The sequence below is a fragment of the Drosophila obscura genome, unplaced genomic scaffold (genome assembly GCF_018151105.1).
Source record: "Drosophila obscura isolate BZ-5 IFL unplaced genomic scaffold, ASM1815110v1 contig_73, whole genome shotgun sequence".
Classification (NCBI taxonomy): Eukaryota; Metazoa; Arthropoda; class Insecta; order Diptera; family Drosophilidae; genus Drosophila; species Drosophila obscura.
Genome location: NW_024542865.1, coordinates 3443609 through 3582395, shown reverse-complemented (window position 1 = coordinate 3582395; position 138787 = coordinate 3443609). Strand labels below are relative to the sequence as shown.

Here is a 138787-nt window from a genome sequence, read left to right as displayed (position 1 = left end):
ACGGCATAGCCACAGGGCGATCAATGTGCAAATTTATGGAGCGAAAGACGAGACCAAGAGAGGGCGCTGGCGCATAGGTGGATAGGTGGAGAGAGAAAGAGAGAGAGACGGGCAAGGCAACAATTTTGGCAGCAGAGCACGTGAATTGAGTCCAAAATTTTGCGCACTTGTGCAATGATAGCGCTAGTGCCACTCCCCCCGCCCCCGCCCCACAAAAGTCAACCCACTAGAAGCAGCAGCAGCAGCAGACCCCGAACCAGGCGGCAGTCCCAGACCCCAGACAGAGTCCCAGTGCCAGTCGCAGTGCCACAGTCCCTGTTCCCGTATCCGTACCACTCGCAGCACCCGACTCCAGACCAAGACCATCGCCAGGTAAACCATGTACTACACTGACAGAAAAACCAGTGCATGCTGTAAATATTTATATCCAAGAACAAAAGTTCTTTGAATATGCCGTGAAAATTTCCCATTGGCAAATATTAATTCGAAGCTAAATCCACGAGCTCCTTTTTAACCCATTGAAATTGACATATTCTTGTCACAGTGCATCAAAATGCATTGATATATGTGGCCGCTTTTATATGCACATAGAAGGGTGAAGGGTAAGGGTGTCGTTGGCCATGCTGGGCTGGAGCTGAGCAGCTGAAGGTGGGCGGCAACGTTGGCTATTTGGCGCTGCTGATAGCCAGAAATATTAGTCATTGCCTTTAAGTTTTTTGGGCTCTTGATTAATGCAACGAGCATGGCTACGGGATTTGCTTTAAGTTGGAACACCAAAAGAAGTTGCATTTTTGGTTTGGTTACCTTTGAAAAAAAAAAGTGCAAAGAAATGTATATTAAAAGGGAAATACCCCCCACCCTATTACTGGATAGTCTTAACTTTTATTATGCTGCAGAACGTGGCTGAAGAGCGTAGAGAACAATTTAGGACCGAATATGACCAGACTGGGAGAGAGAACCAGCTTGAGAGGTAACTTCATCTGGTTTTTTGGGTACCACAAATTTAAGTTTTTTGTTTGTTTTTTGTTGTTGTTGTTGCTTTAACATAATCCATCTTGCTGCTGCCCAGACAGAAACCCACTAACAAACAGATGCAATCGAATCAATTCCCCGCAATATCAAAACATGACAACTCATTAGATCCACAAAAGTTAATTGAAGCATCATCATTGTCATCATCATCAGCCGTACGGGCACGGAGCTCTGGCAAACCGAATGCAATCCCATGGAGAGAATGGCCAAAAAGTTATTGAACTGTTGCCATTACGCTTCAATTGATTGTGGAGTGGTGTTGGGTGTGGGGTGGGCCTGGGTGTGGGGTGTGGGGTGTGGAGTGTGGTTCGATGGGGCTCGGCGGTGGCTCTCGATGGGATATCATAAGGTGGGAGTACTGAGCCCGGGCCATTTTGGGCCGTCCCCTCTCCTGACTGACTGGCCAATTATGGCGACAACGACGACGATGGCCGCTCTGAGAGTTTGAGTTTCGCCTTCCTTATCGCCAGTGCACATTGCTCATGTCCATGTCCACGTTAGCGACGCCTCGCGACTCGCGACATTTGCCAAAAAGGGATCCCCCCCCCCCTCCCTACGCGACGGCAGCTCATGTCATGCCCAAAAGTGCGATAACGGAGCATCAACCCCACCCGTCCACCCGTCCATCGTCCCTCGACCAGACGGAGAGCAAACCGAGACGGCAGCCGGAGTGCATCTGCCACGTGCAGCACTTGATTTAGTTGCGGCAAGGAGTCAACGACATACGACCACAGACCACGGCATCGGCCAATTGAAATTAACATTGGATTGGTCGGCGGGGAGGTCATCCAACCTCAAAGCGGAGCACCAGACAGGCAGCGAGAGACCCCCCCACCCAGCTTCAGCGTTCAGCTTCTGACAAACATTTCACTTTCTCAGACTCTATGGGGGAGTCCTCCTTGAAGGCTTACCTCACGAATACCAATGTCCCCTCGCGAGCATAAAAATACAAACTACTTTTGTATTGCCCATACCCTGTCCTGTGTGTAACAGGGGGTGGGGTGGGGGGAGGGGAAAATGAAATTAATTTCCATTTCGTAAAGTTAATGGATTTTACTTGTTGTCTGTCAGCGCTAAAGGATGGTGCGGGGGAAACGGTAACCCCATGATCAGACCTTGGCAAATGCAACGCCCAAAGAGCGTTGCATTTATATTGCTTACTGGTTTGATAGATTACCGTCATATTTGTGCCTGATTGGAATATAATTGGCAAGCTACAGATGCCAATAAATATTAAAAGTTTTAAGCAAAGAACTTTATCAATTTGGACGAGGCGGAGTGGACCTCAATGGATAAGAAAACATTGTAGGCAGCATCGCAGCAGATTCCACTGACCAGCCTGCTGCCAGTTACATTTGCCATTTCGGCACTACCCAAGAAAGGGAAGCATTCCTTTAGTCCGAGGGATTCCAAAAACTTTTATAATCGAGTAACGATTTCAATCCTTAACTAAATGTGAAAGCCAACAATTTGGCTTAGCTATCAATTCATTTATGTATATGTATTTTCACATATGTATGTATGCGTATACATATATTTTTTTTTGGATTTCCTTTTCTCACAATTTTATTTGTGAAATTAATTAATTCAATAAAAGGGGAAATATGCAATTTATAGAAGCCATAAATCTGCCCATACACATTCTGGCATAGTGGCAGTGGTCTAACGTAGAAGTGGTACGTGAAGCTGTACAGGCAAGGGCTGGGAGGGTTGGTAGCTGCACATGGGGAGCAAGAGACACTCGAACTCGGGCTGGAACCGAGCCGAACCCTGCCCCGCCTTGCCCTGCCTTGCCTTGCACTTGGCCAATATGTCTGTGCATAATTTATGCTGCATCTTTTAAATATGTTGGACATTTCCCAATGTTCAATTGGAACTATAAAATAGAAGTAATAGAATTTCCACACAATCTTCTGAAGTCCTTTGTTTGATGATATGTATATGGTTAAGGGAGCTGCTGTCCAATAGTAAAATCATTTAATTATGAAGAAACTACAATGGGATTGTTTATCTGTGACTTTGCAAAAGGATTTTGAAATATATAAATACTTAATATTTCATTATTAAATATATATTTTTTCTTTTCAGTTTGTGACATTAACAAACACCGTCAGAAAATTCAGCGAAAGTTGCCTTCTCGTTATCTCTTTGACGTTTTCTTTTGATTGTGACTTTGTGTACACTTGTTTGTTTTATATAACTCTTTGCACATATATTACACTATTGAACTATTTAATAAAAACTCTGCAAATATTTGATATGTATTGATAATGCACTCCCCTCCATTTGCTTTCATCTCTCATAACTTACGCTCGACTCGCTGGCTTTTTTTCCAACGCGATGCACACTTGATCAGCCCAAAATGAATATTTCTACTCCAATATTCATCGATCCATCCACGTGCGCAACACTTTTACTCTCCCCCCTTTTGCTACACTTTTGCTCACTCCATCGAATTCCCAAAGATAAGTTCTGCTCTCGCTCTTTTTCGTGAAGCGACGCACTCTGTGCGAGTAAGACGCATAGACGATGGAAATATATACCATTTAAGACTAGTCGAACGATTAAACCTTCAGGACGCTATTTAAAGGGAGGATTTTCCTAGAGCCTGGCTTTTCAACAGCATTCTCCCCACTAAGCGCTGATCCCGGCCTGTCCCTGAACTGCCAGTTCAAGCCAGTTTAGCTTAGTAGGCCGTGTGGTCCAATGGATAAGGCGTCGGACTTCGGATTCGAAGACTGCAGGTTCTCGAGTCCTATGTCACGGTCGTTTTTTGCTGTTGCATGCCATGCACATTATTTTATTTTATAACTAACCAAACCGATAAAAGGAATAGGTATCCTAGAAGGTTCTCTATTCTCAATGCATCCTCCTCCTCCACCAATGGTTAATACAACTTCATTGAATCTATTTTCTATTGCTTTAATTGGTGCTACGATTTGTCAGGTTTTCCTTTCTCTATAGGAGAGGGAACAGTTGAAGAAAATCAGCTTAAGTAAATATTTTATCTCCTTGTCGTAGCTCTCGAAAATTAATCCCGGTACACATTAATTTGTACAGCAGTCGTGTCCGATTTTCTAATGAATCTAATTTCAATGTTTTTATCATGTGTCGTATGGAATCAGTTTAAAATATTCAGCACACAGTGACATTCGTGTTATGAGTAAATTATAATAAAATAGATTTCTTAATAGTTATATTATTCGCATTTAATAGCTAGCATTTTGAGTACTTCTATCGCAGATGGAAATAAAAGTGCCATAAAAATCAAAAGTGTCGCCCATCTCCTGTTGAAAGATTTAGGGTTTTCGTTTTCCATGTGTGGTTCTGGGCTCGTTTGCAGGCTGCTCGCTCTTCTGTTGCTGGCGGGTATTCCATTTGTTTTAACATTTTGAAATGAATTGTTGTTGAATTGTTGATTCATCTGCGTCCATTTTGGGTTGCTCTCTGCGAGCACTCCAATGTAAGACTATGTTGCATTTGCAATCGCCTCCCACTGGCTTCTGTTTGGGAAGCTGGTACCGGGTCGGTTTAGTTGCTTAGTTGGAAGCAGCAGCAGCAGCAGCAGCAGCAGCAGCTCCTTTCCCCCCCAGTGCGTGCCAGCAAAACCAAATGACTGATGGCTGGTTAATTGTCTGGCCATAGCTTTTGTTCGTTCGTTTTTTTCCCTTGGTTTCTTTTTTTTTTGTGTGTGTATTTTGTGTGTTTGTTGCACTCCTGCTGCTGACGCTTGAAACATTAGACTTAGACGTGGCACAGATACGAGGCTGTAACTGCAGCTGAAGATGAAGCCCGAACCAACAACGGCAACAGCAACAACATCAAAGACAATGCACACACATTGCACCACATGACGATGAAGGAAGGGCGCTGCTGAAGGCTTGTGCTGCTGCTGCTGCTGCCAGTGGTAAGGTATGGTAGGGGGTCAGGCTGCCACAAGGAGTACGATTTCAGAGATTTTACAGAAGAAATTTCGAGTTATGCAGGCAGAATAGACACTACACAATAAATGCATAAATATTTATATATTTGGCTATTTTCTAGGCATTAGTCTAGCGGATTCAAAAAAGAAAACATTTCGGTTCTAGACAATATAAATCTATTCTGTGTTAAGCAAAACAATACTCTAATATTTCCTAATTCTTAGTTCCCGATGAAGAATTAAGAAAGGATTTAATTTTCACAGGATCTTTACTTTACTCTTGGCTAGAACTTACAAATAAAATATACAGATTTCGAAATTGATTAATTTAAAATTACCGAAATAAATATAAATATTTTTGCACTGTAAAATAAACTAAATTTTAACTCAAGATCAAGATTAAGATTAATTAAGATTCATTGGCTTTAAATCGCGTAGGTAGGGTATATTCCAGATCGACTTTGCTTAGGATTTTTTTGTAGAACTTTTCTCCTCTGTGGGTTATTTGTACTTTTTGTTGGCCACTCGGCTTCACTTGGATATTTTCCTGCTTTTGCATGTTTTTTCTGGTGTTGTTGTTGTGCTTTCATGTTTGTTGGTTTCATGCGTGCTGAAGCGAGAGGGTATTGGGGTGGGGGGGGGAGGTGGCAGATAGTGGAGAGAAAGAGAGTTTCGGGAAACAAATGGCAAGAAAACACCGCATGGCGATGATTGTGATGACGACGATGTTTTCATTGTTTTGTTACGCTCGCTTTTCATACAAAACTAGCCCCGACCGAGCAGCAGTCGAAGAGGGAGACTCCTCAACTCCAACCGGTACCCGGTACCCTCTCCAGACCATCGAGCAGCTGCCAGCTACAATATTTTACTGACTGTTTGCTGGCTTTTCTTTGCAATTTTGATGCTATTGCTGAACACAAAAAAAGAAAACCAGAAAGAGAAAACAAGAAAGGCGCAGAGCAAAGAGACTTTCTCAGCGTTTGAGCCTCGAAGTTTTGAATACTCTGAGGAATTTCTGCTCATAGATAATTATTCTTAAGCTTATAGCTATGAGATATGATATAGGTGGGTGTGCAGGGTATACGAAATTATATTATGTAGATTTTTGCAGCATGTTGGGCAATGATCACACGTCTGAGACGTTGATACAGTAATGGAATAGAAACCCTAGAGTTTCGATGCACGTTCCATAAATATATAAAAATAGCAGCCAAATATGAGTTTAAGAAATCAATTCTGTGATGAATCATTCCCCATATCTTGCAGTGCATCCTCTTAGCTCTGAAACTCTCGCCAAGAAGTGTATCTAAAACAAGCGAGTGGAGAGCCATGGGAAAATAGAAAGAGTCGTCGTTGGAGTGGAAGCTCTTCGGGGAGGGAGGCTTTTCGAACAGGAACAGCAGGAAGCTGGGTGGCTAGATCTGGGGCCTGAGTCCTGGCTAGAGGCCTGGCAGGGGGGGGGGGGGGAGGCAGGGGAATAGTCCTGGCAATAACGATGACTGGAAACGATGGCAGCAGCAGCAGCAGCAGTAGCAACAACAATTTTTCAAGCACTTCCGAATGTTGCAATAGAAATCTGCATTTTTAATTTGTATGTGTGTGTGTGTATGTGTGTGTGAGTATGTGCATGTGTGTGTGCGAGTGTATTTTTCTGTTGATTTCTTCTCTTTCTGCTTCATTTTGTTGTTGTTTTGTTTGTATTTGTATTTGTATTCTTGTGCTTGGATTTTGAAACCACGACTTTGTGCCTATCCCCTGTCCCCTGTCCTGTCTGTCCAGCGCAAGCCATGCCAGGATATGTGTGTGTGTGTGTGTGTGTGTGTGTGTGTGTGTGTGTGCATAGGCCATGCATATGCAGCTGTATGTGTGCGTGTGTGTGCTCTCTCTCTATTTCTCTGTCTCGCACGCTATGCGTGTGTTCTTGTTGGGACGGCGTCCCAGTTCTTGTAATGTTTGATTTTCTTGTTGTTGCCACGAGATGCTGCGCCATGTTGTTTGTAACTTCCTCATACGCTGCACATGGCCCCACTCCTCTCCGCACACTTCCCTGCTTTCAGTCAACCTCTCTTGAAATCTGCCCCTGAACTATCCAGCCCCTCCCCCTGCCCACTAAGTCCATTTTGGGGGTAAAGTTTTTGGTTGGAAATATTTGGGAATTCCTTGGCTAAGTTTCGAGTTTGGTTTTACCATGAAGCACACACTCCTGAGTGTGTAAGGGCTAGGGTTAGGGTATCTTAAGGCGTTTAAATGGGCATCATTCATGAATCATAATCCAATATCAGTCGTAAATGAATGCCTCACTTAATATGCCATAAAATCTCTCTTTATTAGACATTAAATAATGATTTTTCGAGTACTTAATAGTGAAGAAAACATTATTTACGTTTAATAAATTTCAATTTAAGCTGATTTAATATTTACATTTTTGTTTTATTAATTATTAATATTATTAAAATTATTATATTATATTATAATATATTTTAATAATTAATATTTTTATTTCAATTTTTTTTTATTAATTTCTGCATTATTTTTACTGTGTTCTCAAGAATTCTTGCATTTTATTATAAAATTTAAAAATACATGTCTCTGCCCCAATGATTCCTGTCATTGGAATATTCAATGATACATTAAATACACGCGTGACAATTCAATCATTCAATGGTAGCATCAGAAATGAATGCCACTAAATGGATCTTCATTTTTTCTGGTTAAGTCATCAGGTTTTTCCCTTCTCCGTTCATAGTTAATCCCCTTCGACTCGTCGTTTGGGTACATGTAGTTTTTGGCTTCAAGTTTATTTTGTCTTTCGTTTTGGTTTGTTTTTTGAGAATTTCTTTTCATTTATTTGGGGTCTCCGCAGTTGGTGGTGCGTGTGTGGTTGGGTCTGGGTTTGGGAAGTCGGACGTGGGTGTATAGCATTTGATTGTGATATGCACACAGAAGCGGATTATTCTTGACTGTTTAGCAGCATCATTTATGACATGCAACAATAACAGTTACACTGGCTGTGGCTGTGGCTGTGGCAGTAGCAGAAACAGCAGCAGGAGCTCTGTTTTCAGCTGAAGCTGTGGGAGAGCCATCATCAGTGAGTGGGGAAAAGAAGGCCAAGTCAGTGGATGCCTGGAGGGATGGGAATAGGGAGGCAACCTCAAGCTTGTCGGTGAAGAAAATGCAATTTCGGTTAGTGGCCACAATTTTGTTGTTAGAATTTTTAACCCAAGTATTTTGTATTGTCTCGCTTCATGCACCATGCAGCATGCAGCATGCACCATGCATTGTAGTTACATTATGCTTACATATTTTGTACGAATGTGCCATGCTCCTTGCTCCAGCTCCTGCTCCTACCACTCGACTGCAATCCACTAAAACCTAAAACCGAAACTCTAACCAACATTTTCGAATTGAATTGGTTCTCTCTCTCGCTCGCTCGCCCGCTCTCTCTCTGCTTTTGCGTGTGGAATTTCAGCCACTAAAGCTGCTTAAGTTATTAGTTATTGTTATCAATAATATATGTATGTACACGTACATATATAAATATACATACATATGTACACGTATCTATGGGGTTTTGTGCATATTTCTATTATTGGCCATTTGTGTTGAATAAATTTAATTGTAGTTCGATCATAAATTATTATACAGAAATGTCTGTGGATATAAATTTGAATTGAATTCTAATTGGGCGGCAAATTTTTGGCATAATTAATTGCCAAATATGCGAGTAAATTGTTGATTATCAATTTTTTTTCCATTGATCGGTTTTTGGTTTCGATAATGGCTTAACCAACACTGGCAGAAAGACATGACAAGTCAATTGAAAATTGTGTACATAAAGTGTTTCGAAAGATGATGGCAGATAGTTTTGAATGCTGCATAGATTTTTGCTCAGTGTTGCTCAGCACTGTTAACACAGCACTTTTCAACACTGTTTTGGCAATCTATCGATTGTGTTGTATAAATTTCATTGCATGATAATGCCATGACTTACTTCAGTTGGCTTGATTACGAAGGAGAACTATGTATGTGAATTTTCGGATCCATTTTGATGCACAATAAAAATCTTAGCCAACACTGTTTTGCATACCTAGAACGTAGAATAAATATGTGGAATTTGTGCTGGTACTTAAAATTGATTCAACAACAAAAATGCATGCAATGGAGAACACTGGGAGCTGCACAAAATATCATTAGCTTTATCCAGCCATGTATCTTGAGCACATGCCATCGATATATGTATAGTCGCTGACGCCGCTTGGTCAACTAACTTTAAAGAGATTTTTTATGGTTTCACTTAGCCGAAAATCGTTAATAGGAAGTCGAAGTATTTTCCCCCAGCTCTTTCATCAATTTTTAAGTGCTTTACTTGAAGAGGGAGGCGGAGCACAGCATCCATGGTAGTCCATGGCAGCAGCAATTCAGGTGCACAGGACAGCGCAAGAGGAATAGCCATGAAATGAGACAGAGACAGCAAAAGAGACAGAGAGAGGGAGGGAGGGAGAGACAGCCAGACAGACAGACAGACAGACAGACAGAGAGAGAGAGAGAGATATAGAGAAGACATCGATCCAACAGGCGACGTCGGCACTTTTGGACCACTTGGCCGGCAATTGGACCATTTTGGTGAGCGCTTCACAGCCTTCAAGTTGGACCCCCCCCCCACCCCGACGTAGTGGGGAAGGGACCAGGGGGGGAAGAGGTGTACTTGACGGGGTAAGCTTAAGCTGCCTCCACAGGATACTGGCAACGACATTTAGCCCACTTTTTACGCAGCAATGGCCAAGGCGCACCCCAGGAATCAGAGATTGCAATTGAAGGAATGAATCCGTTCTCTACCTCTACCTCTACCTCTACCATCCACACCCAATCCTTCCTGCCAGCACAGGCCACCGCCCCCCTCCGGACTATATCCTCTTACCAGCCATTATCCTGCTGGGATCTGCGTTCAACTGTCAGTCAAAATGGGTTTCGGTTGCAGGTTTTTGGGGTCACCCGAACCCACCCGTAGCCGGACCCCCCGTCGGTGTTTCGGTGCTCCTCCCCTAATGCACGTAATACCCCAAACTCAAAGTTCTATCCTCGAGCTGTACGCTTGCCTTATGGCCTGGGCCAGCCCCCCGCCCCACCCGTTTAAGGATGCAGATAATGCTAATTAATTGTATTGATTAGCTCATTATATCATTAGCTGGCAACTGAGCGCATAGTAGAAGTAGTAGAATTTGCCCCCAAGCGCCTTTTGTATGTTGCACGTTGCATGAACTTCATCTACAGCTATAGCTGTAGCTGCTGCTGCTGCTGGTGCTGCTGCTGCTGGTGTCCTGCAACCGCAGCAACAATGCAGCCAGCCCCGTCTGTGTGTGTGTGTGTGTGCCTCTGCGAATGGAGAGAGCTACACATTCATATAAATAAACTTGTCTAAATTGCTGTTACCGCCCCAGGGCCATGGGCAAATTGTATGCAACACCAAAAACTTAGTGGAGAGGAGAGGACTGCTGGTGCTGGTGGTGTTGCTGCCAAGAGATGAAGAAGGGTAGCGGTAGAGGTAGAGTGGATTTACGGCCGGGTTACGGCCAAGAGCTCACTATCTTGGGGGCAGGCTGTGTGTGTGCGTCTAGCTCAGCTTGGCTCTGCCCTGCTCTGCTCTCGAGTGCATTGTTCAGGGCTCGTTCTCAAGTACAGTTGGTCATTTCAGGTTTAAGTTGTGATGATGCTGATGATGATGATGATGATGCCAAGACGAGTTCATTTTTCAGAGGTGTGATGTGAAGGAGCTGCTGGGATGTTCATTTTCAGTCGGTTGTGGTACTGAAACGAGATTCGGATTGACTGTCAATATGACTCAAGGCAGGTTAAGTGAATGAGTGCTTCAAACTTCAAGCTACATGGGAAATTATTTTTAATTTTGAAGCAAAAATAATTTTCACTTCAACAATTAATGTAATAAAAAACTAATATTTAATGTGCTGCAAAATTCTTTCATTTATTTACACTCCGAGAAAAGTGGCAGTGGCATAATAAACAAAAACAACAGAATATATAATTACTATTTGGTTCTTAAATAAAAAAATGTTAACAAATTAAATGGAATTAACTTTAATTTAGACATATAAAATATAAATAAATAGATATAAATAAAATATAAATATATATAAAATATAAAAAAGAAATATATTTTTATTACGACCCATATTTAAACCAATCTAAAAAATTATATATATAATAAATAAATATAATATAGTTTTAAATATTTTTTTATTTATGTCAAATTTTAAGTGAAAAAATTTTAATTTTGACTTGTCGTTGGTTGATTGACTCGTTGATTAGTTGGTGCAAATATAACAATTTTATTATCAATATTACAATTGCAGTGCTTTTTTCTCAGAGTGTGGGGGTGTTTGATTAAAAAATTAATTAAATTAAATATAGTCGGGCACAACTGTACTACTTAGAAATGTCTCATTCGCTTTTGTCACATTTAATCGATGTTAATTCTCCTACAGAAAATGTTGGCGTATCTAAATGTAAAGCATAAAGTTGCCTGAACACTCACAGAAACTATTTTCAGCCTTAAAATTTGTGCTCCTAATTGAACTAGTTCCCCGTGATCAACGCTCATCGCCCATTCAGGCACAACTGTACGCTGTGCTGTACGCAGTGTTGTGCTCATTCATTCATTCATTAGATCCTAGCTCAAGACTCGAATGATTTGTTTTTATTTTTGTTTTTATTTACTTTGCTGCTGCTGCTGCTTTTGTTGCCTTACTGACTCTTCCGGGAATGTCAGGTGCTGTGTCTCTCTGTCTCTGTCTCTTTCTCTGGCACTCTCCCTTTCCTGCTGCTTCGCCTGCTCTGCTTTGTTGGCCATAAAAGTTTGGCCAAGTTTTGGGTACAAGCTGCATCGTCGTCTGTCTGCAGCATCGTTAAGGCGTATCCATCATAATATCTATCAAGCCCCCGACTACCAGACAGAGGCAGCGAGAGCAAGAGAGAGCAGGAGAGCGTCATGCGAATAATTCATTTATATTAATACATCCTGCAGAGCAACAGTCAAACTGCACTGCAAAAGAGACAGACAGGCAGACAGACAGAGGCTAGGCCGAAGACGAAAAAGACAGAACAGAGGAAGGCTAGAAGAACTATTTCAATTTGTATTGCCAAGTGTCTGCATCTCTCTATTCCTTTCCCTCTCCCTTTCCTCTCTCTCTCTCTCTCTCTCTTTGCCTGCCATCTCTTTCTGCTGGTGATGGGTAATGTCTGTCTGCAGTTTGCAGTGCTCGACATTGCCCCGTCGACAGCTTAAAGTTTGAATTGCTGCACACAGAGTCGAGTCATAAGCCTGCCTGCCTGCCTGCCTGCCCTGCTTGCCTGCCTGCTCGGGCAACCTGGCCTGCTGGGTCTGAAGTGTGCCATCCCGCCCCTCGCCACCCCACACCGCATCAACGGTTTGTAGGACGTTGCCACCTTTTGCAGCTGCTTCCATGTGTTCATGGCGCAAATAATCGCCGTCATCAACAACAACACTGAACAGAGCAGATCAGAGCAGACCAGGCCAGGCCGGGATCCAGGACCCAGCAGGACCCAGGCAACCAGAATGATGCTGGGAGGGGCGGGATAAAGATGAGTTGAGAGACGTTGACGCTGACGCCATTAGCACCGAGTTTTGCAGCATCAACGACAAACTTTAAATTGTTGCGTCATTACAATTCGAGTTGTGGCAGGTCTGGGCCCCAGAGCCCAGTCCCCCCCACCCTCCTCCTTACCATGCCACAGGCCACAGGAGCAACAGGAAGCCCCGCGTGTGAACACTTGAGCCTAGCCCTCGGTCGGGCCAGCGGGCTGCTGCTGCTGCTGCTGCTGCTGCTACTCCTTGGCGGCACCGGCAGCGTCTTCATCCTCGTTGCTACCCCATGATTGATGTTACACTTTAAATTTAAGTTCCGTCAGTCAGACACTAATGACCAGGTGCCACAAATGGCTGCCGCCTGCTTTCCCTTTGTTGTGTGCATTTTTTGTTTATTTTTTGTTCTCAAACTGATTTCTCCAGCGGGGAATTTTCAGCATTTCCTAGACTTGCGGATTAGCCACACGAAAACTAGCCGGATAGCTACTTATACTTGGAGGTATCCATCCCACATGATGATGGAATAAAGCATTAGATTAAATGTGGAGAGACTGGGTCCCGCAGTTGAAGATATGCCCGCTGATTTGTAGTAGCAACTTACCCAGAGCTCACAAGAATATATTTAAAAAAGAGTAAAGGTAAAAAAGAATTACATACTCATTTAACGTGAAACTCCATTGGGATTTGAATCCGATGCAGGATGCAAAGGGCAGCGCTGGACTGTGTACCTCCGCACAGCTCTCAGCATCTGCAACCACACTTTAACGAGTACTTTGGACGTTAATGTTTGTTAAAAATATAACATCTGAGATAATATGAATAAATTAAATCGCGTATGTAATTAATACTAAGCTTAATGGTTGCTTAGCGAGCACCATTTAAGCCTTTTAAGACCATGAAAATGCATATTATGGTCACTCGCTGAAAGGTTTCCCCCACTCGCTAGAGTTCTTTTGCTAAAGGTGGGCGAGCAGGGTTAAATGTGCTACAATTTATGAGAATTAGTGTGTCAAATGCTCAGTCGTCCGCACATGACACATACGAGCGAGCGGCTGGCTTTTGAGCGCGCTCTTCTAGCTTTTGCTGCCTGCAGCCAGGCAGTACAAATCGATTGCCAAAAAATGTATGCATGCTACCCATCTTACTATTTTTATTTGGTTTGGTTCATCGCAGAAAAAAAAAACACTTAAATTCCAACTAGAATATTATATGCCATTACGCCTCTCCTTTCCCGCTTGGCCTGATTATACCAAAAAACGATTCTTAATATTATATTAAAATATAATAAAAACGAATAACGAATAAACCCAAAACTCACGCCGGATAACTGCCTTTTTGCCAATCGCCAATGCCAATCGCCAATGCCAATCGCCGCACGCAAAATGATTACAAATTAGCATAGAAATTTCATGTTTAACTAATTTCGGATGTGGGTAAAACAATTTGGTCGCACAAAACAGAAACAAAAGAAAAAAAGAAAAAAAAAGAACGACAGCGACAGCAACAAAAACGCAAAAATTATGGGAAATCCATTCAATTAACGCATAAACCAGGAGATTGCGCGGATCTACATAGGGGGGCGGGGGCGAGATAGGGCGGAAAATGTATTGATGTGGAAATGGGTAGAACAGCGACAGGATGGGGTAAGGGTGGGGTAGGGTTGGTAGGTAGGGGGGTGCACACATAAACAGGGGCGCATAAACGGCGCCATATAATCACTTCAATCACGTTTGCATAATTGTTCAATTATGAAGCAATTACCGCAAACGATGCCCTGAACTAAGGCTCCGGTCTCAGCATGGATACCGCTCTACTGCCTCTCTCTCACTCTCTCTCTCTCTCTCTCTCTCTCGCACACTCGTAAAGGACACTGGAGAATCGGCAGACCGCGCGAGTGTTATCAGTAATATGCCAAAAACCGAAAAATGATGGGGTGTAGGAGGGTGTAGGAGGGTGGCAGCGGACCATGTCGACACCAAAAATCATCATCCACACACATACACTCGCCGCTCCACCCCCTACACACTACAGCTCAGCTTGTATTGGTGTGTCATATTAATTAAGCGTTTGATTGCCAATGAAACGCACACACGCAGGCACACACACTCTCGGACAAACACACCTATAAGAACACACACACATAGAGGGACAGGCGATCAAACACACACACATATACACAAGTGTATTTACAGACGAGAGAATAAACACACACACGCACACACGCACACAGAAAGCGGACACGACGCAGACGGGCGGACATTTATGTGGCGGACACAGTTACAGACACCTTCTTACACACAGGAACCCTCGCGGACACCACACACACACACTCAGAAAGCACTCCAGCGGACACACACAAACAGACAGATAGTCGGACAGACAGACAGTCGGACAGACAGACAGTCGGACAGACAGACAGTCGGACATCCCATACGGATTCCGGGATTTGGTTCGATTTTCACCAATCTTTTTTCCCCACTGCTTTTTGGGGGATTTTTGGGGTTTTGCGTAAAAGGATGATGGGAGGAGGGCACGAAGAGCGGGGTGAGCGGGGTATAGCGAAAATCAGAGAAGGCATAATTGCATGCAATTTTTATCGCCGCGAGACAGATGTCGCTGCTGCTGCTGCTGTTGGTGCTGCTCCGCAAATGAAGCTCAATGACCATGATGATGATGATGGGAATGATGGGGCTTGCGGATGCGGTTAGGCAAGGGATAACGCACACACACACACACACACAGACACACACCGGTAGCCAAATCGGTTCGTAATCGGTTATGCAGCAGTTGATCAACTTAATAATTACCGCTTGGTCGGTCAGTTTTGAATGGGTACAGCAAATGCAAATAGCACTGGTCCTGCGAATGGATTTTTATTTTTATTTTTTTTTTGCGTACTTTTGCCAACCGTATTCCGTGCCGCTCAATACGCCGGGGTGGGTGGACAAACCTTTGATAATTATCAATAGAAAACACTAGGAAATGCTTTGCTTTGCTTTGGCAAAATTTCCGCTATGGAAATCTATGCAGTTCTATTTAGAATTAGCAAAGAAATGCTGATTAAACATTAGCAATAAAATTAAATACAAAATTTAAGTATTTTATTTCAAATAAATCAACAAAAAATGATTGAAAAAATCAAAAAATTAAGAGTAAATAATGCTGAAAAATCTGGAGCAGTTCCCCAACTTAAACACACAAAAAAAAATGCGTAAATTCCTATGCGAATTATTACGTATACGAATAATAATAATAATTGCACTCTAAATGATGCTCACCCCCAAAGAAATATTTTCGCTGATATCCAATTCGAATCAAAGCTGATTATTTTCTACACGAGACCTCAATTTTTGCTTCATCAATATTCCCTTTTTTCCATCAGCATTGCTAATGGTCTCAGCGGTGGTCTAGCCCACATTGATCATACGCCATGTGGTCGCTTCATTAGATACTGCGACACCTGCCCAACTGCCACCAGCCACCATCAGCATCAGCATCTCGTGTGTTATCAAAATTAGGCATTGGCATAAATTAATTGAAAGCCAGCCAAAGCAGAGCCAGAATGACTCCCTAAAAGACTGACTAACTGACTGACTGACCGACTGACTGACTGACTGACTGACTGGATGGATTGACGAACTGGACAAAATCTACTAAATGAGTGCTCATCATCAATTAACGTTGACAAATGGAAAAAAGCAAGACCCGAATGGAGCGAGAAATGAAATGAATGAAAACGAGCAGCTAATTGGCGCCCGGCTCAAACTCAAACAAAAGCCAAAGAAATGACAATAAAACTAGCTATTACGATGGCAACAGACACACGCACACACACGCCCTGGACAAGCGGACTACAAGCCACACGGACACACCGGGCTGCGGACACGGATACGGGCACGGCCAACGATATATCCTAACGAGGCTAAAAGCGGCATTAAGTATCAATCATACAAGCGGAGAGCCCAGCCAATGTGAGCCAAGCGAGCGAGCAAATAAAGTGCCCTCCTCCTTCACGAAACAGAGCAGCAGCAGCAGCAGAAAAAAAAGCAACAAAAATTCCATCCGTTCCCCTTGAAGAGGGACCAAAAACCAGGACACACGTGGTGTTGTCTGTGTGTGTTTGGGTTGGGTTGGGGTGTGGTGTGGTGGGGGGAGACTGTTTTTCGGCAGTGTGCGTGCGATTATCGGTCGCCCCCGTTGCTTGTTACACGTCTAATCTGTTAAATCCTGTTTGCCAAGATTACAAATCAATTGTGGCCAGCAAATAAAAACACATGTGGTTCCCATATCCTCAGCCCCCCCAACACCACCACCACAGTTTTTTCTTCTGGCTGCACAGTGTCCTGTCTACCCCTGGCAACAGCATCCCTCCCCCACCCCATAGAGCTGAAATTGTTGCTGTTGTTGGTCCCATCACTGATTAGGGTATTATAGGCTTTTTCGTGGCGGCCTAACACATGGTTTTTTTCTCTGCTTTTTATTCCCCTGCAGCCAGTCGTCAGTCTTTAAGGACAGCTTCATTGCTGTTTTCATGGATGGGGCTAAGCTCGGTTATGATTGGATCGGGTATAGGTGCCGCACCCTATGGAATATAGATTGCACAATATTGAGTCAGTTGAAAATGGGTTTTTGGGCCATTTCTTATCCATATAATTATTGTATTTGTATGGATTATGTGCTTTAATCCATCGTATCCATAATTCCACACAGATCTGTCTCTCCTTTCGTCTCGTTTATTGCCAAATTCTCAGAGACTATAAGAGCTAGAGAAATATAATTTTGTGTGCCAGCTTCTGTGATAAATATTACACTGGATGAAAGTTGTATCGCCCCTTCAAGTGGCTTAAAGCTACGAGAAATGAGCGCATCTACTATACCAGATGGAGAATAAAGCAGTACAATAATGTAGATATATATTCAACCCATTATTTGTGTCTGATATTGACCCCCAAGAAAGCACTGAATGAAGATGTGCTCCAGCCATGGCCTCACTCTGTTCGTTGCAGCTCGTTCATCTGCACTGTCAATTAACTTTGACTCTCACTCAAATCTGCTGTATGGGTATGGGTGCAAGTGCCTTGACTAAATACCAAAACTCAGACAGACACATCGTGTCTTAATTAATTTTGGCAACATAAACTACAATCAAGGATGATATTGTAAATAGCCTTAACAACTCCATGTGCAATAGCTCCAAAATGTTTATTAAACAATATAAATAATAATAATAATAAATAAATAATAATAGAAATAAATAAATAATAATAAATAAATATAAAAATAATAATAAATAAATAATAAATTAATAATAAATAAATAATTAAATAAATAATAAATAAATAATAAATAAATAATAAATAAATGACTCTCTTTACCTCCTCAGATCTCGCTTTTCGTACGGTATCAACGAATCGGGCTAGTTTATATGTATATTCCGAAATTGTTTGCCTAAACAATGCGTGTGTCTTCGATTAGCACCTCCGAGCACCCTTCACCCTGCCCCCACAGTAATTCCCCCGCGCCCTTTCGTTGACACATCTTTGTGTGGTGTTTTTTTTTTTTTTTTGTGTTGTTGTACTTTCTCCCAGCTAACAAAGTTTCATCGAATGGATATTCTAACACACATAAGGGGGCGGTGGTGGCTCCATAAGGCAGTGTAGGGGCGGGTGGCATTGTATTGGCATTGGCATTGCCATTGGTGACTATAATTGATGTTATCAAAATATTGTTTGTGGCGTAATTTATCAATAAACACCAATCGAGTGGAAGTAATTTGATTATGCTTGCTTTGCTTTCGAGGCATATTTGTTGCTGTAAACACACACAGATCCTTTCCCCACATGTCAAGGAAATCCCTCAGTTCAAGCGAAAAAAAAAACACACACAATAAAAAAAAGGAAACCATTTCATTGACTTTATTCGCGGCTGAATTTATGCGACTTTAAAGCTTTTCTCATTAATTATCTGTTAATCAAGACTGGGAAAAGCAGCAGCAACAACAGCAACAACAAAAGCACAGCCACTGGGCTTGTGCCACATTAAAGTTAACCAAGTTGATATTTAATTGTCAATTTGTGCGTTGCATCGTCCGCTTCAATGGGCTTTTGCCAGTCCAGTTCAGTCCAGTCCCCCAGATTTGGCCATGTAAAAGTGTTAATAATGGGATTATGCACACACACACACACACGCACACACACAGTTACTGCTATGTATGTGCCTATGTACGGACATGTGTTTAATTACTAATCCTGTAAAATTAATGAGGAGCAGCGACAAAGCATCAAAGTAACGTGCCACAACCCTCCACTCGCATATTTATGTGCATATAATCAGGCCTTTCTATATGTGCGTAAATCTAATTGCAAATGCGTACAACAATTTAATGGAAATTCAATTAGCATTTCGCTAATAAGTGCATTGGACACCGCTCACTTTTGCATCATTTTTTCAAGCTGCATAGTGTGGGGGGGAAAACCTTCTTCCTGCAGCCCTTTTTGGCTGCGCTTGCACACGCACTGATAGCTGGACGCTGACTGACACACGCTCCATTTGTTCACCTTTTTCGACAGATTCCATTACTCAAAACTTGGATGCCCGCAGTGTGGATATGCACATTAGTCGTGGAGGCTGCAAAGAGAGATTAAAGTAAGTCAAGGCAGAAACAGAGGCTGAGAATAAGCAGTGGAACCTGGGCATAGTCCAAGCAAAGGAGAAGCAGGCGGCAGATCAAGTCCGAAAAATACAAATAGTCATAATAGTCATGTATATATGCATGTAAAAATAAAGGAAAAACAATTCTATTTAAGTACATTAAATATTTAGATTTTAAATAAAAAAAATATATAGAAATTAAATAGAATTTATTTTGTTTGTAGGCATAAAGCTATTACACAAAAAAATACTCGATGATCAAGATCTAATATTCAATCAGAAAACTTGCGCTTAACTCTGAAACTAAGCCACTTCACTCAATCATTTAGCACTGAAAAATAAAAAGCACATAAGAAGTGTGCACTGTGCAGACAATGGCGATGGGGCACACAGGTTAAAGTCATGTCCGTTCCGTGCACTCGTACTGTTTATTTGCAGTCAAATATTCTAACGTTCATGTCTTTTTACAGCGCACATACTTAATTTTCAGCTCTTTGCTCTTTTTTACGGCTGCTCACAGATTTTCGGTTTAAGTTTCTGTGGAAACATGCGGAGAGGCGAAACATTCCTACCCGCAACACCCCCTGGCCCACACCATTCCCACTGCCAGCCAAAGTGTCTAACTTCTGTCTGTCTTTGCTGGGTCCCTCAAAACAGTGGAAAAAGAGTGAGATAGTTGAGAGGGGAAAAGAAACAGACACAAACACAGAGACAGAGATGAAGAGCAAGGGCGTGAGTAAGGGAGAGAGTGTAAGGGGAGAGACACACGTGACTTACGCTTTATTACCATTTTTCTTCATTAATTTAATTTTTTCGTCTGCAGTAAACTGCTTTCGTATGCAATTTTATTGTACTACTGTACTCGTGCCTGGTGCGCTTTGTTGTTCCGTTATGCCGCGCACAGTTATTCCCGCTTCCGGCTTCATCCTCCATGTGCCATGTCCCCCTGACCCAACCCTCCCCCACGCCCCTTCACTGGTCGCAGCCATCTTTGCCGCCTGCAAATCCAGTCCAGAGTGGAGAGCAGAGCCATCACAGCCGAGACCGAGACAGAGACTGAGAAGAGAGAGAAGATTGGTGCAAGGGAGCGAAGAGAAGCAAAAATTTCATTGCTGTTTTTGCTTTTATTTTTTATTGCCGCGCAAAATACAAGTTTGACTGCCGCGGCAATGTGATGTGTCCATACCCTAGGAAAAGATCAGGGTTGCATTCACCGGCATGATCGATATGTGTGTGCAGTTGGTGCATCATCAATGGGCCAATGAACTCTTAGAAGTTAAAGTGATTCAACACCCAAGAAGGGGAAATAAATTTCAATCTACTCGCCAGAATGTAGCGTGCTCTCGCCGGACTACAAGATGCAGCGAGTATCTAAGGGAATCCAAGTAAATTCTCACAAGAAAGCATTTTAAACAATTAGTTAAAATTAAAAATTAATTTGTTTTCTTATAAAATCTTCTGAACAGTGGAAACAAAGGTACCAAAAGTGTATTTAATTTATTTTAATATTATAATTTATAAATCAAGGCCCAAAATAGTAAAATAACGTAGCTAAATATTTAATTGTCTTTTAATGTTTGCTGAAATCTGTTCAAGTGTATGTAATATTCGTCGAAACTCCTGTGCTGCTGCCGCCCAAGCAAAAATTGTAGTCTACTTTTCTGCGTTTGCTCTTTGCCTATCCCTTGCCCGTCGCTGATTTTGCTTCTACTGCTGCTGCTGCGTCTTTGGAAAGGCTTTTGTTTCGTTTCGTTTTGCAGTTTTCTTTGTGGGGCTTGGGTCTTTTCATGCCGCGGCAAGCAGTGGCTGTGGCAGTGGCAGTGGCAGTGGCAAAGGCACAGACACAGACACAGGCAGCAGCAGAAGCCTGGCAACCCTGGGTTTTCTATGCTGGCAAATTGTTTGCATTATTTATGGCATATTTTCGAAGATTTTTAATGGAGTCGCAGTTGAGCTGCTCTCCTTTCTTATTCTCTCTTCATTCCAGTCCATTCCATTCCTTTCCATTCTACTTCACCTATTCTCCTATTCTGTTGCTGCTCTCTTAGATTCAATCATATATTAATGAGCACTTGGCCATGGGTGGGCGCAGTATACGCATTATATATTCGATCAAATCATTTCAATGATTTCCGCCATGTGCTTTGACATGTTTTTTATATATATATATTCTACTTTCTACTTTCTACTTCGTCTTTGACTTTTCCATGCCATTTCTTTCGCTTGCTGCTGCCTCTGGCTCTTTCTCGCCTTCTCTTTTGATGAAAGTTTGTTGTTTGATACGAGTGTTTGACTGGTGGGTAGGGAGGGGTAGGGTGCTTACCCCCACAGAATTCTTTTGAGAACATTTTCGTTTTTGCATTTTACGAGCAATTAAGTGAAAGATGGCAAAAGTCGTACTTGGCAGCAACAGCAACAACAACAGCAAAAACTGTGCTCACATACAGTAAAAACTCTGCTAAAGAGTCTAGTTTGGAATTTGACCTAAGGGCAAGGTCCACCACGAAGACGAAGACACACAGGATTTATTTTTGTACATAATAATTATTTTTATATGGCACAAAAAAATCTCAATTTTCAATGGAGCATCCACTGTGCCTGCCATACGAGTGTTAATGCAAAAAGGTTCGCCTGACTGGTCGGTGGAGGGGCGGGGGCTTCAGGTGCCCACCTCCTTCACACAATCATAAATATTTTAATATGCACAATGCATGTCTGCAAGTCCCGCCTGTGTGTGTGTGTGTGTGTGTGTGTACGTCACTGGGGCAGGCATCAAAGTTTTAACCACATGCTGGCAACTATTTTTACTCTCCAACCTTGCCCACCCAACCGATACACCATACACCAGACCATCCACCCCCAGCCACCCCACCACTCCTCCACTGTAAAATGCAAAAAGTTAATTAATAAAACATCAAAAAGTTCTACGTTTTTTGTGTTACAACAAACTTTATATAAACTCCATGCATTTTACGCTCTTAAGCGGACCGTCGTCCACCGGCAAAAAAGCAGGAACAACAACAACAGCAACTAGCAAAGAATCTGGCGGCCAGGTTTCGGGGGGGCGAGGGGGCCTAAAATGCATATACCCTGGCAGACCCTGGTGGGTAATTTTTAGAGTAGGTGTTGGGCATATAATAGTTGCTAGATTTGATTACAACCAGACAGACAGACATTAAGCTAAAATTAAATAATTATTAATATTTATTATTAAATAAATTAATAAAATAAATAAATAAAATAAATTATTAAATTATTATTATTATTAATATTAATATTACTTTTTTTTTTAAACATGCAGAAAACTCTTTAGAATTTTAGCAGATAATATTTCTATATATTTTGAGATATATTACTCATACGTAGTCATCCGATTTTAGCTGCCTCTACTGAGCAAGTTTTTTTCTATGGAACTCCATGGCCGATCTGGCTGATCAAGGCCTGGAAAGCCTGCTTCTTTTGCTGTGTTGCCCTCCGGCAAAGGGTATTCCCGTACTTTATACTTAAAATGAAAAATCAACAGCAGCATCGACAACGACCATCGGCTTCGGCTCCGACTGCTGCTGCAGCAGTTTTCGTTGACTTTGATGCTGCCCGGAAAATAGTCTAAAAATCAGAAAACAGCAACAACAGCAACAGCAGCAAAACCATTTAAATAGTTTAGTTAACATTTCGGTGAAAATTTTCGATTTGTGTGTGTTTTGCCAACTCCCCACCGCCACCCCTTGAAGTTAAATGAAAGTTGACTTTGGGGAGCCATAACCGAAACTGCAAATGTTATTCTTAATTAAAATAAAATGATTGGAATGGTCAGAGCGAGCCGAGCAGTGACTGGAGCAGGTAAAGTGATTTGCGATCAAATTATTTGATTGCAACTTGAAGGAATACACAGGTCTTGGGTGCTGCAAAAAAAAAAATTAAATAAAAATAAACTGAAACTGATTTAAATATTAAAATAAATAAATACAATGAAATGGAATTTGGAAGCGCTGTCACAACTAATTTAAATCAAAATGTACTCCTCTAAATTATCTGCCATGAATAAATGAGGCTTTAACTCGCTGAAGAGCTCTCAGCCAAATCTATGCTCGGGCTAAAATTATGTGTGAACTGCGTATAATTGAGACTTCACCATAAAACATTCCAAAATTCATTTTTTGTCATTTTTCACTGGTTATGTTTTCATTACCTACGTTTTTTTCCTTTGGTTTTTTGGTCTTTGTATCCAAATAATTTGCACGTATGAGTCGTAAATTTGTTGCTACGTTTCGAGTGCACACACACACACACACACCACTAGTGTAGTCTCGCACACACTACCATATCTATGTATACATATATATGTACATTGTGCATGGTACAGTCAGTAGAGACGGAGTACAGACGCAGCACAGTGCACAGTGGGCGGCGTTCTATGGGAGAGCGGCCAAAAGTACTTACAGTTGAGGTAGAGACTTGAAACTTTGCACAAAATTTTCTTTGTTTTATTGTAAATTGCTGTATAAAAATCAGCTGGATCAGACCACTATATCATATAGCTGCCATATAAACCAATAGTATGAAATGGAGTGTTTGTATGGAAAACTTTTTTGTTTTTTATTATAATGCAATTAAATATTAAATATTTCTGCACAAATAATGACTTTATATAACCCAGGCGAGTTAAGTCAAAATCGGGATACTATATCATATAGCTGCCAAAGCAATAATTGCAAACAAAAATAATATTAGAAAATATACCAGATTCAAATATTAGTCATTATATTATAACAATAACATACTTTTATGCAAACAAACAAATCCCAGTGCAGTGGGACCTCAGCCGAAAAGAGCTGGCAAAAGAGAGGAGACAGCTGGAAGAGGGCTTTGCATAATTTGAAAAAATTCAAAAATCCTTCGAAAGCTTGGAGAAAAGAAAGAGTACATTTAAAAATTTTTAGGCAGCTTTTAAATGGACTAAAATGGTCTTGTTTAGTCGGTAACGCTATAAATAATAATAAATATAATAACCCCTATAAAAATCTTTGCTATGCCATCAATGACTGCTGTGAATATCATCAACGACTGTCATCCATGACGGCACTCTAACTTTAGTTGATCATTTGGTAAATCTTCTGATTTACTTTGGAATTTCGAATTGAATTAGGCTTTTAATTTGAATATTTCTTTGCCCCTGTATAGGTATACATAAGTAGGTTCCAATCTGCACATAAATTTAAAGCTGAAATGGCCGAAGGAAGGGCCCACTGTGCAACGACTCGCCCCAGCTGGTGGCTCTGGGGAATGTGTGGGGCCTTGGGTTACTGGGTCTGAGGCTGAGTCAGAGTCAGAGTTGGAGTCCTGTCTGCAACTGGTTTATTTGCCGCTCGACAAAGCGACATCGAAACTTTCGCCAGTCGAAAAAGTTTCTGCAACGTTTTCAGCTTGGAACGGCAGCTGGCTGTCCCCTGTCCCCTGTCTCCTGTTCCTGCCACCCCCCGCCTATACTTTATCCAATTGGTGCATCCCTCTGGCTGTGGCAGCTTTAATTGGAGTCCGACTGGGCATTTAATTGGACTGTGATTTGTGGTGCGAATCGCAAACGTATCAATAACCTGACGCTGCCCAATGTCCAGTCAGATGTTTAAAAGTTGCACAAAAAAAAAGAAATAAATATACAGTGTATGTGTGTATAGTATCTGTATCTGTATCCGTATCTGATAGATGGGGCTTTGGAAAAAGTATTAAAGTTAAATTTCAAGCTAAAATTATGCGGGCAGTTTTGTCGACGATTGAAGCGAGTGTCTGTTTTGGGGTTTTGGGGTTTTTGGTTTTTGTAACTCGCTTTGCGGTCGGGCTCTGGTTCAACCGCAATAACCGCAAACGGTAGCTCAACCAGAAGATCTGCCAACTCCATCCACAAACACACACACGCAAACACACGCAAACAAACGCAAACACACACAAACACAGGTGCAAGCCCACACCTATGCGATGGTAGAGATGTCTGTGAGCAAATTCTGAGTTTGCCTCACTCCATTCTTCGGATTGGGGTGGGAGATGGCAATTTTCTTGACTTGCTAGGCCAAGGAAAATTAATAAATTTAGGGCAGATTTTTACTGATTGCTGTGGCAGATGATTCCTTAAAAACTCAGCAGTTTGCATACGAAATAATTGTGCGGGCATTATCATTAGTTAACCGCTCTCAAATGTACTCCAATGTACTCCCCCAACACTTACCATTCAGCGCTTTGCCATTCATTCGCGCCGTGTATTTGATTGAGGGATTTTGCGGCAGAGCCCACGGGGGATGGGATCTTTGGAGCGGTGCAGGGTGCAAACAGTTCAGTGGATACCGCGTGGATACCAAAAGATTAAATCATATTTAGCACAATGGGAGATGGAGCGGGTGGGAGGGTGGCAGTGAGGCAGTGAGGCAGTGAGGGCTAGAGAGATTATTTCAATATTTGCCAGTCGTTTATTTTGCGCTAATTTAAAACTAACATTATAAATATTGATGCTACAGCTCCAGTCCCAGTCGCAGTTCCAGTCCCAGCCTCAGTCCCCCCGCCCCATTCCCCCACCCCATTCCTAATCGCAGTCACAGCTTTCGCGCGCGTCGAGAGTCGAAAGCGAAAGCAAAAGTATGACATGCCCCCTGTGGCCTTTAGACTACTGGCTTTAGACGGGTTCATTGACTGACTGACTGCCAACGCGCCGTGCAGGAAGGTATAAGCAGAGAGTGCGGTAGATAAAGGGTTAACAGTAGCTGGGGCTGGGGTTGGGGCTTAGGTTGGGGCTATGGCTGGGGGCTGTGGGCGGTGGGCGGTGCCGCGGTTTTAATAAGCATGGTTAAACGTCTTCGGTGCTGGCAAACATTTGCCGTGCGCTTAGTTAACAGCTTTTGCCACAGGCAACGGTAGATGGTAACGGTGTAACGGCGTAACGGTAACCGAACATGGCTGAGTGCCCCATGACGTTGACGCTCAGACGCAGAGCGGCGCGAATTAAGCGCAAACAAACAGCCGCCGTGTGCGGGGGGGGTCGTCGTCGCCGCCGCCGTCTCTCTCTGGGGGGTGCAGCCCGACTGGAGGCCCATCAAGAACACGCGTGCCACACAGCAGAGCCGAGCAGAGCCGAGCAGAGCAGAGCAAAGCCCGTGAGCAGCGGTTAGCTCCCACGGCAATTGGTTTCTGGGAGCTTTCTGCTATCATTTTCGACAACTGTTACAGAGAACAACAACTCACAGAAAGCTGGCCACTCGATCGGATGGATACCCTGCAAAGCCCACAAAGACAACCCCCCCCCCCAAACCGATACCATGAACATTCTTAGAGGAACCGCTCCGATCCGATCTATACTCTCCAAGTTGCAGGAAACATCCTTCAGCTGTGGGCCTTCATCAATCACTCACAGAGCCTAGGTCAGTGGAGAGCATCCTGCCAGCAACAAAGGCGGCAACAAGTCCAACGGGAATGTCTTTTCCCTTTTTTCTACTCGCGTTTACTTTAGCGAGTAAAATACAAAGAGTCTAAATAAATACAGCGAGTAAAATGCAGCCAGTAAAATACAGCGAGTAAAATATAGCGCGTAAAATACAGCGCGTAAAATACAGCGAATAAAATACAGCCAAGCTCTAACCACTATAAACTGAATATTAAACCCGGTTTTGAAACCCCGCCCCATCAGAGTAGGCCCCACAAGCAACTTATATGAGATTTTTTCGAACGTCACATTGCCGCTGGGTGTGGAGCAGGCGGCTGAGATGCCTGCCTGCCCCACGTCCGGATCCGGGTTCGATTCCCGGTGTAGGCTGCGTAGATTTTATCCATTGTGAGGCTGTCAGTCAAAATTCAAAGTTTAAACACGAAACAGCAGGGATTCCTGGATAGTAGCGAATAGTAGCGTAAAAGTGGCGTAATTCTTATGGATTGTTCTCAAAATTGTAATTCAATCATTTCCATTAGAAAAAGTATCCAAATTTTAAGTTGCAAAAATTGAATAAAGAAAAAAAAAAATTTTTTTGGTTTCTTTTCCAAATTAATAAATCATTTAAAATTATTGGCGACAATTTCCGCGATTTATTGAAAGCATCAAAATGACTTCCGAGCCACAGCTACTACAGAAATTTATTGGGCTGTGATATATTCAGTAAAAAATAAAATATATTATCTATTTTTTTATTTTAGATCTACATTTGGGTTAAATGCTGCAGCTATCGATGTGCAAAGGGTATCACAAGCAGGGCATGCCATGGCATAGCATTTGTTTTCTGCAATGGATATTTGAAGAGAAAAAAAGTTTTTAGCCCATGCCCATACCCATGCCCCCGGCATGCCCCTGCAGCGATTTTTTCCCCCCATTAACCTATTGAAGCAGTTGAAGCTTGAAAAACCATGAAGCTGACTCGTGATTAGCCCCCAAAATACAACTAAAAAAAAAAAGAAGAGTCCAGCAGCAGTAACAGCAGCCATGCATCCTGTTCCTGTTCCTGTTCCAGTTGCTTGTTCCATTTGCAGGTGCTGCGTGGGCTGCGTGGGCTGCGTGGGCTGCGCGAGAATGGCGATGATTGATGACAATGCCAGGGGAAGTCCCCAACCTCTACCTCTACCTTATCCCTGTACAAATACTTCGCATTCTGTGCACTGCTGCCCCGCTGTCGCCAGCCACCGTTAAGAGCACACCTGCTAAGTTTCGTTATGGTTGTTGTTCTCCTTTTACTTTTCTGATTTGTATGGATTTCCTGCCGACTGGTTGCTGCCCTTCTGCACCTTTCTCTTTCCCCCCGTTCCCATTCTCGTTCTCTTCTCTAATGTTTATTTCATTTCGGTTCACCTCACCTCGTTCTTCGTCTCAGCTTGGGCCTAAAACATATGTAAAATTCATAAAGCGACGGGGCAAAACTTTTCCCTTTTTGGTGGGTGGTGGCGCAACCAGCCAGCCAGCTAGCCAGCTTCTCCCAGTCAAACATTTTAGCCTTGGCCAAGACAAACACAAACGGGCAAGAGTCTCAGTCTCCCTCTCCCTCTTTCTCTCCATCTTTCTCCTGCTCCATGTCCAAGTTCGGTTAACTGCTTGGAACGCGGACGAAGGCAGGGACGCACGCGGCCATTGCCAGAGTGAAAATGTCAGAGATAAGAGTTTGAGAAACGTGAAATAGATGGAGAGCGAGAGAGAGAGAGACGGCTAGATGGTGGCGATTGATGGACTCCACTTATGCCCTGTGCCTTGCCTATGGTCAACAATGTTTGACGAAATCCACAAACTGCGCCAAAAATGCCAATGGTAATGGAAATGGAAATTTAAAGTGCAAAAAAACAAACCGAAAAACCGAAGCTGAAAATCAAAAGATTCTCGAAAGAAGTTCACCAGGTCAAAGGTTCGATGAACGTTGAGGAACATGCAGCAAAAGTTGCCGTAGCTGAATATATTTCTGTGTATTTCTGTGTATTTTTCTTTTCAGGTTTTTTCTTGCACATTTGCTCTCAAGGCGTCTGAGAATAAATTCCTGGCAGGAAGTTGCTTTAAATGCCCCCAAAAAAAAAAACCCATGGAAAAAGAATTAAATTCTTGTAAAACACTTTTTAAATTTTGTAATTAGAACGGGTAGGGCAGGGGCAGGGGCAGGGGCAGGGACAGGGGCAATGCCAACCCCCCGGTGACCTTTTTGCTTGTGCGCTCTGTAAGTGTGGGCTAGCTAATATACCCCTTGGTTAACTGCTGCTGCTTCCACACCCTTCCACACCACACCCTTCGCTGCTCGCATGTCCCGCCCCCATCCTTGGAAGGCGGCTAGTGGTAGCAAGGAAACCCTTGTCCTTGTCGCTGTTATGCACAAATGTTTGTCTTTCTTTTGTTTGTCTTTAAATTAAGCTTCATTTCGGCAACTTTATGCGGCACGCCCACGCCCGCGCCCCCCACCAAACAAGAGCGGGCGAGCTTTACGTGCCTCGCTGCCACTTCATCTTTCGTGGCAGAGCGGGTCGACGGATGCTAGGAAAACGAATGGATGTTGCGTGTGGCAGGGGGCAGGGGGCAGCGGCAGTGGCAGTGGCAGGGGCGGTTCTGGTCTCGGACAGAAACGAGAAATTCATTTTTCAAGTTGGTGGACTGCTGGCTGGCTGGCTGGCTGGCTGGCTGCAGCACGTTGGAGACTTTTACTTGTTAACGGGGTCATAAATCATGCGTGAAAATATCGAACGGAAAACAGATTTCCCTCCAACAGCCTCCAGCAAACAATGAAGATGGGTTGGGACGGGTGTCCGAGCCCCAACCCACAAGCAGATGCCTCGACACTTTTGCGTAGATCTTTTTGGCCCATACAAATCCATGTCCGATGTCCGATGTCCACATTCTACCAAAAACGTATCTTAACCCTTTTTTTTTTTTTTTTTTCTTTGGGTTGTTGTTGGCATTTTATGTGTGGGTGGCTGTTTGCTAATAATCGATTTGTTTGTTTGCTTTTAATTTCTTTGGGACTGCTGCTGGTCGAACTTTGACTGCTCACGTAGGGACAACAGCTCCCACTCAATCTCAAGCTGCCATACCTATGCCCGATCCGAGTGCCATGCCGCCCATTCCCCAACACACGGAATCCTCTTGGCTGCTGGTCCTCTCTTGGCCCTCTCCTGGCCCTCTCTTGGCTAATGTGCAGCTGCTTCCGCTTTTTGGACCCATTCATCGTTTTTCTATTTGTCATCTTTGTTGTTGGTTCGTTCGCTTTCTGTTTTTTTCTTTTTTCTGTTTTTTTTTTTTTGTTTTTGGTTTTTGCTTTTTTTTTGTATGCGGAAAGGGTGGAGTAGCGTAAAGCTGATTTTATAACGATTTTCTTTTGCAAATCCCCTGGAACGATCCCCTGACCTCCTCACGTGGTTTTGTGCATTGCGTGGCTTTTAGCCTCTACCGCTCTCCCTCTCTCTCCCTCTCTCTCTCTCACTCTTTCACTCTCCATCTGTAGAGAATTCTGCCAGAGTACTCTTTGGCTCTTTCTATCCCATTTACCAGCTTCCAGTTTGTTTTGTTACTACCTGTGTTGAGTTTTTAATGAAAATCACATCAAATCGATATGCAGGACGGCCCCTAAGCCCACTCCCCCACTCACCGCACCCCCTTCCCAGACCCCTTGCCTTGTCACCATTGCGCTAAACTTGAAACGCTTCACAAAACGTAGCTTTGGGGGCATTGCTGGACCACGAACAGTGGCGCCAGGCAGAGGGGGGGATTGGATATAAAGTAATGACAATGAAAAGAACGATAATATTCATACAGAACTGCTGGGGATCTGTACAGGGGATTTAATCACTTAAATTAAAAAATAAAATTAAATTAAATAAAATAAAAACCGACTCGCCGCATTTCTTACATCCAAGCTTTTATTGCAGATGCATAAATAGATAGTTTCTCGATCTTAAATTCCCAACAATATCCCTGGCTTTAATCGCATTTTATGGCATTTTTTTATGCATAGCACGGACACCCCTGATCGTTGGGAATGCTTTCAGACCCTTCAATATGCACTGGAGTATTTTCAACAAAGTGGATTAGAATGGTCCTTATGACCATCACCGACCATCACAGGGCAGCAGTGAATGGAGGGGAAACCAGAGAGCGAGAGAGAGAGAGAGAGAGAGTGAGTGCTGACCAGGACGAGAGCGAGAACGAGAAGAGAACGAGAACGAGGACTATTCAAGCCACAGCCCATCGAGTGAGCGGGCAGTAAGGGACACAGAGACAGCAGTTAGATGAATGACCATCGATGACTAGATGGGGCCTGGAGCCCACAGTAAACTGCGGTTAAGGTGCAAAGAGGGCAGATAAAAGGTTGGTAGGGGATGATGGGGCCAACGGACAAACGGACAACAACGCACCAGCAAAAACAGATGGCGGCAAGAGAGAAACAAAGAAAGACAGAGACAGAGACAGAGAGAGAGAGAGATAGAGGGAAACAAGGGAGACAGAGGTAGACAGAGGTAGACAGAGGTAGAACATTAGGCCAATGCATTTCATATTTTGCTGTTGCACAGGCAAAACCACCGCAAAAGCTCAATGACCAAAGCAAAGCAAAACCAAAGTCCCTAACAAACCAACCAATGCCATTGCCATTGCAACCCCAGCATCACATTTCCTTCCCCTACTCCTACTCCTCCTACTCCTTTACCATCTTGTGTTTTTTGTGCACAGATTTTTATATGTAGTGCAACCAACCTGCACAAAATACCTTTTAGCCAGGCATTCAACTATTTTTTGAATACGATTTTTAATGCCTGTTCCAAAATGGAATATCAACTTTTGCTGGCCACCGGGTCCATGCACTATCCGGTTGGCTCGCTGCGTTCCTTTTGGAAGAAACTTCCAGAACTTCATTGCAGATTTTCATTGATTTACGTAATTAATTCCATTAAGTTTTAGGGAGGAGAATCATCCGCAATTTGATGCAAAAATAAAATATTTTATAATTCAAAAATAGAATTTAGATGCGAGTATTTCCCAACCATATTTACCATATTTATTGCTTCACCATGTGTATTGGATATTCATATTTTTAAAATTTAAAAAAATATCATAAAATCAGCGCTAGCTTCCACTCAAATCAATATTTATATCAATATTTAAATGGTTATTTTAAAGTAATCTATATTTATAATTTAGCTATAAATAAATATGAATATAAACGATGATTCTGCAAGGGTATTCAATGGGAAACCCTGGATGCCAGCTGGCAGGCAGCCCTCGTTCCCTTCTTGTATTATTTTTTGGTGTATTTTTTTTGTTCATTTTTGGGCAGCACCTCGATGACAAATTCTAATTGAGCTCCATGGAAATTGGTAAAGCAGTGGCAGTGCCACCCAGTGGGTGGCTGGGCTGGCTTTGAGCTTGGTGCTGCTCTGCCAAGGCGATTAGCCGCTGGAAACAAGGCAACACAAAAATGTTTGTTCAGTTACAGCCGAATGACAGTGGGGGCCGCTGCCTGCCGCTGCCTCCACGAGGAGTCTACCTACGAGTATCTGCTAACTCCTCACTCTCCCATCTCTCCCACTATCTCGCTCTTTAGTAGCTGTCAAAAATACTCATGCAGGGGGGGAGGGTAACAAAAACAAGCTTTGGCATACACACAGCAGCGGTCAGCAGCATAGCAACCACTCAAATAAAATACAGTTGATTGTATGAACTCTTTCTGTGCTTATTAGAAAAGTGTTTGCCGCATATACAAAAATTTATTTATTTATTATTATTTATTTAATTTAATTAATTTATTAATTTATTTAATTTATTTATTAATATTATATTATACTATATTATATTATATATTATATTATATTATATTATATTATATTATATTATATTATATTATATTATATTATATTATATTATATTATATTATATTATATTATATTATATTATATTATATTATATTATATTATATTATATTTTTTTATTTAAAATAATTATCAGTGCAAACATTTTTCGCTGGCCACTCAACACGCACGTTGCAGGCGTTGCACATGCAAATTATGTGCATGATGATGGCGATACTGTTGCAACCAGGTGCTGCCGCATGTTGCATGTTGCTGCAGCTGCGCATATAATCATCAGCACATGTCCGGCCGGAAGTGAGCCTGCCACTGACCCTGGCACCCCCCCTCCCGAAATTACAAAAAAAAACCAAAAAACAGAGGAACATCAGACACAACTGTCAAGTGGCAGTCAATCAGTTTGAATCAAATCTCGGTCATAGCCACAGCACTTTCCCCTACACTTAGGGAGCTCCACACACGAATATTTATTATTTTTTAATTCTAGAGGATTAAACAGTTGGATTAAATAGTTGCTAAATTTCCAATAGATAGAGACAGTTTCCAGTTAGTTGCGCAATCGAGAAAAATGTACAAGTGCACGCAGTGCGGACACCTGAAGGCGTCGCTCGGCTCCTCGCCGGCCTACAAGTGCCGACGCACAGCGACCGAGTCGGAGGAGGAGGTGGGCGTCTCGGATAGCTGCAGTGTCTGCCACTGCTTTGCCTTCTTTGCGCTGGTGCCGGAGCCGGAGCCGGAGCCGGAGTGGGCAACCCCACAGAAGCCGCCCAAGGGCCAAAAGGTAAGCGAAGCGAAGTGAAAATCTGCAGCTAAAGCTAAAGCCGATCCTCACACCCCACACAGCCGATCGGACACGTGAGGGGTTGGAGCGTAGATCGCACCGTTATTAAGCCCACAAGGCCAGTGCTGCTGTGCGAGTCCTGCCATGGGGACGGGAACGGGAACGGGAACGACCAGGAAGTACCGGCCAAGCAGCGCATCAGAATGCTGGAGAGATTCTCGCTAGCCGTGAAGGAGCTGGCAAAGACGAGCCACCAAGAGCAGCAGCAGCAGCAGCAGCAGCAGGTGGCAGCGCCACAGCAGCTCCCAAAGGCAACGGACTCCGATTCAAAGACTTTGGATGAACAGGAACATGTGCATGTGGATAAGGTGCTGGAGCTGGAGCTGAAGCTGGAGTCGCCCCGCCACGATAGTCGCGAAGTGCAGCGAAAATCTAGCGGCCACTCGCTGCACAAGTCGCGGGGGCTTCGCTCCATAAGAAGCGACTTCAAAATGGCCGAGAGCTTGCACAAGCACAAGACTGTGGCACGGCTGGCCAAGTCGAAGCTGCAGGTCAGCATTCAACTGAAGAAAGCCCAGATGGAGCTGGAGAAGCAGGAGAGGCACCAGCTGCGCGCACAGGCCCGCAAGGAGCGCAACAAGCGTCAGAGCGGAGGTGCAGGTGGAGGTGGAGGAAATCTCTACACCCCCACGGCGCCGTCGATGTGGCAGGGCGAGGAGCTGGAGCGACTCTTCGGTGTGTCGCCCCCCTGCCAGGACAAAGGCAATGCTCGAGCCGATGCGCTGCTCAGCTCGCTGGTGGAATGGCTGCAGGAGCAAGCCACCAAAAGCCAGGATCAGAACAGGCACAGAAAGGCACAGACACCGGACAGCTTGCAACTCTCGAAGGCGAGGCAACTGAAACAGCTGGTCGCCTCGGTGGTTCCCGTGAAGCGGTGCAGCTATCAGGGCATCCTTCAGGGCTCAGCCACGAGGAGCATTTGCCTGGTGAAGCGCACGGACTGCACGATGCCAACCAAGGTGGACACGCCGTCGCTGGCAACTCAGTTCCGCCCGGTGTCCTACACGGACGAGGAGCTGCTTGGCGTGCTGATGGACAAGTATCAAATGCTCGCGGACAGGCGCCCCATGGACCTGATCATGCGCTGTGAACCCATTCACTGCCCCGACGCCCGCTGCACCAGAATGTGCTTCCCGTCGGACCTTCACGTCCATCTGCTGTACGACCACCAGAGGCTGATCGTGGAGCAGGTGGGCGTGCGACAGACCAGGACCCTCTTTCTGGACCCGAAGGCCGCGCGACTCCATGCGGCCACACCCATCATGCTGTACCAGCTGAAGGACAAGATCACCGACTCAGGCGGGCCTCGGGCCAGGCTGGTGGCTGGCCTGCTGCCAGTGCTCCTCATGGCCGCCCGCACCCGCTACTCGAAAGTGTTTGGCCTCGACGCCGACAATGCGTCGCAGGAGGAGATGCTGATCGTGTGGCTGAGCAGCCACCGATCCACCAACATGCAGCTCCTGGCCACTCTCTCCGTGGCGTCAACGCGCGCCAATCTGGCTGACACCCTGACGGTGCTAACAGCCCAGCCCTACGATCTGCGCGAGCCCAAGGACATGGCCGCCCTCATCTGCAGTCCCTCCACGCTGGTTGTGCCGCACGGCCTGCTCCAGCAAATGACGCAGCGCGGCAAAGACCTGCTCGCCGTCCAAGTGCACTTCCACTAGGAAAAGGATTCATCTATGCCCATCCAATCCAATCCAATCTGCAATCAAATGAATTTGAGTTCAATTAAAACAAATTCTTAAAACGTTAAATTATATTTAATTGTAGGATTATCCACTGGTGGGTGGGATGGCAGGACGTTGCACTCATTTCCACATTTCATTCTTCTGGCTGCCACAAATTCCTCAGGTCCACTGTCTGGCAGTGGACCAGCAGATCGAGGCACCGCTCGAGTCCCCGTGGCTCGGCAAGGCTGAGGAATACACACACATACATACATATATTGAATTTTAAATAGAAAAATATATACTTAGTTTTAGTTATTGATTTATTTTTCTGTTTCATATAAATTTATTTCCCAATTATAATTAAAAATGCTAAAAAAAAAATGGTAAAAAGCCTCAACTTTGAGTCGCTATTTCTTTGGTTAAATCCATTCTATTACACCGAATCAACAATAATGTGAAAGGTAGCACGATTCTGTTGTCATACCCGTGCTGCAGGAGCTGAGTAAAAAAATTATGAAAGTTCAAACAGTCAGCGTATTGCGGCTTTTGAATTTTTAAAAAAGAGTTTTTGGGCGTATATTGCAAATTCTAAGCATGAGGAAGTGAGCTACTCATCTCGGTCTACAACCGAAGCCAAGGGGCAAGCGGTCAAGCCCTGCAGCGCACAGAAGAAATAATTGTGCATATTTTTGGTATCCTATTTTATTTCCGAGAGAGATGATGCTACGGACTGAAACGCATGCTCCTTGCCTACGGCTTGAATTCCTAAAAGAAAATCTTTTTTTGGGGCGTTGCTCAGGGGCGTATGACGGACGATCTGTGTCCGTGTCAGTGCCTTTCCTCTTCTTTAATCACTAATACTAACTTACCTTTCCCGTAATTAGTATAATTTCTTAGCTATCTTTGCATGCTTAGCTCTTTGAGTTGTGTTTAGCTCTAACTTTTCCTCGAATTTTAGTCTAGCACCTATCTTTCCTGCATGCTCGCGATCGGTTCGGTAACACGCGTCGCGCGTCTTGCGGCAGCGCACCTCGGTCGGCTGGGCGGGAGGACGGGGCTGTGTTTCTGCCTGGGCTCCGCGCGTAACAGGCTTCGGCTTGGTGTCGCATGGGCCACTTGATGGGGCAGGCATGGTGCATATCAACGTCCAGACAGTGTTCCGTGTCATTGGGTACTAATTAGACTCACGCATGAGCACTAGGATTCATTAGGATCCCCAAAACAGGGCGACGAGACCCTGAAACAAACCAATAAGGATAAACCTTACCACCCACACAACAGACAGTGCAGCCCCTGCCCTTGTCCCTGCCCAACCAGGCCAAAATTAATCCACAAAAAATTGTGTGCGTGTGTCTGGTCTCTGTCCCTCTGTCTGTCTCTCTGCCTGTCTGACTGTGTGTATCTCCATCTGTTCATCTGCAACTGTGTGGGTGTAAATACGTCAACAATTTTGTGCAAAGAAGGATTTCAATTTCCTTTAAGCGGAAGCGCGCTGTCAGTTTCGCATTTTGCGCCACAAATCATCAACTCTATCTGTCCCTGGCCCTGGCCCTGGCCCTGGCCCTGTGTCTCTGGCCCAGTCCCTGTCCTCTGTCCTGTCCCTGGCCCTGGGAGCCGAGAAGTTACTAGATGGATTGCAACAACAGTATGCAATGCGGCGTCGGTAGGAGACCAAAAGCAACACATCATCCATCCATCCATCTAACAATAAGCGTCCAGCAACAGCTCCTACTCCTGCTTCTACTCCTCCTACTCCTACCCCTACTCCTACTCCTACTCCTACTCTTACTCCAGCCCAAGCCAAAAGCCAAAGCCGTATCGTGCCGTGCCTGGCCTGGCCATCCATCCAGTCCGAGCCATCAGTCAGTGTGCGTTTGGGTGCGAGCAGCAGGCAGAGACGAGTCGTGCCTGGTCCTGTTTGCATTGGGCTTTGTCCAGGAGAGTGCACAGCGGCTGATGGCTGTGCTTGGGTAAATTTATAGCAAAATGTCATCAGTTGCCGCGTAAATATGTAAAATTGTTTGTAAATAGCAATTTCGTTTTTGGACGCTGACTACCGTCCCGTCCCGTGCTGTCCCGTCCTGTCCGTTGCCAATCGAGTTCAAACATCGAACATGTGTAGACGAGTAAACGTAATTTACCTTCAATTATGCGACAGGTGTGGAGGGGCAGCACAGCCCTGCATGGGCTGCGGAGTGGAAGGATCATAGATGGGAGATATCCATTGGGCTTATTTAATTGAATATCGAATTGGATATGGATGGATCACGCAAAGACATAGCAGAGGCAAACCTTTGCTTTCCTTTGCTTACATTTATTTATTAATTATTATTATTAGTTATTATATTATTTATTTTGATTATTATTAATTATTATTATTAATTATTATATGTATTATTTATTTTGATTATTATTTATTATTATTATTAATTAATATATTATTTATTATTATTATTAATTATTATACTATTTATTTTGATTGTTATTACTTATTACTATTTATTATTATTATTAATTATTATATTATTTATTATTGTTATATATAATTTATTATTTATTATTATTATTTATTTTTATTATTAATTATTTTTTTTGTAATAAATGGAATAATATTCGCATAAATATTTGTATGCGGATGACTCCATTGCCGGACTATTGCTAGCGCTTAGTTTTTGGGTTTTAGTCTTCCTTCTCCTTGGCCGGTGACTTTTTTGGCGAATTCTTCACTGTATCCAAGCAGTGTTTGCTCTCAATGCGAGCGGCAATCGGCGACGAGCTGCTGACGGTGGTGAGGCTGTGATTGCGTCTCAGTGGCAGGCCCATTTCGTCGTCAGAGTCACTGCACTCGAACGAAGACCCCGACAGCGAAACAATCTTCTTCTTCTGGTTGCTGCTGCTGCAGCTGCTGCTGCTGCCCATGGGCACACACTTGTCCGGCTCCTGCGGCTCTGAGCTCTGTTGCTGCTGCTGCTGCTGATTCTGCTGCTGCTGCTGCTCTTTAATTGGCAGAGACATTTTGATGGAGAGATATGAAGATATGTAGGGAGAAAGAGTTACCTGGAAAATTTTACAGAGTTTTTATGCCCAAACAAATAATTTTTAGTTGAAGCAGCAGGCAGCGAGAAGCAGCAGATTGACAGTTTTTCCAACGAATGCTGGTCGAACCTTCAAAACAGATGACAGGCTATGACAGATTGGTGGGTGTTTGGCTGGATGGGGGTGGGTAGTGGCAAATCGATTATGCATGCGGCAGACCAAGGAAGAACAACCTCGGGCCTCAGCAGACACCCAGGCACACAGACACCACCCACCGTCAACAGAGTACTACTAGTTCGCCCTGGAGCCTCAGACCAGACTAGATCAGAACAGGAGTCCGAGAGCTGGGCTGGGCTGGGCTGGCTCAGCAAGCTTAATGGCTGCCAGTGCGTTAATTGATTGTGGGATGCACTGATTGGTATGGCTTTGGTATGGATTGCCACCAGTACTCGCAATATGCGAGAAGCATCCTCTTTAATGCAGAAGAATTCTAGATTGCAGAGCGCCAAAGAAATAGGGATATTGTAAAGAACTCCTAAGAGAGGCAGCAATGGGATGACGATAATAAATAGATAAAATATATATTGAGTACAATAAGCTGCGACTTGCTGCGCTCCCTGGAAGCGAAATACAAACCAAAATACAAGAGCAGAACTGGCTGCCATGTCACGACGATCATTTAAGTGGAGGCGGACAGTGACCCCCTTGGGAAGCGGCAGGAGAAAGGAATATGCAAGAGGCTGTAAAATTTAAGGAACTTGGAGATGTGCAATGGCTTTAAATGTTTGCATGCTCCCTGGTTTTGGGGCGGGGGTGCCTGGATTTAATTTCACTAGCATGCAGCTGGCTTCAGCTTGTTTACACAAAAAAACCTGTAATTTAATTAATTACCCTTTATTCTGGTTGCAATTTATTTGATTTATTTGTAGATATTTATAGATTATTTATTTATTAATTTGTGGATTGTGCTCGCTAAGGTTTCGATTAAGACATCTGACTTTAGTTTGCGCTACTTTCGCTAGTATTATGTATGCAAATATGTATGTCTGTATTTATCATTCTCTGTTCCAGTTTCACTTTTGTAATGACAGCCCAATTGTCCTTTAGAGGTGCGTAAAATATTTTGACATTATCTTTTGGCCACATCCAACCCGGAACCATTTCGCTTTTTATTCAGAACAAAATCTCTTGTGTTTTTTTTTTTTTTTTGTAACGAAAGGCGGCAATGAGCAGCACAAAAATGGGCATTGACTGTCCGTCCGTCCGTCCGGTTTGGTTCGGTTTGGTTTGGTTTGGTTCGATGCAATCGCTGCAATTTAAACGGGTAAAGTTTTTGGTACGCTTCGTTTTGGTTTGGCTTCATTCTCTTTCTCTTTCTGGTCCTGTTTCTGTTTCTGGTCGTTTTTTGTTTTTGGCCTACATAGGAGCAAGGATATGAAACGGGAGCGGGATGTGCTGCCATGGCTGCTCCTGCTGCTGCTCCCGCTCCCGCTCCCGCTCTCTCTCTCTCTCTCTCTTTCATTGCATCTATTCCCGTGCTCTGTCTCTGGCCATCTGCAATATGGTGGGCACCGTCTCTGTCTATCCGCATCTGTGTATCTCTCGGTCCCTGTCTCACCGCAGTCGAACTTTTTTAATACGCAACACGAGTGACCCGCTTGCGGACAATTGGAATTGTAACTTTTGATTAAATTCGTTGCAATGGCAACCGGGGGTAGAAATCGGGTAGAAAGTGGACAGGGGGGAGGGAACAGGAGAACTCCGAAAGGAGAAAACTGGGAAGCTGCAAACGGTTGTTCATCGTCATCGTCGTCGTCGTCGTCGACGTCGTTCTTCTCGTCAAGGATGAAGGATGAACTTTTTGCGCTGGGCTTTCAATTGCATTTGATTACCTTGTTGCGTGGCCAGACACTCGGCCAGTCGATGTCTACTTGAATGCTTGTTGCTCAGCCAGGACTCCCTCTACATGCATTCAATATACTACTCGTAGTAGTACTGCTTCTCAGTCCCCCGTCTCCAGTACCCAATACCCAGTTCCATTCGCAGTCGCAGTCGCAGTCCATCGCTCCCCAGAGCAGCTTGTTTGGCCAACACTTGTGAAATCAATTCGAAAACTATTCGGAGAGAGCCCATGGAAATATTTCCATTTCCATTTCCCATTCTCATTTGCCATTTCTTGTATTATTATTTATTTTTTTGTTTTTGTGTATTATTTATACATCCATTTATTCGTTTAATGTTTGCACACAAAATATGAAAATTCTATGAAAACAATTTGTCCGATATACTCGTAGTGCCATCGCATATATATATATATATACTGTGTGTATTGTACTTGATATCTCTGTGCCCTGATCCACACACACACACACCCACACACAACCACACGCAGTGTGGACCCAAGGGGTACCAAGCAAATATTTGTATTAAAAATTCACTAAAATATATTTTGTTGCTGCCCTGTCTGTACCTTCCCCCCACACACACACCATCCCACTATAACAAAATAAACACAGTTTTCGTCATTACAACAAAAGCCCAGGCAGACGGATGGACTCCAAAAAGGTGCAGCACATATTTCCAAAAATACCCAAAAATATGAAACAAAATTAAAAAATGTATTGCATGTTGGAACATTGAAGTGCGACGAGGCAAAAGTTAAAAATATCCAAAAATATTCAACTGCTGAAAATTGGGTAATTAGTACATTCAATTGGGTAGGTGTAGGCACGCAAATGATTGATGATTGATATGGCCAGGGTGTGCTTGTAAAGTGCCCATTAAATAAATTAAATTCGTTTAAAAAATACACAAAACCACAAATTTGCTTTGCTTAAAAGACTTCAAGAAGTAATAAAGCAAAATGCAAATTTGAAACCAAAACAATTCGATCCGTTGTACCATTTTTAATGGGATAAAAAATGCTGACACCGCCCTGGCACGCTGCCCTGGAGGAATAAACCTTAGGAATTTGTGGCAGCCAGAAGAATGAAATGTGGAAATGAGTGCAGCGTCCAGCCATCGTCTTGGATATGAAATCCTAACCACCAGTAGATAATCCTACAATTAAATATAATTTAAAGTTTTAAGAATTTTTTTTAATTGATTGCAGATTAGATTGGATTGGATGGGCGTAGATGAATCCGTGGATGCTCCCAAAAGTTGCTGCCTAATGGAAGTGCACTTGGCCGGCGAGCAGGTGGGCTTTAGAAGGAGGCACATTGACTGCCGACTGTCCTTTGCCCGTACCTCTTATTCATTTTGGTCTGGCTCTTGTCGTGTGCTCGTTCCTGATTGTTCGTCTTCTTGTGGCGGCAGGGATCTGTTTGGGTGCCCTGATCCTTGCCTTTGGTGGTTTGCTCCTGCAGCGATTTCACTAGGGAGCTTAGCAGTGCATCGGCTCGAGCATTGGCTTTGTCCTGGCAGTGAGACGACACCCCGAAAAGTCGCTTCAGCTCCTTGGCTTTCACAATCGAAGGTGACTTTGATGGGCCGTGTGCTCCTCCAGTGTGACGCTTCTTGCGATCCTTGCGGGCTGTGTGTTCCAGTTGCAGTGGCTCATTCTCCAGCTCCTGCAGCTCCATCTCGATCTTCTTCATTTCGGCTTGGACCTGAAGCCTAAAGCGATCCAACTGACGAATTTCCTGCTGCTTGTCTTCCATTTTCGTCTGCTGCATTTGAATGACGCTTCTGAACGAAGGAAGCTTGAAGTACTCCGCTCCACTGATCCTGTGCAGGCCACCAGTGTTCCGATTCTCTCCGTGGGCAGCGGATTCCGTTCCGCTGGAGCCAGAGGAGGAGGAGGTGCAGCAGTTATGCCGACGATGGAGCGTATCCAAGGACTCCATCTCATTGCCCACATCCTGTTCTACACTCAGATCATCCCGAGATTCGGAATCCGGTTCCGGGTGCGGGTGCGGCTCCGGGTGGTGTCCAGCCCTTGGTACTGCTCCTGTGGCTGCGCAACATTCTTTGCGATAATGAATGGTCACATCTGCCGGTGTTCGCTTGGGCGGCGACGCGCACGGATGACTTATCTCGGGGGCCGCTGACACACCGCGACCCTTTCGTATGCTGGGAAACCTCTCCGGCGTTTCCTGCCGCTCCCCATCCCCATTGAAGGAGCCGTACGGTGGCATCGGCATTGTTGCGAGGCCCCGAAACGTAGTCGTCGGCTCTACCGGCCATTTCTGCGCGGCTCTGAGCGGCTCGGTACCGTGCAATCGCTGCTGGGGTGGCTCGGATGGAGTGCGTTGGATTATCGCTGGAGTGGAGCTTACCCGCTCCTCTGCCACATTCCTCAATGAGCGAGCGGAAGCATTTTGAGTTTTCTTGGACACGGACTCTTGTGGTGGTTCCTCCAGCTCCGCCTCCGCTACCGCCTCGCTGTCCACAAACTGGGCAAAGAATGTTAGGCGCTGGCAGAAACTGCAGTTGTCCGAAACACACAACACTTCGCCGTTCTCCTCGGAGCCAGTCGCTGTGCGCCGCAACTGGTACTCCGGCGCAGCGTCGAGCTTGCTCTTTGTGAAGCCGCAAGCAGTGCACTTGAACATTTTGATTTAGTCACTGGGGGGTGGTGGGGCGGGGGGAAGTTTACCAAAAGACAAAAGACACTACCAGAAAATTTATAGCTAGAATTAGCTATCCGAACATTAAGACCAGAATTTAAAAACTGAATTTATGACAAAATTCTAGATCGAAGTGTCAACGATAGACTGATGAAGTCCAAAGTCCAAGTCACTGAGTAGACGTCGAAAGAACGGCAGATTGAAACGTAATTACACAGTCAGAGCAGCTCGAAAGCAGTGTGGATCGTGAGAGCGAACACAAGCCCGCTCTCAGAGAGCGCTAACAGTGAGCTGTCAAAGAGATCGGTAACAGTGTGCTGAGCTGTAGACGGGAGCGGTTACAGGCTGTTACCGCTCTCTGTCTCTCTGTGCTGCACAAAATGAATATCAACTGTGCACATGAACATATGTACATATGTAAGTATATTAAGCAGTCAAGCAGGTGGAAAGCAGGGTAATCCAAGATTTACTGGAAGCAGTGTATCCACGTACATTCATACAATAGTATGCGTATGTATATGCACATGTATATGCATAATTATTGCATTGATGAAAAAGAAATCTTTTGCACAAAAAGTATTGCAATATTTAATAGCACAACTCAATAGAAATAATTTAAAAGCTATCCAATTTAAGGTACAAGAAACTTCTCTTTATTTTTGAAGCTGAAGATACATACATATGTAAGTGGGAGCATATGGGAATGGGAATCGTTTGGAATCGTTGAACGTACATACATACATATGTATGTATGTATATTGTGACAGGGTGTGTGTGTGTGTACCCGGCATGTTCTTTGCTTGTTATGTTTGGTTTTGGTCGCTCGTTGCTCGTTTTCTGGTGTTCGTCTCCATCTTTTGCTTGTTTCACTTTGTGCACACTTTTTGCAATTAGGCGAAAAATTCAAATTCAAATCAATAGACAAGGAAAACTTTTGCTGCAGCACGTCGTCATGGTGGGCACGGGGAACGGGGAACGGGCATGGAAACGGGACCTGGACCTGGACCAAAAGCAACAGCAAGAGCAGGCCAATTGGCCAATGCCAGCGGCTGAGTACGTGTTCGGCCAAAAATAATACCGGTACCGGTTTTTCGATCCAACTCTGACTCTCCATTTCCAAGACCATGTACGGGTCTGATTCCGGCTGCGGGTATGGGTACGGGTATGGGTCCGGGTCGGTGCCTCCCCAAGGAGCTGCTGCTCGCTGCTGCAACAAGCGAAGATGCTGAAAGGACAACTCCCGGCCCAGACATATCTGGAGCTGAAGCCTGATGCTTTAGCCTGGGTCTGGCATTGAGGCTGAGGCTGATGCTGGGACTGGGGCTGTGGCTGCGACTGGGGCTGGGGGCTGGGGGCTGACGTTGGGGCTAATGTGATTTCGTACGTTCAATTTGTGAATTGCCTGGAACACTCGTCCAGGGGGCAGGCAGCAGGTCCTGGAGCAGAGTTCGAGCGGGGTGGGGGGGGGGTACAATATGTGCATAACTACGTGGCATGTGCATTTTGCTGGCTTTACTTGCCTCCTCTCCTCCTCCTGCCCCGCCCTCTTTTTTCACTCAGCTTTTGTGCGCGTTTTTTTTTTTTTTTTTTTTGTATTTTGGCGGCGACAGCAGCATCTTGCTCATTGTCGTGCAACAATTTTAACATGCAACATGAAGGCTGGGCTGCCGCTCCTTCAGGCACGAAGCGGGGCTGCGAATACCCTTGCTGGATGCTCGAGAGAGGGAGAGCGACATGGAACCATGCACCATGGAAAACAATAAGCTGTCAGTGGCAAAGTTTATGAGTTTTGAGTGCAATTTTTTTGTAGCCAAAAAAAGATTGAAAAGAAATTAGTTTGTTAGTTTGCTTCAAATGGCTTGCAATGGCTACATACCCGCAATATGCTAGGGTAGTAGATCCCAGAACAGCGGACTGTGAGGCAACAATGCTGTCAGCAACATGATTACCTACAGCACACAGACTCAGACACAGGGCAGGGTGAGGGCGAGGGCGAGGGCGAAGCTGGGGCAGATAACTTCACTGCACTGGGCCTGGCTCCATCCCTCTGGATGCTGCAGTTGAATGCAACTTGGGGCGAGGCGAGGGGAGGCGAGTCGAGGTGGTGGATTGTGTCAGTGCTAGAGTCGGAGTCGGAGTCGGAGTCAGATGCCAGCTGGAGTTGCATGCATTAAATGTAAGGCACTGTGCCAGACACACACACAAACACACACGCAGAGAGAAAGAAAGAGAACGATAGAGCTGGAAAGAGATGGAGCGATGGTGAGAGGGAGAGGCAGATAGACTGCGCCAGAAACATTATGCATTAAAATTAAGGGAAATTTATAATGAGCCAAAATTGTCGTTGCGATGCAATCGCCGCAATATATAATATATTGTACACATACATATTTTATATGCACATGAACCAAACCTACATACATATATCACAAATGCACACACACACACATGCATATGTATATTTGATGAATGCATGTGTGTGTGTGTGTGTGTGTGTGTTCATAGTCTGAACGTGATTCCGGCGCTGACTCCTGGACATTTTCCTTGTCCTCGTAATCGTACTCGTACTGGTCCAAGTCCTTGTCCACGCCCTGGTCCTGATTTCGGTCCTGGTCCTGAGGACCATTATTGGGGTAATTTATAATTTGTTCATTTAAATGATTAAAAGGGAAAAGGAAAAGGGAAAACAACCGAAAACGAGAACGGAACACAAGCCAACAGCCAATGTACAATACTGTACACTACATATACATATGTACGTGTGTGTATGTATGTATACATTAAAAAAAAAAAAAAGTGGGGGGGGGGGGGGGGGGGGGGGGGGGGGGGGGGGGGGGGGGGGGGGGGGGGGGGGGGGGGGGAGGAGGGGGGGGGGGGGGGGGGGGGGGGGGGGGGGGGGGGGGGGGGGGGGGGGGGGGGGGGGGGGGGGGGGGGGGGGGAAGGGGGGGGGGGGGGGGGGGGGGGGGGGGGGGGGGGGGGGGGGGGGGGGGGGGGGGGGGGGGGGGGGGGGGGGGGGGGGGGGGAGGGGGGGGGGGGGGGGGGGGGGGGGGCGGGGGGGAAAAAAAAAGCTTAAGCCGAAAGATATTTCATAATGATTAATTTAAAATTTTATTCTCGATTTTTTTGCACAACCTTTTGCTTTGTTTTTTTTTTTTGGGGTAATCGTCTCATAGCTGTCGCCACGCATTATAGATAATATCCAGTTTGGACAGTGCATCCACTAAATAATGCATACATAGATACATACATATGTCAACTTTGTCAATAATTTGCTACGCGTCTCTTCTGAAAATGCACACAAAATTATTCTATGAAATGAATTATTATTTGCTACCAACAATACTTTATTCACTGTTCATTTAATCCTAGCCGTTGGGCCACCTCTGGCGGCGAAGTACAGGGTGCAAAATGCTATCTAATGCTAACAATATTTTTACCAGCTTAAAAATTGTTTCTATCGGCTTTGCAATGTGCGTCACCCTATGCTTTGTGAGCCTGAAATATTGCTGATCAGATCACACTGCTCGAGTTCCGTAAATATTTCACACATAAAATTGGAATCCCAGGAATACATTTAAGGAGCTCACCAAATCCAGATTAAGCTGCTAATACAGGAACATAAACAGCACTGAGGTGCCATAAGGGTATGTGTTTATTCGCCTTTATTCATGGAAATATTTTGGCAGTTGTTTTTGCCTATTTCGGCTGGGTTGTTGTTTTTTCTAGTATTATTAGTGCTTCTTTGGTTTGGCTTTTATTGCTGAAATTGTTTATGAATTGGAAAATTAAATTCTTCACATTTTGCCCCGCCATTGGCTCCCTCCCACCGGCCCACGGGTCGGATGGAAGTTTATTTGCATGCAGAAAGTTCAATTCAAATTGCACGCTCCGTCGCACAGCTCCGTTCCACCCAAAACCCTCCCCCTTACACACATGGAGCGATGTACTTATATATACATACAAATATCGAGATTGTATGTGTGTATGTTGGGGTGCTACCCCCCGTTTGGGGCGTAGCCTTTGCCCGCCTGCCTGCCTGCCACTCCAACTGTGGCGACTATTGTTTCTATTGCAAAAAGGGCCAAAGAGTGTTTCCTTACGCAAACAAAATGAATGTGAGCTGAAGGAACATCAATTCGAAGTACTCTACGGGGGGAAGTTTATATATATATATATATATATATATATACATACACACACAATATATGTATATACCTGCTTAAACGATTCTCAAGCTCTGATTTCATTTCAATCGAATGCGTATGGCTATTCTTTTTTGTGTGCTGGTCTGGTTCTAAGAGTTATTGAGTCAATAAATTGCATTAAAAATTCCCAAAGCGCATAAAATAAAATAAAATAAAGAAAAATAGAGAATATCTAGGTACTGGGTTGTGGAATTAAAGGGAACAAAAGGGGTGTAACAGCAGTCTGTAGTTCGAGGCCCTGTAAAACATCCGCCAAATGCTCGTTTTGTTGTCGATATCAAAGGAACTGTCTGCATATGAAAGATCTCTATTGGATCTCTGGATAAGCAGCGATTTAATACGAAGAAAATACTGAAATGCCAGCACGTACTGAAAGATCAGTGCCCTGTTGTCTGATATTCATTTTGTACCTCAAATCATTAACTTTAAATTTATCTAGATGGGAGGGGGGGCGGCACACATAACAAATGCCCCGATCCTGATTGACCAACCAACGAATAAACAACCGAACAAACAACAGACCAGACCAGACCAGACAAACAATTCACACTCAACAAGCGAAGCAAATGAGTTTTGATTCATTTAGCGTAAAATGAAACCCCAAGCAGAAGCACTAGATGGCTGGATGGATGGCTGGATGGATGGATGCCAATGGGAGGGACAGTGGAGGAGGTCGAGTGTACGGTAACCAGAAGGGAAAATACAGAGAGCAGAGGTGCGGGCGCGGTCGTGGGCGTGGGCGTGGGCGAGAGAGAGAGTCAAACCATTCAGCTGTCATTTCATTATTTATACTGCTGATTAAATTTCCGCTTATACTCATTAAGTTCCATTGTCAAACCACTTCCGTTGAGGACAGGACACGAGACACAAACTGCACGGAAGGCAAACGTAGCAGAAGACAGGGCCAAGACCAGACAAGCAGACTAGACAGAGACCACATAGGGCTGTGCAGGGCAGGGCATAGCGGATGGGTGTGCTGGGGTGGGGTGGTGTGGGCTTGCTCGTGTTAGTGGGTGAGGATAACAAACTAATTAAGTCGACGGCAAACTGCAAAGGTGCTACCCAGACTTAGATGAGCTGCTGAGAGAGACAGTAACTTGAGTGGCTTGGCTTCTACTCCTCGAGGTGCGAAACTTCAACAGGAATCACTTGAAAATTGCAATCGGAGCGGCACAATTAACAAGATAACACCAACGGCACGGGAACGGCAACGGCAACGGCAACGGAAACGCTACAACTGCAGAATCGGAATACTCCAAACTAGAATTCAACTCATTCCAAAACTGAAATAGAATGGAGTTGCACAGTGCAGCGTAGTGGGGAGCGAGAGAGAGAGGCTGAGATGCACTCTGTAGCTGGCAAAAGACAATCAAAGCCTTGCAAATGATTTCGTATTGGGAAGCATGCCCCATGGGATGCCATCCTCCCCCAACAGCCAAGTGCCAGCCCAAAAGCCAAAATCACGCTTCGCAAATTAATTAAATAAGCGCATACCGAAAATGCAGTTAAAATCTGAACTGAGAGAAAATCGAAGAGTAGTAGGCAAAGATGCCAGCCAGAGATAGGGAAGGGCATGTGCCTGAATACATAAACGTAGAAGTTTCATCCAAATAAATGTTAGAAACTGGAAATAAAAGCAGTCTCACGACTGGTTTAATATTCGCTGCTAATTGTTGTACGTTATGTATTTGTAATCTTCAGATCTATGCAACTTATGGAATATTTTACTGCACTCCGACTGTCCGCTTGCCACCCAATCATACAGACAGACGGGCATTGCTATATTTGTTTATTTCTTTATGTATTATTATATTATATTATAATAGTAATAATATTATATTATATTATTAGAAATATCCAAGAAATATTTAAGAAAAACTTTCCAAGTGCATTAACACTAACATTGACAGCCAAACAGACAAATATTCCCTCAATCTGCACTTTTTAGTGCCACAAATATATAAACACATTTTTAGATTTCTTTTTTTTATTTACTTGCCCTAACAGTCCCATACATACATATATACAAATATTATCCCTGCCCAGAAAACACCTTTTGCCAATTATTGCACTTAGTGTAAGCCCCAGCCAATATTGGCCATACCAGTTCCAGATATATATCCGCAAATACTTGCCGAAAAATGTTCACGTTCTGCTTTTAAAGTTTTCCCCGCACAATTATTGGGAGCCAAAAAGGAGTGCACTTTTGAGCTTTTGTCTATATGCCGAAGGATCTTATCAGGGTTATCGCATCACAATGACAACTGCAACTTCCTTAAACACACACACACATAGCTGCAGACACGAACAGAGGGGCATACGACACGTTTGCCACGGATGGTTTTTGCTTATTAAAAATCAGCAAAAAAAAAAAATAAATGCATATTATTTTTATTTTATTTAATTTTTATTTAATTTAATTTTATTTATTTAAGACTGAAAAAAAAAAAATGTTAAGCGTAATACGTAAAAAAACTCAGCAAATTTATATTTCGTGTTTTTTTTTTAGCCAGGTACTGTTAGGACTTTAATTTTATTATAGAAATTATTTATTATATTTTATTAAATTTTATTTTTAATTTAAATAATAATACTTAGTTTAAGGCTATTTATTAGCATTAAATAATAATAATAATAATAGAAATTAGAAATTATTTATTTTATTTTTAATTTTAATAATAATACTTTTCCTTTAACTATTTATTAGCATTAACTAATAAAAATAATAAAAAATAAATACAAATAAATTATGCAATTTTGGTCACCGACAGTGATGCAAAAATTCTTGTCGGTGGAAAAGTGTTGGTGTGGCAAACAGCTTTAAGCTTGGCAAGCAACGGTAAATGCGCGCCAAGTGTCATTATCCTTTTTGGCTGGCACTCCATGTACACACACACACACACACACACACACACACACACTACAGACCACTGACGCCTGCACCGCCTTCGCCGTCAGGTTGCAAGCGTTAATATGCCACAAACACACACACACACACATCTGGAGACAGAGAGACACACACACAGACACACGCAGGCAAAGAGACGCAGAGGCACACACTCATGAAGTGCACGTGGCCATTGCCAAAACGACAGTCAGACAGAGAGACAGACGGACAGACAGACGGACAGAGACAGACATAAACCTACTCCCAAGGGGCGGTGCAGGGAGGGGGGGCAGTGGAAAAGCCAAGCCAAGTTTTAACCGCCAGCATCGCCGTCATCGTCATCGTCTTGCCTCGCCTCTTCTCCCTTGCCACGACATTAGCCAAAAGGTGCAACGATGTCGTCGTTGTCTTCTCCTAATTTCTGTGTTTGTGCTGCTTCATTGCATTCCCCCCACACCCCAATCCCCACACCACCACCGCCCGCTTACGCTCTGCTCTGTCTCTCTCTCTCGCTCTCGCTCTCTTTGCCACGCTCTGTGGCAGGAGGGGGGGCCTCTCCTTTGGCCTGTCGTCGATTTATTTTTCATTTAGTTTTGTTTTGATTTGCCGCCTTATTCATTGCGACAGCATTGCAGTAGTCCTAGTGGCAGAATCCAATCCCCCCCTCCGCCTCTCCAACCACTCCACCGCTCTGCTGCTGCTCCCTGCGTCGCTTACGTAATTTCCAGGATAAGCTGCAAAGTTACAACATTTTCAGCCTGCAGCAGCAAAAGGCAGCAGGAACAGGCAAGAGGCAAGAGCGGCAGGAGAGCGCCACCAGGAGCAGGAGCAGCAGGAGCAGCAGCTGCAGCATATGCTGCAACCGGAAGCAAATGTGCAGCAACAGCATCCAGGAGCGCAGAGCTTTCCACACACACAAAGAGAGAGCTCTCTCTCTTCTTGCGGCACGGCACTCTCTCTCTCTCCTCGCTCTCTCTCTCTCTCTTGCTGCCTGTCTCTCTTGCTGCCTGACTTTGAGCTTTCGCTTGTGACGTGACTGTGCTGCTGCCGCAACGCCGACTGCGCTGCTGCTGTTAAGTTTGCAGTTTGCCGGCTTGCGGCATGTTGCAAGAGGTGTTTCCCCAAATCAATGCCAGCTGCAGTCCAGCCCCCCAGTCCACCCTTAATCTGACCACTGCTGTTGTTTTGGGGCTGCAAGCGAAATTATTTGCAGTAAAACTGATCGGGAAAATTTTAGATTATAATGAAAATAAGCTATAAGGAATAATTAAAAAATATCATATGTACATATGTATGTAATGATCCACATACAAGTGGCACGAGAAATATTTTAAATTTAAAAAAAATCTTAAATTTAAATGTGCTTTTCGTTTGCAAAAAATTACATTCGATTCGAGTGGAAATTAATCCACTAAGATCTAACATTAGAAATTTAGAAAATATTTAGAAATTATTATTTTGGTGACCCCGAGCTCCAACATTGTGCACACTTTCGCATTTATTTTATTTATTTATATTATATATTTATATAACAAAAATATATACTTTATTTATTTATATCATATATTTATATAAAATGATTAAAATTCAAAAGTAAAAAAAAGGAGATACAACAATTACAAATTAAAAGATTGTGGGCAATTATTTTAAGGTATATATTAGGGGATATAGGGTAGGATACAGATTAAGTTAATTAACACATTTAATTCTAAAAGGATCGTGTTAAGCGTAATTTAAACTGCACAAGGGTAAACGGAACAGTCGCAAGGTACGGGCGGGTCCAAGGGCAACAGCAAGCTCAATCTGGCCCAGCAGTGATTGTGAGTCCACCATCGCCAGTGGGAGCTGGTGTACAAACATTACGCCATTACGCCATTAAGTATTCTGCGATGGTGCCATGAAGATAGGTCTAAGAGTTTAAGCCTATTAAATAATTACCAATGTTTCCAATCAAATTAGTTTAAATGGAAACAAAATTAGTACTTTTTCAGCTAAACCTAAGCAAAAAATCAGCTATGCTTTAGCTACTATATACTATACCCACCTACTATAACAGATTGATTTGTAGCAAATTAAATTGAATCATTTAAAACCATAGAAGCCGCAGGGCCAATCCAGCCCATAATTGGCAAAGGAAAACTTCGATTGAAGAGATATTTTCGCGGACAATAATACACGAGATGTAGCAGCTATTTTTCTGTTCTCAGGTTTCTAATTTCGTACGATAATTAAGTACTGGAACATGGGCCACACGATATACGTAGTACTGCATGCATTGAACGTCTGTTGAAGGCTCAATTATGAAGAATTTTAAGCCGCAAGAACTTGACTGCATTGATTCTTTATTCTGCTGGGGATGATCAGAAATGCATACATACATACATACATACATACATATGTACATATGTACATATGTACATATGTATTAACATGCATAGGTGCAAATGATGCTTGATGCATCGAATGCGTCGCACATGGAAGCTCCTCGAGTCGCACATCCTGTTGATGTTCGGTGGCTGTCATTGCTTTGAGGCGCTTGGGCCATTTACCTCGTCTCTCCACCTGCTGTTCCCTGCTGACCCCTGCTGTCAACCGTGCTGCCCCGTGCCCGTGCTGCTCCTCCATTCGAATTCTCTCCGCCACGGGCAGGCAACCCCCCCAGGGCTCTATGCTGTTCATGCTGTCTGCTCTCCTGCCCTATGGCTTAATGGGGATTTGATGTTTTCGGTCAAGTGTCAAGGATTCCCAGCGTTGCACTGACGACGGGGACGGGGACGGGGACCAGGACGAGCAGCAGGTACAGACTCGAATGAATCAACCTAACCATTCGTTTCGTCAATCGAGATGTGTTCGTGTGTGTTTGTGTGTGTGTGTATCTGCAACTGCGGATGATGCCACATGATTCCATGATGATGATGAGTGGCTTGTCTTTAAGGGTTAAATAAAGTCGGCAGCATTGTGTTTGCCCTTCAATCGGTGCTACATATCGGATATCGGGCTGCATGTACATACATATGCAAATTGTGTCTGGCAATTTGTTCAACTCAATAAATATGGCTATGTGGCTCCACATCCGCACAGCCTCCTGCTCCTGCTCCGGCTCCGGCTCAGTAGGGCCCCCCAAAAAAAAACCCAAACTAGCAAAAGAATATTGAGAAACTCCTCCCAACCCTAAAAACTATAAAAGTGATTTATTTGATGTCACAGAAAAGCAGTCATGCATAAATATTTAGCATAACCCCCAGCGCCCAGTACCCACCCCCCCTCAACCAGCCTGCAAAACCAAATCCAACTCCGGTTGCAGCTCCGACTACCGACCACCGACTACGGGACTAGCGACTCCTCCGAGGAGATATTTAAATCAGACAAGAGGGAGAGACAAAGGCAGCCCCGGGTAGGTGCCCGAGGAGTAGACCAAATATATGCTTTATAACTGTGTGTAAGCCGTAAGCAGACGGCAATCTGAATCCAAATCTGAAAGCCTCTGTCCGTCCTTTTTTTTATTGGCAGGGACAGTTCGGGCAGGGGCAGGGGCAGGGGCCGCAGGGACGCTGGATGGCGGCACATTATAGATACACTCGGACACACGCCTACTTCAAAATGCTGGCTCAATGCTCAAGGATGCGGCAGATGCGGAGAAGCAGGAGCCAGGAGCCAGGAGCACCCCAAACAAGGCACATAAAAAGCCATAAGCATCCTGCAGCTGAAGTGTCCTGCTGGCGAGCGAACCAACCAAAAAAAAACGAGAAGGAACGTGCGAGTCGCTTCTGGGGACGCGACTCTATACCCGTACTCAGTCAGTATATACATTTTTGATCTTATGATTTTTTAGAATTTTAGAAAAAAAAAAATTTTACATTTTACATTTTTTTGCTACATCTGATATCTACATCTACATCTACAATGTATATTCTACATCTAACATGTAGATTGTACAATGTACATGCATTTCTCCTCCGCTAGGGGTTGCTCGCGCACTGAACGCGGCAGAGTGTGCGAGCGAGAAGGAAAATGAGTTTCGTTGCGGTCGGGGGGGGGACAGGGGAAGCAACTGAAAATTAATTTCTTCATTCTGGCTATAATTATGATCCGATCTGATTCAGATTCGGCAGTCTGGTAGGTATGGGCATTTTCTACGATACTGCGTTTTTAGTTTTATCTTTAAAATGTGCCTGCCACAGATTTTCGTTCTTTGTGGGGGCGGAAGGGGGCGGGGCAAAATTTTGAAATACACTTGTAGCAGTGTGTATCACATGGGAAAACAAATTTGGTTGCCCTAGCTCTTATAGCCAGTGAGCGCCCCACCAAGACGGACAGACAGACAGACGGACAGAGCAGAGGACAGACAGACATGGCTCTATCGACTCGGCTATTGATGCTGATCAAGAATATAACTTTATGGGGTCGGAAACGTTTCCTTCTCTGCGTTACACACATCCACTTTTACCACAAATCTAATATACCCCTTAACTCTTTTTTGAGTACGGGTATAAAAAGAAAAACACACAACTCTTTTTCCCCCCAAAATACCCTTACACTCAGCCTGACACAGGGTGCGCCCAATTAGGGCCAAAAGTTTGATCTCGTTCTATCGTCCTGCCGAAGGGTAATCATTTCTGACCGATACTTAATCGAAAATCAGCCACAAAGGCTGGTTCCTCAGTCGGTTCCTTAGTCGAACTAAATTCGCTTTTGAGTCTCTTAGCATACAAACAAAACACCTCTTAAATACCTCTAAAATCTCTTTTATTTCGACCAAAATTCCCAGCTGAATGCAGCTGCTTTAATGTCTGTGTAGAGATCCCCCTGGGACTTGACTGTTGGTTGCTTGGTGGCCAGTGTATTCGGATCTTCGCCTTTACAGCGAAGTTCCATTCCCTCTTGTTCTTTTCTTCGTTTGGGGCCAAATCAAATATGCGCAAATAAATAAAAATGAAAATTCAGGATGAACAGAAAAGAAAAAAAAAAAAAAAAAATGAATTTCTTCTTTAACTGTTGATGCCGATAAGCATTAGCGGGGGCAGGCAGCGGCAGGGAGAGACAGAGAGAGAGAGAGAGAGAGAGAGAGAGAAAGATGAGCCATTGGCATGGAGCTAAATCTCAAGGTAAGCTCCGGGGCAAAAAGAAAACACTTTGCGGCATTTTTATAGTTGTTTGATATATTCATTGAAATTGGTTGGCACACCCACGGCTGCTCGCCCCCCCCCTCACCACTCTCCTCGGCGAGTGTTCCATGTGTATTGAAATATTTATGAATCAATATACGTAACAAAAAACATAAGTATTCCCCTCTTCTCTCGATTGGCCAAAGGATCTGCTTAGACCTGCCTCCGTCCTGTCCCGTGTCCCTCTGTGTGTCATCTGTGGCATCTGTCCGGAATCCGAAATCCGGCATCCGGAATCTGGAATCCGGAATGGGATCCCCGGGCCAGCCAGCAGTAAGTGAGTGTTTGGCTAAGCAATTGTTTATGTGAAGTTGAAGTTGTCGCATTGGGAGCTGCTGGCAAGGACGGACAGCGGCAAAGTCCTCACATAGTTCAAGGATAGTGGGGCTGAGGGGCATGATAGGGAATGCTGCTGGTTCGGTTACCCACATAATTGGCTGGGACGCGTCTCAAGTGCTTCGAGTTCCATTGCAGGGATTATTCGGTACATGAGTTAGGGATAATCTACATCTTTCCAGCATTGAGACAGGCCGTAATTAGAGGAGGAACTTAATTTATATATTCCTCAGATAGATGGGTAGATAGGTGGCTTAAATCAGGACTAAAGGGTACCATAACTTGTACATAAATATATAAATTAATTGTTTAATGAGGATTGTGGCTTGGCAGTCGCCAGACAAAGTTTGTGCCCCAAAATGTGGTGCGTTTCTTTTCCGCACAATATGCAAGGCTACAATCAGAGTAAAAATATACAAGCTCAAATTAAGTGAAATTAAGTAGAACTCAATGAATGCAAACTTTAATATAATTACATAAAATAAATATATGTAAAATATTACATGTATAGGAAATATATTTTGATTCCAAATATAAAAGTATTTAGTTTATTTTAATTATTTACCAATTTACTTTATTTTATATTTATAAATATAATATCATAAAATAATATAATATAATATAATATAATATAATATAATATAATATAATATAATATAATATAACATATAAATATAGTATATTTAATTTTAATTAATAATAAAATAATATATGAATATATATATATAATTTATTTAATTTATATAAGACATAGGCTTATTTTTATTTATTCTATATTTAGAACAAAGTATTTTGTATGCACAGCATATTTAATCTACAGATAAAAAAACACTAACATATATTTTAATTTTTAATTTGTTTAATTAATAAATATATTTATATTTGAATCAAATATTTTCGCATTGAAAGCACTCTCCAAGCAAACCTGCGGCTAAACATTTGTTTATCTCAGTGTAAATATTACACCGTACATTTCTGCGCGTATTTTCACGGCATTTATGTTTTGCTTGTGGATCTTAGCTGTTTATCGTTTCGATTTTTGTTCAGTGCCCAGCAGGCAGTACAAATTCAGTCTTAGTCAGCTACAACTGGAATGTTAAAGCCTGTGAAATTTCCCAAAACAAAACACACTGATCAATTAATGCTGAAACAAAGACTAAAGCTACTAACTGATTGTGCCTTCAATTTGGTGGTTTTTTTTGTTCCGATAGAATGTCTACAATGCGCAGTGACACGGAGGAGGGTACGACGAGCGAAGCGTACCAAGATGAACCCGACCTTAAGCAGGAGTCACTCACCATAGATGGTCACCACGTGCCCCATTACATATTGCCCATTCGCGGCGATGGCAATTGTCTATTTCGTGCAATTTCATTTATTTTATACGGCTCACAACTACTCCATAAAACGGTGCGGCAGAGTATAGTGCGGCAGGTGGTGGGCAACTGGAGGGAGTTAGAGGTTCTCACCAGCAACGAACGAGGGGACAACTACAGCTGTCTCCACGCCTACACTACTGAAATGATGACCGATGGCACATTTGGCGGACTCTGCGAACTCTCGGCGGCCGGCGACTTGTTTCGCATTCATTTCGAAGTGTACTCTGGTGGGAAATGTCTTGCCAAAGTGGGCGAGCCAAAGAATCGTGTGAGGCGACTGCGGTTCAGCGGCAATCTAAGCTTTGGCCATTTTGAGGTGTTGCTGCCGAAACGGTACAGCCAATGTGCCTCGCTCATCATGAAGAATGGCGCCGAAAAGTTCAATTTTTGCGTTTTCAGTGGAGCGACCAGATATCCCGAGAACGGACACCAGCCGCGCTCAGAAGTGATTCGTGGCCGGGGCTTTCGACTGCGCATTGAGCCCCATTATCTGGGGCCAACCATACAAATTTGCTGCAAAGATCATTTATCAATTGTGAAGCCGGAGCTGCCCTCGCCGCATGAGGTGCGCCAGCGATTGGCAAAAAATTTAATAGCTAACAATCGGCCAGGCCAACGGACCCCGCAAATAATGCAACGCAACGCGATCATCGCTGAGATTATTCAACGAAATTCACACATCTTCCGCCACGCGCTGCCGCAGTTTCTGTCCAGATTTAATTTTCGCAGCGCCCGCCCTGGATAACTTAATGCTGTAACTGTTTTAATTAAAGACGCCCGCCCCGCCCCAGATGCCCCCAGACGCCCCAAAGACCTTCCCATACAGCTGCCTGGTAAGTTGCTCCACTTTGGAATTAGGCTCAACGAATTTCGTTATTTTCTTCTACGTTTCTTTTTTAGTTTTTTTTTTTTCATTTTCATTTTATTGTTGTTGCCTCACATCAGCTGGCAGCACAACATTTGAATCATTTTCAAAATATGCAGCACTGAAGAAAACGGAAGTCAAAGAGTGCAAGAATACAACGACAACAATCACGTTAACCCTTAGAGTATGTGTATGCCCCACCACCGCACCACCCCACCACCCTACCATAATATGTGGCAACTCTGCAGGCCACAAGAGGAGAGGCGAACAGGCAAATGCTCTATTCCAAATTCATCGTCGGCGATCGTGTAGCAACTTCACATCAAGTTACCGCTCTGGCACAAGCCTCAATGATTCTGGCATCTTTTGGGCGCAGAATAAAATATATCTTAATAAATCCATTAGCCATAATCCATGATCCAAATGTTTGCTGCGTTGTATGTGTCTGTTATTAATTCTGTTAGTTCCAGGATTCCCTATTGAGAGACTCCTTGGGCCATTGAGTGTTAGGGTATGCAAAAGGAAGAGGCAAAAGGCCACGACACCAAGAGACTGAGACTCTGAGGCTGAGACTCTGAGACTCTGAGACTGAGGCATGAACAGCGCGCATCGTTAGTCTACCCTCTCCCACTCTCTCACTCACTCTCTCTCTCTCTCTCTTGCTCGCTCTCAGTCTCGCTGTGTGGAGTCCTGGGCGATGGCTGCTCCTTGGCTTGGGCCCGGCCCGGCCCGGCTCGGCCCGACTGTGACTGTCATGTGCCACAAACCCACTAAACTAATGAAAAATGTGAAGCGACGGCACAAAAGGAAGCACAATTTTTGTACACACACACACACACATACAGACACTCAGAGGGTGAGTGCAGCAAGGGGAGGGGAGTAGTTGCCTCCTTATATGCAACAACAAAAAGAGTAGAGAAGCGCAGAGCAAAATGGTAGAAAGGAGCAGAGGAGCAACACAAAGAAATGTTAATTCCGTAATACTTTAAATGCGGCAGGCATCGAATGACATTTGCACTTTTGGCTGCCACTGTGCGCACAGTGGGACGCAGCAGTGTACAGACCAGGCCAGTACCAGTACCAGCACCAGCACCAGAAAGCATTCCAAGAGACCAACAGACCGATTCCGATTCTCGACCGAAGCGATGTTATTCGTATGTTTGCCGTACGTGATGGCCAAGTGAAAGCGTTTCCCACCTCTTTCCCTCCTCTGTCCACATCACACACAGCACACCATCCGCTCCGCTCCGCTCTGCTTCGCCTGTCCAATCTCTGCCAAAGGTATGCATGTGTCCCTTTGCCACCCCTCACCCCGCACTCCACACCCCACTCTCTCGTGCATGTGTGAGTTCTAATATGTAAGGGTATTTGTGGGCTGCAGGAGCAGCAAAAAAATAAAAGGAAACAACAACAAAAGGTGCAAAAACGGGCACAAGAATTGCAAAAGGTGGGGCCAAGGTGCATTGGCAGTGGCAGGGCGTTGTGGCAAGGTGGCAGCTGGGTGCGGAGCTGACCGCACTGGCCAAAACAACAAGCAACAGAACACAGTACAGAACAAAGTGCAGAGCGGGTCGGGTCGGGTCGGGTAGGGTAGGGTCGTATCGGGTTGGGACGCGGCTGGTAAGAAATGGACAAAAAAAAAAAAAAAGAAAAAAGAAAAGGACACATGACACGAACAAACATCAGCAGCAGAGCAGGCACTGCACAGAGTGGAGCTCGTGACACGATATAATTGTCTGAAAATATAAAATTATAATTATAATAATAATTATATTATATTTATTTAATTATATATTAGGTATATTATATATTATTTATTATATTATAATTATAAATATAAAAACTCACTGTTGTGATATTTTCTGCTGCTAGAAGGAGCCTCCTGCTAATGGAAGATACGCTGAAGAGCTTCGCCTATTAAAAAGTGAATGTTCCCCCATGTACTTTCGTTCTTTAGAGCTCTCCCTCTTTATAACGAAGGGGATTTTGCTCATTTTTGTTCGCTTAATAAGAGGACATTCCAACGAACATTCACCTACTATTAAAAGTGTTCCATTTGAAGTGCTTTGGGCATTATTAAATATATTAAAATTAAGCTTTCTTTTCTTGGATAAATGGTGTTGGGTAGCCAAAACATGATCTTATTTTGATTTGAATTATGTAAAGTTATCTGCCTATCTGGTGACTGCTCACTTGACCATCTCTGTGCCATAAATGGATGATGAAAACGATGGAGGGTGTGAGGTGTGAGAAAACCTCGTACCTGGGCCTGGGTTTGGGCTTGGGTTTTGGGCATGGGCATGGGCATGGGCTTGGGTTTGGGCCTGTTCCTGGGTCAGTTCGCACGTTCATTTGCGCGCTCGTTTGCTCTTTAACAAATGTGCGCTCCTTTTCATTACGTATGACAGCAAATAGTACAATGGAATATGGAATATGACATGCAGGCGATAAAGTTATGCCGGAGACACACCAAAAAAGAGACAGAGAGGGAGACACACACACAGAATGAGAGGAGGGCAGGCTGAAAGGTGAGCAAATGGGTGTTAGTGTGCCACTTTGCCACAGCCGCACACACACACACACACACAAACAAAGCGAGAAAGGGGAGCAACACCTTAACTGGAGGAAAGCTGAAGGAAAGGCAAGGAAAGGCAAGGCAAGGAAAGAGCAGAGCAGAGCAGAGCTAGAGAAAGCTGTGATAGTGGGTGCGGACTGTTCTGTGTGGATAGAGAAGGGGAAACGGGGACGGGGACGGGAACGGAGACGGAGACCCACAAATGCTACTGCGGTAGTTGTGCTAATTTGTTTGTTTGTCGTTATCATTTTCATTTTCCCTCTCCAGAGCTTTCCTTTTTGGAAACTCTACGCCACACCAGCCAACATCGGGCCAACAGCCACAGCCAGCCACACACACCGCACACACCCTGCCGACCGACCGACCGACCCACCCAACCCACCGATTTCCTTTGTCCAAGACAAGCAGCCGCACAAAGGCACAAAAGCAACCAACGACAGCAAGTGCAAGAGGTCACCACCAGCGACACAGTGAGAAAGAGAGATAGAGACACAGATAGCGATAGAGATAGCGATAGAGATAGAGAGAAGTGCTCTCTCAAGCGCAATGAAAGCATGCCTGATGGGAGCGTAGCAACAGCAACTCCAGGAGAGATTTTTCGCTTAAGATAATGCTCTGAAAATTAATAAAAAGCGTTAAGAAATCTCAATGGATCGTACATATATAGTTTATGGGATTATCACTGTGGCTATCCTCTAATATATATTAGATATATGTTTATATATTATATATATGTGGCCTAAGAATTAGCCCACGAAGATTTATTCAAATAAAAAAAAATAAAAATAAAAACGAGAACCAATTCATTTTATAGCTACCTGTTCGAAATAAATATTGGAACACTCAATTTTATTCTTAAATAGAATCGTAAATGCATTTCCATTTGTTTTTATTTATTTATTTATTTTTTTTGTAAATAAAAAGAAAAAATGCATTTAAATAAGATTAAAATTTTTGTAAATTACTGATCCTTATGATTGCTCCCCTAGAAATAATTATTGGTATTATTTATTACTATTATTATTTTTCTCAAAATAAATATTATATCATGTCTGCAAAGGCCTAACAGAGCAGACATTACAGCTACAGCTACATATATTCGGTGCAGCATAAGACAATAAATATATCTAATAGAGAATTCCGTTCACAGCCGTGTGCCGCTATGCGTTATCCTTTGAGCGCTCTTTTGCTACAGTTAATGAATGTTTAACTGAATTATTAAATATTGAATGATGCCATGGCAGTCATCGATTAGCAGCATCCTGGTGACGAGGACACTTGTACATATATGACAATTTTTAATTCACTTTCACTGCTGGCACGCAGTCGGCACTTGCTCCGCGCTTCCTTCCGCCTTCCGCCTGCTGCCTGCCCAAACCCGATGCCGGAACGCATTCCACTCCACGCCACAGAGTGGAGTGCCAATGCCAGATATGCCCAGTGAGAGGCGAGCTCCATCATTGGCGTTGCCGCCAACTGGTCATCCGAGATCCAGTCAGTGTATGTGTGTGTGGGGGGTGGTGGGGGGGTGGGTTGTGGGGGTGTGCCAAAGGAACTGTGTGCTGTCTGTGGCTGTGTCTGGGAGTTGTATTTCCTCTTCTGCTTCTTCTTCGTTTTGGCTGCTGCGTGTCAAACGGTGAATTTTGTCCTCCTCCATCCTCCATTCTTCCTCCCTTTTCTGCCCTTCTTTCCCACCATTCCCTTGTCGCCTTTGCATTTATCGTGTATTTTGCTGTGTTTTGTCGCGCATATTAATCATAAAGCGGACACGCGTCGCTTTACGCACGTTTGCCGGATGCGGAAGACAACGAGACAGAGACAGAGACTCGACTTGGCTCGACTCGGCCAAAAGTAACCCAACACTACCCATAGCCCTCCATAGCCCTAGCCATCTCTCTCTCTCGTCACTACCCATCGCACTATCTCTCTTTCTCACGCAGTAAGTACGCGTACTGTCCGCGTATTAGATTTAAGCGCGTTATAAATGAGCACCCTCCCCCCCCCCCCCAATATACAAACATACATACATACATACCTACACACATAATTATCATACCCTTGCGGTATGAAAGGGTATCACAATTCTTTTATTACAAAATTTCCAACAAATGCTGCAGAGCAAGATTATCCTTTCGAGAAGGTACATCCCACGTATCTATATATTTATATTCCTGATCAGCATACAAATCAAGTCGTACCCATGAGCTCTGCCTGCTTGGCAGGCACTCTAAAAATATCTTTACAGCAACCAATAAGACTAAATCTTTATAGCATATGGCTCTGGCATGGCAAGAAAAGTCTGCTCAGATGAAAAATATACTCTAGAGTGGAAGTGTATCAAAAACTTCGTGGCAAACAAAAATATGGCCTTTCTTTAGTAGCTTCTTGCTTTTTTTTGGTTGCGCTTTCTTCAACATTTACTTCTTATGATTTTCCTTAGCTTTCAGTTGGCTGCTGCTGCTGCTGGTCTGCTGCTGCTTTCTCCATCTTCTTGTAGCTCATAAATCAAAATTTTCGGTTTTGGCATTTTTAAAGGCAAGAACTAACAGAACAGAGGGGTTGGAGGGTGTATGGTGGACATACATACATACAGTGGACAGCCCAGCCCTTTGCTGCTGCTGCTGCTGCTGTCCATGACGGATGATTGGATTTTATGTTGATTACGAAAATGTCTCTGACTCTATGTGTGTGTGTGTGTGTCTCTCTCTCTCTCACACCCTCTCACCCTCTCTCTCCCTGTGTGTGTTTGCACGAGTCGAATTTTTTGGCTTTGGCTTTCACAGATTTCCTTTATTTGCCCCCCATCCACAACCAAAAAAAAAAATAAAAATAAACAGAAAAAATTGAGCAGAAAAAAAATTGAGAAAGAGTATTCTAGAGGGTAGCAAGTGGCGCGGGGTGGCATGTGAGGCTAATAAAGGAATCAGAAATAATCATAGACATCAATGCATTAATTTATTTGACATGTAATTTTACTGTAAAAAATGTGTGCTGCGTAGCCCTGCGCTCGGCTAGCCCCAACAGACCCATAATTGTCATACGTAGTTCTGCATAGTTTATAGCAAGCAGATTTAATATATTTTAAAAATATATAACAAACATTGGAATGTTTTTTTCTTCATTTATTTTTTTCGTGGCATTTCTTTGATTTTTTCTTGAATATTAAGTCAAATATGTCCCTGTAATTTCCACTGGGTATCCCCCAATCGACTTCCCGCAAGTTCATCCTTCCCCCCACTTAGCTCTCTCTCTCTCTCTCTCACTATGCCCAACTGTTCCCGTACTCCCCCTGACTTTCAACTCCAACTCCTGATCATTTCGTCTCGTATTACCCATTTCTATCAAGCGAAAGCCAAAGCCAAAGCAGGCGGGGGGACTGTTTCGTGGCGTGGGGTTGCAGCAGTTCTTTAGGGGTAGGCCCATAGGGTGGGGTGTGGTGGTGTGGGTATGGGATCTATCACATCGAAATATGCCGTTATTATTGGCCATATTTTAATGCTCTTCGCTGTCCGTATTTGTCTGTCCGTCCGTCCGACCGTCTGCTATGTCTACGGCTTCTTCTGTGCTGGCCAACCGAGATTTGTCGTAGTCCATTTTTGATTTATTTATGTGTGTTATTTGCCTTGTTTTTGGCTTTGCGTCTGTGATTACTCATGGGGTCCCCCTCCCACCACCCACGTACCACCAACCCACATGCCATCCATACTCAATGGAAGGAATGGATATGGGGGCGTGCAGCCAGAGGAGTGGTGAAATTCGATTTGCATATTATTTTATTTGCATTTTACATAATAATTTAATTTTATTAGTTTTGCTGCATCATCATCATCATCATCATTGGCCTCGTCATCGGCTCAAGTTGCCAAATCCTAATGGCTCTAATGGCACCTTGGTGGGGTCTGCCTCCCTCCCTCCTCACCTACTCCCCCTCCATTGAATGTGTATTTTGAGGTCATCGTACCGGCATTCGTCGTCATCTCTGGATGGGCGCTTTTTTGGTCAGGTTTGGTCTCTCTCTCTCTCTCCCCCTCTCCCTCTCTTCTTTGCTTCGCTTTGCTTTTCGGTTGCCCTAATGCATTGCATGCCCTATTGGGGACACTTAGTGCGGGCCACGCCCCCCACAACGCCCACTCCCTGCTGCCACTATACATGGGGCTACATAGTATATATTTTGTAGTTAAATTTGTGCGCTTCTTTTTTTTTTCGTATTTTTTTGGGCATTTATTTTCATGGTTTACTTGTAGCATATTTTGCTGGCCGACACATTCATTTAACTTTGTGGTGCATGGAGTGTGGCAGGGAGAGGTTGGGGGTGGCAGTGCAGCGGGTGTTGCAGGGATTGGCCGACAATTGCTGCAGTCTTTGGAGAGTCTTTCGCCCGGGCGCAACGATGGGCAGTCGTAAATTAGTTGCGAATAGCAGCGCAGTAACACCATCACACCAGCAAACACCCAAACATACCACCAAGCAGCAACAACAACAACAACAACACCAACAAAACTCCAATACCCACAACAGAGAGTTACAGAGCGAGAAAAGTTCACAAAGTCGACTCGTGGCGTGGCATGTGGCGTGGCAAGAGCAAAAAGAAAAGAAAATTTTAGTTGGAACTTAAACTACATACAAATCTAATCAGATATTGGCCATTAAATTAGGGACATTCTCCAATTGGTGTCGCATCTTTAAAGCTTTAAAATGGATTTCAAACCCATACCTAGAGCCATCCTACGCCGGCACCCATCCAACATAACTTCCTCGAGAGCCCCACCAGTAGACTACGAGTATAAACTAATTTGAAAGCCAACTAAAACTTCAACAACAACTCCAATTCAACTACCAAAGTCTCATCATCAACACCAACATATAAAAGATAATTTGCACAACCACAAAGAAAAAAGAAAAAAAAATAAAAGCACAAAAAAAATCATTAACAAACCGCGAAAAATGACACAAACACCCACACCACACCCACACCCACACCACAACCAATTCCAAGCATGAAGAACAGTCAAACTTCAACAACAACAACAACAAAACAACTCCAACTCGAAACACCAACAGTGGTGTGTGTGTGTGTGTGTGTGTGGGGCGGGTGTGTAAAAGAAAACTGCCAGAACCAAAACGAGGGCGGATTCGAATAAAAAAAAAAAGAAAAAAAAAGAAACGAAAAGGAAAAGTCAAGTAGAAGTAGCAGAGGTAAGGCATGAATCCAGCTTGAAATTATAAGCACAAACCCACACAAAACAATTTTTCACACATTCCACAGCCAAGTTAAGCCACCGCCACCGCCGCGCCGCGCCGCGCCGCTCCCCTGAGTCAGTCAGCTGCCAGTCCAAACTGAATGTGAACAGCCAACAAAGGCTCTAAGTATTTAAGCTAGTTTGAATTTGAAATGACTTGCAGTTGACCCACCGCCCCAAGCCAACGAGAATGCCATCGAGAACAGCCCAGAAAACCAGAGCAAAGCCCCAAACCCCCAACCCAAGCCCAAACCCAAACCAAAAGCCGAAACCAGAACAAACACCAGACCAAAATGGAACCCTAACGTTCAATGCAATTTGGTTTCCTTTTTGGTTGCTGTGCTGCCCAGCCCCACTGCTGCCTGCTGCCTGCCGTTACCAATTATTTGCGCTGTTATCGCGACCTTCTTGTGCTGACCTCAATTTGGCAAATAAGGTTCTCTGTCGGGTGCTGCCGGGTGCCGGCTCCTTCTGCGATTGCTTGCAAGAACCGGAGCCTCAAGCCTCAAACCTCGGAACAGGCGGAGGGAGCTTGTTGATTGCCTCCAAGTCTGATTGAAGTGCAAGGTGAGGCGGCACGATATGGCGCGGCAGCGACAGGGGCAGGGACAGAACGGGCTGCCTCTGCCTCTGACAATTTCTCACAGTGTTTGACGACACAGGCAGCAGGGGGACCAAGGGAGAATGATAGGTCCTTGGGCAGGCAGGTTTCTCTTTCACTTTTAATGGCAACTGGCATAATGAGCTGCAAATAGGAGTAAGAGTACGGGCACGGGCACGGACACGAGTAAATAGTATGTGTGCCCTATGCCACAATGTAGCTAGACTCGGGGCTCTGCATTTGTTTTGGCCACTTGGGACACGCTGCCCCCGTGCCCTGCCTCGTCTACCCTTCGCGGCCAGCATTGACACAATAAAACATTTGTTGTCGTTGCATTTATTGACGCATTTGCTCTTTTGCATATTTTGAATGTTTTCCATACACTAACTGAGGGTATTTCCAATTTATTCTCCATAAATACATACATTTATCCTGATTTAAAATGTTGCATTTATCTTAGTTAAATAAGGTTTGACTTTAATTTAAAATAAAAAAATTAACAAGGAATTTATTTCCAAGCATATTTAATAATTCGAATTAAGGGCAAGTTATTTTTGAAAAATAAATATATTACAAAGACACACAAGTTTTTTTTTTTTTTAACATAGTTCTGCAATGCTTTTAGTTTGCTTTTTCATAGTGCAACCATGGGAATATCTTTCTACTTCAAATCTTCTCAAGTTGCAGCCAAATAGTCCCTAAATCTTTCAATTTTCTCACATACTTTGATCTTCCATAAATTCTTCATCACGTTTGTAGCCTTCAGTGTATTAGAAGCTTCGTCCCATTAATTCTATAATTTCCCTTCAGTTCTTTTTGACATTTTTTTGTCGCGACAAAATAAAATGTAATTTTTCTTTTAGGCCCAGTTCCCAGTCCCCGCTAAGCCACACAGACCCAGTTCTACGCCCAGAACCAGTAACAAAACCCCAGTCGCGGGGCAAACATGCGACCATTCAATGCTGACAACGAAAACAACAAATTTCCACAACAAAATATGCAAATCGTAGTTTTTAGTTTGGCGAGGTCAGGCGACTGACGGTGAATAGGAGGGGGTTTCGGGGCTCAGGGGCTCAGGGTTCAGGGCCCAAAACCCAACTATGGGCGGCAGGCTATTGGCTGAATTGAAGTCAAGTGAAATTGCATTTCCCGCTCATCGTAAATAATTTAAAAGTGTGAAAAACAATTTTTTTGTTTTGTTTTGTATCGTTTCTATTTTTTAAATTTGGTTCAGTTTTCGATGTGTTTTCAATTTTTAAAATTGTATTTCAATGTAACATTAAATTACGGTTTTTATGTATATTTTTGAGAATTAGAATCTTCCTGAAAGATAAAGAAGGATATAGAAAATATGTACGACTCTCAGTTTACTACCATTATCATCATAAACTATGATATAATATTATTTATGTTTTATTCGGTATACTGATTATTTTCAGCGTTTAGGAACTATAATTAGTATAATATTTAAAAAGTCCTATGAAAGCTCGTATGAATTCCCCTTTCAACCCATACATTTTTGTGGGTAACCCATCCCGCGCTGCAGATGCCGACTGCAAGTTATGAAAGTTCGCCAAGTTGCCAAATATTTTTCGGTTTTATTGCTAACTCTAAGTATGAGGAAGTGATCTACAACATAATTTTTGTCTCCTGCTAAGTAAATTCAAAAGTTATTTAAATACATTTTTTTTAAATGATTTTATTTATAATTACCTGCAAGTTTGTTTTATTTTTTGATAACAAACGTTGCACTAGTCGACTTAAGTTTAGTCGCAGGTTTTAGTCTTCGTGGGAGGGTTCTTGAGGGTTCAGTACCCAGAGATGGAAAAGCAGAGCTATAAGATCCTTATGCACATACGTGAGATTATAACTTTCAAAAACAACAACAATTTTTGTCTATATAGTACAATGAAGTATATTTATAAGATTTTGTAACATTTTATGTTTTTTTTGTGTGTGTGTTATAATTAAAACAATTTTGTTTTTTGTCATGGCAGCTATGGCTGAAATTTCCCAATAGAAATCTTCTAAGACGCCTGGCTTCCAATGCCAGGGGATCAAATGCCGGGCACAGAACAGTACAGCTCAGTTCAGTAGTTCAGTGCTTGGCCTTTGATCCCCTGGTTCATCCGAGCCAGTCCGCATTTTTGTTGTAGTCCGCCCAGGCTTTCGTTTCCTGCTCGGTGCGGTGTTGGAGCAGCGACGTATTGGTGGACGAGATCTGTGGCGAGCCGATGAGACTCGATCGATTGTCCTGCTTGGAGCGCAGACGTTTGCTGGCCACCAGCTGCGACATCTTGCGCAGTGTGATGTAGTCCTTGTTGAGCATGCGACACAGCTCGATGAAGGTGCAGAGACGCGGATTCTTAAGATCCGCAGCCAGCTGATAGGCGGCATTAAGCACCTCCGTTTGGCGCTCATACTTGTGGAGAACGGCATGCGACTTGGCCATCAGCATCGTGCTGAGGAACTGCCAGATCTTGCTGTTGCAGAGCTTGGCCTCCTCGATGGCCTGCTGGGCATACGACAGGCACTGCACAAAATGATTATGCTGCACATGATGATCGGCCATCTCATGCAGCAGATAGGTGCGCTCGATGGGCAGTTTGGCAAAGAACAGACGCTGCTCCAGATGCTGTATGGATTGTCTACCCAAAACGAAACAAAAAGAGAGAATTCATTATCTGAATCACATCACCCCACTACACCCACTACACTTACGACTTCTGCCTTTCCTGCACTGGATAGCCGTACGATGAACGATCTCCGAACACATAGACGGCACGTTCGAGCGGCTTGATCGCCGGTATATTCAGCATCAGGCACATGGAATTCTTGTTATATGGCGTGACACGTGTGGGCGGCAGGCGATAGCCCTCGCACAGGCTCAGGGCCAAGTGGTTGTACACCTCGTTGGTGAATTCCGTCTTCCAAGGCATTATGCGGCTCGTTTTGACGCTCACATAGTTGCCCATCACGTCCTCCACGAATTTGCGCAGACGCTGTGACAAAGGACAGAGAAATGGAACAGAGTGGATGGGATGGGATGGCTCGAAGAGAGGGATCTCACTTACCCCCGGATCATCGTGCCGCCTTAGAACGCGTATCGTGCGCAGAATGCTGTGCATGTTCCGGCGCGTCTGGTACTGGATGCGGAACAGGCTCGCCTCGCGGAAGCGTTGCGACATCTTGAAATTGTGCTGCCCCTGCGGTATGTTATTGTACATGGGACTGCGGGCGTGGAGCATCCGTGTAAAGGTCTTGATGCGCTGGAACGAGTTGTCCAGATACTCTCCCCGCTCCTTCGATGAGCCAAAGTACTGGTCGAGCAGTAGATTGGGATTCTGGCGTAGCGTCTTGAGGAAGAGGAAGTCCGTCCAGGCGCGGTTCAGGTAATTCTGATAAAATATCTTGGTTTTGCGTCGACGCCGTGCCTGCTCCAGAGGTGAGAGTGTTTCCCGTTCCTCCTCCTGAACGCTCTGGACATCGCACTGCTCCAGTTCCCTGATGATCTTCCAGTGCGGACGCCTGTCCCTTGGCTCCAGCTCGCGCCGCTTCTGCTCATAGAACGATTTGAGGCTGCTCGATTTCCTCATGAAGAAACTGGCCAGACTGTCGCCCAGGCTGTCCTTAAAGTTCTCGTTAACCACCATCAGACGCTTCTCGAACGGCTCCATGGAGGTGCCGACATGACGGCGCACATTGTCGCTCAGCAGCAACTTGTTCGACTCGAAGCGACTCAGGTCGTACAGCGCATCGGCCAACTCCAGTTGGGTGTGCACATCGCCCGGCCCCAGCGCCTGGCACGCCCGCGAGCTGTCCAGCAGTGCCGCCTCCGCCCGTGCCACCGCCCGATTGAATTTGCTCCTCAGCTGCAGCGTCCTGAAGTCATCCCCATGATGGTCGTCGATGCACTTATCAAAATACTTCTGCGCCGCCGTATCCATCCGGGCATTGGCAAACACACTGCCCCAGCTCCGATGGATGTTCCGTCGCTGCTCCTCCGGCCAGTCGAACGACTCCCAGGGATTCTGCTGTGCCAAAAGCTTACCCGTGGGCGCCACCACGGCTGCTTCCATTTTAATGGTCTTCGGATTTTGCATTACAATGGTCACAAAAGTAAAAACTAACTAAGAAAAAACTATAAAAAAACAAAGTGTAAAAAACCTAAAAAGTTAAAAAACAAAAAATTAATGATTTTGTTTAACGTCAAGAGCTTAAAAGGAAACGAATGAAAATTCGGTGCAGGCGCAGCAAGAGTTGATCGGCAGCAATGGAAATCGTTGGTTGTGGTACAGTCCATGGTACAGTCCGAATGGTCGATTGGTAATGCTTGACTCCACTCCTCTTAACACTCTTTGCAGGTGGACGGACATTGAGCAGCTGCCTTTAGCTGGGCAGCATTTGTGCTCCGTTGGGGGAAAGCATTGCCAGACCAGTCCCTCATCCTTATTATATTTGTACTTATCTCTGACCATTGTTCTTTCTTTTCTAATAATTATACTTATTGTTGGTCTCCCCGCACGAAAACCTCAATAACCGCAAACAAATTTTTGCATGGAAAATATCAACATGTTTATCCGCGATTATAAGCAGATTTTCAGATAAAAAAAAAACAATATCAAATCTTATGTACAAATGCTGCAAATGTGAGAGAGCAGGCATCAATCACTTTGGCTGGAAGGGATCCTTGGCAATGTACTTGTCCAGCCGCTGCTCACCATCGGGCTCCACCTGGGAGAGCTGACTGAAACCTTCCTCGTCCACAAAGCAGATCTCGTGACCATCGGGATCGGCCAGGATTAGCACAGATACGGTGGCCTTGCCGGGCGTATCCAGGGTGATAAGCGGCTTCAGAACAGTGCCGCCGGCTGCTTTGACTGCTTCGTGCAGCGGAGGTTGCGTGGCCGAGGGTACGGCGAAGGCAATCCGTCCGTAGGCCTTGGCCCGATTAATGGGATCCGAGATCTGGGTGAGCTGAAGCGCCGCCTGAAGGCCACCATAGCTCAGCCACAGGGTCTGCTTGGTCTCTGCCACCGGTTGCATCTGGAGCAGCTGCTGCCAGTACTGGCGCGAAGTCGCCAGATCGCTCACATGCAGCTCCACCGACTGCACAGGATCGGAATTGGCTGCCTGTTCGATCACATAGAACTTGTAGCCGTCGGGCGAGGTGAGCAGACTGCCATTTCCGTCCGCCTTCTCGATGGGATACGAGTGCTGGGCTGCGCGCGACAATATCTCGGTGGAGTGGATGGTGACGCCGCCGAAATCGTTGCCTGTGGGAGTTGAGATTGTCGATTACAGATTGCTGGCAACACAATGACGGTACAAGCATTGCTACTGATTGCTGGCCCCTTACCCATCTCGTAGCTGGTCACGCCGTAGTTGTATGTCAGCTCGATGACAAAATGGGAGCTCTCCGGTCCGTAGCCGACCATGGTCTTGCTCCACCGATTGTCATAGGGTCTGCAATGGATTGGGAGACTAGTTTTTCGCTCTCATTCTAGTTGCCTCACGCCAGCGACTTACCCATTGCATTCGGCATCGCAACCTTCTTTGAATTCCTCGTGACGCAAAACCTGTTTCACCCAGACAGACAGAGACAGCATTAGTTAGTGGTTGTTGCAAAATTACAGAGTCATTATGGCTATCTGGCATCTGGGCTTTTAATTAGTCAGTCAGCAGCCACCAATTGCCAATTGCGTTGTTCAGATAAAACACAAAAAAAAAACCCACACTCGTATCGCATGTCGCAGCGATAAGGTAGCTTCCAACCAGAACAACACCACTCGTAAATTCAAATCAAATTATAGAAAGTGTACCCACCTTCATGCCCAGGATCTGGCGGAAGAAATGGGCGTTCTTTGCTCGATCTCCGATCTTGAATACATAGTGCAAGGCACGTCCTGGCACTGCGGCTGCCATTATTGAGTGTAATTTGGAATTTAAGCAATGATTTATTCGGTAGCGGTTTGTTGTTATACAGCAGTAGGAATGTGTTTACTTCGATAAATAAATTTATCGATACATGTATCGCTTTGAAGATATCTTTGCCATGTGATAAATATTTTGGCTATCACAAATATGTAAATGGGATAGTCTTGTAGAATATAACTATTCGCGGAACTACTTTCCTGACACTATTCCTTCACGACGTTAGAATTTTGATTTTATTTGCTTGTTTCATCCACGCTGCTAAAATATCGATACTGGGTATCGATTCTTTTATGCGATAAGTGGAATGACTTCGGCGCAGTATTTTGAAAATAAATATGCGAGCCGAGAGTAAAAGTAAATTTGCCTTTTAAGGAATTATTACAGGTTAATCTAATCCTTAACTTAGTTTCTAACGAACAAAAAAGAACTTAGTCACTGCTTTGAACGAACCTAATCAGCTCACCTTAGCCCACTAAACCCACCATTATAAAAGCTCTATGTTTTCAGTTGAAAACTTTGAGATAAACCGTTGAAAATATAACTGTAAATTCCCTTTTAGAACCTAGTTTTTCGTTACTTCCAAACAAATAAATAAACACGACAAGTTTTACCTGAACTGCCACACAATTCTTCCATTTTCATAATTTTCGTGGGTTTTTTACCCACTGGTCGACAATGGGTTAATCATAATTTGTTGTCCATGGTTGGAAACCTCGACTTTGATATTCGGTTTAGTGTTACTAGCTAGCTAGAAGCCTCAGCTCTGAAAATATAATTTTATACGAATAATTAATACATTTTCTGCAATATTGTCTGCATTGCAGTTATCCAATTTATTTGGCGTGCGTATAAAATATAAAACAAATAACGGACAAAAACTACATTGCAATTAAACAGGTTAATCCATAGTTTCCGGCATCGTTCCACAGCGTCGCTGCTTTACCTTCTTGCAACGCTTGCCGTCTTTACCTCCTTCGTTACGATCCTGTACTTGCTCATGACTGCCCTTGACGCTGACAACGTCTTCATTGTCCTGCTCGAACTGCTCCATTGGGATGTGCTCGCCGTCTCCAGCTCCTTCATAACGAGCCCGTCTCTTCTTATGACCGCCCTTGGCCTTGGCCTGGACCATGACTACTTCCTCATTGTCCTGCTCAACTTGCTCCATGGAGTTGAGATGCTCGCCGCCGTCTCCAGCTCCTTCGTAACGAGCCCGTCCTTTTTTATGACCGCCCTTGGGCTTGAACGTGCCAGGCTCCAAAATCTCGTGCTCAAACTGCTCCATCGGGATGGTTTCGACGTCTCCAGCTCCTTCGTAACGAGCCCGTCCTTTCTTATGACCGCCCTTGGGCTTGAACGTGCCAGGTTCCAAAATCTCGTGCTCGAACTGCTCCATCGGGATGGTTTCGACGTCTCCAGCTCCTTCGTTACGAGCCCGTCTCTTCTTATGACCGACCTTGGCCTTGGCCTGGACCATGACTACTTCTATATTGTCCTGCTCGAACTGTTCCATGGAGTTGAGCTGCTCGCCTTCGTCTCCAGCTCCCGCATAACGAGCCCGACCTTTCTTATGACTGCCCTTGGCCTTGACCATGAGAGGTTCCCCAATCTCCTGCACCAGCGAGTTAAGCTCACCGTCTCCAGCTCCTGCGTAACGAGCCCGACCTTTCTTATGACTGCCCTTGGACTTGACCATGCTCTCAATCTCATGCTCCAATTGCACCGACGGGTTGAGCTCGTCGTCTTCAGCTTCTTCGTAATGAGATGGTCCTTTCTTATGACCACCCTTGCCCTTGGCCTGGACCATGATTACTTCCTCATTTTCCTGGTCGAACTGTTCCATGGAGTTGAGATGCTCGCCGCCGTCTCCAGCTCCTTCGTAACGAGACCGTTCTTTCTTATGACCGCCCTTGACCGTGATAGGTTCCAAAATCTCCTGCTCGAACTGCATCGTCGGTATGGGAGCCCCGTCTCCAGCTCCTCCGTAACGAGGCGGTCCTTTCTTAGGACCACCCTTGGCCTCGACTATGAGAGGTTCCCCAATCTCCTGCTCCAAGTGCACCGACGCGTTGAGCTCGTCGTCTTCAGTTTCTTCGTAAGGATAACGCTCTTGCTGATTCCCGTACACCCTGGCACTGTCTCCAATGTCCTGCTCGAATTGCACATTCGATTTGAGGTTGAACTGTGATAACGAAATGAAGGGAGCTAATAGTTGTGACTGTGCACGAGAGGAATAAATCACTTACGCGGCGCTCGTTGGCGAATTCGTAATCCGACTTCGACTCGTGACTTTTTCGTGATTTCACGTTGGGCTCTACGTATTTCATTTCGCTGCGCACCTTGCGGACACCCAACAGCTGGCGTGTGGACGTCTGCTGTTCCTCGAAATGGCTGATATCCATTGGCTCCACCTCGGATTGAGCATAGTTCTCCTCAGTTTGTTTCTGTCCTGTCCTCTCCTGTCCTGTTTCTGTCATGTCGCTGCGCGGAGTTACTTCCGGTGTGTTGACTGAGCTGTCGATCAGCCCGTCAAACTGCGTCTGGCGATATGTCCGCGAGCTGTTAAATACACCAATGAGGATGGATACAAAATAAATGGATAAAGCAAAACGAGAAACATACTCTTTGAGGTCTTCTTCCTCCACCATTTCCACATTTTCGTTGGTCTTGTGCCCCTTACGATACGTCAGCGACCTGTAAAATACACCCATGAAGGATACACAAAGCACCGAGGGAAAAAACATACTTCTTATGGTCTTCTTCCTTCATTTCCATTTGCAAATCTTCGTTGGTCATTTGCATCTGGCGATATGTCGGCGAGCTGTGAAATATTCCAATGAGGAGGGACACACAGAGGGATAAATCAGAAAAAAAAACCCACCCTTCGATGTCTTCTTTCTTCATCTCCAGATCTACGTTATGTATGTCATAGGTCACGGAAATCACCTTGTCGGAGGCCTTTTTGCTATCAATGCACATTAGTTGACTGCTGAGCTTTACATTGAGGTCCTCGGCCTTCTTGCGTAGAGTCTGCTCGAAGGACAGCTGCTCCTCGAGTATCCTTGTATGCGATAGCATCTGTATGAGTGGGAACCTCTTGCTTTGGGGAATATGCTCCAGCCCGCTGAACCAATTGAGATCGCACTCCGGCTCCTGATGCTCTTCGGTCTCTGCGGTTTTCAAGTGGTTGCGAATGCTGCGATGCAACAACGGGCTGATCCCCTCGTTGTTGCGAACATTGAACTCCTTGATGACGTTGTTCAGCTCCAGTAGGCCGAGTATGGTATTGGCTCCAATGTCAGTCAAGCCACAGCACTCCATGTCGACGACTGCCGGCGACAGGAAATCTTAGAGCGGAATTGCCCATGGCGGCATTTCGCCTACCTACCCCTTATCCAGGCATCCTCCTTCAGCACCTCGGTAATCGAATTGAGTCCTTTGTCGCCAATCTCTGGATTGTTGGCAATTATGATCGTGCGTAGCCCCAACAATGAATTGATATCTGGCGTCTGGTAGCGCAACGACTTCTGCCACCCCTCCGTGTAACGTGCTATCTTTTGGATCTGTGGGGGATGGATTCCGATTGAAGTATGCGAAGTACCTTTACATCAGACATACAATTAACTTACCTTGATCATTTCGGCCAGGTGACAGGCCCCCTTTGCGGTGATGTGGCAGCCGGAGAGATCGACTGATGCTATCTGGTTGAGGTACTTGACCGTATTGCATAAAAGTTCGCACCCCTTGTCGCCAAGCATGCAGCGGCGAAAGCTCAATGTCTCCAAGCGATCGTTGCCGTCCAGCGACTAGAGGCAAGAGAAGCGCAATGATTGCATGAAGCAATTAGAATTAGAATGGATGTTGCGTGCTCGTCCTACCTTGGAAATGGACTCAATGTAGACGTCATAAAGGGGCAGACCCTCCAGCTTGAGCACTGTCAGATTCTTGTTGCTCATCACACAATTGGCAATGGCCTGGACGAGGCCACGGAATATGAAGCGCGTGAATACCACCGGACGCTGTGTATAGAGTCGGGCCCGATTCTCCGAGTCGATGGGATCGATTGTATCTGCATGGAAAAGCTGTCACTTAGTTGCGCCGCCCCACCCGCTGCGACTGTGGCTCTACTCACTCTGTTCATAGGTGCGGCGCAGACGCAGCACCAAGCATTTCAGGGCCAAATCATGGTGAAGTGCCTCAATAATCAGCAGCCAGTCGCTGACGCCCAGCTTGTCGGCATTGAGCTCTAGAATTGTGGTCTCATTTGATTTCTTGCGAATTTCAGGCAGCGGCGTGAGATTCTTGTTGCGGCATAACTCCAAATAGCGGTAATGGAACGAGCGGCTTTTGCTTGATTTCTTTACAAGCGACGGCACCGTTACTTTCTTCGCCAACTCACGCAACATTCCGTTGCGTACGCCAGATACGCGGCCGAGCGACATTTTCTGTTTGTTGTACGACGAGATCAGGACTATTTTTTATACAATGCGAGCACAAGGGTGTAACGAACAGTAGAGTGAATGCTCTAAGGCAGCAATGTTTATCATTGTTCATGTTTATATGTGCACGGCGTTGTGCTAAGCCTACTCAGGATCAAAAATGATCAAAAATGTTCAAAAATTATCACAAATTTTATTAGCGGTTCACCAGCGGGACCGTGACGATAACGATAAAAAATACCATCCGAGCAAAAAATAAATACCATTTCAGTTTCGAAAAATACCATTTAAATACCATACCATAAAAAGACCAGGGCAATCAAACGAGACTTAACCCACTTAACACCCCTCTATTTAAAAAGTTGAGCACCCTTTGTTAAATTGCGGAAAATAATACTGTTTGTAACGGCTCCTTGTAGCTCCATCCTCCTCTTTACTTACAAAACAAAAATGACCACCGATATCTTTCACCTGTAATGCGTAAAACGTGTAAAAGTTGCATAAATTTCGTGGAAATATTAAATACCCCCCTGGTCGACAATGGGATAACGTTCTATTTTAATGATTGAAATCGTATTCCATGATTTTGATATTCAGTTCAATATTACTAGCTAGTTAGGACTCTCAGCACTAAACATAGCATTTCAACATATAGATGAATCTATTTTCTACAATCTAGCTTATTTTAAAGAGTCATATTTATTGGATTGTTGTTGAAATAAGATTTAATAAAAAAAGTTCAACAAGAATGATAATTATTGTACCTGGTGGAGTATGGAACTTTGCATACCCCCCAAATTATTTCGTATTGACATGATTTTAACCTATTCGTGCATTTGATTAGAATACCCTATATAAAAATATTTCGATCCCGATTCGTACTCTTGGTAATTACATGATATTTAGTTTTGAAACAGACACTTAATTGCGATTTGGGACCACCCTGAAAAATTTAAACCAACCAAACTCGGTTCTTGACGATGATTCACTGATCCATTTTGTTGTTTACGCTTCACGCTAAAGCCTATATATAGAACAGTCACCCACTTATTGGGGAAGCGATTTGGAGAAGGGCTTGCCTATAAATACCGTGGGATGCATGGGACTTCCCATTCATATGTGAATGCCCCATGCCCGTGATGAGACACCGTCAATCGTGTGCCCGGCTGTTTCCGGCTCTCCTGCTGGCCGTCCTGTACCCTTTGGCTGCTGGCCAGAACTACTGTGACCCGGAGCTGTGCCCCAGCGGCAGGCATGTGGCCTGCCAGAACAGCGGTGTAAGTTGGTGTACCCATGCCCACGGGTCCAATCCCATTATGATATCCTAAATGTGCTCCTCTGATAACCGAACTGGGGTGGGGCGGGTGTCAGCGCTTTGCCAGCGGCTGCAGCGGTGAATTCGTGCCAATAGACAGCTACATTCCGCTCATCCTGCAGTTGCACAATGAGCGCCGCAACCAGATCGCCGGCGGCGGACTGAGCGGCTTCCCCAGCGCCGGTCACATGGCCACCATGAGCTGGGACCCGGCACTGGCCCAGCTAGCCGCCTACAATACCCTGCAATGCCGCATGGCCCACGACGAGTGCCGCAACACGAACACCTACCGCTACGCCGGACAGAATCTCAGCATCCTCTTCACACGCAACGTGGATGTGGCCGACTTTCTGCGCCAGCGCATAGCCTCCTGGTTCGATGAGAACCGCTATGCCACCGCCGGCGACATGGAGAACTATCAAATGCGTGGCGGACCGTGCGTATCGTACCCTGTGCTACCCTGTGACTTTGACTCCTAATCCGCTTGCGGTATTTCTCCCCAATAACAGCGCCATCGGGCACTTCACGACGATGGTGAATGAGCGGAACAGCCGCGTGGGTTGTGCCATTGCCAGGTTCACGGACGCCAACAATGTACAGGCCACACTGCTGGCCTGCGACTATGCCGTGACGAATGTCCTCAACAACCCCGTATACCGCGCCGGCCCACCAGCCTCCGAGTGCACCTCGGGCCGGAATCCCACCTATCCCAATCTCTGTGCCGTCAATGAGAACTACAATTTCAATCAATGGTCGGGCTGATGCTGATGTCATGGGCTTCCACAGATGGGGAACCGAACAGCTTGAACCAGTGCAACAGTATAACAATACTTAAACGAGGTTAAAAGTTACAGAAACATTAAACAGAAAGTCTGGCACACAACTGCAACCAACCCACTATGGGAAATTTGACCCCTTTTTCTGGCCAAAACCCATTTTCCGAAAGTCGGAATATTAAAACAAATTTTAGTGCAACGCATTCAAAATACTTCAATCTTTAGTGTTGCATCACAGAAATCTTGATAGAGGGCGCCACATCGAAGGAATCAGCTGATAAAAGGGGGCGACCACAGCTGTTTCAGTTGCAAAGCACATGGTTCTGTAATATAAGGTTTTTTTTTGCTAACTTTAAGTGGCCAAAAAGCAAAAACTAAACAATATTACTCAAATTTTTGAAATGAATTCCAATCAGTGTGGTTTTTATTATGTGTTTGTGAACTTCTCTTGTAGAAAAAACTCGTGTTGTCCCCTTAATAGAGCCAAAATGTAAGTAGCCTTGTAAATGCATATTTTTGATAAAGTCTCATCTTACAAAAGGGATTTAAAGTGAGTCCAGCAGAGTCCATCGACAAGATATATTGTATGTTGTAGAGTAAGAAGTTCTTGTTCAAATCAATGTAATTAAAAATAACACTTTTTATGATTTAGCGAGAAATTTGTCAAACTCAGATTTTTTTTGGCAAGTGTTACGGGGAAGGGGAAAAGTCGCAAAGGAGGATGCTGTGTTGATAAGAAAGAGGTTTTTTAGCGAAAAAAAGAAGTCCAATGCCTATTTTGGTAACACCTTTCGTTTAAAGTCGATCAACCGAAAGTTGGAGGATTTGGCAGTACCAACGATAGTAACACTGCTCGGCGAGCATTTTCCGATCCTCATGCTTTTTCCAACATCACTGATATCGATGAGCAGCTAATTGCAAATTTACATACGATTTTGATATGCCTTTCATGACAGCTGCCAATTTCTGTTCCAAAATTTCAAGCTAACAGAAACCTAACAGACGTGTTTCTGCGAGCTATAGATCCTTCTGATCCGATAATATCTTCAGTGAATTTGGATAGACGTATTCAGCGAGAGAGGAGAATGTGTCTTCCATTAGAGGTATTAAACCTATTAGAATGCTAATCAAATCCGGATGACACAGATCGTGAGGATGAAAGCCCTTTTAATGAATTAGACTTAGAACATCAATACAATATTAAATTGGAAAACGAAGAGCAGGTCTTTTTCTAAGAGGTGTGTAGGGATTACATTACATTACAGGGCTACAAGCTGAATGCGCTTTATATTACTTTCTTCCTTAAAACTGTTTCCCCTTGTTAAAGGTGCGCCACGCCCACTATTGTCCAATGAATATAACCTAATACTGTCCCAAAAGTGGTTGTTACTTGTTAAAGTATTACTCTAAGAAAATGAGAAAATTTAAATGAGTTAAAAAAAACGGGGCGGTGCCACGCCCTCTATTTTTCTATCTCTAATGGATGTTGGTTCATTTAACCCGATGCAAAAAAACAGAAGCGAAATATCTTGCTCCGTTCTTGAGTTATTAATTTTGGCCAGAAAAAGTGGTCAAATTTCCCATAGTGCAACCCAGACGGCATCTACATACATACATACTCTAGGCACACGCGCGGGCAATAAATCGAATCAGAACTTTGACTCAAGCTACGTTATAGAATTGAGTAGAAGCAGACAACTCAATATATAAGCCTCGAGCCAGCTTTGACTAGACAACACGAACTTTTCTCGCCCCATTAGCGACACTGGAGTTCACAAAACCAATTCGCATTTAGGTTACATTTTACTCGTCTCACAGGTGGCAGCAGCTCGGATAAAATGATATTTCTGCTATACTTTTTAGAACACTTCGTACTAAGATATTTTAGGTCGGATAAGTAATGCAAAAAAAGGGCATTTATTAGTGTTAGCCACCACTGAATATCGTAAAGAAATATTTATTTCTCCACCCTCTGGTTATTGCATCGACTAAATGTCCATTCTATGTTGGGACTTTATGGCGGGGTTGCCATAAATATGTATAGCGGACGAATAACGTAACGTATTTTGTCATTTGTATTAAACGGTAAAGCGTTGCCATAACATATCTAGTGCAAGCACCTTTAGTACATGTTGTCATTCAGGGTAAAGAAAAGGAGCATAAATCGGAAATAAAAATGACCACTTACCTTGAAATCAATCGAACTCCAGACCGTCGCAGTTGATTGATCAGAGGGAAGGGAAGGGAAGGTATTTCTGCTGCCCTTATTTATGCGAGTATATCTCCTGATTTTGTCTCTATTTCATCCGTGCCATATATGTACATGTATATGCGTTCAGTTCTTATCCGCGCCTCCCCACGTTCCGCGTTTCACTGCGCGCTGGTGTACGAGCTTAATTTCCGTAGGGCGTAACGGAATCACTGGCAGAATGTTTTTTGTCCCGTATTATTTTTAAGCACGAAGTATTCAAGCTAGAAATGTAACTAACTCGAAGCTGAAAGTATTTCTCAACGACTCCTTCAACTCCAATATTTTGGGGTATACATTTTCAAATCTGCCGCCCAAATAGAAGCCCTTCCTTCTCTTTGTTCTGCTTTGGTACCCAGCCATGCACAGATATTTATTTAGCAACAAATGATTTCAAAAGGTTCTTAATGTTGTGCAACAAATTGTACGCGTCAGTGTGCGCGTACAAGATATACATACGAGTAGTATGTATGTATGCGTGTATGGAAAACCTGTGGGAAATGTGGTAAAAGTCAGGAGTCCTCGGTGGTTTCCATAATGCGACCGATGATGGGCACATCCTCGGGCTTTGTCCAATTGGCGGTGCTGTTCTTGCTCAATATGCTCTGAACATAATTGTGGCGAAACTTTTGCCATTTGCGCGTCTTGAGGAAGTCGTTGAACAGATCCTCCCTGGTGGGCAGATTCGATTCGACGTAGAAGCGCTGTCGCTGCCAGATGTTGCCCGGATTCTGGGCGGGCTCGAACAGCCAGAAGCGCGGAATGATCAAACACTGGACGGTGGTGCGGGCCATTATGTTGCGATGGTGCATCTTCTCGCCCAGCCCGAAAATGGCGCCGAATGTCAGCGATCCCACATCAATGAAGTGCGTCTCGTATTTGTCCTTTGCCTCGCTATCCGCTGCATCTTTGGCCGAGCTCTGCGACTCCTCCGAGGAGGCGGTGAATACCTCCGAGCCCTCGGACTCGCTCTCCGCCTCCGCCTCATCGCTGCTTGGCACGTGGGAGCTCTCATCGGAGGACGACTCCGCACTGGAGACCACTGGCGACGGCAGCTCCTCGTCCTCCCCATAGTCCTCGCCCATCACATAGTACTCGTAGTCGTCGATGGGTCCCTTGTAGAGTGTGTATCGTGTCTTCCGCAGCACTTTCCGCTCACTCATCACCGAGGCGGGAAACGGCCTGCGCCGCATGTCGTTGCACGCTTGCTCGATTTCCTTTAGACCCATTTTCCGCATCTATCAAGCAAAAGGGTAGCCATCGTAAGTTCGTATGCTCTTCCCACCCCCACCCCCACACCCACCACCCACCACCCACTTACTGCTTTCTTTTTGTCCTTTTTTTCTTGATCCGACGAGGAAGTGGAAATTAAATATTCGGTGACATCAAAGTGCTTGGACTTTTTATGCGTCAGAAGTGCATCAAAGGTATTCCTGCCCACACTGTCCAGCTCGAACATCTTTTCGTTGCCCACGTAGTTCACCTGATGGGAACGAAAGGGAGATAAGGATCGATATGGATATGGTATGGATATGTCATGTACCTTCATGTGGAGGCACTGCAGCACCACACACTCGCCGCTGAGCACAAAGTAGACAACGCTGAGTGAGCCCAGATCCTCCTCGTAGATGGTGTCCAGTGGATCGAACTGCTGAATGGTCGCAAACTTGCAGGCACTCACAATCTGTAAATAAATACAAAACATCAATCATCAATCATTGATCATTGATCATTCAACATTATGGGTATTCTCGTTGTACACTTGCCTGCTCTGGGCTGAAAAACTTAAAGTATTCCATGGCGCGTATGCCCTCCTTCTTCTCCTCCCACATCTTTTTCATGTAGGGCTGCAGCAGGGTGGAGTACTCGGTGTCGTAGAGTGCCAGCAGTTCGCAATTAGCTGGTATAGAAAATATACATATAAGCAATAACCTCCCGCTCCCTCTGCTCCCTCTGCTCACTTGTCGCTATGTATGTATTCGTCCTGGCCGCATCCTCCATCACATCGATGTCGCCAATGCAGTCGCCGGGTCCGAAAATAGCCTCCGATATGGATTCGTATGATTTGGTAGCCTGTGCTCAAAAGGATCAATGTGTGGAGATTACTAATGAGTACTAATGTTCCTGCGCCGACTGTACCTTGTTGTGCACCATCTTGGACATTTCCACCTCGCCGGTGATTATGAAATAGATTGTGATGGGAAAATCGCCCTGCTTCATGATATGCCGGCCGGGAGTGAGCGCCATAAACTTCAGGTGTGGCACCAAGCGAGCGCGTAATTTCTACAACCAAAGGACAATGAGAGGGCGCTGAATGGAGGTAGGAGCTGGGCTGGGAGCTGGGAGCTGGGACAGCAGCAGCACTCACCGGATTGAATCTGGAGAAGCAGGCTAGATTTGCCACAATTGTGCAGAGTTTCTTTCGCTCCTCGACGGTGCGCACCATGTGTGGCATGCGTAGCAGCGATTTCTCCTGCGAATCGAATCGAATCGAAAGAAAGGACATCTCATTGGGGACACCCCCGCAGGGGCACACTGCCACTACTCACCGCCATGGTCATCATGCCGATCTTGCGCTTCTGTCGCACCAGCATGGCGACATTTTTCTTGACATTGAGCGAGAGGCCCGTCTCCTCGGTGGCATCGCTCAGCCACTGCATGTTGAGGATGACATTGCGAACGAGCTGCTTGAACCGCAGCTTGGCCGCCTTCCTGCTCGAAACATCGGGATTCTCGCGCTGACGCTTGGACATTTTGTTTGAGCTATTTGAATAGTGTTTGGACTCTAACCGAACCAATTATCTTTGGCTAGAATATCGTATATCGTATTTGGTCGATGATCTGCTGGGATCTGTTCGTTTTTTGGCTAATGTTATATACTGGCTCTGTATTCGTTTCATCTACTTATGTGTGTAACAGATTTCAGTTCGAGTCTATACATCTCTTTCACACAGTGATAGATTTCAGAAAGAATATATGATTTACTTTGGATATTCTGCACTTTTTCCGGACTGGCATGGAACCCCGACCCCCAATTATCAGCTCGGCAGGCAATTAATTTTTTTTATATGTATTTGTATTTATTTCAGCAAACACAAAGACAGTATCGGAATCAGCTCAATTCCCTTTGTAAGATCCTTATTTCAATGATATCTTACCTTACCTTACCTTATTTGCAGATTTGCTGGAACTTAAGGCTCGGGGCTGGCCTTGTATGACCGAAAGAGTGGCGGCAAGGTGGGAAATTGTGTGACTCAATAACTTCTGTCGTTTGTTTTTGTTTTGTTGATTATTTAATTCTTTTATTGGCTTGGTTGGTTTGCTTACAAATTAAGAACCTCCTTGTCTTGCTACTTGTGTTGCGGGCTGGTGGACTCAGAGCCATGGTCCGTTACAAGTGGTAAAAAAATGTATGTGTAATCGTAGTAAATTACGAGTATATATGTATATTATAAGTAAAAATAAGTTTTGCTTTAATGTTTAATTGTTTTCTTGATTTTTATAGATTTTTGTTTAATTTTTCTAGATTTTTCTCAAATTTTTCTAGATTGTAATGTTAAATGAACACTAACATTATAAAAGAAAGCTCTAACATTGAGCCAAAGCTCAATAATTTCCCTGCTTCTGCACAAAACTTCGCTGTGCTTTGGGACACGCGAACTGGGGAAGTGTGGGCAAGTGTGGGCAAGTGTGGACAAGTGTGGTGAGCAGCGCACATTGAGTGGAATGCTCGATGGAGTGTGAGTGTGAGTCGAATTTTGAATTCGAGTGAGTGTGCAGACGGAGTGAGTGTGTTCGGTCGGATGCTTGGCGATGACTCTGTAATTTTTGCGAACGGTATAACTGTTTTCAAGGATAAGCGATGCCCACGTGCTGGCTGGGGAGCACGGACGAATAAAACGCACAAAACGCAATTTCTCGTCTTCGACAATCGTCGTCAATCGTCATAGCATAGGCGGCACGGCACTCTTCGTCCACTCCACTCGTCGCGGCTGGTTCTCGTGGTCGTCGCCTGTCACACTTAGAGAGGCAAGCAGGAGGAGGCAGCTGTGTGGCAGCTTCAGAAATCAGAGGTACGATGCTCACTGGGGAATTATTGCCTAAAATGCAGAAGTCAACAAAATGAATCAACAAATGCCGACACCCGACACCCGACAACCGACACCCAATTGATGCTGCTGCCTGAGACAAAAGGCCACGGTGCAAAGTTATTTGAATAATTCTTTTTTTTTTGTTGTTGGTTTCCACTGTATGTTTTTTTTGTTGTTGTGTGGTGAAGACTTAATGACAAGTGCAAGTGCTGTGACTACGAGAGAGAGAGAGAGAGAGATCCCAGGAGCATCAGGAGCAGCAAAGGATAAACCAAAGAACGCGTTTTTCTAATCGCATTAGCCCTGGGCCCTGGGCCCCGAGCCTGAGCCCAGTCATACATTCCCAATGCCATGGAATATAAACGTACGAGTGTCTAAGTACTTGTAAAAGTTGCCTTCGCACGGGGTAAGTGAGTGTCTCGCTCGTACTCGCAATATCCGTCATAAATTTAAGACCCTTCCCTTCATATGCACGATGCATGGCATCGCCCTGGGAGCTGCTCTTAGGAAGCCCTCGGGACGCGCTTCAAAGTTGCCTTTTTCTAGCAGAGCAGGAAGTGCCAATGATTAATTTGTGTGTCGTTACGGCTTTTGGAAACTTTTGGGGAATAATGCCAAAGGAAAATCAATCCGATACGAGTACTTTCCAGTTTGGCAGGCACACAGATCTGATTTGTATCCATTCTCCTGAGTCCCCAAAATGATTTGCACAAATGTTTTTTTTTCGATTAGGGGGAAACTTTTTCCATTTTCCATTTTTCGATTTTGTCCATTTTGCCATTTTCTGCTTAGCATAAAGAAGGCATTGAGAAAGTTTATTTGCTAAATAATCTATTTTGACCACACACAAACGAAACGAAAGGTGTCACAGACACCTGAGGATATTTGGAATGGTTTTCGCACTTAATAAATTCAGCATTTGCTTTTGCCCCAGTACCAGCAGCACGCTCTGTGTGGTGGAGCATGAAAAGGAACGCAAATGTAAAACAAATGCATATGGAATGAGCCCAATGGGTTTTCGGTTGCAACTTGCAACAGATTTTTGTTGATCAAGTTAGACAAATTAGCCAGCAGCCAGGCTGCAGGTTGCTTTCGGCACAGCCTCCACCTTACAGTTATTTGATCTATGAATGCAAATTGCTTCATTCAATTTGAAATAAATATTTAATTGCTTGCCAAATAAATTTCGTTGCTTGTTGGGTACCAAGCAGATGGTAAACCTTTTCCAAAGTATTCTGAATATCATATTACAATTCCTATGACTGGTTCTTGCAATGCAAAAAGCTGGTTAGTTCGTCATAAAATTCATAGTGCTAGGCAGTAAAATGGGTCAAGTCAATGTGAAGTAGTTCAAGGAAATCATGGGATATGGAATACTCAGGCATAGGAATAGGCAACTGATTCGATAAAATTTACCAACGCCAAAAAAAAAAATGTATAACAATAAATACAGTTTTTCAATCAATGTTTATTTGGAGAAATTTGCAAAGCATAAGAAATAAAATATACAAAAATGTATAATTTAATAATATATGCACATAATTTAATGTAGCTGTCAATTAATGCTAAACGAACTGCATAAGAAATACTTTAAGGACATAAATTATATCCCATTAGATATTTAACGGAAACTTCTTTTTTTGTTACGGAAAAAAACAATACATAAACTATCACAGCTATCGATCTTTTTTTGCTGTAATCTATGGGGTTTCTTGGTCCATAGAGACCCAGAGATTACACCATATGATGCCCACTCCTGTAAACCATTTTTATTCGTACAATTTTATCACGCTGCTTCCACTTCCAACCCCCCGCAAGACGATGCTACCTGAATAGCATCCACAATTCAAGCGAGACAGATAGAGACCACAGGTGTGCAAAATAATTGGAAATATCTATTAAATTGCAAAAAAGAAAAAGAAAAAAAACCAAAAGCAGGAAAAAAGAAAAAGTAAAATAATGATTATTTGCATTTTAATTTTAATTAATATACAATTTGCATGCATGTGCAAAGAAGCTTTCGAATGATATCAAATAACAAAAAAAAAACCAGCATTTTGGAGTTAATGTATGTATCCTGTGTGTGGTGTGTGTATGGACACGGCTGAAGCCTTCAAAATAAAACGAATGCAAACGAATTCTCGGCTAGATAATGCATTTTTTGCCCCAGCCCTTTATGTACATGAAATATCCATCAATATATAAAAACGACCTAAGGGGTTTTGATGGACATGTGTGGGTCCGACCCTTTCTTTTGCCGTGGTTTTGCCAGGGCATAATTGAATCAATCCCAGGAGTGAAACGTTGGAAAAAGGAGCCATCGATGGATGCCTTACAAATGGACAAGAGACCTCTTATGGCTTCCATGCAGCAGTCTGTGTTTGGTTAGGTGGGGGAGGGGGGTGGCATGTAGTAGCCTGAAGTTTAAAGTTCTTCAAGAGAGTTGATTGCGTATGAATGTGGGATACATACATACATACATGCATACTCGTACAGTGAGTCTAAAATGTACTCAGGCCGGCCCTGTTCTGTCCTGTGCTCCTTCGCGAATAAATGGAACATGGAACATTATTACACCCGAGGACACAGCTTACTTTATGGAAGGAGTACACTTAGGCATCTGTCTCCGGGGGCGGCACAGCGTCCCAAGAATTTATTAAAAACGTTTCACACTTTTGTGGCCCCAAAAAAAACTTTCTGCAGCCCATCCTTTGACTTTTCCTGCTCCCTCAAACTTATCCCAATAAAGGAAATACATTTTGGCTTTTTGTTGTTGTTGAATTATTTGTTTTAATGTTTTAATCCAGGCAGGACAGCACAGGACAGGACAAAGGCGACAATTGACAATTTCTGTTGTGTGCTGATCTCTCTTCCTCTCTCTCTCTCATTTTGTTGCTGTGCAAAACTTATCCATTAAACTTTTGATATAGCCTTGTGCCAATACTTTTTGCAAGCCACTGTGTGGGCTTTGTGGGGTGTTTAGAGTGTGTGGGGTGTGTGGGGTGTGTGGGGTGTGGGTATACGTGCCCGCCCATTCGTTTGAATTGAGAAACGTCGCGCAGATATTCAAATCTGACAAATTAACATATTGCCGGATGGGTAGCAGCGTTCAGAAATACTTGCGAATGCGAATACGAATGCGAATGCGAAATACTCGTAAGTGAGTAAGTCAACAGAAAATGCTCGGTAATTGCGAAATGTCAGAGCCCCCGGCGGGCCCCACACACACACACACACACACACACACAGGCAGGCAGGCCCATGTCCTGGCCCCTGGCCCCTGTCCGTGTCCTGTGGCCCCTGAAGAACTTTCTAATCTGAATATAAGGCGCATGAAGTACGGAGAGCAAAAAAATGAAATGGAATGGAGAGCTGAGCTGAGCTGAGCTGAGCAGAGCAGAGCAAAAGGAATTTTCGGGTGTAATGAACACAGCGGGATAGCAAAATATGTACAAGAGTTAATGCTCGGGAAAACAAAACATAACCCAAAGCACGTTTCGCACTTAGGCAGAACGCCCCAGAAGGTGCAGGCCGAAGCTTCTCTGCCCCTTGCTCTCTCCCTCGCTATGCTACGGGATGGTATACGATGTCGTATGGGTAGGAGCAGGGCAGCAGGAGCAGGGCCATCATCATCTACCATCTCCCGCTGGTTTAGTAGGGGACTAAAGCGTTAAGAGCTAGTTAGCAAGGCCAGGTGAGAAGGGAAGCAAATGACGACGACGACGACGACGACGGGGACTAGGACGACCGACTACGCTGAGTGACGTGGGACAAACAAAACAACACTAGAAACAACAACAAAAACACACACACACACATACACATACGCACAAAAAAAAAAAACAGAAAACAGTTATAGTAAGAGTAACAGTAAGAGTAAGCGTAAGAGAAACGGCAGCGGGAAACAACAAATTCAGGCGGCGGCACAAAGACGTGACAGACATGCCAGTTCCCGTTCCTTATTACTGTTACGTTACTCACAGCAGCTACACTGTGAGAGAAAAATAGTTGCTAAATCACAAAAATAGAATAAATGATCTGACGCAAATATTTTGCACTTTTAAGCTACTAAAAGAATAAATTTTATTATTAATTAATTAGAAAAGAAACAAAAATGTTAGATTCGTGCTCTAAAAGTTGCCCATCTGCATCTTATAAAATATACTAATTTACATTAAGTCACTTTTTTTGTTGGAAAGTAATGGGACCAAAGAAATGCAGACAAGAAAATATTAAAGCAAAATGCCAAAATTGAAGTAACATTCAAATGATGGAAAACTTAAAATTTGGGTTTCTATATCTTAAAGTATATCATCAATTCCATACTCTTTTAAATTCATACATTTTTGTTTCGTTATAACGCGCTGCAAATGCTGCATAAAAATAATAAAACTTCGTAATAGCCAAATTGGAGGTTTTTTATTTTTGTTTTTAGTATTTTGCGGCTATATGGCCAATTCCAAGTGAAGTATATCTCATAACAACTCCAACCTGGCCCACAAAACAAAACTATTTCGACAGGCAGATTTGCTGCCCAACTTGAACCGAAGATTATTTAATTTAAATCTTTCGTGGAGCACAAAGGCTTTCCATCGCATCTTAAGATCTCTTTGTCCACACCAAACACTTGTTTTTCCCCAGTGTATGGAACTTCTGTTGCCAGTTTCTGAAAGGGATTGTGGTTTATGGATGGCAAGGGGGGGACGACTGGGCGACACATACCAAAACCTTCCGGCCACGATAGGCACGGGGTAGGGGGAGGGGGAGGGGGAGGGGAAAAGTGTGGTAAATTTTTTCCTCAACAAAACGCCATAGACATAATTCAACTTTTATTGCCATTGTGAAGGAATCTGGGCGTCGCCTTTTTTTGATTCAAAGCGCTTGACTTGGGTGGGGGGAGGGAGGGGTGACTTTAAGCGCTTACCCCCGTGGATTTTGACAGTTTACCCTTTGGCACTTCACAGCACCAAAGAAAGAAACAAACAAACAGAGATGGGACTGGGGCAAAGGAGAGTCAGAGTCAGAGACAGAACAGGACAGGAATGAGAGCATTTAATTATTTTAAATGAAATGAACAAAGACTGCAGAGATATCAGCAAGGCAAACCGACTTAAACAAAGGCAAACACTCACTTAGAACAGACTGTGAGAAGAGCAACTAAAAAGGACCAGCCGGAGCTGAGCCCCGAATGCCGGCAAGAGGACTAATATAATATTTATTACGGTGATTATGTCAGGGCAGCAACGCCCTCCGGCCTGGGGACCAGCAGCGCCAAGAGCAGGGAGCAGCAGGGAGCAGCAGGGAGCAGCAGCAGCAGAAGCACGGATCCATGGCGAAGGCAAATGATGAGTTTTTGGTGTATGGCAGGGCATCAACATCAACCACAAAAGCACATAAACTATGATGACGATGCCGAAGTTGAGATTGTCAGGCCGCAAGTTAAGCCGGAGAGACGGCTTTAATTCATATTAATACAGGAAAAATTCCAACTAAAAGACACACAAAACTAACTGTAAATTAATTTATTTATTAAGCATTTTACACCACTTCGAAATAAGTTACTTGATAATCTACAGCTGATGGGAAAGAAGTCATCCCATATTCTGTTGGGGAACTCGAGTCACATTCCTCCGGAACACTACGAATTATTAAGGTGCACCATTTCCATGTCCCAAAACGAGCACTCTCAGTTCTCTAATTCTCTATTCTCTAATGAAATTCAATGCCGGGGTATGCTGCATTCATCCATCAATTTTTAAACGTTCCATATAACAATTGCAGTCATGCAAATAGCGACAGAACAGCGCAGATCCATGTCCAAATCCATTTAAAAAATGGTAACAAAAACGAAAAAAGAAACAAGCGAAAAATCACAGCAGTTTACAACAAAAATTCGTTACTTTTTATCAAGTGACCTTTTTGGGGCATAGAAAATCTTGTTCAGCGACAGCGACAGCGACAGCCAGACCCCCACAGACAGCTGCACGGAGTGCAGCGAAAGCAGTGAAGTTCATCAAGTGGGAGCGCTTACTGTACAGAGACAAAAAGAGCCCATAAATCCTGACATGCGACAAGAAGCCTTGGGTGGCGTTCCAGCCAGCCCCATGCGTATCCTCCAGGGTGGAATCGAAAGCGTATCAAAACTGTTATTTGTTTTTTGAACACACAAATATATGTATTTTATCACTTAACTTAATTGCCGAAACAAAGTTACACTACGCGTATACCTACAAGCATACATACATACATACATACATATATACGAGCATGAATATACATATGTATGTACATATGTACATATTTGGTTTGTGACAAGGTCAGTCGCTGGCTGCCAAAGCGAAAGATGATAAATGTTTGCATGAATAATTATTTGCCGGAAAGACCTAAAAAATTACATTGTTGCCGACAACTGTCAGGCGACTGGGAAAAGGACTGTGAAGGACATGGACGTGGACGAGAACGAGAACGAGGACTGGCGTCCAGTGAGCAGCATCGAGTTGACCGCAAATAAAGCGACCGTGAAGGATGCACCGCTGGGACACACACCCCACACAGGTGGAAGGAGCACAGGCAGGCAGGCAGGCAGGCAGGAAGGCAGAGAGGCACTCAGGGAGGGAGTGAAGAAGTGATGAAGGAGACTTAAGGCTTAGCGACATGGTGAAAGACAGAGGAGGAAGCGCACAGGAGATGGCAAACAGAATTGGGGCAGTCGTCTAAAAGTGAAATCAAAAAGGGAATAAAACTGACGGAAAAGTCACAAACACACACACACACACACACACACACAGAGAGAGAAAACAAAAAAAAAATAGTTAAAGAATGTCATCACCTGACCTAGTTATCATCATCGTTGTCAGTGCTTATGGCTCCTTCTGAGTATATAATGGATATAACCCCAACCACCCCACCCCAACCCACCACAGAGTGCAGCTATATACAGACATACTCGTATGTACATGTATGTCAGCGGAATGCAAGGCAATCAGTATGGGAACTGAAAAGAAATGAAATTAATAAATAAAAGTAACATTAGACAGAATGACTGATTGCCTTCATGTACGTTTCACGAGCACAAAAATGCCTTCAAAAATGCATTGAAAAGACAAAGCAGTTTTTCTGACAGCGCTCAACCGTCTGGCCCTTGGGGAAGCACACAACAATATTTAATATTAAAATTACAAAGTATTAGCAACCGCAATTTTAGCAGGTGATTAGGTAGCAGAGAAAGGGGAAGCTATGAAATAAATTGCTGGCAGAAAAGGATCGTTCACAAGGCAAAACTTTGTGAGCCAAAAAGCAAGCAAGTTCTGAAGATAATAATAATTATAATATAAATATTATTAATTATCATAGCCCAAAGAAAAATACTCTTTGTTTTAATTGTGCTATAAAGTACAGCAATAAAATGTCAGTTTACTGCTGCTTTAGCACCATTTTCGTTGCAATTTTTAAAAACAAAATAATTTTACACAAAAAAAAATAAAACAATTTTCCTTAAGATTGGCTACAAGCGTTATTTTATTATTTAATTTGATTTATCCAACATTTCTATAAGCATTTTCCGAAAATAACAAAACATATTTTTGTACTTAAATTTAAACTAAGAAAGAAAATCACCAGAGGGTAACTGCATCCAACCGCAAAACACTTTCAGCACACAAACTGCATATTAATGTACGAACATTAATGTGTATGTATGTTTGTATGTTTGTGCTTTAATGCTGATGATGTCCTTGGCGGTGGTTTAGCGAAGACATTTCACGCTACATAAATCAAAGCTCAAAACTATCCATACCCGTGCCAGAGGCCCGAAAGGGTAAGAGACTTGTCTGTCTGTCTGTCTGTCTGTCTGTCCAAGACTCACTTAACGTAATCGTATTTTATGGCATTTTACGAGTATAAATGAGCAAACTTAAGCGAGCGAGCCAACTATATATATATACTATGCCATGTACGAGTATAATATATATATCTATAATTTTTGTGTGCGTGTGTTTTTGTTGCCCTTGCAGTAATTTGAATGATACCAGTTGCCACGAAAGGGGAGCATCCTTGGGTGAACAGCATCAGCATCAGCATCAGCATTGAGTGCCACAACAGCATCAGCGTTAGGAACAACTGCAACATCAACAGCATCAAGTGCTGGATAAACTTTTCGCTTTCGCCAGCCAACAACCGAGAACGAACGCCGCCGCCGCCGCCTCCGCCGTCGACACGCAGCTGCGTTTCCTTTTTTTTTTCGGGGTTGAAATAAAATGAAGGTTTCGGATTTCTATCGAACACATTCTGTAAGTCACGTCAGCCCGTGCAAAGGATGAGGCGTCCAAGTGTATATAGGGCATCATCATCAGCATCTAACGCGGCGGCCCAGACCCACAAACGGGCGTCGCCGCCGCCACAATACTCCCAGTACCCCCCCTATAGTACTCGTCCGCAGACGACGACGACGACGACGACGACGACGACGACGAGCCTCATCCGGCTGCTCGCCGTTGTCTCGGTAATTGGATCGCAGTTTCATTCTGCTCTGGGTAAGTGCTCCAAGAAAATTGTTTTAAATATTATTACAGCGAAAAGCACAAGTAATCCCACTGCACAATCAACTGACAAGCGAGAGAGAGAGAGACGAGACGAGACGGCGGCCTGGCTTGCTTGGCTTTTATTTACTTAGGCAATACACAAAGCTGCGCGCTTCCATTTCAAATTAAAATCTCATAAAACACACAGCTTTCCCACTTTGATTAAGAGCGCAATTTATGGGCTGATCAAACATTTATTTGCTCCAAATAGTTACAGTGCTAATTCAATAGTCAATTAGTGCTTAAAGTTTTGCTGATAATTCATTTCTAGCTCTTATCAGGCAGTAGTTAGTTATGCCTAGCTATGATATTCCCATATATTCATCCTCGTGTTGGGAGTGACATTAAGTAGCATAGATATGTATGTATGTATTGGCCGGAGGGAGGGGAGGGTCGTGTATCATCCATACATAGCCATCAGGCAGCCCCCCCCCCTCCACCCATCCCATTGATTGGACCGCACAGATAATGTGATTAATAGGCTGCTGTCCCTCCTCCTGTCCTCCACATCCCGGCGCAGATTGCGCATTTGTTGCTGTCCAAAGAGGTGCCGAATTAAAGCTCATTTCTTATTCAAGAGTTTAGCCTATTTGTAAATTAAATATTAACAATCGATGTAATTAAATTTCGCGCATTTTCAATTACATATGCAAGGTACATGGATAGGGGCAGATGTATGGATACATACATATATATATGTATGGGCATACGAGTAAATGCTTTTTGTACCCTCTAAATTTTAAAGGCATTTTTTTTTGTTTATATCTATTCACTCCGAAGTGCTGGCCCTAAAGGGTATACAGCCGACGAGTGCTGCCGCATGCTTGGCATGCCAACCATTGTTTATTCGCACTGTTTTTTATGCCTTGGCTTTGTTGCGTTTCGAAATAATTTTTAATATTTAATCAACTCATCGAAAGGTAATTAAATGCGGCATGTGGTAGTGGTAGCCATGGCCCTGATGGTATGTGCTCCACAAGCTCTCTTTTCAATGGACTCGTATGTGCCTGCTGTACCTGAATAAATCCTTTTAATACGCCCAAAAATATGCATTATGATGCTCTGTATACATTCTGTTTATTCACATGAAACTCCAAAAACTCAATTACTGATCATTGGCTGCGGTACACCACACATGACCATTATTTAAGGCTTAGAAGATACAAACGAATTTGTATTCATATTTTTATTCATTTGCCAAGGGATTTTAAAATTCATTAACTACTTAAACGGGCTTAATGTATGCCAATAAAGCAATCATAAATTAAGTTTAGTTATCAAATGTAGATGGGTTTATCAGCAACCTTTTCGTGCCCAATCACACAAATTTCACAGGCTACTGCTGCTAATAAGTATGTGGTTATTGACCAGGTTTTTTCCATTAACCCACATCCACATCCACTGGCACTGGCACAGCAGCACAGACTGTCGAGCCGCCGGCAGGCTCAACCACAGCGAGCACACAGAACAGCAGCAGCATCAGCAGCAGCAGCCGTCGAGCCGAGAATAATAATTTATTTTTTGATGACCATAATACAACTAAGGCAATATCATCAACCGCTGTTAACCCGACAGCAAGCAGCACAACCCTTTACCAGATCCACTCCCAGTCCCAGCACCAGTCCCAGCACCAGCTCCAGCTCCAGTCCCTGAGCCAGCCCCAGTCGCAGTCCCAAATGCCAACGAAAACGTCGGACACGCCGCACCCAGCAGCACACTTTGCCGTACCCACAGGACTGAAGCCGAGGCCAGGCATAGCAGTGGCAGCAGCAGCAGCAGCAGCAGCAGCAGCAGTGAAAACACCACCAGACAGCAGCAATGAGATTAGCCATAGCGCGCCAATCAAAAATTTAATTACCAGCCTTGAGCGCACTGGGACAACAGACCTGCTGCTACCGACAACAGTCGCTGTGGCTGTGGCCGTGGCAGTGGCAACACCAAAAAGCGCTAGGAGCACCGTTAAGCAACCCATCGACTCCACACGCTCCCGGAACCATTGGACAGTGGGGGGTATGGCCAAAAGTTCCCTGGACACACAGCAGAACCGTAACTTTATACTCTATTTTTTTTTTTTGGGATTTTGTTTGGTTTTGCCGTAGGTTCCGCTGCCCATGAGACGGAGAGGCCACGAACCTTTCGCAGCAAGCACCATCATGAGCACCATTGGGGGCCCTTCTTTGAGGAACCAATCAGTTCGGTTGCCGCCGGCGAAAGCCTCGTGTCCGCCGTGCATCTGTTCACCGAGGCGGTGCTCAATTGTCGCGTAGGCATGCTCAAGGACAAGACAGTAAGTTGACACAAAGCACAGGGCAGCAGGGGCAGAAGAATTGCACAGTTTATGGCGTGTACTACTTCCAGGTGATGTGGGTTAGACGCACCACCGAAAAGGTGTCCCTGCTCACGGTGGGCAATGTCACATACAGTGGAGATCCGCGCATACGCGTCAAGTTTCAATATCCCAACAACTGGCGATTGCTGATAAATCCCACACAGCGCGAGGACGCCGGTATCTACATGTGTCAGGTTTCCACCCATCCACCGCGGGTATTCACAACCAATCTAACCGTACTGGGTAGGTAGCATAGATGGCCGTTTATATTTGAGAATTTCGTAATCAATTTGTGTGTTTTTGGCAGAGCCCCCATTGAGGATAATTGATGAGCATGAACGAGATGTGGGTGATCGCTACTACAAGTCGGGCAGCACCGTGGACCTACAGTGCCAAATATCGCGCAACTTTTTCCAAAAGGAACGCTACAACATACTCAAGACGAGCGATCCAACAACAGCCAAAGCACTTTCAAACGAGACGGAGAATGAACTAAATCTGATCGGTGACACAAATCAAACTCAACTGAAACTAACCAGCCAGGAGCTGGAGAAATACTTTACCAAGTTTATTACATGGGCCAAGGACGAAGAAGCACTCCAACCACTGACCAATAAACGCTCAAGGTGGGCTCCTTACACTATTATCTAAAATTAATTTTAAATTTCATTTGAAACTGCAGCGTATCTGAAAAATGGCTAACTAGTCGCATCACCATTGAGGATGCAAAACTCTCCGATAGTGGAAATTATTCCTGTTCCCTTGGCCGACTATTTACTGTAATTGTCCAGGTACAAGTACTCACAGGTATGAAGATCTCCTTCTAGATATTTTAATTTATTCAATTTGATTGAATTGAATTGTATGCCATGCCCATGTCTTCTTTTAGGGGAATTACCCGCTGCTGTCCAACATAACTTGGCGACCAGAACCGAAGGATTTTGGTGTCTCCTTTTTATGCCTATTGCTTTCCACTTTGTACTTCGTAGACGACATCTTGGACATTAGTATGACGAATGCCTAAGATGAGGGAAATAAGAATGGAAATTTGAATGGAAATTGGAATGGAAATTTGATTGGATTTCCACACGCACACACACACCACACCACACCACAGTTTACTTAGTAAATAATGTATGTATGTAATACTTTCAGATAACTTTCACGTGTGTGTGTGTGTGTGTGTATGTGTGTGTGTGTGTATAACAGAACGACAACTTGTCCAAATCAATATTCATATAAACAATAGGATTTTATATATCAATTTACATGACATTATCACCTACATATGTGAGAATCTCTCTCTCTTATATGGCCTTCACGTTCTGCGCTATCCCCCCTCCGTAGAGGAAAAAGAACACAAAACAGAACTTAAGAGAAGAACCTAATGTGAAGAGTCTGTATAACAGTTGGTTTTTTTTTTTTCATACCTCCCAAAAATGTGTGTACGCCCAAACCTTACCACAACTATCATGTACTCGAATGTATTAGCTTTATTTAAAGAAAATCAAATACAACCTTTGGGTATGAAATTTTGTACAAATTCCGTGAGCTTAAATAATAATTCTTTTGATTTTTGTTTGGTGTTGTTGTTTTTGTTTCCTTGTGATGTTTTTCAATTAGTTATAAATCATACAAACAAACAAACAAACTTAAACGATGTGATTTTCGTTCAGTAATTATGTAAATATTGTAAAATTGGTAAGGTAAATGCATGATTTACAAAATGGTTATATTAATACGATTTTGATTATTGTTCTCTCCTTTCACAAATCATGTTGATTATGTATAGTTAAAACCTTGTAATTAATCGGGAGGCAATCTACTAGGATCAATGCGTACCATGCCAGTCCCCCCAAAAAAACCAAAAAAAAAAAACAAAAAACAACCAAACAAATATAGTTAAACTGACGTCATTGTGTAATTATTATTGAATGAGTAAATCAAAATACTTTCAAATATACGAACCATTAATATAAATTATCGTATGCCGAAACACTGTTGTTGTTGTATTCTCTTCAATCCAACTGAATTACTGGAATTTTTAGGGGTGCGTAATTACGGTGGTCTTTACAGCTTAAAATACATATAAATACAATTAACTATTAATTAATAATGAACAGTTTACAAAAAAAACGAGGAACTAAGGAATGCAGGAGGCGCGCAGTTTGGCGGCGCTGCACGGTTGAATTTCGATTTTACAGAATGCTGCAATCGTAATAGCTGAAACCGTTATTTTCATTCCATACACACAAACGTTGTATGCCTTTGGTCGTTTTTGATTAAACCCTATTTTAGAAATAGTCCAATTAAAAGGAGTCCTCAAAGTTATCCAATATTGTAGAAAACTAATTTATCTATCGGATAAAATTATATGTTAAGTGCTGAAAGTCCCAACTAGCTGGTAAAATTTAACCGAATATTAAAACCGGGGAATAGGGACAGAGACCGCTTAGCCCATTGTTGACCAGTGGGTTTTTTCAATTTCCGCACGAATTTTATAAAATTGAAATTTTTTATTGTGGAAACATCTTTTTGTAAGTAAAGAGCTGAAAGGAGCTGCAATGAGCATTTAAAAACAGTTTTATTTTCCGAAATTTAACTTACGGTGTTCAATTATTTAATTAGATGGGGATTAAGTGGGTTAAGTTTTTTTTTTCCTCGGTATATTTACGGTATATTTAAAAAATTAGTAGGAATATTTCGGTACATTTCTGAGGGCCGGACAGTATATTCTATCGATATATCCGCGGTCACACTGATCGTACCAGTTCCAAAACACCGTATTAGCCCACAATTTTTTTATTTTCTTTTAAAGTTAACTTTTCCTTTAGATAATAGTTTGATTTACGAAAAATACCGCAACAACACAACAAGTGGGTTTCGCTAGTGTGCAACAGTTTGCTTCTGCGCTGCCTCCCAGCGACCTTGGGCCACCCACCACTCGATAGACCACAAAATAGCAAGCACATTGACTATGGGAATAATAAATTCCACCGGACATACACGGGGACAGGGACAAGAGGACAAGCCACAGCAAGATCTCGTATTATCGATGGGAAAAATGGCAATTGCTGTCGCGCCCTTGTTAGCGCTCGGTCTGTCTGACTCTGACTTCACCTTGACTAAAGTACACACGACGCGGCAGGGAGGCAGTGCAAAAAATGAACACACACACATTGTAATGATAACAGTAGCAGCACAAATAATATGCAACTGATTTCCCACAGTTTTCAACGCCTGCATCGCTGCATAATTCGGCCAAATCAAATCGAAAATGTTGAAGCTACGTAACATTCTGAGTGTCGGCAATAACAATGGCCTGTCCGCTGTCCGGTAAGATATATAATAATAATCATAATACAAAAAAAAAATACAATAATTAAATATGTATGTATATTCCAAACATACGAAGCTGTATGGGCATATGTACATACATAGGTACATATTTATTCTACAGTGGAATATCAAATTGCATGCTTTTGCCTGGACTCTAAGACGTAAATTGTCCGATATGTACATATATACACAGACGCATAGATGCAAAACTTTTGTGGGCGGACACTCACAAAGATGTCCGCCCAAGGTGATGCATATATGTATGTATAAATATATGTACATATGCGTGTATTCAGGTTCTTTTCTTCAGACAATCAACAAAATTAATTGGTATCCCCCTAGTTTATATCTAAGCAAGAATTCCGCTCACGGGGAAAAGTCTTTCAGATGAGCGGAAGGAAAATATCGACCTACCTAAGCTCTGAAATTAATTAAAATACAATCTCTCGCGGCAAAGAGAGATACAGAAGCCATCCCTATACGGACATGAAATGTAGATAAGATTGGGCGTACAAAAAAGTCGTTTTCATTTCGAATATCTGGTCAAGAACCCTTTCTATAAGCCAACCCATTCATTTCATTCCAATAAATAAATCACAGTTGTCTTGCTGATTGAGTTTTTGGCTTGGCTAATCTGGTTAAAAGGTAGAGTCTTATAAATACGAAAACATAGATTTTAGTATCGAACTGTTTGGTTATTTGATTTATGGCTAATTGTTTACTTCCAGATGGATTTCGACCACTGCAAACTGCAGGGAATTGGATTCATGGTTCTCAAAGCTACTTGTACGAAAAATCGAACCAACTAAGGAGGCGCACAGTCGCATGCTGAGCGACAAGGAAATCATATATGCATTGCATACGCATAACGTACGACCCGACTCGATGAGCGCCTATCTGAATAACTAGTGAGTAGTAGTGGCATTGCCTGATAACAACAATTGACCCAGTGACAACAGTACGTTTCCATTGGACTAATCCAAAGGTTACACCAAAAATCTTGTCTCTTGTTGGGTGTTGTTGATTGGCTGGCACCAGATTTCATTGAATACTTTCTTGCAGCAAAACAACCGTGTCTTTGATCAACGAAAAAAAGGCAAATCTTTCGTGCAATTTGGTGGCATCATGGAGCGTACAGGTGGGCGACATGGATCAGTGCTTGCATTTATGGAAATACACGGGTGGCTTCGAGAAAATCGATCAGGCCAAAGAGGATCTGTGGAACGATCCAGAGTACCTGAGTCTAATGCAGGAGCGTTCCAAATTTCTGCGCTCACGCCACTTGCAATACCTGTTGGCCTTTAGCTACTGGCCGCAGATTGCCAGCCGTAGCGGCAAGAATATCTACGAAATGCGGTACCAAACACACACACACACACACACACTAAATCATCAAATGAATCGAAGTATTAAATTCTATATGCCATTTATTGTGTTGCAGCTCATATCGCCTGACGCCTGGCACCATGATTGAATGGGGCAACAACTGGGCACGCGCCATCAACTATCGCAAGCACAACAATGAAGCATTTGCTGGATTCTTCTCACAGATTGGCAGACTTTACAATGTGCATCACATCTGGTGTAAGTGGGAATAACTACATATACATATATCTAGAAGGAAGAATTCCTAACAACCCATTTTTGTACCATTCTTTTCCAACAGGCTATAAATCGCTGCAGGACCGCAAGGAGACCAGAGAGGCCGCTTGGCGTTCCCCTGGCTGGGACGAGTGTGTCGCCTACACTGTGCCATTGATACGAGAAATGCATTGCCGCGTACTCGCTCCCACTGAGTTCTCGCCCTCGCAATAAATATATGGGCTCTACAAATCGAAACCGTATCTTTCAACACATCTAATCTGATCTGATCCGAAATGCTGTGAAACATGCACTGAGAATGTAATGTTGCCGCTTCCGCTCGTTTTTAGTTGTTGTACATAATGCCATCATACATATACATATGTATGTATGTATGTATATATGCATTAAGTTTAGTTTTCTCTAGTATCAAATAAGGTCAAAAAGTGTGCATTTTACCCAAAAAAAAAAAAACAAAAAACAAAAAAACTATCCCGTATGTGTGCCTACCCCTGCCACATGCGAATCTTGAATTTAACCAAAAAGTTGAAAAACAAAAAAAAAACAAATTTCGTTTGTAAAACTTAAAAAACAATAAAAGTGTTATAAGCGTGTATATTGTGAAACAAGCAAAGCGCAAAATAATTTGCATTTATTTAAAAACTTTTTTTTTTTTGTTTGCCTTATCCGTAAATTAAAATGTATCTGCAGCTTAGTGAGCATTTTCTCCATGACAAACCTAAATAAATTGCAACCGATACACTGCACAGCTATAGGATTGATCTGTGGCACTACACTTGTAGATCCTTAAGTTTCAGGCCGTCTATTTTCAATCAGTTTCCTTTAAAGATATCCCTAGGTATCTCATCCGGAGATAAAACACGTATTTTTACAGCATAATGCATACAGACAATTTTTACAAGATTTATTTGATAGTGTTTTGTCCTTCCCCTGTTTTGGTTGATCGAAAAAAAAAGAATAACAAATGTTTTTTCGCTAAACTAAATGCTGTTTGACATGGGTAGGTAATACTGTGTACTGCAACACAGACTGGAATGCAATCTATGCAAAAAAAAGGTTAACATCTTCAGGGAAAAGGGGCAATGGAGCTTGCAACTTTGCCATCATCCAGATGCTACTTGGATTTTCGTTGGCATACAAATGTCCAAGTAGTACAACTTTGTTGCTTAAAATAATGTAATATTTTGTTAATGAGATCATTAATTATTGACTAGACTGTTCTGCCAGCAGACGCACAGTCCTCAAGTGCCTTTTGCCACAAAGATGCTGTTGCAGCGTCGTCGCATGGTTCATGAGCTTCTTGCAGGGCTCGCAGTAGTAGCCGCCGGTTGGTGTGCGGTACATGGATTGATCCGCAGCCGACAACTCCTCGACCAGACTGGCCGCAATCGATCCTTCGGAGACTTCGGGGGCCGAGTCCATTTCTATGTCCGGCTCCATGCTCATTTTGCGTAGATTCTTTTGATGCTTCGCTCCCCTAACGTGCATTTCCATTTGCCCTGAAGATGTAACCTTAATTTGGCAAAGACTGCACTCCACTCTGCTGCTAGCCTCAGCGTTCTCTGCGACTATGGCCGGACGATTGGCTAGATTAAGGGGCTCCTCTGCGGGCAGCTCTGAACGCGATGCGTCGTTCAGGAAGGACAAGTCCTTTAGTTTCGCATCTGTGCGCACCCAATTGCCACCGGCGGTCTCCGATATCCGCGAGAACTTGGACTCTACCAATTTGTGCTTGCGGCCCCCATAGTGCTGACGGGCGTGGGACGCCGAGCTCAAGGACAGATCGCAGACTTTGCAGTGGTAGGCAGTTGTGCCAATGCGACCGGGTGTCATCTGAAAGCCACGCTCCGGATAGGTCTTGGTTATCCATGCGGCCACTTGGCGATCGTGTCCCCTGGAGTAGTAGTGGTCCTCAGCGCTCTTGCACGATGTCATCGTCGCCTTGCACAGCTCACAGCGCATTGGCTTGATGAGAACGTTCAGCTCGTCGGGGTAGCCGGCATGGCGACCCAGAAAGTAATTCATTTCGGTTCCATCTACATCCATGGCATTTTCATTGACAGTCGGCTCGCCGGCAGAATGTTTGCGCTTCCTTGGACGCGCTGTGCCGGTGGTGGCGGCGGCTGCAGGACAAGGGACCAGAACACCTGCAAGGGCCATTTCCTGGTCCCCGAGCGCAACAACTTGATTATTGCCGCCAAACGCCATCAGTGGAGTGTCAAACAATTGTCCACGGTCTCTACTTGCGGTGCGCTTGTCGCCAGTTGTGGTGTTTCTGCATTGAAACTCGAATATTCGGCTGCATTTCGGACACAAAAATCAAAACAAAAATAGACAATTAGAGATGTCAATGATATATATCGCATCTGCATGTATCGACAATCGTGTGCGCTGATTGTTAAAGCAGTGGAACGAAAAAATGCAGATAATGGATTTTGATGGCTTATTTTTATCAAGTTTTCCCAATCAAAATGTATATAGCAAATAAACACCAAGATTATGTGACGTCACAACCATGTACAAGCATATATACACACACACACAGAGGTACTTCAAATTACGCAAGCTGCATGCTGCTGCTTCACAGAACCTCCCTGCCATAAAACATACATATTTATGCACATGAAAAACAGAATATTATTTCTTCTTTAACCCATCATTTATTAGCATTTATTGTACGAGTACATATACAATTCTAGCCATTTAGGTTTCGGTCAATGAGCGGATGATGTCCGAATCTCCAGGATCGGTAATGGACAGGGTGCACACGCGGAAGTATTTACCGCAGGCGGTGCCCAGCTCAATGTTGGTGCCGCTGTAGTGCTGAACCTCAGTCTTGGCCAACATGGCGTAGTACTCAATCTCGGATTTCCTGCAAAGGCACAAACCATAATCTATTAGTCATCAATGCCACAATACCAGACAGAATCGCAATCTGAGTGTCAATACAATCAGAAAGAGTCTCTAGTAATAAAAAGATTCGTCAGGGCAGTCGGAATTACGGAATCATCACAGTGTTTTGGTGTGTGTGTTTGAATATTAAATATGTTCAGTCTTACCCCAAGCAGGCGCAACATGTGCGTGTCGTTAATGAAACCACGTGGAGGTGCAGTAGCAAGGCAGAGTCCGAAAACAGTTGCTTGCCCTGCCGCTTGCACTGGCTGAGATGATATTATACTACTCCATAGTTTCCATCAATTTCTTTTGATTGAAATCATATTTCTCAGTCAGCATTAAGCAAGACTCCATATGGTTCCAACAACAGCAACGCATAGCTGTTCATACATACTTGGGTGCAATGGAAATCTACTTCTCGGTAGCATTCTCACCTCAGGGCGGGCGTGTTGCTGGCAATGAGGACCAGCTTGGCCTTGCCTTGACGCAGAGTCTTCAGCGTCTGCTTGTAGCCCAGGCAGTATTTGCCAGATTTCATCACCAGCGCCAGACGCGCATTGGTGCTCTCCAGCGCCTTTTTCTACAAAAACAAATGCAGCGATCAGCACAGATGCACAAAACCATGTTCACCATTTCTCATAATTACCTGTTTCTTAGGGGCAACCATTTTCAATATTTGAATCAAAGAAGCAACTGAGGAAAAACCAACTTTTAGATATTTTCAGACCAGCAAATTTCAGAGCACACCTACCTTCGTCGACTGACAGTGGCAAAAGAAAGAGGCGGCTGCCGGAAACGCGCTCCTGTCATCCGTGCGGGCACTTCAGAGTTGCTTAGTACTCATCGATAGTTGGCAGAGATGTGTTTGTCTTGCGATCGATGTTTTACTCCCTTCGCCTATTCGATATTTTAATAAGAGCCTGCAGAAACCATCGATGACATCGTTGCTACCATCGATATGTTTCTCCAGCTGTAGAGCGAGCACATTGAATTTCTTTGTAAACACAATAATAAATCTAATCTGAAAGAAATGCATCGCAGGAAGACCGCAAAGTCAATAAATAAACCGCCGCCAATTCAGGGACCAGCAAAGAAGGTGGCGGTGGCGGCGCCGGATGCAACGGCACCGGCATTTGACGGTGAGAGCGCCATTCAATTCGAGCTGGAGCTCTGCTGGTGTGTTCAACAGCTGCAGACAGCCCTTGACGGCGGCAAGCTCAGCCAAAAAGTTGGTAGGTTTATCTAGCTCAAGCACAAACATAGATGTGGTCTATAGTTCTCTAAAAACAACCAATTGTAGCCGAAGATACTGCCAAGAACCTTAAAATTCTGACAAGCCAAACGGCGCCACTCATCAAGAAGCGGCAGGTGATGAAGCTCTCCATGGGGGATTACCGGTCCAAAATGCAACAGGAGGAAAGAAAACTGATGCTAGGTGAGAAACTTAAAGATAGAAAATTATTTCAATGTATATATTAAGCCTGATAATGACTGAAATCCCTGTAAGTTTCTTGCCATCCACAACCTATTTGCCTCTCTTTCTGTTCTGTGCTACCGCTCATATTGATGGAAACAATATAACGCTTCATAATAAATTCTATATTGCAGCTTCCAAGCAAATAAAATTCACACCCTCCGCTGACACAAATAAAAAGTCCAGCTTTGTGAAGAAGTCGGCGCTTTTGACATCTGGAAAGGATTTTCGCTTTGAATTTGCTCTGCCCACCGCCACCGATACTAATGAGACTACACAAGAGCCCGCCCAGGAGACGGCATCCCATCCACAGTCAGACTTGTCAACGCTTCGCAGCAGCCTGCAGCAGGAGAGCACGGGGAGCCAGTTTAAATTCAACTTTACCATCGAGGAAGAGCATGCGAACGACATCAACTTTAGCGGCCTAAGACTGAACAGCTGATTGAAATTTGAATAAACTAAATATCAACCAATATGCCTTAGAGTACAGATTGACTGTGCGAATAAAACGCAAGTCTTTGATTCATAAATATCCGTTATACATGCGGGAGTGCGTTTCCATCATATTTTGTATAAGAACCGTTGTATACGACCTGCCGGAATATTCCCGCAATGTGCTCTCTTTTCTGTTTGCAGAAAACTGCAAACTTCGTTGTGTGTGTGATGAGTAAGACCCGATAGAGAGCGAATACACCCACCTTATTTCGTTTCATCATGGATGGCGTATTCCCGCAATGCGCGCTCTTTTCGGGACCTATTTTGCTCAGTGTTCAGTGCTGTGCGAACGTTCGGTAAAATGCCGCAATTGTGCAAAATTTGTCGCTCAAATTCGAGTCGTTTGATTTGCGTACCCAAAGACGGCAAAAAAAGACAACTATGGATAACTGCAACTCAAGTTCAATTAAAAGAGAGCCATAAAATATGTGAAAATCATTTCAATGAAGGTGATTTTCATTATGCATCTGACAGCATGGCAAAGCGCAGGCGTTTGCTACCAAACGCCGTTCCTCGAAGAGAGGAATACTTATATACAGAGGCAATACCCTCTGCTGTCGGTGCGAGTTTCTGTGATTTTAGTTCGCAAACTGAGTGAGTACCATGCACCATGATCGCTATTATTTGTATGATAATTTAGAAACTTTACCAAAATTACAGAAAGGAAGTAATTGAATGCGGAATAGCCCTAGACAATGTGCGACTCAAACTAAAAATCAAAGAATTACAAATGGAAAATGATCGGCTTGTCAGAAAACTACAGAGCCTGGAAAAGTTGGCAAACTCCCTGAAAAATATATTCACCGAGAAGCAAATAAGTAAGCTGGAGAATGGAGGCACACGAATATGTTGGAGCTCCGAAGACATTTCGGCAGGAATTTGTCTGCATGCTGCTGGACCCAGGGCCTATAGGCATCTACTCAAAAAGGGATTTCCATTGCCCTGTATATCCACACTGCACAGATGGTCGCAAACGGTGGAGATAAACCCTGGCCCGTTGCATTTCATATTTGAACTTATGGAGGCAGCTGTTGACCGGGAGAATGAAGACAAACTGTGCGTTTTATGTTTCGATGAAATGAAAATCCGTGTAGCCTGCTCCGCCACAAAGCCGCGCAACTACGTGCAAGTGGCAATGGCTCAGGGACTATGCAAATCTTGGAAGCAGCCCATCTATTACGATTTTGACAAGCCCATGACAATGGACACGCTACACATGCTGATCAAAAGACTGTACACTGCACAATATCATGTGGTGGCAATGGTGTCCGATATGGGCAGCGCAAATTCGAAATTATGGACACAGCTGGGAATATCCACAGGTACGAAGTGACGAAAAGAAATCTCTGGTGTAACCGATGTGCATATGTATTTTTTTTGTTTTAGAAAAAACATGGTTTGAGCATCCCGCTAATGCAGAGATGAAAATTTATGTATTCGCCGATGTGCCTCAACTGGTTAAGCAAATAAGGAATCACTTTCTGGACACTGGACTTGTGGTAAACGGCAATATAATATCCGCTGGGACTGTTAAGCAAGCGATGAACCTTGCCTCTGCTTCCGATTTGTCAGTTTCATGGAAAATAACGGATGAACACTTGAACGTGAATTTCACCGAAAGGCAAAAGATCAAATTTGCCACTCAATTGCTCTCCAGCAACACAGCAAGTGCCATTCGACGTTGCCAGCAACTGGGATTGCAGGTTGATAATGCCAGTGAAACTGCCGATTTCATTACGCTGGCCAACGATTGGTTCGACATGTTTAATGTTAAATTGTCCACAGCCAACTCAATTGCGACCAAGCAACCGTTTGGTAAATCCCTAAATGAGCAGCGTAAGCTGATTGGTGAGATGACTGCAGTCATGTCTGCCTTGAAAGTGCCCAGCTCCAAGCAGAAGCATCCCTTTCAGAAGGGCGTGATTGTCAGCAATACGTCGTTGGATCAATTATTTCAATATGTGGGCACACAATATGGCATGGAGCACTTGATAACTAACAGAATATCGCTGCAGCCTTTGGAGCATTTTTTCGACGCTCTACGGCCAAAGGCTGAGTCAAACGACCATCCAAATCCAATGGAATTCAAATATCGACTTCGGAAATATTTATTATCTAATGGTTTGGGTAAAATTACTTAAATTTAATTACATGTTAACATCAGCTAACGTTTCTATATTATTGTTATACATTTTTCATATGTACATAAATATGTGCATATGTTTGTTAGCTGTTCAAAAATGTATGAAATTTCCTTAGATTTTTTATTTGTGTCCATACAATGGCTATACCTGAAGATAACATATCAAGCCAAAGCGATCGAAACGCCTCATTTATAAATAGATTTAAATGATAATACTAGAAAGTCTCAAAACAGAATGCTTATGAAATTAATAGTTGAACTAAATACGAAAATTTTAATTAAAAAAGAATTTTTAAAATTTTATATTTAAGTACTTACCTTGGTTTTGAGGCCAGAAACTGAAAATGGAAATTAGTCGGTAAAGTGTTGTAGTTGTAAATGAAACAGCAGATAATATGTATTCGAATAATACGATAATCTTTATTCTATTAAAGGTAATATGAAAAATACTCAATATGGAAGTTATATTTTTACTATACATAATACATATACATATATATATATTACATTAATTACCTCTATGCTTATGTACACACGTAAAGGGTTTCTGTTCTTCTGTTGAATTGATTGAATACTCGTATTTGTGTACTGGGTATAGGATATACAAACATACACATTTATAGCACTTTAAATTCAATATATTGTTTTTTTGTTTGTTTTGTTTTTGTCTGTCTGTCTGTTTGTCTGTACATCGTTATTGTATTGTGTTCACTGATATGCATTTTATTTAATTCGAATTTACATTCTTTCTTCTTTTTTTTTTGTTGCTGTTAAACGAACGATACGATATAGCAATCATATGCGAGCGATATGGCAATCAGTACGACGTAGCACACGATAGCTTATTGGAGTCAGAGTTTAGAACATAATTATAGTCGTACATATGTATGTATTGTGTGTATATTTAATTTAAATTTAAATTTAAATTTATTGCACTCTGCTACATACTTCTACTTCTACTTCGTTCGTTCATTCCTTCCTTCCATCCTCTATGTATGTAAGACTCAACGAAAGATGACCAATTGCCAAACTTAAATCACATTATTTTCCATGTCCATTGCTGATTTCACTTAGGCATAAAATATAGTAGATATATATTCCTATATGTATGTAGCATATGCACTCTCGCATAGACACTCATTCAAAAATACATCTGGTACATTTTTCGCAGTATCCCCACGGAGTACGTACAGCTACGAGTATTTGGATTTTATTATGCCGAAACATATAGCACGCATATGGTACATATTGAGCTTAATTTGTGGCGATGATTGTTTTCCCGCCAATGTTTCAGGAATTCATACGATCGATCCCCTATCTTAGAGTCTGGGATCAGTTTTGTGTGTGTGTGTGTGTGTGTGTGTGTGTGTGTGGGTAGGTAGGTAAGATAATGCACATTTAGATTTTTGTTTGGGAAAAAAAGCGCATCAATTGAACAATTTACCTAAAAATATACAAAAGTTACATTCAACATTCATAAATGAATTTTTGTGTTCTAACTACTTATCCAGTTAACGATACCTAAACACACCTTATAAGACGACCAGTGGGTGTAATATAATTTCATTTCATTTCAATTCAATTAATTTAATTTAGTTTGCTTTGCTTTGCTTTGTGTTTGTGTTTTTGGGGTTTTTGCATTTGGATAGGTTTGGGTGTTGGGAGCTTTTGTTGCTCCTCTATGTATATAGAATATGGTACAATATAGTAAACATATGCACACACATACGCGTACGTATATACTCATATATAGAAACATATCTATCTGAGGTATAAAAAGCAGTTTATTATTACAATTATTATTATGTATGTATGTATGTATGTATTTTGTTTGCTGTTTTGTTTGTTTGTTTGTTTGTGGTTCATCTCTCTTAGCTAAATATTGATTAACACCCAATGTTGCTTTTGTTTTAGTTTAGTTAGTGAGTTGCTTCGTACTACAATCTTGACAGATCCGAACTCTAGATTCCTATGAGTGTGTGTGTCTGTGTGTGTGTGTGTGTGTGTGTGTGTGTGTGTGTTTCCATATTGTAAAATATAGTGTATATTTTGTAGTATCTACCATGATGATTCCCGTTCCTATTCCTATTCCTACTCCAGCTGCTATTCTGCTAGGTCTGCTAGGTTTAGGCGTCTTTCCGATACAACTTTTGATCTGTTCCGATCTGATGCTGACTTAGCTTAAGGTTCTCTCAAGTTGGTATGTTTCGCTAGGGTATGGATCTCAGTATCTGTATAGCTGTATCTGTGCCTTACATTGGTATCACAATCACAATAGAAAAGTGCCTAAGCAAGCAATCAGTATTCCTCTTACACATATATGTAAGTACTATTTTTGGTTGTATTCTATACAAGTGAGAGAGAGGGTTGGGGCCATATCCCCACTTACATATGTAGGTATGTATACAGCTTATGGCATGTGGGACATTTGTTAACATTATGTATTATTTTCACACTATTTACTTTACGAGTATGTATGTATGTACATACGTACATTTCTCTGTATAATATTGTACATCAAACACATTCAGAATGGAGACATCATGCATATGTATATACCATATGCACACTAATGCATATATGTATATTGTATATATACCAATACCATACATATATATCTTTATATATATATAAAAGTAAAAAATTTTGTATTTTTTTTTTTTTTTAGTTTTTAGTTTTTTGTTTTTGATAGTTTTTGGATAGCCTCTAATATATCTAGAGAAAAAAAAATGTCCCGTGTCCATACGCTCTTTCGTGTTGCGTGTTGTATCAAATGGGGCGATGTACGTGTGTGATGTATGTATGTACGTATGTCTGTAGGTACTTAAGCACTACTATGATCAGAATACAAAAGCAAGAAATCATTATCACAATTCATTGACGCCTGCCATCCATGGCGGTGGCTCCCAGTGAACGAACAGATGTTAAGTTCCTGGTCCGCACGGATTTCAGGTATGAGCGAATTGCAATTGAAGGCTTATCATTAATTCTGACTTTGATTTTTGACTCTTGATCGTGATCACAGTAGCTGTAGTTAGAAGCTTCTTTAAGGTACTTTAAATGTTTCATTAAATTTCCGTTTTGTCAGTGGTAAGTTTTGAGATACGCACATCTGTGGGATGTGTAGGTACATATTATTCGAATACATTTTTACAAAATGTTTAAAATCTTCCTGCTGTCCTTCCATTTTGTTTGCTCTGTTCTCTTGCATCACTGCACTCTGTTCATTGTTCATTGTATTTTTTTTTTTTCATTCTCAGTTGTAACAAAATGTAAAAAATATTTGCATTAATTACAAATACTACTTAACAAGAAGATCTTTTCTTTTTATATTGTAATCTATATGTATGTATATATGTGTAGATGCACTGGCATTAACTCTAAGGTTTCTGTCTGCATGTGGGAGAGAGTACTTTTTCTTATACACACACATTGTACATATGTTTGTCTGTCTGTCTGTCTATCTGTTTTGTTAGTTGGTTTGTTTGTTTTTTTGCTTGTTGGTTTGCTTGTTTGTTGGTTGATATCTTGTTGCCCCTACACATTAATCTATATATTCGATCTATATATATATATATATATATATATATATATTTTCCATTAAACTATTATACAATTATACATCAAGATGTGTCAGCCATTAAATTCGGGAGAAAGAAATTTATACACCTATTACAAACATACACATATGCATGCATGCATGCATCCGATATATCCGATGAGATATTTACATCAATAATTTCTATGTGTATTCTGTGTGTGTGTGTGTGTGTGTTTTCGTTTGGGGGATTTCATTCATATGGATATTAAATAAAAATGCTCATTTGGTTTTGGTTTGATTTTCTTGGTTTTTTTTTGTTTGTTTCTTTCTTTCTTTTGCAACATTTTTCGTTCCGTTTCGCATTGTTTTGGTTTTGTTTTGGTTTTGTTTAGTTTTGTTTTGAAAATTAAAGTAAACATTCATACTATATAGCACAAGGTATTTTTCACGTAAGCCCATATAAAAAGTATAAAATTTTTTGTTTGTTTTTACTTTACTTGATTTATCAAAAATTACAAATGTTCATATAAAAATAGATATACATACAATATAAAAAAAATATGAAGTCAAATAGTAATACATACAATATAACACACAAATGAAAAAGAGTTGTTTATAGTACTCATATATTTTGTTTTTGTTTTTGTTTTTGTTTTTCTTTTGGTTTTCCTTTTAGAACCTCTTCCACGTCTCTGGTGGTGTGCTTTCCATTTGCTTGCTGGATATAATGGTTTATGGTTAGAGTCAACGATCATCCGCATTATCCGCATTGGGGTGGACTTTAGTTGGCTTGGATAACTCGAATGGTTGGGGTCCAATATTCTAGTGATCACTTGTATCGTATCATTCAACTCGCTAGAATATCCCAACCACTTACAGTCGGTAGGTTACAGTCGCGGGAGGAAGGCAGGGGCGCGGCACAAAACATTTGTTGAGCATCTGGGCAGGGTACTGATCTTCGGGCTCATTCGAAATTGATCGCTTCCCAGACGCCCAACGCTTGTATGGCTTCTATAGGGTATGGGCATGGGGGGGTCTGCAAGTTTCCATTTCCATTTCCAATTCATTTCTCTTCTCTCACACCTTTTGCTTGTTGATATCAAAAATGAGCTTATCTCTTAATTTTAGAACTAATTAAAAACTTAATGTCATAAGTTGATCCAGTTGATGGATATTTAAATATATGCATGTATATATGTATATATATATGTATGTATAACAATTAAAAACAATTAGTTTGAGAAATTCTATTTGATTTCCTTTTAAACATATATTGTTTTTGTTTTGTTTTGCTTTTGTTGTCTTGTGTGTCTTTGTTTTGTTTTGTTTTATACCACCTGTGTGGTTGTGTCTGTCAGTGTCTGTTGTGTCTGTGCAGTTCCTGTACATATATGCAGCTATATATGTATTTAGTATATCTATACTCTAGGCTTTTTAGAAGAAAGAAACTTCACTTCGAATTGAATAACAAAATATAAATATTTGGTATATATATGTATACCTGTCCGTAGGGGTGCTAACTAATGAACTCTCTCTTTATCGCTCTCTCTCTACTCCCATCCCATAAATAGCCCATAGCCCATGCACAAGATGTGGCTCCGGTCTGTCTATCTATGGGTATGTCTTTCGCTATATAGTACCTACATTTGTAGCCATCCTAGAATTGACTGGCTGGCTACGAATGAGCATCGTAAAAAATATGAATTTATACATTTTCCTATAAATACGGGGGAGGGGGGAAGTGGGAAGGGGTTGGTGGCCATTCTACACAGTCTGATTGAACGGGTGTCTAAGGGTTCTATTGGGTAGGTTCGTCATCTAATATACCATAGCATTTCATAATCATATTTACAACACAAAAACGAGAGGTGTACACAATCCAAAATGTATATATAGCTAAACGGATCCTATTTTTGGTTTGAATTTATGGGTCTTCTTCATCTATTTTGTTTTTGTTTTGTTTTGTGACTCAAAATGTTTTAACAATTGGATCGGTTGGTGCCTGGCTCTCTGGGGGAACCCCCCAGTTAGACCCAATAATTAACACTATTATATAACTATGTGGCGGAGTTTTCGTTTAAATCTAGATTCTATTGTTCTGCCTCTTTAGCTGTCGGTCGGTCGGTTCTACGGTCTCGGTGTTGCCTCTCGGCCTTGGGGTTGGTATGTCTCTTGCTGCTGCTGTTGGTTATTGTGGCTGGGGCTGAAGGCAGGCCTAGTTGGCCACCAGCAGCTGCTGGTAAGATGATCCAGTGCCGTAGAACGAGTTGATCCCATCAATCAGATTGCTGGCCGTTGAGGATTCTGTCTGTTGCTGCTGCTGCTGTTGCTGCTGCTGATTGACCCCCGGGCTGGCGGGACCGGCTGTGGCTGATGTGTCTGCAACACCAGCAGCAGTTTGGTTGGCCATCGCAGCCACTGGTGGCGTGGCAATGGGACTGTTGTCTGGCGAAGAGTCCCCAGCACCTGCACCAGCTCCAGCTCCAACTGCGACTGTTGCTGCTACCCCCTCATCGATGATACACTGATCGGCCTCCAGGCCATATGGACAGCTGTCGTTGTCCATTTGCCCGCCTAGCGGCTGCTGCTGCTGCTGCTGCTGCTGGGACAGATGCTGGCCGTTGGGAAAGTAGCAAGCCTCCATGTAAGTACTGTACTTGGCTGCACCACCCACGGGATTGACGTGTGGATGACCGGCAAACATGGCCATGTTGGCATCGCCATTGAAATGTGGCTCGTAGAGATTCCGCTGGCCATTGAATGGCGGATATAGGCCCATGACCACGCCGGGATAGTAGAAGTGGTCACCGGCTACACCCCCGTTGGCCATTTGGCCGCCCAGTGCCAATGGATTGGGCGAGATCGAGCGTGCTGGCGACACAGGGTCCAGGGCGGCATAGCCCTGGGACGAGACGACCCCATGGCCGTGATGCATCTGCTGCTGTATGGCCCGCTGCTTGATGTAGTTTGAGAACTCTGTGGGCGACATGCGGTACGCGCTGCTGCAAATGAACAAATGGATAAATGTGGCATGACATCAGTGGCATCAGTGGCATCAGTGGCATCAGTGGCACAATGGCCAGTGCCTTACCTGTTGGCCCGCTTCGAGCTGGTCTTTAGCTTGGTGCTGCCGAATTTCGTCTGGGCAAAGGTGGCGGTCGTGAAGGTCAGTGGCGCCTGTGGTGCACGCTGCAAGTACGCCGATGCTGTGCCGCCCCCAGCTGACGTATTGCCGTGAGCCGGCGCCTGAGTTGTGGCCTGTGGCTGCCCCTGACCCTGAGCCGGTGCCGAGCCACTGGACGAACCGGAGGCGGAGCCACAGCTGCCCTGGCTGGCATTGCTGGCATTGCTGGCATTGCTGGCATTGGGATTGGGGCTGCCCTTATAGGTGGGCGACCCAGAGGCGGCCGAGTGTGGCGATGAGCCCGACTGTGGCATGGGCACCGGCAATGACTTGGGGCTTAAGCTCAGATTGGTCAGGGTCGTGTTGACCACATCGATGGGTCGAAAGCATTGGGCCTCCGGATTGAACGTCTTGGTGACCTCACGATCTGCCGATCGGCTATCCTCGTGATTCTCATTGTTCTCCGTGTAAAGAATCTGCAGCATAAAAATCAGATTAATGGCAGATTATTCTGTGTCTGGCGGGGCATAACACTTTGTTTTTTTTTTTTGGTACCTTTACGGCTCCCTTCTCGCCAACGCGAAAGGACACCTCGCCGGGATCCATCCACACGGACAGCTCGTGGGGCAAATTCTCTAATACATCGCTGATGGGCACACCGCTCTCCCGTGCCGCACGCTCCAGAACCGAATCGATGGCATCACCGGTCTTCAGGCAACGATAAGCGGAACCCTGCAACAACAACAACAACAACAACAACAACAAAATAATAATAATCATTCCATTGCTGAGGAGAGATATTTTTTGCATACCTTGAATGGCTTCTCCGGGTACCAGTGTCCCTGGAATTTGTCGCGCAACGCCTTCTCCAGCTCCTCGCCGAATATGTTCACCCGTCGGCGAGGCAGTTTATTGTACAGATAGGAGATGACAAAATTCAGGGCCACCTGGATTTCAATATGCATCTTGGCAGTCGCAAAATTGTACCCTGCTCCGCCGTACCCCGTTTCCTTTCGACGACCTCTTCCCCCCGTTCACTGTGCACTGTGCCACTGTACACTGCTTACTGGCTTATTCGATTCTCTTGAGTCGTGTACGAGTATATGTATCTATATATGTATATATATATATATATTTATGTATATGCATATATCTAGCTGATTGATCAAACGCACATTTATGAAAATCCCAACTCAATTTTGGCTCTGAAGTTTCAGGCGATATAAGAAGTGTTTTTTTGTTTTGTTTTTTTTTGGGAGTCTGAGTCTATGTTTCGTTTTTCCGTTTGTGTATTTATCTCAGAGAATTGAGTGTGTGTTGTGGAGTCCTTAGATCCTAAGTGTATTATGTCTTATGTATTTACAGAGCATCGCCCATTAAAAGGGTCGATTATGTGTGCATATGTTTGTGTATGTGTGGTGTGTGTGTAGTGTGTGTGGTGTGTGTGGTGTGTGTGGTGTGTGTGGTGTGTGTGTGTGGGCGTGTAAAGTAATTGCTAATGGCTTTGTCTGAGTCGGTTGCTAGTTAGTTATTTCTCTGTCTTTAGCTGTCTTTGATTTATGGCAAACGTTGATCCGTTTCCCTCTGTCTCCCACCTAGTTCGCCTCCATGGGTGGTGTCTCCTCAGAGTGCTGCAATTCTATGACAAGTCGTGTGTCTGTGTCCGTAGCTGGGAAAAATAGAAATAAGCAAACAATTAGAGACTTAGTCAGTGGATCAGCTATCGGCTTTGCATCTGCTTCCAATTTTATTTTAGTAAATTAATTCTACGCATTACAGCGCAGAAAATGCGTATTTTTCGGTACTAAAAATATAACAACACAAATCCAGGACTCAGTCCTTGACAGCACTGACATATATCTCCCACGAAAGAGGCATCAAAAATTTTAATTTGATTTCTACTTGAAAAAGCTTTCTTTTTCTTTTATTTGATGCCAAGAAAAAAAGACTGTTCCTAGCGTTATTTCTTTATGTATGGCTGCCTCCGCACAGATCTGGAAACCTTCTTGAAGACTATCCGTTCGCTTAGGGAACATTTGTACAGGGTGCTTGGGGCAAACCCTGGGGCATCGTAACAGCACTGCTTGCTTGATTCACATTTGACACACAGACACAGCAACCACATGAATATACTTATATATTCAAATAAAATAAAAACATTAAAAAAAAACCCCCACATATACACACACACACAGTGAAACACGTAACACAGAGTTGCGTTCCATTAAAAAGAGTTCCGAATCCGATTTGGCAGTAGAGAGCGAGGGGAGCAGCGATGAAGCGAGCACGCAATGACACGGACGTGAACATGAAGAAGAAGTCGATACGTTCCCGGTTCAAAAAACTGGTGCGTGCGGTGATTATGAACCAGCATTGGCTGATCGATGCCGAGGATCAGGGCATCTCGATGAACGTCAAGAAGAACGTGGCTTTGCTGGTGCGGCAGAAGAAGAAGCGGGGCATGATCACCGTAGCGGTAAGTAAGCGCACACCGAACACCGAACATCAACTCACGCGCTCGGGCAATCGATTAATCGATTAATCGATGACTGCAGGAGAAGGCGCTGTTGCGCACACTCCCTTGGGCGCGTACCATCGAGGATCGAAAAAAACTGTGCATGGTCTTAGCCGGACTAGCATGCTTCGCCAAGATCCCTCCGGTAAGCACTCCAAACGAATTTCATCCAAGTTTTAACGCAATTCTGCGCTCTGTTATCTCTAATGCAGAAAATCAGGGCTCGCATGGTGCCGGTAATTAAGTTATTGTCCATTAATGAGTCACGAGTTCTAATCAAAGAGGGGGACTCGCCCATTACCGTGTATTTCATACTGAACGGCGAGGTCGAAATGAAAAAATCCGAATACAATAAGGTAGCTTCCCCCCCCCCACAAAATCCTTAACATGGCATTTAGTTTGTGTCTCACATAAATCTCTTTCTAAAGGTCACAAAAGAAATCACTGAAGTATCCATTGCCATATTCGGTCCGGGCGACTGTATCGGAGAGGTGGAAATGGTTGAGGATTGCCCCAGAATGAACACATTCACGACACTGTGTAAGCTCTGCCCTGAGATAAACATTGCAAGTAGATTGAACTTATTGGCTCTTTTTTGTTCAAGCAAATTGTGAGATATTGGCCATATACGATAACGATTACAATCGAATTCTGAAGCCGTTCATGGAGAAGCAATGGAACGAAAAGAGGCTAGCATTGCGAGCCTTTGACTACTTTAATTTTCTGGATGAGGATCAGATACGACGTGCCTGTATGTTCGGCTCTGTGGTGCAGTATGATCCTCTGGAGACGATCTATGTCGAGGACAAGGGCTCCTTGAGTATGGTGCATTTTATTTTGAGCGGCGAATGCGTCATCCTACAATGCCTAAACATCAGGGTGGATATATATCTTATATATAACTTATATATATTTATCATAAATCCTTGATTTGATTGCAGATCGGTAACCGCAAGGGCAAGACTGTTATTGATCTGACCGATATCGAAAAGGATAACGAGTCTAAGTCAATGTTTCACGAATCAAAGAACTCGTCCTACGCTCCGGAATACTCGTATTTGGATATTCAGAATTTGTTGGCCTCAACCTCGTCGGAGGAGGCCGAGTCGAAGGGCCTAAAGAAACAAGCGGTATGCCATCCATTGCTAGGCGTTTCGTGTGACTTATTCTCTTTCGCTACGTACTCTGTAGATGCGCAAAATGGGCCTGAAAGAAATCGAAGCATATTGTGGCATGGGTCAGGCCAGTTTCCTTCAGAAGCACTCACATCGAAAGAAAACCATAATGCAGGCGAAAAGATTAACACATAAAACACCAAGGCACACCAGGAATACCAGGAAAACCGGTACTACCGAGGAGGAGATTGAGGATGACGAAGAGGAGGAGGAACTGTTTGATTATGAGGATTTTTTTGAATATTTCAGCGAGGAGGTATCCGCTGAAACAGACTCCGATGCCATTGAGTCCTCGAGCTCGGGCTCGAAGCGAAAAACACTCGTCTCCCAAACGTCATCGAAGCGCGCAACGATCTCACAATCGTCAATCAAGCGTCGAACACTTCAATCCGCAACTCAATCCTCGAAACGTTTAGGCACAATCTCATCCGAAATATTTACGGCCAGCCCCTCCGCCCGAACCATATTGAGCGAACTTGGTTCGGATGCGACACTTCTCTCTACGTTGCACGTAAGTCCCAAAGACACACACACACACACACACACACACACACGCACTGTTCTCACTCACTTTCACTGCCCTGGGGGTGGGGGCCATCCGCACAGGATCCGATTAAGACCCATTTTATAGACGTGGGCTCGCTCACATTCGGCAGCATCTTTGGCCTGGGCGAAAAGATGGAGCACCGTGTGATAATGGCCCGTACTGTGGTCCAGTGCCTGGTCCTGCCGCGCTTCTGGCTGCTGGAGGATGAACAGAATCCGGGCAATATCTGGCAGCGTCGCCGCTTCTACTTTGAGTGCAGTGTGCCCTCGCGGCAGGCCCTGTTCGAGGACTACCTGAAGACACGGCGCTGGGACAAGTTCCGACGTGCCTACATCCAGAGCACTCTGGACCCCAACTCGAAAAGCAATATGACACAGGAGGAGGACATACCCATTATATGTCGCATTGTGGAGACCAGCGATGATACATAAGTGCTCGGCTCGGCTCTGCTCTGCTCTGCTCGGCATCCTCCCACGCAGGCAAGGCAATGAATGCATTTACCATTCTCTCCATTCTCCAAATTCTCCGTTTTATACCCATGTAAAATAATGTAATACTCATATAAAGCAGCCTCGTATATGTATTGTTTCTTTCTGTGTGTGTGTGTGTGTGGTGTATGTACATCGCCAGCCTTATGTATTATTGCAACTTCCTGCAACAGTTTTGGAGCTACACATACTATATTTGGTGCTGGAGCTCTTCCTACGTCATTCGGATCAACACTTCCCCTGCACTACACTGCACACGCCCACGCGCCATGCAAATGCGTGTCTATGTAGGTTAACTAAAGAGCGAGAGAGAGAGAGAGAGTGCTTTCCCCTTTAAAAGTGGTACAGCAAGCCGAAGTGCATTCGTAACTATAACTGGAGCAACGAGCGAGCTTCCCACGCAAAGCTTACACCCTTCCACCCTCTCTCTCTCTCTCATGCTCTCTCAAGGCTCGTCGGTGCGTGCGGATAAAAATAAACTTAAAGCCGAAGAGACAGAGAGAGAGAGAGAGAGGGGGGGACAGAGCTTGAGCTTGCTCTCTTGCTCTTCTACTACTACTGCGTCGAGCAGCGGGTGCGCAATGACATATAAACGACCCCGAGAGTAGCACATTTCACACACCCACACTTGATTTATGCTGCTGCAAGCTGCTGCTGCTGCTGCTGCTGCTGCTGCTGCTACTGCTACTGCAGCAGCTGTGTAGGTGCACCAGGGCACACAGCTCGTTTATGTGCTGCTTAGATATACATACTCGTAGTATATACAACTAGCTGTGTGTCTTTTTTAAACCATCTGAAGGCCACACACATTGAAATCCTCAAGCTTCAAGCCCGCGCAACTGAAAGCTTATGTTTTCCTTTCACGAGAGTGTTTCAAGTACTACATACATGTACACATATATCGTACATATGTACATACATATATAAATGGGAAATGCCAAAAATAGCCAGCTAGCTAGCCAATGCAATACATCATCCCCACAAGGGGAAAAGGCCATTTGCCCAAACGGTATTTCAATGCAGTGGAGAGCTTGAGCTTGAGAGCTGGCGAACAACATAGCGCATTGGGTAAAAGGTCAAAGGTGATGCTTGCAACAATATTTGTTGAATCCGGCAGTGCGTCAAGTGTTTCATAAGAGTTTGTACAGATCTGCTGGAAAAACTGTACTACTGTATGGATATGATATAATCTCAAACAAGTTTTTTCACTGTTTGCATAAAGATTTGGGGATGTCCTGAGCAATCGCATACTGTTTTTTGCGATTTTTTTTCCATATTCTTGGGAATCAAACAAGTGTTTATTTGACTATCCCAAGCATAGGATATCCTTCATTCTTTTTATTTTCAGATAAAACTGTTATATTGGCGAGTTTTAAGACCTTAATTAGGTATTTGTAATAATGTTCACTACATTTTAAAACTTTATCTTAAATCTTTTTTTTTATGGCGAGTCTGAACTTTGAATTTAGTAGGAGCTTTAAAATCGCACAAATCTTTGGGGATTTCATTGCAGAATTTTCGTTAATTCTTTAATTTTTAAAAATGTTCTTACAAATTCTGCAAAATTACAAAAAGTATACATTAATACATATACTTGTGTATGTACAACTATGCTTTCGTATGAAGCACTTTAAGTAAAGCTAATGTTGTACGATACACATCTTAGCGTAAGCCGGATAAGTGTCTATGATTGTGTGTGGGAGGCTGTAGCTCTGCCTTTGGGGGGAAACTTTCGAGTTAATTGAATTTCTTCATAAACTAACAAGGTTAACTAGTTTGGCATTGCAGACTAGTTGCGGGATTGACGCAAATTAGCTGGATTTTGGACGATAACCTTGACATTAGACTAAGGAGTGAGTGGGTAGCGGGCCTGGGGGCCGGCGGTTAACCCAGTTCGGAGCTAAGATCATTCCATGGGGAAGCACGACTCGACTCTTGATGACGTTAAAGGTGCACAAATGTTGCACATTATGTATGGCACTCACATACCCCCTACAAACATATGTATATATTATATTCCATCCACTGCATGTGCATGTCCATGTTCATATGCATGCGATTGTGTACGCGTGTGTGTGTGTGCTTGGAAAGTGAACTTGAAAAAGCTCTAGTTTCACTTTTATGCTTGGTACATAGGACGCGCACGCTGGCAGAGCGACGACGACACACATCTTTATCTTTAATGGCAGTGTGACAACAGCAACAGCCCTGAAGGGGAAACCTATGGGATAGTCCTCAGGTGGGGAGAGGCGCGTAGGACTCTTCTTTTGGACTCTTCAATGTTTATTTATATTCAAGCACACCCACACAAACACACAACATACATACACACACAGCGATATAAAGGAGCTGCGACAGCGTCATACCGTTTAAATCAACCTTTAAAAACTGTTGGCCCAGATTTTATTGATTTTGCATTGCAAAGAGCGACCCGAGCCCCCCCCCCCCCCCCCCACCCCCTCATTCACGAGTGCAACAGCGCACGCGACATACAATATACGGGGGAGAGTGGGGAGAACACACAGGCAGAGATACAGACAGAGTGAGAGAGAGCTTGGAGCCAGAACCAGAGAGCACGCATCAGACAGCTGCTATTATAAAGAGAGAGAGAGAGAGAGCGAGGAGGAGGAGAGAGTGCCAAATGACCGTTGTTATTGTTATTCCCGTGTTTACGTTCCCCATCGTGTGAAATCTAGAAATGTTAAACAGTCAGACTGCCGCCTCTGTTATAAGGGATTGGAATTATTACCCATCTGTGCACAGGACATGCTCCTCAAGTATGTACATTACATATGAAGTAGGACTCTTAGGTAGGGGGCTTTAATGGAATCACAGACTTTAATGGGGGAACTGTGTGGGAAAAGTACAGCTGTAATACCCCCACTTAAACCCCCGTCTAACTGCTATCCACTGTGTACCCATTGAAGTCTTTGAAGCATGCATAAGTAACGAGTATAATTATATTTTATCGTAATTAGCTCTGTATGGAAGAATCTTAATTGAATGAAAAGAAAACCTTTAGATGTTTACAGGACATTTCTGTGTTTAATATTTCCATATATTTACCACGTATGTACCTGAGAGATATGTATTTGAAATACTAAAACAGAAACTTAAAAAAAAAAAAAACTATGGGGTAGCACTGCCACGGTGGAAAGTAAACGATAAGAAATATGCATGTACCATCCGTTCTTATCAAAGCTCGTTATTGTTATTTGATAAAAAAAAAAAATAATTAAATAGAGCTATGTACGGTACGTATACGGTACCGTAAAAGGTCTGGCTTTTATTTATAAACGAGCCATCGAATTGCCATATATTTCGGGTGTATAAACGTATCCAATGTTCTGTTTAAAAATTTGACCTTTGAAAAGCGCGTGGGAGTTGTGCGGAAATTCTAGTTAAATATTATTAATAGCGCTTTGCTACCGAATTTGGTTTTACTTATGGAAACATTGACTGATGAAAGGTTCAAGCTGGAGCAACTTTCAATTGAAGGGTGTCTATCCATATTTAAATTTGAATGTAGGTTAATTTGAAACATATTTTAAAGGCATGTGAGCCGAAAAATTTAATTGTGCTGATGTGCTTGCACATAATGCCTCAATTTGCTTGAATAATACAAGATTTCTACTCTTTGGTCGCAAATTTCTTTCCATTTGTATTTATAGCATATTTTTTGGAGCATTTAGTGTCCATATCAGATCTATTAATTGCTTGCTCTTATCGATTGAAAGATCAGGCTCAAAGCAAGCAAAGCATTTATCGCTGCATTTAGTGCGGTAAATGCCAATTGGCCGGGGCGGGGCCCATGGTTGTTGTTTTGCCATTAGGCAAATTTAATTCAATTACGTTCAGCCGTCGATTTCGAATGCTACGACGATAATCAGCAGTTAAGGGCATTCGCGATACGGCCAGACGCAGCCTTCAAATTGCTTGTTTGCACATAATTAGACCCCTCTCTCTCTCTCTCTCTCTCTCTCTCGCTCGCTCTTCCTCGCACGCTTTCCCACTCAGCTGACACAAATATATATTCGTACGTAATAGGTATGCATTATGTAGGGGAGAGGAGAGGAAGCGAGCACAGAGCACAGCACAGTGTGTCAATTTATTGCGGTTGTTTGTTTGCGTTTCTCATTTGTGTTGCTTCTATTTTTGTGTTACCCTTTGAAGGAGGGTATTACGATTGCAGCAGATGCTTGACATCGCAGAGCAGGAAGCATTTCTGACCATAGAACGAATGAAGCTCTTATTTTTTAAGCCGGCTGTGTAACCACTTTAACAAAACTGCATGCAATGTTTGGTGCATAATCTTAAAAGGAAACCAAACCACGCTACCAAAAGATGGGTAGAAGAAAGCAATCTTTGTGTGAAGAACACAAATTTATCAAGCTAATAATTTCATAGGTCAATACAATTTGATGAAATCGGACGACTTTATCGTGGTACTTCTGGGTGTGCAAGGGTATCAAAAGCATCGGCATTCGACTCTGGCCTTCCCCCTCTTGTTTTCACATGTCGCTGTGTAATCCAGTTCACATGTCGCAGAAAACAAAAAACAATACAAAATTGCTGTTACATCACTGACACTGGGAGGGAGGGGAGCCAGAGAGAGAGGGAGATCAAAAGTGCTGACTGCACTCTTAACCGTTTCAAAGCTGGAGCCAGAGCCATGAGCAATGAAGGGGTAATAATGGCAAATCAAACGGGTTGCCTGATTACATAAAGTTCTATGCTCTCACTCTGTGTTTTTGTCTCTTCTTTTACTGTCATCTTTTGCTTCCTTCCGTTTTGCTTCTACACACACACACACACACACACACCACTAATACTATATTCTCACACACAAACACACACTCTCAAAGAAATAACAAAATTACAAACAATGAATGCTTGCATAATGATTTTAGGTTATTATAATCCCAAACTAATCAAACGCACCGCCATGCCACGCACACACTCACGCACTTTGAAACTTTGGGGCATACATACGTTCACGGATGCAGTAATTCATATTACAAGATCACGAGAAAAAAAAGACACTAAATAATTTGTACTTAATGTCAGCAACATTTTCCACCGACTAGCCCGAGCGCCAAGGCAGTTTAGCTCTCAATTTCCCATGCCGCTGCTACTGCTATCCAAAGTATATTGAATGGAAGGTATGGCAGTTCAACCAACACTGGGGTTGCCCAGTGTTTTGGTCACTCACAGAAAAGTGTGGAATGTAATTTACACTGCAATTGAATCATTTGCGACCAGCAATAAAAACTTTATGGGGAGAAAACAAGCATGAATACTCTCGCTTAAGTAATAATTTGCGGCACATAAAACAGCTAAAAAAAATATACCGTTGACTTTGTGATTCATTAAGCTGCGCTCAGGGACGACCCTACCCCATCTTTTAATATAACTTTTTTATATCAGAGCGCGAATGACATACAGAGAGAGAACTCACGCGAGAGCAACACCCACGCATACCAAAGACAAAGCACGCACACATACACACTTTCTACCACCAAACACCCTCCCCCTGCTTAACCCCATCTACCGTTCGACATGGCAAAACTTTTGGCTCAAGAAATTTTTGCCTGTGTCAAAACAACACAAAACAGCTGATCGAATGGGTTTGTGTCTGTGTGTGTGTATACATACGCGTGTGTGGCTGTTGAGCGACTTATTGAAATTCCTTTTTGTCTTCCTTCTTTCTCTACTTTTACCCGTTTTTGAGAAATTTGTGGGAGAAATTTCTTTTTGTCATTGAGATATTGTACAATTTCTTAATTTTAATGCACATTTCAGCACAGTTTGAAAACACCATCAGCTGTTCATACGGTAGGAACGCAACTCTTTACGTCACGGAAAAAAAAGCACACAAAAATAATGAAAGCACATGATTTTCTCGTACGTTAAGTTTATCTTTGAATGCCCGAAAACACAAACACAGACTGGCACACTCGTAAATGGAAACGACAAATAGATTCCCAAACGGAATATCTATTAGATATACATACATACATACGTATATATGTACATATGTATGTACTTGCACATACAGCACATACAGTTGGTAAATATTTATATCTATTTTGTTGTATGCTGAAATGTCAAATGACGATGGGGCTTTTGCTAGCTGGGCTTCTGGGCACACTCTGCTCTGCCTACAGCTGCAGTCAATGGGGTTTTTTCTGGTCTCTAGCCACGAAATTCCCCCTCAAAAACGAATTGTAGATTCTATGTACATGATGTATGCAACGGTAAATGCTTTCCCCTACTCCTCGTTTCTTTTTTTTTGGTTTTGCATCCATCAGCTGTCAGCCAAGAGAGAGGGAGGGAGAGAGCGAGATACTGCTGCTCCCCCTGTAGCTGCTACGCACCCAATTGCGTGAGAGAGAGAAACAGCTGTGTTGTGCTCGCTCTTGGGAGCACAAACTGGAGCAGGAGCAGTTCCACACTGCCCTACTGAGCTGAAGGGGCGATAACGAAAACGAAATGAAAACTCACAACACCGAACACTGATGTGATGTGTACTTTCCCCGCACTGACAATATATTTATATGTAGGTATGTATATGTATATATCCATGTACCCCTACTTTTGGCATTTCCATCTCAATTATTGTTATTGCCTTTGTGTGTGCGTGTATGATAGTTATCCAGCCGTCGTATATACTTACATAGCACATATGTATGTATGTACAATGTACATATCTTTGCATCTTTTTGATGATTTAAAAGTCTTATTTAAACATTGCAGTTTTATGTACCGAATTCTATTTGGTGATTGATTGATTGGGATGATGCTGCTGCTGCCTGATGACGATGATGATGAAGCGTAGCACGGGTTGTATAATCCTCGATTTATTCCAATTGCAGCTGCAATTGTTCTTCTGTTTAGTTCCGTTCCGTTCCGTTGTTGTTTTTTTTTTTCGTTTTTGAATGTTTCTATTTATTTTGTAATTTTTGTGTGGTGGTGCCCGTTACTTAATGGGTATCGCGCGCGCCAACAGCAAAACGCCGTGTGAACCGTCCGTGGTTCTTGAAAATCCCGTTGTAGTAAGGTTTGGGGCCCGAGAATACGAAGGCAGCATACACACGAACACACATACACATAGTTACGTTCAAATGTACATACATACATACGAAAGCGCTGGGCATAATTGCATTCGACACACGACACGACGCACCACGAAGCAGGATGCATCTGCGCAAGGTAAGGCATGACCAGAAAGCGCTCTAATGATAGTTGCTTTTGTTAGAATTGATTTAGAAACGTGTATTAAATGAGAAAGTTCTTCACACAGCTGATCGCTATAAGTACCGATTCAATTCATTTCTTATCGTTTTGCAAAGTAGTAGATTTAGAGTGCTACAAAGCCTCACCTTGCTTAAATATACCTTGGCACGAAGCGCTTTCATCGTTGATTTGTTTTTTTTTTCGAATCGTGGTAGTCTCTCACTCTCCCCCCCCGCCCACTCTTGTTAGGGTCGGCCGTCGTGCTCTCTGTCACTCACTCGTACACTTGCACTGAGGAGTGTGGGCGGCGGTGGATGGTGTAAAGCTTTCTCTCCAATGTGCGCCTGTGTGTGTGTGTGTATTCGTAGTAAAAATAAAAGAGCTAGGACAACGCGAAAGCCCGGTAAAAGGTTTGTGCGGGTCGTCCTCGGTAGAGGTGGGCATGGTCCACGTTGTGACACGACGGGCGTCCGCGTGTGCGTGAATTTTGAGCCTAGAAAGAACGGAGCAAGTGTTGGCCACAGTCAAAGCGAGCTTGACTTGTACTCAGTCATTTTCAGAAAATAAAGACTCCTCCGATGAAAGCTGTCCATGTTGTTGCCCATTTCCGTGCTGTAAATTTTTATTTTCGTGCCGTGTTTGGTCGTGTCGAGAAATTGCAGTCCATGGCCATCTCTAGTCCTCGGGCACACAGACAATTTCAAACAGCCCAAAAACCGCCCCCACTTGGCCGCATGCCCTAGAATAACGAAAAGGAAAATGCATGCATAGTAGCATAAATATTACATGCCCTTATGTACATAGCTACATGCATATGTACATACATATGGATGTCGTTATTCATGCGTATTTCCATAGGTATGTATTATAGAGGGGAAATGCAACACACGCACATACTTACCTAAGGATCTATGGATCTATATACATGGATACGTCATAGCCTGCTATACCAAAATGGTAGAGGAGTCCAGAAATAATCTGTTAGCCATCTAACATCTACATATGTACCCCTTAAGCGTTTGACTCTTAACATTTAGCATTTCGTCCTTCAAACTAGTTGTATGTACATACATACGTATACATGTATGTACATATGTATGTATGTACATATTCCATAGTCAAGGCAAGCGATCAGCAGTTGCTACACACATACTGGCTGCCATGAAACTTTGAACTTTAAAAGCTCTTTGAAACATGAACTTGAGATGAAAAAAGTGTTGGGAAAAGCAGATGAAGCGCTCCTTTAAGCTAACGAAAAGTAACTGAAACTTTTTTGTAAATTATAATAAATTTGTGCTTAAAGTTCGAACTCAATAGGATTTATTTACCACCATTTTCCATTTATTAATTCATTTATTTACATTTTATTTCGTTGAATTTCGGATGTGCTTCTGGCTCAGTTATTTTTCTTCCTTCTGGTTATAATAGTAAACAGCTTCCTTCTGGCTGTCTACATGAATCTAATATATGTACCCCTCGTACACTTTGATTACCAGTTATAAAAAGTTTGATCCCTATGGGTATTACCTACATACATACAGAAACTATTCTAAAGTTTGCCCTCACTAATATTCTTCAATACTTACCAAAAATCGTTGCATGGATTAGTTTAACGCCAGATTCGCATACATTCTCAGCGCCTCTTCGTCAGCGTCTGCACCATCAATTTATTCTCTTTATTCATACACGTAGCAAGGCTTAGCAAATTGTTATTCGATAATCAATAGCAAACACAATGTTATAAATATCTGATGCACAAAGCGTAGGAGCTGGATATGTAAGTGGAAGTGTTCAGCTCAAGGACTCAAGGACTTGACCGTGAATCATTTATTCCTTGGGTGTAACCAATGAAAATTCAAATTATCTTTTATTCGATAATCTGAAATATACCCTAAATACAATTTTAAGAAAAGACGATTGTATCAGGGTTTTTGGGATAGTTTATTTATTTATTTCTGCAATATAGTTGGGGGGGTACACCGACATGCACATAAATAGTTACATAGACGTAGTATACACACATGTACATCAATAAATTCTCAAATTTCGAAACGAACGAACATGCATACAAAAATATTTCGTTTTTCTTTTCAAATTGGCTTTCAAGGATTTTTCGTTTTTTTGTTTTGTTTTTGTTTTTATTATAATGATACAATATTTTGTAAATTATTCCTCTAGTCTAAACACAAAAAAAAAAAAACATGTAAGTATATGTATCACAAATATATATATATTTATATGGTAATATATAACTTTAGCGAAAGCTTTTAATGTTTCCAAACTAAAAAAAAAAAAGAAAGAAACAAAAATAAAAAATAAACAAAAATGATTCGTTATACTCGTTGAAAGGAAATTGATTTTGCTTTAATGACGGACCCACCACCCCCATGCTGGACTGCTGGGGTCTTAGGGTCCCTCTCTTAGGTTGAGCTGGAACTTAGGCAAGGAACCACACCAACAAGCGGATGGAACCGATTTATACATATAGGATATTCATACGTCATAATATGATATACATCAAAATACATTAAGATTATTTAACATGGTCGACTTCAACTGTACACATACAAAGCGATTGGTTTTTAAATATGTTGGGGGGATTTCTGGGAGAAGTATTTGCCTCTAGCTTCGTCAAAACCGAAGACCCTGGTAGTCGCTAACATTTATATATATATATTTTTTTTTTGTTGGTTTGTTTGTTTTAAGCACGTGCACGTCGCTTGACCTGTGAGTCAAGCTATCAAATTGTACAGTGCGTTTCCTTGCTAAAAAGACAGCACATCAAGATTAAGCTTTGTTTTTTTCTTTTTGTATCCTTTTGAAAATTAAAAACATATTTTTCTTTTGATTTACGAATTAAAAACAGTTTATAAAACCATCAAAAGCTATACAAAAAAACATAGAATATAATGCTTGCTATAAGTAAAACATATTTGACAATATGAAATCAATGGCCCTTTCATGATTTTCTTTTCCAAATAAAATATAACAATGAGAAACTATACAAAAAATAAAATAATAAATAAATATCCATCAGTTAAGAAACGTTTATACAGGTAAATCATAATGGAAAATCTATGAAAAAACATAGAAAATTAAACGGTTTCTCGAGCACAACATATTGAACAATAGATCCATTTTAGAACCATACGAAACTATAATAAAACTTACATATAGTACATACATACATACATATGTGTATAGGAAATAGTTTTAAAAAAACATTTTTTGTCATTTCCTTTGAGATACTTTCTACTTTCTATCCTATACTATCCTGACTGACTGTCTGTCTGTTTGTTTGTCTTATTGCCTCGAAACGCACTGTACTGGTAGCAGTTGCCGAAAAGGATATACATAAACTAGGTTCGAAACCAACACACACAATAGCCATATACGCATCGGCGCGTAGGTTGTCCTTAAGCTAACATTTGGGATTAAAATACATGCGTGCCAACGCCAACGCCAACGCGAACAATCTAAACATCAAATCTTCCACCAAGTGCCATTCAGCGTCCCGCCTCGCTGGAGCGCGCCTGTTCGCGGCCATCGCCGCGCTCAATATACCAGTTGCTGTTGTCCTTGCGCTTCTGGTCATGCTTGTGGCGACTCTGCTCGCGTTGCTGCATCCTCTTCTCATGCCACTCGCCGCTGCCATCGCTCTCGTCACGCTCGCCGCTGTTGGCATGGTGGCGCTGCTTCTTGCCGTTCTTGTTGAAGCGCTCACGCTTCATGGAGGCATCATCGTTGTAACGCCTCTTGTTGTTGTTGTTTTGCTCCTTTGAATGGTCGTCCTCCTTGCTCCTGCCGCGACTATTATCCCGCTTGGCCTCGTGCGAGTGATTCGGATTGTACTTGTCATTGTAGCGATCTTTGGAGGCATTCGGCGAGTACTTGTCATTGTACCGATCCACCTTGGGTTTGTTGGGTTGTTTATTGGGATTGCCATTGCCTGTTGTTTGTTGTCTACCATCTGGATGGAATGCCCTTGCTTCGTTTGTAGTACTGGCGTCGCCCTCATCGCCCTCGACGCCGCCAGTGCCTAGTGTGCCTAGTTTCTCGGTGACCTTTTCAAAATTGCGAAAGGTTTGAGACTGTTGCAGCACATCGTGGACAGCTTCACCGATCTCATCAGCCAGAGATTCGGGAGCCGACAGCGGGCTTTCCAAGCACATGGAGGCAACCTGCACATACTGCCCATCGCGGCATTTGTGCGGCTTTTTCAGATCCTCCTTTGTTATGTCCAACGGCTCCATGGAGTTGCCAAGTCCCGGCCAGGCTTTGAATTTCTTGTACTGTTTGCCCTGGCGCTTTCCCATGCCCCCCTGGTCTTGGTCCTGGGCAAAGGCATTGCTGTAGTACATGCCACCATCTGGGGCATAGGCCGGACCCTGACCGGAGCTTAGGTACTGCAGTTGCTTGGACATTATATCGATCTCGGCACGCATCAGGTTGTTCGACATCTCCAGCTCGCCCAGTCGGCGCTCCAGCTCGGCAATGGGTTTGTCGTTGCCCAGGCCCGGCCACTCGGGATGCTGCAGCCTGCCGATGAAGCCCAGTATGGCCAGGGTGGCGGCCACATAGAAGACGGCCGTCAGGCCGTTCTGCATCAACGGATACATACGATATAGGGCCTCAAGCTTCGTTTCTTGCTGCAATAAATTCAACTCTGGCTCCACATACGGCTCCGTTTCGGTATGCTTGTGGCGTCGCTGCCTGTGCGGTGGTGGCGGCGGTGGTGGCAACGGCGGCAGCATATCTCTGGGACTAAGCCTTAGGGGGGTGTTGAGCAGCTCGTTGAAGTTCAGGTCGGCCAGGGTGTCGCGCAGAAAGGGATGGGGTGAAATGCGATCGGTGCTCTCGCAGTCACTGATGATGGAAATGCCATCGGAAATATCATCCGCCTGGGAGTCATCTACCACGGCCAGGTTGCATCTGTTTCGAAAGGAAGTTTTTCTATTATTCTAAAATTATTCTTCACACTCTCTCTCTCTCTGCATACCTGTCGTTTTCATGCTTATCTTCGGGATCGCCGCTCTGGAACTCCCCTGGATCTTTGGGCTCCTCCTCCTCATTGCTGTTGAGCTTGTCCATCACCGCCTCGATCCTATCCGATGGCAGAATGGTCCATGTGGATGATGTTGTGCTGACGCCAAGCGAGTCCTCGGTGGATGTTGACTTCGAGTGGGTTTTGGGTTTGTCGCTACCGCTACCGCTGCTGCTGCTACAGCTGCTGTCCTCGTCCATGCTGCTGTTCTCTTTGCCTGGGAAATGCAAAGAAAACGTTAGGGAAAACGGTTGGCTGTTACTTTTAATATTTTTAATTCATTTTAAATACAATATTTTGCTGTCGAAATTGCATCCCTTTTTTGCGTTGCACACACCAGCTACCAGCTGACACTCCAAAATAAAACACCTGAAAAGGTGCGCAAGCAGTATAGAAAAGGACAGAGCTTCCTGTTGCAGGAAAACGAAGGAGATAACGAGAGTGTTTTCTGCAGGATAAAGCGGGATGGATGGGGGGAGGAGTGCGTTTTCTGCAGGCCGCGTGACCTTCGAGCGAGGCCTAAATTAAACACACACACACACACACACACGAACACGAGACAGAACAGCTGTCTATCTCGCTTGCGCATGAACTGTTGCATTTCGTTTGTGTTGCCCGGGGGGGGCGCTCTCGGGCCTCTCAGGGCTCTCGGTATACATGCACACGCAACTGCATACACCCTCACACACACAGTTGCACACAGTTTTGCAGATTTTTCATTTACATTTACATTTGCATGTGTTATATTTCACAATTTTAATTTGTACTTAAAAGCAAAACAAAACTAAAACTAAAAACAATGCATATATGTATGTGTGTATATGTACGTGCAATGTATGGGTGAGTGTGCCTGCACCACTGTCTTTATGTGTGTTTTGTGTGTTCTGTGTGTGTGTGCGCACTTTGTTTTCATTTGTTTTCTTTCTTTAAACTCAAGTTATTCACTGGACAAATAGCTCGTTCAGTTTACCTTGAATCACGGCCAGTTCTCTGCAGCTAGTGACACCTTTTCTTAGTTGTCGCAATTTGAGATAAAAACTGTTAGCGCTCTGCTCAAACCATAAATGTCGCAGCGAAACCGCAACAACGTCACAAATCACATATATGTATATCGATATATCGATACTTTTGCCTACGACGTCACAAATGTTGTCTCATTTCTAGTTGCGCTTGTTGCTCGCAAACCGTAAAGAGTGTTATGATTTTTGAGTATGGCAGCGTCTATACCCTGTTTTTTTTTTATTGTCCATTAGACAATAAATGGCAATACATTTGGCAGCATTTAAGTAAGGGTTTCACAGGCGACGTAGTGGCTAACAAGATCTGATGGGAGTACGTTCAGGGATTCAAACGCGCCCTTTCTTTGCTTTAACTGTACCCCATGGCATCACAGAGTTGTATCGGCTGCAAAAACATCGTTGACCGCCTATATCGATGTCTGGTCTATCGCGCAATTTTTGAAACGCTGAATAACCGACCAGCATGCAGCGAACGAGACTGGCGCTGAATCCCCCAACTTGCAAATCACATTTAAACTTTACATGAACTTTCTCTGACAATGGCCCATGGCATGGAATGGCACTGCCACTTGATGGATAGTGAAATGACTGAGCCGAAGAGTAAACACTTTTTTACACCGATTCCCGAAGCAGGAAAGCTGCAGTTCTGCAGTCTCCCTTCCCACCATTCGGTGAATTTGGTAAATGGCAAAATTGTAAAAGACTCACCTTATAAGTTCTTCTCCATGATGCGCCGCACTTCGCCAGCCTCCGAGCTCAGCTCCCAGTCGGATGAGGCGTGCCGCCCCTGTGGACTGGACCGCGACTGCACCCGGTGCAGTGTGAGGCTCCTCGGAGCGGGCACCAGGCCCTTTGCAGCCATGGGCATGCTGAGGCGTGGCGCTGGCACTGGATAGCCGCGCGGACTCATTGACAGAAGGCGCTGTTGCTGTTGCTGTTGCTGCTGCTGCTGCTGCTGCTGCTGCTGGAGGTGCTGTTGGATCATATGCTGCTGCTGTTGCTGTTGCAGCTGCAGCTGCTGGTGATGCTGTGGCGTCCAATAGATCTGGCTCTGGTGTCCGCTGGGCGCACGCTCGAGGATCAACGGCGTGGCACGGCCATCCTGCAGCACATAGGAGCTTTGGCCCTGCCCCTGGCCGGCAGCTGTACGCGCCACAAACTGCGGCTGCATGTAGAGGCTGTTGTGGTGGTAGTCCACCAGCTTGGCGGCCTGCAGGCCCTCGCCCGTCTCCACCAGCACGTACTCCGTGGGTGTGAGCCGCATCAGCTGTGGCAGCTGCTGGCTGGAGAGATACTGCTCCGAGTCGTTGGACAGCAGGCTGCTGCGCTTATTCACGTGCGCGTAAATGGGCGAGGCGGCGGCTGACACGGGCACAAAGCGCGACTGTGGCAGGCTCTGCACGCGAAGGGGCACCTGCGGCCGGGCGACGGCGCTCAGCTGTGAGGCGGAACGCTTGTGGCTGCCGGTCTCCACCGAGGCGTACGACACGGGCGAGGTGTCCGCAGCGGCGATGGAAGCGGTGGCGGGACTCCTCTGGCTCTGGTTCTGGCTCTGGCTGCGACTCTCATAGATGGGCTGCATCTTGGCCGCGGGCAGAGGCGTGCGGCTAATGGACTTGCGGCAAAACTCCTTGACCTTTTCGAGTATCTCCTCGCGTGTGAGCAGGCCGCCAATCCGGCGGCTCGAGGCACTGCTCGAGCGACGCATCACCACCGACGCCGTCGCCGCCGCCGCATCGCTGGGTGTCGCCTCGCTCTCGCTCTCATACCCACGACGTGTGTGCATCTGGTTGGGGCTCGCCTGCTGGATCATGTTGTCCAGCACACTCTGGCAGCGTGCGGGTGGCGCCTGCTGTTGCGGCTGTTGTTGCATCTGCAGCTGCTGCACCGGGATTATTGGTGTGCCGTCGAGTATCATCACCTGACGATTGCGACCGCTGATGCCCGAGAAGGTGTTGCGCTGCAAGGAGCCTCTGACAAACTGTTGCTGCTGTTGCTGCTGCTGTTGCTGCTGCTGTTGCTGTTGTTGCTGTTGCTGCTGCTGCTGCTGTTGCTGCTGCTGCTGCTGTTGCTGCTGCTGTTGCTGCTGGACCTGCTGCAGCTGATTCGGTTGCAGATGCTCGTATATGTTCTCTTGGCTCTGCTGCTGTCCTTGCTGCTGTCTCTGCTGCTGCTGCCCCTGTTGCTGCTGCTGCTGTAGCACCTTGTGGTACAGCTGACGATCGGTCACCTCCTTGATGGCCTTCAGCTTCTCCCAGTCATTCTGATGACCGTTGCTGGCCTGCTGCTGCTGCGGCTGCTGCTGATTGCTCTCCTGGACTGGCACCTTCCGCTGCGGCGTAGAGGTGGCCACTGGCCTCAGCTGCTCCTCGCTGGCTGGCGGCACATAGGCGGAGGCCAGGGATCGACGCTGGCCCACTGCCTCCAGTCGGCTGGGCTGAGTCCTTTGGCTCTGTGCCCGGATCTGGCTTCTGTCCATCGAGGCGGAGCGTTGGAAATGGCTGGCATTGTGGCTCTCCGGCGAGACGCGTCTGGGTATCAGGCTCTGCCGCTCGATGGTGCGCTGAAAGGGAGCACCCGCCGCAACTCCATTCTGCACGGAATGGCCATTGGTGTACTCGGAAGAGGGTCGCATGGCGGCAGTGGCCTGTCCATTCGGCAGACGACCGTTCTGATTCTGATGGCTCTGCCGCTCCAGCAGTATGCGCCGCATCTCCGTGGGCACATCTCCGCCACTGGCCTTGCGGTGCTCCTCCTGGCCCTGGCCATAGACGGATCTCGGCATGGGCATCATCGGCTTGGGCGTTGTCTTCCGCTTGGGCGCAAACAAACTGTTGGAGAGACGTTGCAGCACCGACAGCTTTTTGGTGTTGCTCTGCCGCAGGGCGGCCAGCGACTCGGCCACCTGCTGGCGTCGCTCCTCCGGTGTCCGCAGCAGCGAGGGCGACGGCGAGGCCATGGGCGATGCCGTCGGCGATGGTGTGGCCCCCAGCTCCCGCTTGGGCATCAAGGCCAGACCCTTGCGCTCCAGATAGGCCTGAAATTCCTCAGAGCTGATGGTGTTCGTAAATGTGGAGGGCGGTTCGTGATCCTTGGGGATCGTCGGCTGCTGCTGCTGCTGCTTCTGATTCTGGCTGCTGCTCATATCCTGAGGCGGAGAGGGGAGTTTCTCCTCCTGATTCCCGTTCGTATTTGGTTGTGAGAGATCGTCACTGGACTCGCTCTTGGTCAGCGGCCCATCGATCTCGTCCAGATCGTCGTCGGAGCTGATCTGCAGCTTCTTCACACGCTCGTCGAATTTCTTGGCGTTCTTGGTGACCTCAGCGGCATTGAATAAATCGCCCTCGGTGTCGGGAGTGCCCGTTCGTATCTTGATGTTGGCCAATTCCGGATAATTGGGCTTCGAGCACTTTTTAAATGTTTTTGGATTGTGATTCAACTTGGGCTGTTTGATTGCCTTCGGCTCTTTGTAGCGTTGGAGGCCCGTTTGCTTACGCTTGGGTATCTCCTTCTCCTTCTCCTTCTGCTCCTTCTGCTGCTGCTGCTGTTGTTGTTGTTGCTGCTGCTGCTGTTGCTGCTCCTCCTCGCACTTGAGGCGCGCGAGCACTGTGGGATCGTAGACGAAATAGGCGTCTGGATTCTTAATGTATGTCTTTACATATTTCGATTGCTTAAGTACTTCCTCGGTGGTTATGTATTCCTCAGCACCAGCACCAGCGCCAGCAGTTTGCCCTTTACCGTTCTTCTTGCGCGCATTCGTCTCGTTCTTCTGCTGCTCTCGTTCCCGCTCTCGCTCCCGTTCTCGTTCCTTTTCGCGTTCTCGTTCGCGTTCGCGCAGCTGTTGGGTCACCGTTTTGCGCACGCTCAATGTCGATCGCTTTGTGGGCACTGGCGGTGGTGTCTTCTTCGTCTCTCTGCCTGCTACTCCTCCCACACCCGCTATATGGCCATTCCGAAAGGGATTCTTTTGATCAACAATCGGCTCGCCGGTCGTAAATTTGCGTATCTTCTCGTCGTTTGGATTGAAGCTCACCGTTTTCTTTTTTGCCTTGACGCTCCCCTTTTCCAGTGTGGCATAGCACGACGCATCACTCTCAAAGGCCTCCACTATTTTCAGAGTTGCATCTATATAGTCGATCGTATCGCTCTCTATCTCTGATTCTCGCTGATTTGCTGTACCGTTTTCTACACTCTCTTCTTGCGGTTCGGCTTGTGGTTGTGGTTGTGGTTCGACTTCGACTTTGGCTTTGGCTTCGCTGATTACATTGCCATTTGGTTTGCAATTTCTCTCCTCGATAATCGCCTCAGACATGTTTCGTTATAGAAGCTTACCAGTGGCTGCTGACAACAGGGTGGTGTTGGCAATGAGGAGGGGTACAGCTTGGAGGGGGCTTGGAGTGGAAGAGTTGGAAGAGTGGAAGAGTTGGAATTGGATTTCGTATGTCCGCCCACCATTGATAATGCCTGGCCTGAATGTCCGTTAATGGAAATCTAAATAAAAAAATAACAAGGGAATTATTTTATTCATTCATTTGATCATTCATTGATCCATTCATTTATACGTACGTCTAAATATCTCTTCCTTTTTTGTGTGGGCTAAGAAGAGTTCCCACGCAGTCTCCATTCAACAGTTTCGTTTATAAATTAGCCACCAGAACCTGGAAAAATGCCAAAAAGTTTAGCGTAAATATTAAGTAGTATAGGGTAGGGGTAGGGGTTAGCGGTAGCGGTAGCGGTGGGGGAGCAGTGATGATGATAATTCGTGTACTCGTAATCCCTCAATTTGCCATCGCCCTCTCTTTCAGTCTCTTTCCATAAATTTCATGGGCCATTAATCAACAAATGGCTAAACAAAAACAAAAAACAACGAAATAAAAACGCAGAAACTGGTTTTTTTTTTTTTTTTGGCAACTTTTGTATCGATTCTGGTTATACAGAGCCAGGGCCCACAGCCACAGCAAGGTGCTTGATAAATAGTTGATAAATATCCCCCCCAATTGAAGGCCCAACACCTACAACACTCTACAGGTATAGTTTTCCGATTTATATCGGTTTACATTTTCATTGGCTTCTCCCTTTAAATAAAAACCTGGAAACCTCATAGACTACGGAGAAAGAGAAATGGAAATATTCGATTTTGTAGCGAGGGCATTTCCATTCTGGAGTTATAAACAGAACGAATATGAAAATTGTAATTTTTATAAAAATGATAAGAAATTTTATCGCAAAAAAAAAATTAAAATAAAGTTTCCCCATCAAAGTTCATCAGATTTAGAGAATATAAAATCGAAACCAAATGTTATGGTAATGTGTGTTCAATTGAAATTAAATGTTTTTTGGCATGCTTGAAATTCTTTCTTGATCTAAAATGAATATTTTTCAGAGTACTTAACAAGCTTTAAAATATGTATTTTTCATGGAAACTTTTGCGACAGTCCTGAAGTTCAAACAAGTGTAGTCCCCCCCTGGGTATTTTCTTTTGAAGTAACCTAAGATTCTGCTGAGTGTTGCCCCCATTGTGGTGGCTCTATTATGGGTCAGGCATCGCCTTATCTTTAAACACCAATCAGTGGCATGCCACCGGAGAATGGAGGAATTGTCAGTCAGAGAATGATGGAAGCAAGGAAGAAAAGATGAAATCAATATTTTACAATAATATCGCGGGGAGGGGAGGAAGGGGCCTCCAAAGGTGACACTCTGCATAGAATGTGGGTCAGAGAGCAGCCCCAGCCCCAGCCCCAGCTGACTGACAGGGTGGGGGGGTTGCTTGCAGGAGGGATGGGCAGCCAGCGAGGAGACGACTTAAACCGGTTTGCTGCATTTCTAAGTGCACAAACATCCAATTTGCATAACCGGGGGCCCCGTTTTGCGTTATTTTTTTTTAAATCCAAACAGTGGCGTCGCTGGATCGGATGGGGTAAATAAATGGGAACACTCGCTCCGAATCATGACTGAGATCTCTAAAAGATTTAAACCTTAAACCTTAGGTTATATTTATTGCTGCTTGGATATACGAATATGAATATATATATCAATAGATTTTCAGCGTTAGTGATCTATTGATATATTTGATCTAAATCTATTTTTAAATTTTAAATAAATAAATATAGAATGTAAATAAAATATATGACACATTTAAATTAAATATTTGTGTGCTCAAGATAAATACATTTTCATGTTTAAATGAAATATATTCATATTTACATTAAATATATTTCCCAAAAATTTAATATATTATATTTCTTTTAAAGATTAAATATGGTATAAAAAAGGTAATTTTATTTAAATTCACTATATTTTGAATTTAAAAACCGAATGTTTCATTTAAATATTAAATATTTAAATGCGATTCTTTTCATTTTACGTTGCCATTTTTCGCCCAGTCAATGCAGAATTCTGTGACGAGTCTGAGCCGCATTTTTTTGGGGGCTGCCCCTGCTTATGATGATGAGCTCATGGCCTACGCCACTGTTTCAGCTCGTAGTACAATATCTAGTGCACCTTGGATACACGGACAGTTGCGCATTTAGAGCTCGCCTCATG

The 138787-nt window shown here is 43.7% G+C and overlaps 17 protein-coding genes across 21 annotated transcripts in view; 8 read left to right on the top strand and 9 right to left on the bottom strand.

Annotated features, from left to right (window-relative positions):
- Window positions 1-4503: 4503 nt before the first annotated feature.
- LOC111065402 lies at window positions 4504-12639 on the top strand. Its single transcript, XM_022353547.1, is given in 3 exon segments — window positions 4504-4557; window positions 12405-12565; window positions 12567-12639. Coding segments are annotated over 3 exon segments (288 nt in total).
- A 20277-nt stretch (window positions 12640-32916) lies between these two features.
- On the top strand, window positions 32917-35120 carry LOC111065306. Its single transcript, XM_022353413.2, has 2 exons — window positions 32917-33300; window positions 33363-35120. Exons 1-2 carry the CDS (start codon window positions 33088-33090, stop codon window positions 35025-35027), a joined length of 1878 nt encoding a protein of 625 aa, XP_022209105.2. The 5' UTR covers window positions 32917-33087; the 3' UTR covers window positions 35028-35120.
- An 11021-nt stretch (window positions 35121-46141) lies between these two features.
- LOC121405017 lies at window positions 46142-57888 on the top strand. Its single transcript, XM_041595545.1, has 3 exons — window positions 46142-46284; window positions 56445-57445; window positions 57558-57888. Exon 2 carries the CDS (start codon window positions 56446-56448, stop codon window positions 57355-57357), a length of 912 nt encoding a protein of 303 aa, XP_041451479.1. The 5' UTR covers window positions 46142-46284; window position 56445; the 3' UTR covers window positions 57358-57445; window positions 57558-57888.
- A 9914-nt stretch (window positions 57889-67802) lies between these two features.
- Window positions 67803-70257, bottom strand: LOC111065371. The gene is made up of 3 exons (XM_022353501.2): window positions 68968-70257; window positions 68615-68895; window positions 67803-68541 (listed from the first exon to the last, which is right to left on the bottom strand). The coding sequence occupies exons 1-3, from the start codon at window positions 69994-69996 to the stop codon at window positions 68019-68021; spliced, it is 1833 nt and encodes a 610-aa protein (XP_022209193.1). The 5' UTR covers window positions 69997-70257; the 3' UTR covers window positions 67803-68018.
- Window positions 70258-70443: 186 nt separating this feature from the next.
- LOC111065372 (glyoxalase domain-containing protein 4) lies at window positions 70444-71897 on the bottom strand. The gene is made up of 4 exons (XM_022353502.2): window positions 71720-71897; window positions 71423-71472; window positions 71253-71359; window positions 70444-71169 (listed from the first exon to the last, which is right to left on the bottom strand). The coding sequence occupies exons 1-4, from the start codon at window positions 71816-71818 to the stop codon at window positions 70562-70564; spliced, it is 864 nt and encodes a 287-aa protein (XP_022209194.1). The 5' UTR covers window positions 71819-71897; the 3' UTR covers window positions 70444-70561.
- A 735-nt stretch (window positions 71898-72632) lies between these two features.
- LOC111065383 (protein Cep78 homolog) lies at window positions 72633-80639 on the bottom strand. Its single transcript, XM_022353517.2, has 10 exons — window positions 80549-80639; window positions 75963-76275; window positions 75709-75899; window positions 75460-75636; window positions 75219-75393; window positions 74712-75159; window positions 74577-74651; window positions 74453-74524; window positions 74077-74389; window positions 72633-74012 (listed from the first exon to the last, which is right to left on the bottom strand). Exons 2-10 carry the CDS (start codon window positions 76270-76272, stop codon window positions 72729-72731), a joined length of 3045 nt encoding a protein of 1014 aa, XP_022209209.2. The 5' UTR covers window positions 76273-76275; window positions 80549-80639; the 3' UTR covers window positions 72633-72728.
- Window positions 77349-78346, top strand: LOC111065384 (antigen 5 like allergen Cul n 1). The gene is made up of 3 exons (XM_022353520.2): window positions 77349-77546; window positions 77641-78020; window positions 78094-78346. The coding sequence occupies exons 1-3, from the start codon at window positions 77400-77402 to the stop codon at window positions 78344-78346; spliced, it is 780 nt and encodes a 259-aa protein (XP_022209212.2). The 5' UTR covers window positions 77349-77399.
- A 309-nt stretch (window positions 80640-80948) lies between the features above and the next one.
- LOC111065316 lies at window positions 80949-83539 on the bottom strand. Its single transcript, XM_022353426.2, has 8 exons — window positions 83158-83539; window positions 82977-83081; window positions 82748-82891; window positions 82570-82681; window positions 82375-82508; window positions 82152-82292; window positions 81930-82091; window positions 80949-81846 (listed from the first exon to the last, which is right to left on the bottom strand). Exons 1-8 carry the CDS (start codon window positions 83359-83361, stop codon window positions 81121-81123), a joined length of 1728 nt encoding a protein of 575 aa, XP_022209118.2. The 5' UTR covers window positions 83362-83539; the 3' UTR covers window positions 80949-81120.
- A 1262-nt stretch (window positions 83540-84801) lies between these two features.
- LOC111065273 (uncharacterized protein DDB_G0271670) lies at window positions 84802-97245 on the top strand. Of its 2 annotated transcripts, none has more exons than XM_022353367.2 (8): window positions 84802-85105; window positions 92712-93230; window positions 94683-95288; window positions 95378-95565; window positions 95637-95850; window positions 95915-96233; window positions 96290-96414; window positions 96497-97245. In XM_022353367.2, the coding sequence occupies exons 2-8, from the start codon at window positions 93014-93016 to the stop codon at window positions 96613-96615; spliced, it is 1788 nt and encodes a 595-aa protein (XP_022209059.2). In that variant the 5' UTR covers window positions 84802-85105; window positions 92712-93013; the 3' UTR covers window positions 96616-97245. The 2 variants fall into 2 exon arrangements, with proteins under 2 accessions (XP_022209059.2, XP_022209062.2); XM_022353370.2 differs by having other exon boundaries at window positions 84802-85109.
- A 1107-nt stretch (window positions 97246-98352) lies between these two features.
- LOC111065275 (protein NipSnap) lies at window positions 98353-101169 on the top strand. Its single transcript, XM_022353373.2, has 6 exons — window positions 98353-98483; window positions 98838-98943; window positions 99675-99854; window positions 100009-100302; window positions 100388-100530; window positions 100613-101169. The coding sequence occupies exons 2-6, from the start codon at window positions 98885-98887 to the stop codon at window positions 100759-100761; spliced, it is 825 nt and encodes a 274-aa protein (XP_022209065.1). The 5' UTR covers window positions 98353-98483; window positions 98838-98884; the 3' UTR covers window positions 100762-101169.
- A 268-nt stretch (window positions 101170-101437) lies between these two features.
- On the bottom strand, window positions 101438-102908 carry LOC111065274 (zinc finger matrin-type protein 3). Its single transcript, XM_022353372.2, has one exon. It carries the CDS (start codon window positions 102754-102756, stop codon window positions 101752-101754), a length of 1005 nt encoding a protein of 334 aa, XP_022209064.2. The 5' UTR covers window positions 102757-102908; the 3' UTR covers window positions 101438-101751.
- A 280-nt stretch (window positions 102909-103188) lies between these two features.
- LOC111065268 (60S ribosomal protein L30) lies at window positions 103189-104252 on the bottom strand. The gene is made up of 4 exons (XM_022353352.2): window positions 104195-104252; window positions 104090-104136; window positions 103878-104023; window positions 103189-103420 (listed from the first exon to the last, which is right to left on the bottom strand). Exons 2-4 carry the CDS (start codon window positions 104108-104110, stop codon window positions 103252-103254), a joined length of 336 nt encoding a protein of 111 aa, XP_022209044.1. The 5' UTR covers window positions 104111-104136; window positions 104195-104252; the 3' UTR covers window positions 103189-103251.
- Window positions 104253-104391: 139 nt separating this feature from the next.
- On the top strand, window positions 104392-107995 carry LOC111065350 (UPF0488 protein CG14286). 2 transcript variants are annotated; one of them, XM_022353470.2, is made up of 4 exons: window positions 104392-104675; window positions 104744-104878; window positions 105052-106006; window positions 106073-106734. In XM_022353470.2, the coding sequence occupies exons 1-3, from the start codon at window positions 104474-104476 to the stop codon at window positions 105357-105359; spliced, it is 645 nt and encodes a 214-aa protein (XP_022209162.1). In that variant the 5' UTR covers window positions 104392-104473; the 3' UTR covers window positions 105360-106006; window positions 106073-106734. The 2 variants fall into 2 exon arrangements, with proteins under 2 accessions (XP_022209162.1, XP_041451514.1); XM_041595580.1 differs by lacking the exons at window positions 104392-104675; window positions 104744-104878 and adding an exon at window positions 106799-107995 and having other exon boundaries at window positions 105655-106006.
- A 3742-nt stretch (window positions 107996-111737) lies between these two features.
- Window positions 111738-125966, bottom strand: LOC111065248 (protein Tob1). 3 transcript variants are annotated; one of them, XM_022353312.2, is made up of 6 exons: window positions 125622-125966; window positions 115396-115889; window positions 115033-115329; window positions 114776-114952; window positions 114188-114696; window positions 111738-114098 (listed from the first exon to the last, which is right to left on the bottom strand). In XM_022353312.2, exons 3-6 carry the CDS (start codon window positions 115183-115185, stop codon window positions 113312-113314), a joined length of 1626 nt encoding a protein of 541 aa, XP_022209004.2. In that variant the 5' UTR covers window positions 115186-115329; window positions 115396-115889; window positions 125622-125966; the 3' UTR covers window positions 111738-113311. The 3 variants fall into 3 exon arrangements, with proteins under 3 accessions (XP_022209004.2, XP_022209003.2, XP_022209005.2); XM_022353311.2 differs by lacking the exon at window positions 125622-125966 and adding an exon at window positions 123938-124044; XM_022353313.2 differs by lacking the exon at window positions 125622-125966 and adding an exon at window positions 118482-118769.
- On the top strand, window positions 116339-119042 carry LOC111065247. The gene is made up of 8 exons (XM_022353310.2): window positions 116339-116696; window positions 116776-116880; window positions 116948-117091; window positions 117164-117275; window positions 117340-117614; window positions 117677-117865; window positions 117927-118421; window positions 118517-119042. The coding sequence occupies exons 1-8, from the start codon at window positions 116496-116498 to the stop codon at window positions 118886-118888; spliced, it is 1893 nt and encodes a 630-aa protein (XP_022209002.2). The 5' UTR covers window positions 116339-116495; the 3' UTR covers window positions 118889-119042.
- A 3721-nt stretch (window positions 125967-129687) lies between the features above and the next one.
- Window positions 129688-131425, bottom strand: LOC111065403. Its single transcript, XM_022353548.2, has 2 exons — window positions 131181-131425; window positions 129688-131113 (listed from the first exon to the last, which is right to left on the bottom strand). The coding sequence occupies exons 1-2, from the start codon at window positions 131423-131425 to the stop codon at window positions 129688-129690; spliced, it is 1671 nt and encodes a 556-aa protein (XP_022209240.2).
- The window catches only part of LOC111065234 (putative uncharacterized protein DDB_G0271606), a 13549-nt gene continuing 6117 nt past the window's right edge, over window positions 131356-138787 (bottom strand). Inside the window, exons 2-5 of the mRNA XM_041595432.1 lie at window positions 136811-136902; window positions 134448-136735; window positions 132953-134345; window positions 131356-131442 (exon numbers count right to left, since the gene is read on the bottom strand). Of these exons, the coding sequence (XP_041451366.1) occupies window positions 132954-134345; window positions 134448-136556 (3501 nt within the window). The 5' untranslated portion in view covers window positions 136557-136735; window positions 136811-136902 and the 3' untranslated portion in view covers window positions 131356-131442; window position 132953. The remainder of the gene's footprint in view (window positions 131443-132952; window positions 134346-134447; window positions 136736-136810; window positions 136903-138787) is intronic.

What these genes read in the sequence shown, in the direction of transcription:
- LOC111065306 (XM_022353413.2), top strand. Translation starts at nt 33,088, where the DNA reads ATGTACAAGTGCACGCAGTGCGGACACCTGAAGGCGTCGCTCGGCTCC. An exon ending in AGCCGCCCAAGGGCCAAAAG is followed by an intron (nt 33,301 to 33,362) that starts GTAAGCGAAGCG and finishes CACCCCACACAG; the next exon opens with CCGATCGGACACGTGAGGGG.
- LOC111065316 (XM_022353426.2), bottom strand. Translation starts at nt 83,361, where the DNA reads ATGTCCAAGCGTCAGCGCGAGAATCCCGATGTTTCGAGCAGGAAGGCG. An exon ending in GCTTCTCCAGATTCAATCCG is followed by an intron (nt 82,892 to 82,976) that starts GTGAGTGCTGCT and finishes CTTTGGTTGTAG; the next exon opens with AAATTACGCGCTCGCTTGGT. An exon ending in AAAAGGACAAAAAGAAAGCA is followed by an intron (nt 81,847 to 81,929) that starts GTAAGTGGGTGG and finishes TTTGCTTGATAG; the next exon opens with ATGCGGAAAATGGGTCTAAA.
- LOC111065350 (XM_041595580.1), top strand. Translation starts at nt 105,714, where the DNA reads ATGCCGCAATTGTGCAAAATTTGTCGCTCAAATTCGAGTCGTTTGATT. An exon ending in GATTTTAGTTCGCAAACTGA is followed by an intron (nt 106,007 to 106,072) that starts GTGAGTACCATG and finishes CCAAAATTACAG; the next exon opens with AAAGGAAGTAATTGAATGCG. An exon ending in ACAGCTGGGAATATCCACAG is followed by an intron (nt 106,735 to 106,798) that starts GTACGAAGTGAC and finishes TTTTTGTTTTAG; the next exon opens with AAAAAACATGGTTTGAGCAT.
- LOC111065248 (XM_022353312.2), bottom strand. Translation starts at nt 115,185, where the DNA reads ATGCATATTGAAATCCAGGTGGCCCTGAATTTTGTCATCTCCTATCTG. An exon ending in ACCCGGAGAAGCCATTCAAG is followed by an intron (nt 114,953 to 115,032) that starts GTATGCAAAAAA and finishes TTGTTGTTGCAG; the next exon opens with GGTTCCGCTTATCGTTGCCT. An exon ending in AGCTCGAAGCGGGCCAACAG is followed by an intron (nt 114,099 to 114,187) that starts GTAAGGCACTGG and finishes GTTCATTTGCAG; the next exon opens with CAGCGCGTACCGCATGTCGC.
- LOC111065371 (XM_022353501.2), bottom strand. Translation starts at nt 69,996, where the DNA reads ATGCAAAATCCGAAGACCATTAAAATGGAAGCAGCCGTGGTGGCGCCC. An exon ending in GGCGGCACGATGATCCGGGG is followed by an intron (nt 68,896 to 68,967) that starts GTAAGTGAGATC and finishes CCTTTGTCACAG; the next exon opens with CGTCTGCGCAAATTCGTGGA. An exon ending in GTGCAGGAAAGGCAGAAGTC is followed by an intron (nt 68,542 to 68,614) that starts GTAAGTGTAGTG and finishes CGTTTTGGGTAG; the next exon opens with ACAATCCATACAGCATCTGG.
- LOC111065275 (XM_022353373.2), top strand. Translation starts at nt 98,885, where the DNA reads ATGTTGAAGCTACGTAACATTCTGAGTGTCGGCAATAACAATGGCCTG. An exon ending in AGCGCCTATCTGAATAACTA is followed by an intron (nt 99,855 to 100,008) that starts GTGAGTAGTAGT and finishes ACTTTCTTGCAG; the next exon opens with CAAAACAACCGTGTCTTTGA. An exon ending in AAGAATATCTACGAAATGCG is followed by an intron (nt 100,303 to 100,387) that starts GTACCAAACACA and finishes ATTGTGTTGCAG; the next exon opens with CTCATATCGCCTGACGCCTG.
- LOC111065247 (XM_022353310.2), top strand. Translation starts at nt 116,496, where the DNA reads ATGAAGCGAGCACGCAATGACACGGACGTGAACATGAAGAAGAAGTCG. An exon ending in GCTTCGCCAAGATCCCTCCG is followed by an intron (nt 116,881 to 116,947) that starts GTAAGCACTCCA and finishes TCTCTAATGCAG; the next exon opens with AAAATCAGGGCTCGCATGGT. An exon ending in GAACACATTCACGACACTGT is followed by an intron (nt 117,276 to 117,339) that starts GTAAGCTCTGCC and finishes TTTTTGTTCAAG; the next exon opens with CAAATTGTGAGATATTGGCC.
- LOC111065372 (XM_022353502.2), bottom strand. Translation starts at nt 71,818, where the DNA reads ATGGCAGCCGCAGTGCCAGGACGTGCCTTGCACTATGTATTCAAGATC. An exon ending in GCCAGATCCTGGGCATGAAG is followed by an intron (nt 71,473 to 71,719) that starts GTGGGTACACTT and finishes TGGGTGAAACAG; the next exon opens with GTTTTGCGTCACGAGGAATT. An exon ending in CGTGACCAGCTACGAGATGG is followed by an intron (nt 71,170 to 71,252) that starts GTAAGGGGCCAG and finishes CAACTCCCACAG; the next exon opens with GCAACGATTTCGGCGGCGTC.
- LOC111065268 (XM_022353352.2), bottom strand. Translation starts at nt 104,110, where the DNA reads ATGGTTGCCCCTAAGAAACAG. An exon ending in TGGTTGCCCCTAAGAAACAG is followed by an intron (nt 104,024 to 104,089) that starts GTAATTATGAGA and finishes TTGTTTTTGTAG; the next exon opens with AAAAAGGCGCTGGAGAGCAC. An exon ending in AGCAACACGCCCGCCCTGAG is followed by an intron (nt 103,421 to 103,877) that starts GTGAGAATGCTA and finishes GTGCCTTTGCAG; the next exon opens with GAAATCCGAGATTGAGTACT.
- LOC111065383 (XM_022353517.2), bottom strand. Translation starts at nt 76,272, where the DNA reads ATGTCGCTCGGCCGCGTATCTGGCGTACGCAACGGAATGTTGCGTGAG. An exon ending in GCGCCGCACCTATGAACAGA is followed by an intron (nt 75,900 to 75,962) that starts GTGAGTAGAGCC and finishes TTTTCCATGCAG; the next exon opens with ATACAATCGATCCCATCGAC. An exon ending in AAGAAAGAAGACATCGAAGG is followed by an intron (nt 74,652 to 74,711) that starts GTGGGTTTTTTT and finishes AATATTTCACAG; the next exon opens with CTCGCCGACATATCGCCAGA.
- LOC111065403 (XM_022353548.2), bottom strand. Translation starts at nt 131,425, where the DNA reads ATGGACGAGGACAGCAGCTGTAGCAGCAGCAGCGGTAGCGGTAGCGAC. An exon ending in GATAAGCATGAAAACGACAG is followed by an intron (nt 131,114 to 131,180) that starts GTATGCAGAGAG and finishes CTTTCGAAACAG; the next exon opens with ATGCAACCTGGCCGTGGTAG.
- LOC111065274 (XM_022353372.2), bottom strand. Translation starts at nt 102,756, where the DNA reads ATGGCGTTTGGCGGCAATAATCAAGTTGTTGCGCTCGGGGACCAGGAA.
- LOC121405017 (XM_041595545.1), top strand. Translation starts at nt 56,446, where the DNA reads ATGTCTACAATGCGCAGTGACACGGAGGAGGGTACGACGAGCGAAGCG.
- LOC111065384 (XM_022353520.2), top strand. Translation starts at nt 77,400, where the DNA reads ATGCCCGTGATGAGACACCGTCAATCGTGTGCCCGGCTGTTTCCGGCT. An exon ending in TGGCCTGCCAGAACAGCGGT is followed by an intron (nt 77,547 to 77,640) that starts GTAAGTTGGTGT and finishes GGCGGGTGTCAG; the next exon opens with CGCTTTGCCAGCGGCTGCAG. An exon ending in TATCAAATGCGTGGCGGACC is followed by an intron (nt 78,021 to 78,093) that starts GTGCGTATCGTA and finishes CCCCAATAACAG; the next exon opens with CGCCATCGGGCACTTCACGA.
- LOC111065273 (XM_022353367.2), top strand. Translation starts at nt 93,014, where the DNA reads ATGAGGCGTCCAAGTGTATATAGGGCATCATCATCAGCATCTAACGCG. An exon ending in GAACCATTGGACAGTGGGGG is followed by an intron (nt 95,289 to 95,377) that starts GTATGGCCAAAA and finishes GTTTTGCCGTAG; the next exon opens with GTTCCGCTGCCCATGAGACG. An exon ending in CTGACCAATAAACGCTCAAG is followed by an intron (nt 96,234 to 96,289) that starts GTGGGCTCCTTA and finishes TTGAAACTGCAG; the next exon opens with CGTATCTGAAAAATGGCTAA.